This window comes from Mercenaria mercenaria, chromosome 10 (genome assembly GCF_021730395.1).
Source record: "Mercenaria mercenaria strain notata chromosome 10, MADL_Memer_1, whole genome shotgun sequence".
NCBI lineage: Eukaryota > Metazoa > Mollusca > Bivalvia > Venerida > Veneridae > Mercenaria > Mercenaria mercenaria.
The window spans coordinates 74499182-74630171 of NC_069370.1; the positions used below are offsets into that span (position 1 = coordinate 74499182).

General features: G+C 34.2%; 4 protein-coding genes and 2 long non-coding RNA genes across 14 annotated transcripts; 3 read left to right on the plus strand and 3 right to left on the minus strand.

Moving 5' to 3' along the window:
- The first annotated feature begins 12490 nt into the window (after positions 1-12490).
- LOC123561230 (nephrin-like) lies at positions 12491-30353 on the plus strand. 8 transcript variants are annotated; one of them, XM_053516513.1, is made up of 9 exons: positions 12492-12850; positions 13806-14153; positions 16429-16680; positions 17278-17346; positions 18913-19221; positions 23533-23829; positions 24465-24605; positions 25268-25301; positions 29888-30353. In XM_053516513.1, the coding sequence occupies exons 1-9, from the start codon at positions 12616-12618 to the stop codon at positions 30060-30062; spliced, it is 1860 nt and encodes a 619-aa protein (XP_053372488.1). In that variant the 5' UTR covers positions 12492-12615; the 3' UTR covers positions 30063-30353. The 8 variants fall into 8 exon arrangements, with proteins under 8 accessions (XP_053372492.1, XP_053372488.1, XP_053372491.1 ...); XM_053516512.1 differs by having other exon boundaries at positions 12494-12850; positions 16429-16707; XM_053516511.1 differs by having other exon boundaries at positions 12496-12850; positions 17278-17571.
- A 2274-nt stretch (positions 30354-32627) lies between these two features.
- On the minus strand, positions 32628-76568 carry LOC123561231 (carcinoembryonic antigen-related cell adhesion molecule 2-like). Its single transcript, XM_053516518.1, has 9 exons — positions 76398-76568; positions 73442-73768; positions 72264-72575; positions 65836-66102; positions 63219-63491; positions 62477-62779; positions 37156-37296; positions 36853-36874; positions 32628-35995 (listed from the first exon to the last, which is right to left on the minus strand). Exons 1-9 carry the CDS (start codon positions 76447-76449, stop codon positions 35836-35838), a joined length of 1857 nt encoding a protein of 618 aa, XP_053372493.1. The 5' UTR covers positions 76450-76568; the 3' UTR covers positions 32628-35835.
- LOC128546248 (uncharacterized) lies at positions 73024-79149 on the plus strand. The gene is made up of 3 exons (XR_008365890.1): positions 73024-73189; positions 77045-77150; positions 77800-79149. It is a non-coding gene; the product is annotated as an uncharacterized LOC128546248 (long non-coding RNA).
- A 4364-nt stretch (positions 79150-83513) lies between these two features.
- On the plus strand, positions 83514-88233 carry LOC123560189 (uncharacterized). 2 transcript variants are annotated; one of them, XM_053516519.1, is made up of 3 exons: positions 83514-83660; positions 86760-87119; positions 87422-88233. In XM_053516519.1, the coding sequence occupies exons 1-3, from the start codon at positions 83591-83593 to the stop codon at positions 87532-87534; spliced, it is 543 nt and encodes a 180-aa protein (XP_053372494.1). In that variant the 5' UTR covers positions 83514-83590; the 3' UTR covers positions 87535-88233. The 2 variants fall into 2 exon arrangements, with proteins under 2 accessions (XP_053372494.1, XP_053372495.1); XM_053516520.1 differs by having other exon boundaries at positions 86763-87119; positions 87422-88227.
- A 1817-nt stretch (positions 88234-90050) lies between these two features.
- Positions 90051-94637, minus strand: LOC123561233 (uncharacterized). Its single transcript, XR_008365891.1, has 6 exons — positions 94269-94637; positions 93647-93973; positions 93105-93230; positions 92570-92591; positions 91454-91542; positions 90051-90959 (listed from the first exon to the last, which is right to left on the minus strand). It is a non-coding gene; the product is annotated as an uncharacterized LOC123561233 (long non-coding RNA).
- Positions 94638-94861: 224 nt separating this feature from the next.
- On the minus strand, positions 94862-103251 carry LOC123560620 (hemicentin-1-like). The gene is made up of 8 exons (XM_053516985.1): positions 102928-103251; positions 102461-102763; positions 100449-100733; positions 99848-100123; positions 98011-98295; positions 95991-96275; positions 95378-95644; positions 94862-95019 (listed from the first exon to the last, which is right to left on the minus strand). The coding sequence occupies exons 1-8, from the start codon at positions 103226-103228 to the stop codon at positions 94862-94864; spliced, it is 2160 nt and encodes a 719-aa protein (XP_053372960.1). The 5' UTR covers positions 103229-103251.
- Between the last annotated feature and the right edge of the window lie 27739 nt (positions 103252-130990).

The window sequence follows — 130990 nt, forward strand, 5'->3', positions numbered from 1 at the left end:
TATTCATGTCAAATTTTTAAATAATTGTGAAAAATATGTGGTTTTTTTTGTCGCGAAAATGAAGATATTTTAAGGCGATGCTATCTACTTTCATGAATAATGGTATTATTTAAGATTATATTAGGAATTTCTGTTAAGAAAATGAAAAGCAGACATTCTGTGTGTTAGCCATTGCTTTCGTTTCACAAATACTTGAAGCACAGTAAAATTAGAGCTTTTTGTTTTCGAAGACATTGTGTAGAAAAAGAGATACCTCTGACGATGTACCATGATGCCATCCTCGTTGTTTCTGACCGTCCTCGTTATTGAAATGAACATTACATTGACGCAGACCCCTTTTCTAGAATTTAGCGATAATATGCAATAATCAACCAAGATAAAGATAAAACTTGGGTCTTCTATACCCTTCAGCTACTGGAAGCAGCCTATCAGAAGAAAACTTCTTTCCGCATTATTTCTTCAAATATGCTACCAAGATCCATCCACATAGACCCTTGTGTATACTTACCAATTGAATTGCGAGTTCAAAAGCAGCAACGTCTGTCAGTACGTGTTGTCTTGTCTTGTTTAAATATTCACCCATCAAGGAGAAGATGTAAATTCGGCTGTTCCAATAATACTTCATTGCAGCGGTGTCCTATACACATTGTGACGCTCTCTTACTGGAGCTGTTAATTTGCCTTGGCAGGTTTTCTGCCCCTTTTATTAATGTCTGCTACTCGAAATAACCCCTAAAACGCACTTCTGTAAGTACGATTTATATTTTTCAGACGCTCGTACCAGTCAGAGCCCCATTTACGAGAGTAAGTTAAAGTATGAAAACACAAATCTGCCCAAAGATTACCTCCCTTGACGTACATGTGACGTAACCGCTTTAAAGAGTGTGTGAACAAACACTAAGGGGTCTATTCAAGAAGAGATAGGGTCTGATATCCGGATTTCCATATCTGCTTCTGTTTCTTCAGTTAGTCTTCACCTGTAAGACAATTATATAAACACTGTAGTATATATTGTATGCACTTGTAAATAAGTCACGTAATAAGCACTGCCTTAATGGAGGGTGCGCCTACAAACAAAGGCGAACATTATCCGATATGATATAAGGCAAATTGATGAAGCCAAAGCCTCTCTCTATTCGCATATGCGCAGATCAGGAGAGAGGGTCCGAATTTCCTTTCGGGATGTAAAGGAAGGTCTTACCGTACGCACAGGTGCACGGTGCGTCCACAAGTTTTGTCGTTTTTAGAAAGAGAGAGAAGAAGAAGAACTTCAAGAAGACGAGAGGATAGAATGTGTAGCAGTAGAGGGTAGGTGTTAGGGAAGGCTTAATATTGGTGAAATACAGCCAACACGATCCACTCTCACTTCTTTACATCTTAAAAGTTAACATTCTAATTATATAGATCTACTAAAGGTCGGGTTTCACATGATATACTCCATCATCTAGTTCTTATAAATTACCAAGCTCCTCACAGCGGTTACCTTCCATTGTTCATAACGAGGATGGTATCTATGTGCAAACGGGTAAGTATCTTTGTTTATTGTCATCCATCGTCAGACGTTTCATCAAAAACAGCGAGAGAGTGCATATAATTGAAATTTTATAAACAAAGAAAATTGCGGGTATAAGATTCATACGTTTTGAAGTTGAGTATGTATGGTTCTACCAAGGAGAGTGGCAAAGTCAGTTATCTAAACTTTGTACAAAGAAAAATACGTCTCAAAACGTCAAAATACATCAATTTCGATACATTTCTTCAAATTTTATAGTCATACCAATATTATTGATGACTGATATATTCACCAGTACGAATTCATGCATTGCCTCGGACGAATCTGTCTATAAAAGGTTCAACATCTTTAAATATGTGTCATACGTTGGCATGGTTTTTATTTACAATTAAACAGCCTGCATGTATATAACGAAACAATACGGCAGCCATATTGAATTCAACTCCGACAATGTTTTTGACTTTCTGATATTCTTGTAAAAAAATAACAATGAAATAAACTCTTACCTGCGTAAAAATCAAAATTCATCCTCTTGAATACAATATAGATCTATCATGAAACATTTGACTCAGACAACTACATGTCCAAAGCGCTGAAAATTTCACTTCCAGTTCCAGACTTTATAGTTTTTAAAATCACTAAATTTACACTGATCCAAGAATTATAATTAACTGATTCAAGAATAATAATTAACACAAATACTTTTGCTAATACTTGATAAAATGTGCATGCCTTAAATAAGGCATAAATCAAGAATGAATATATCATATTGTCAAGTGTATTGTAAACCTTTCCGAGAATCGATAGATGTAAACATTGTGATGTCATAATGAACGTTTCACAATGACGTCATTTAGTGCTATTGTCTGTGTGATAAAATTAGAGACAACCATATTCAAGGAAATTTGTTGAGATTACAGAATCTATTTAGAAAAGAAAGTTGTGCAACATCGAAACTGTAATAAAATTCAGTCTGGAAGGAAACTGATGTAAAAACTAGTCCATCAATATGGGAGGAGCTTAATTTTGATATCAGGACAATGACCTGATATCAAAATAAAATATCAGGCAAGTGATATCAGGCACTTTGTATAGTAGTTGCATGATAAATCACACGAGGACGGTATCGCTCACGAGTACCTTGAGTGCTCATGTCGTGTATCTCGATTGTAATGACCGTTTGCAGCATATCTGTAAAAAGCATGAGTCGGTTTCCTGAAAAAATGTGTGAAAGTGTCAAGAAATGGTATCGACGAAAAGAGAAAATGTACATACGATTTTTCTACCATTTCAAATGGTAATTATGATGTTGAGACTTTAGTTCTGCCCATTGTTTTCTCGTTTGGGGCAAACCCTTTACTTTATCTGGGGACCAAACGCCGCTCTTCATGGAATTACACGCCTCAACACGTGTATCATTGAAGGTTCCATGTTCACCGCCGTTTGAATACATCTGCGGATGTCTCTAAATTGCTTTTTGTACTTTTAGCATGTGTAAATGTTGAGTTCTGCTCAACCCGGGGCTAGAGGGCGTGGACGGTAGCATGCATTTCCACTACCGTCCATGAACAGGCTTAGTCAAACCGAGCCTGCAACATTTTCGTTTTTGTCGTGTTGAGCGACCTGTGAAGTTTACATTTTTCTCTATTTTGCAACGCTGTATGTGAGACGTTTTCACATTTTCTGTTATCGTTGCGACCTTGCAACATTTTTGTAGCTTACATAAACTTATTTGTAGCTAGTTCGTTTTATTTGCAAATAGCTAATATAGCTTTCACACATTTAACTCACCTTTTCAGTTATGAAAACGTAGAATCAATGCTTTATTACACGTAATAAATGAATCAACAAGGTTGTACGGAGCGACTTATGTTGGAACATACTTCTCCCGGTGTGGTAACGGTTTATTGTGAATTATAACAATTAAAATGCATGTACTGATAAGCGAAACTCCCTTTGGAATTATTTACGCTTTCTTTTGAATTAAACTTCTCTAAACATAAATAGCTAGATCTACTTGTACCTTAATATTTCCAAGAAAGATAAAAGTAATAGTAGAATCCTTTGTAGTATTCAGCACAACGCGGCCAAGACCATTCACTACAAAGTAGGTCATCTTCAACAGAAACTATAGTGGTCAAATAATCATGCAAAAGATGTATTTAAGGAGGTAAGTTACCTTAATATTTTTATGTGCGCATGCCCAACCGAAAGCTAACGTGAGGATTTACGACAACGTTAACGACAAACTAAATGTGTTTGTATATTTATTTTTCTGGAGAAAAAAATCATTAACCTGTGTCTGATCTGATATATGCGGAAATAATGAATAAATTACCGTAGAAACGCTACAAAACATTGTTGCCTTAAAATGACGTCATCGACGTCATGACGTTTCGTGTCAGTAAACGCGCAAAATTAATAGCTTTTATCTTGAAAGTACGTAATTTTGAGCTTTTTTATTTGAGACTATTTTTAATCAGCCATTATTTGCTAAAATATTTTAATGTGTCTTTCGCTCTGAATCACACTGGATAATCGGCTATCCTGACGCCCGCTGGACTAAAAAAACCCGCTGGAAAAATATCCCCGCTGTAAATGGGTAGGTAGAGTTTTACATTTATTTCTGTTGGTTCGAAACTAATCCTTATAATTCAACTTGGCAGTTTTGTTAAGGAATGGACATGGCTTACACTTCCAATTTCTTAGCCTGAAAAATCTAACAAAATTCCAAAGTTTTACGCCAATGTCTTTGTTTATGAACAATCTGTGGAAATGCCAGTGATTAGGTTTAATGGATGTGTCTTTTCGGGGCATCTGTGTGAAATTTCCGTGTTCTACATTCTATCTGAAAAAAATATATATAAGACGTTAAACATGTATGGGTAAAAAATATGACAGTCTAAAACAGCCGGCGGTAATTGCAGTAGGCAATCGTTGAACTTTGGCCAGGACAGGATTTGGACTATTCTTGCATATTAGATTGGATTTTACGGCTATTTGACATTTTTAAGGTATTTGAATTATTACTTTTACGAATATTTTTTATTGTTAATAGTTGCTGTTTTTTTTTCTGTTACGTGTAGTATTTTAAGTAAGAAGTAATTGTTACCCTTAGATGTAACAGAGGGGGCATCGACTGAGGCTCTCGCCTTCTGCCTAGATGTGCTCTGGATAAAATTAATTTAATGTCAGTAAAAGACTTCACAGTTTTCGAAATATGTACACGGGGAAATCCCAGAAATGTATTTGTGGATGTATAGGAGAACAAATGAATATCGGCTAATGGCATCTTCCTTCCGCACACTAGTTGAATCTCATGAAGACGTTCGTTTCTTGATTCTCTGGCTAATGTTCAAGCCGCAAACTGCAATATTTGCTGATGACCGGATCCGCCTTTGCCCACTGTCACAGGTAATTGTAAAATGCAGTCATGATTGCTATAATGTTCTTGCAGGAATTTCGTAGGGCAGTGGGTATGATAGTCTTTAATAAATTACATTGTTAAGTAAATACTCTACACCAACTCTTTTTATTCAAAAACATTTACATATATTTTTCTTGATCCGCGTCAAGGCAATGTCATTGCTAGGTAATACATCATCTCACACCTGAATCAGGTTACGATTGTCACATAATTATGTCATGTTGTAAATATGATTATTTTACAAAGATTAATAATTAGGACAAATATGTTCTGTGACTTCTTTTTAGCCATTTCAAGCGAACCCTTCACATTTCGTTACATGGTGGAACTTTTATACATCTGTAGTACACTGAGTGCTTTTACATAAAATCATTTCCGTTATAACGTTTATGTACTCGTGTTGCAATTATCACTTTTTTATAAGTTTTCCTGACATATTTTAATAATAAACACAGTCATCCCATGACCATTTAACAACAAAAGGTAAGGGTAGATTTCCCGGAAGCTCAGAGCACCCAAACCACAGCCATAGAGCCATGCATCGCAAAGTAGGCCCACAACAAAAGAAGCTGTAACGGAAAAATATTGTAGACGGGTTGCTTCGAAAATTCAACAAAAAGTACATATGAATATATGCAAAATACAGAAAATGGGGGTTGGGTGGTAAGGTATAGATGAAAGGGTCGGATGTTGGGGGAAGGTAGAGCAAGGATGAATATTAAACAGGGAAAGCCACGTTCCTTAAACGTAGTATTCCTACAACGTCGCAGACATGCACGTACAAAAGACAATCACACACGCATACAACTAACATACACAGATAAACAAACAGACAAGCAAGAAAAAACATCACTGTGGGGCACAGCCCATGACAAACACGCGCGCGTGCGCGCGCACACATACACACACACGCACGCATAAGGACGCCGGCGGACAAAATTGTGGTTGGCACGATAACTTACTCATGGTAAAATCACTGTGGGGCAACGCCCATGACAAACACGCACAGATACATGTACGCACACATAGAATCAGGGAAAAAAAACAGTCGGGCACCGCCTAAGTACGGCCTGCGGATAAAATTACGGTGGGCACGATAACTTACTCATGGTAGAAGGAGAGAGGAAGCAAATGCAAAGAAGCGTAAACGCAAGGAAAAAGGATGGGGGTAAAAAGGGGTAGTAACAAGTATTCTTGCATAAAACCTTTGTTTTTTTCCCGATTTTGGGCACTCACAAATAGAGGTAAACGTGTACAAACAAGAAGATTCTCGTGAGCACGCGCTGTTGGTGAACGGTTTGGAAATGCTGTTCAAGGCCCAACGTAAACACATAATGGACCCAGAATCAGTTTTAGCCGGAGCCGAAAGGTTCGAGACTAATGAAATCTTTTCATCCGGCTGTCCATTAAAAATATCATTTTTTAAACTTTACTTTACTCTAAGAAAGTTTCACGTCGCACACGGCATTTAGAATTTGAATCGAGAAAGTTGACATTATAACTTTGTACAAATATCTTAAAGTAAAACTTATAAAAATGTTTCTGTCTACTTTACACATCTATGCAGCTTACTGATATGTAATGTCAAGCATAATCTAGACAAAGCTGATGGTGTATGAGCTATGAACTTTTAAGTTTGAAGATTTTCCCATAGTTATTGAACAGCTGATAAACCGAAGGTATTTATTTGAAATTTTTTAATTTATTTGAAGATCTCACCAACCATGTATGGGTTTATAAATCCAATCTAAGTTGATTATATCGATGTTGGAAAATTTCAACTTTTTGTGTTAATCACACTTTGATCGAGAATGGGCGAGATGTGGCGGAGTGCAAGGCAAAATATTTTAAGTTGAGTTGCAAAATAAGAAGGCCTACAGATTTCATTTTAAGGATATGAAGAACATGTGTATCGATTTCTACTGTAGGTATAATACACGTTTTTTTGTGTATAAACGTCTGCAGAAGCCCGCGGGATTGTACATATCCCAAGGGCTTCTGCAGGCGTTAATACATAAAACAAACGTGTATTGTCGCTGTTCTTGCATAAAAAAAAAAAACATTACACGACGACTAAATGCATAGTTTTCATATGTGATGACTTTACGATTCCGGTACATTTTTAGTTATCATTATCAATCGGTTGTTCTTGGAAACGGTAAACATGTTTTAATATTTATCAGGAAGTTAATATCTCTAAAAACCCTGATATCGATATCTTTTCTATTTTAAATATTAGGAAACGTAAATCCAGGTCTCATGGAATTAGACGTAATTGTAATGTTAAACGCAAATCTAAAGTCCATATATCTGTTGCTGACCTCGATTTAATTCTTTCAAACTCTGGTAGACATTCAATGCTTTCTCGTCTTTCATTTTTATCTGTACAGTCTCTTAAAAAGCTGGACGAGGAAGCGGACCAGTATGTTATTCAAACAGATCCGTTTTACACTGTATCATATCTTATTCAAAGTTACACACAACATGTTCTCCGTCCACATATTGACATCCAATCTGACCATGAGAGACGTTTTCTTAAAATATATTTCATGAACAAAGGTATTGACTTCATCGATGTACCTAGTATATTTCGGGATAAACGTGTCATTGATTCTGTGCCTAAATATTTCAGAAACTCCGAAGTTCCTATTATCTGTTATATATATAAAACACCTGTAAGAAATGTTATTTTCAATTACAATAAAATTGTTTCCGACTTAGATGTTCAAACAAATACTCCTTCTTACTGCAAATGTAAAAACTCAAAATTTTGCTATTCAGATGCAGGTCATGTCATCACTGGTAATTTTGATATTACTAAAGACAAACGTATTCGTAATTTATTTTTTAAAGGACCTAAATATAGAATTTCTTCAACTATTGATTTTAATGCTTGTCGTGGTCACATTGCAGAATCCATTGAAACCTTCTGTGTTAAATGGTGTCGTCGTGAGAACGCTGATCCTAATGCATTAACGTTTTGGAAACGAAATATTTTTAACATTGTTGATTCTCGAATAAAATTTTATCAAACTAATGTACACCTACTTCCACCAAAACCCAAGTTTACTTTAAGACATTTGAAAAAGGAAATCCAAGAATTTCATTCTAAGTATGTCTTAGTTCCAGCAGACAAGGCGGCCAACAATATTATCATCATTTGACGCCTGCATTATATTAATGTTTTACAAAACGAACTAAATAGCACTAAAACTTATACATTGAGTCCTTCTGTTGAAAACAAATTGGTTACTGATCACATCACTGAAGTTTCTAATTTAAAAGTTCGTATAGACGATCAACAAATTAAACTACCGACCATGTACTGGATTCCTAAATTGCATAAACAACCATGTAAAGCTCGCTTTATCGCTAATTCAAGCTCTTGTACAACTACAAATATTTCAAAACTATTAACATCATGTCTAACTGCTGTGAAAGCCCACGTGGAAAGATACTGCGATAAAGTATACGAAAACTCTGGTAAACACTTATTTTGGTCGATTAAAAATTCTGGCGAAATCCTGGATAAGTTGAAAATTAATAATTACAAGGTATCTACAGTCAGTACATACGATTTTTCTACTTTGTATACCACTTTACCACATAACTTAATAAATAACAAATTAACTGCCCTAATTCAAAAGACTTTTGCCAGAGAGAATGCTACATTTATCGCTTGCAATTTTGATAAAGCTTTTTTTACTAGCAATATTGTTAAACATTATACTATGTGGACCTGTGACGAAGTTTGTAAAGCCCTTTCCTTTTTATTGAACAACATTTACATCAGGTTTGGGAATGCAGTTTTTAGACAAGTTGTTGGTATTCCCATGGGAACAAATTGTGCACCCCTTGTCGCAGATTTGTTTTTATATTGTTATGAAAGAGACTTTATGTTGAGCCTTTCTCCAGATACGCAAGCAGATATTATAACTGCATTTAATAATACATCACGCTATCTGGATGATATTCTTAATATGGATAATCCGTTTTTTGGTCATTTGGTGGGTACTATTTATCCTAGGGAGCTTCAGTTAATTAAAACTAATAATTCGGATACTGATGCTTCATTTTTAGATTTACATCTCTCTATTTATGGCAATATTATACATACCAAAATTTATGACAAGAGGGATGATTTTAATTTTAGTATTGTAAATTTTCCCCATTTGGATGGGGATGTACCTCAGGCTACATCTTATGGGGTATATATTTCTCAATTAATTCGGTTTGCCAGAGCGTGTAGTCATGTCAAGCATTTCAATGAACGTAATCAAATATATTACAAGTAAACTTCTTCAGCAAGGCTACCGTTATTACAAATTGCATAAATATTTTACTAAATTTTATTATCGTAATTCTGATTTAGTTTTAAAATTCAATAGTAATTTAAAGACACTTCTGCGAGAAGGTATTTCTAAACCCGTTTTTTATGGGGATGTGGTTTACAAACTTCGTAAGATCTTGGGTCATGGTAATTTTCCAAATGTATTTGGAAAGATTATCGAACGTTTTATTAAAAGAGGTTACGACCCAACTGTTTTGAGACATACCGCATGTTTAGTGTTCAACCCGTTTACAGTTGGACACTACGCTTCCCTCTTTGATTGCGTCTGACGGAAGAGAGGACTCTATGATGAGCAGTTTTTAAATCCTACCAGGACTGAACTGTTTTGATATTTGTCTTCTGGCCTGTTTCGTCGGGCCCTTAAGGGTGTTTCTCTTGTTGCTCTGTCTTCTGAAAGGGCATTGAGTACATACGTTTTTGGTTCTTAAGGTTTGCTTTTTATATATTTATACACGAGCATTTTTGTGTTTTACATGCCATGCCTTTTTGTTTCCATTACGTGTGTTAGAGATTCACCTGGAGGGGATTACTTTTATTTACACTGTCCCATGTCTTTGGAACATGGTGGGGGTAAGAGTGAGGTTGGGTGCGCACCATAAACCGGTTTAAGCTCCCCAGTGGTGTTTTTGCCACTGACCGTTCCAAGGCGGTGCCCCACTGTGTTCCTTTGTTTGTTCGTTTTGTCCTTGTGTGTTGACTTTGTGTGCGCGCGTGTGTGTATGCTTATTGTTCGTCTTGTCCTTATGTGTTGGCTTTGAGTGTGTGTGTGTGTGTGTGTGTGTTGTTCGTTTTGTCCTGATGTGTAAGCTTTGAGTGTGTGTGTGTGTTGTGCACGCGTTTGCGTGCTGGGGGGTTCGTTTTGAGGAGGCTGCGCTTTTGGTGCGTGGCATTCCCTGTTTGATATTTTTCTTTGTTTTTAAATATCCATAACCGGGGCACACATAACAACAACACTACTAAAAGCGTGATTTAAAGGTTTTTGAGCATCTTATTTTTATTTTTAGTTATTAAAAACGTTACATTACACATGATTTTGCATATAACTTAAAAATTTGATTAACAGGAACATAATTTTAGGAATAACAACTTTACATTCGAATTATTTTGAGTACGAACACACTTAGAGTACGGAAGAATACGAAGCTAGTGACTAGCTTTCGAGGTTTATTATATGAATTCTGCGAAAAATCAGGTAAAAACAAACCGACTGATACCACAAAAATCATTCATATAATACCTAAAACCGGGCAATAGCACAACTTACACGTGATACTTATTTATTCATAGTTATTTACAATAACTGAACAGACGCTTGGTAAAGGGAGTAAACTCTACGAGAAGCTAGTGCGTACATTGATGGGGGCAGTACGTTTGGGGTTAGACTGATACAGCTAAACATACTATGGTTTACATTGTATTTATAATGCTACAAGAAGAGGTTATTATGGAAGAAACAAGATGCAGATGCCAAATATCAGTCTGCACAGAAATACATACATACGTCCCTGGCAAAGCATTTCAAAAATAAAAATCATGTTGTTTGCACACGATTTTTCTCCCGTTTATACATGGGCAGATCCAGTGAAAAAAGTAGTTTTTATGCAAGAATACACGATAATGTTTACATTAAAAAAACGTTAAGGACTGAATGAATCAGGCCTCGAACCTCCTCGACAGTCTTGTGGAAGAGTTAGCTTCAAGTTAAGGTGGCCGTGGGTTCAATCTCCGACCGCGTCATAGCAAATACGTGAAAAAATGGTACCAGTAGCTCCCTTGCTTGGCGCTCAGCAGTAAAAGGTAACTGGTACCATTTTTCACGCCCATGCATTAACAGGAGAAAAATCGTGTGCAAACAAGGCAATTCACGTGCTGTTAATACATGATTTTTATTTTTGAAATGATTTGCCAGGGACGTATGTATGTATTTCTGCGCAGACTGATATTTGGCATCTGCATCTTGTTTCTTCCATAATAACCTCTTCTTGTAGCATTATAGATACAATGTAATCCATAGTATGTTTAGCTGTATCCGTTTCCAACCCCAAACGTACTGCCCCCATCAATGTACGCACTAACTTCTCTTAGAGTTTACTCCCTTTACCAAGCGTCTGTTCAGTTATTGTAAATAACTGTGAATAAATAAGTATCGCGTGTAACTTGCGCGCTTTTAGGTATTATATTAATGATTATTTGTTAGTATCAGTCGATTTGTTTTACCTGATTTTTCGCAGAATTCATATAATAAACCTCAAAAGCGAGTCACTAGCTTCGTACTCATCCGTACTCTAAATGTGTTCGTACTCAAAATAATTCGAATGTAAAGTTGTTATTCTTAAAATTATGTTCCTGTTAATCAAATTTTTAAGTTATATGCAAAATCATGTGTAACGTTTGTAATAACTAAAAATAAAAATAAGATGTTTTCAAATCACGCTTTTGGTAGTGTTGTTGTTATGTGTGCCCCTGTTATGGATATTTAAAACATGTCGACCGTTTCCAAGAACAACCGAATGGTAACTAAAAATGTACCGGAATCGTAAAGTCATCACATATGAAAACAATGCATTTAGTCGTCGTGTAATGTTTTTTATGCAAGAATAGCGACAATACACGTTTGTTCTGTGTATTAACGCCTGCAGAAGCCCTTGGGATATGTTTGTGACCTCGACCTTCGGTCTCAGTCACAAACAATCCCGTGGGCTTCTGCAGACATTAATACACACAAAAAACGTGTATTATCCCTACAATATTTCATTAGATTCTATATTTGAATAAGAAACAACGAAAATATGCGATTTTAATATGTGGTCGACTTATGATATTTCAATGATCTATATCAGTTTCTGTATCATTCGCCAGCAAATTACATTCAATAAATCTTTTTCAAGAAATACAAAATTAACTTTCATGTCTTCCCCGAACCGCATTTTACTTGGTAGATTCAACCAGAAGAAATCTTGAATGCATTTCGCTTCTTAACTAAGCGACCTATTGCATGATATCTGATACATATGGTTAAGATGCCGGACTACAATACAAAGAGTCCAGAGTTCGAATATCAGCACATCTAATAAAAAATAAGTAACATTCTTTATAAGCTTTTTAAAACTTTGTGTTAACGTCTACGTGCATTGTTTTCTACATACGATATTTATGATTTTGTGTAGATAAAATTTCAGCATTAAATTATATCATTTCAGTTGTTACAACTCGGGAAACAGAATTAAACCTTTCCATTTCACCATCAATTGTAGCTGAAAATAGTCCACAAACATTGACATGCGTGTACAGTGGTAGCCAAAGTGTTTCGAACATTGTATGGAGAATGAACACAAACACCGTCGGTGCTTTTACACTCACAGGAGGTTCATGTCAAGAGCTTTATGGACCAAATGCAACACTTTACCATCATACCTGTGATGTCAGCATTAAAACTTTCACACTAACTATTAAGCATGTAAAGAAGAATAACCTAAATGACGAGTGGGATTGTTCAGTCAGAGCACCTGTTGTTTCAATTTATTATATAAGAAGCAATATTGTTAAACCAAGAGTGATTGGTAAGTTATGAAATCTCAATTATATTTAATTATTATTCTAATATGACTAACAATGCTTTAATCATCACAACGATATTATGTTGACGTCACGTCAACGTGATATTTAGCGCCATGTACGCATCAAGAAATAGCGCTGTCAAATTTAATGAAATATGTTACTTAATAACATGTTTTAAACGAAATGTCACATTGCACAAGTGTGTTGATTAACTTACAAACATGCTGAGTTAGTTATTCGCTTTGCTGAATAATTCGCAATAATTTTCGCCCGAACTGAATTCTGCCGCAAGACGTATTACCATTTCCGGCCCTGGCGTGTATAAACAAAGACCTACTATTGGCGCCATGCTTGCTTAAAGAAACAGTTCCATCATATTTGATATAAATTTTACAATAAAGAACATATTAGAATCGAAATAATTTTGCGCCCTCGTGAAATTATTACGCCCGACGTATAACCGCCCATCGTGTATAAATAGTGATAAAGCACTGTTTTGCTATAAATTATTTCTTAAATAATGTGTTTTATGCAACCCGTTTAATTGCATAACCACAATGATGTATTTTACTGGAAGTAAGCAATTATTTACTGGACATCAGGTCTTGATTTTATGACATATAACATTAGGAATGTAAGTAGAGCCTTCTTATATAGCTGTCGACTTTGTGATTGATTTTGTACAAAGTAATTCCGTTGCTGATTAAACAGAAATCACAACTCTTATCAAAATGAAAATACTATAAAATCAGACCTTTATTTATACGCGAAAATAAATACTTCCAAAGGCGCTATAACTTAAATAGATAGCATTATATATCCCAAGTTGGCCACATACCGCTTATATTCTAACGCAGACCAATTCAAATTTTTATGATAGGGAACATTTGGTCTCATAAAAATATCTGATTTTACAGTGACTGCATGTGTTTATAACAAACCCTCGTTTTATTGTAGTTTTCATCTCATCCATAAATTTAACGCTTCCGCTGACAAGTACCCTCAGTATAAATGAGAACACGTTGCTACAATTTAGATGTGTTACATCAGGTGGATTACCAGAACCCACAGTAAAATGGTACAATGATTCGAGAACACCCAGCGCTCCCAGTGACGATATTGAAATAACATCAGCAATAAAGACATCGTATAGTAATACAAGTGATTATTTAATTAAAACAACAAGTACACTGACCTTTGTTCCATCAAAGTTTGACAACAGCATCAGCATCTACTGTACTGCATATAGTTCTTCAGATCAGACGCCATTAGTTTCTACAAGGAAACCAAAACTGGACGTCTTATGTAAGTATTATTTCCATTTATATTAAATAAATATAAAACTATAATATGTAAGACTAGTAGTTACAAGGTATTTAAATTAAAAAATATAGTCTCTTGTAGAAAAAAATGCCCAATATATTTGTAGCTTTTGCATAAGATGTAACTTTTTTAAAGTTTCTCGTATGATCGTCAAGTTAAGAACAAAGTGCTAGAGTGTCCGTTAAATTGTCAGTCTGTAACATTGTAACCAGTATCGTATAAACTTCTTAGTCTTTGTTATGTCAGTATATGTTTGGTATGTCATTTATAAGTAAGATGACTTTTCTTGCCGTATAGGGCGTCCGATATTTGTCGCTGGCTGTGAGCTCGACATAGTTGTCACAATGGCGGTTCGGTGTATGTACGTGCGTGCGTGCGTCTGTCCGAGTTTGTCCGGGTTGTAACTTATTCATGGATCAAGGAGATTCCAAAAATACTTGGCACAAATGTTTGCCTGAATGACAAGATGTGTCGCGTGCAAGAACCAGATTGGTAGCTTAAAGGTCAAGGTCAAACTTTGAGGTCGAAGGTCAAAAGTCAGTGCTGTTTTACTTGTCCGGGCTGTAATTCAGCCATGGGTTGAAGGTTTTTTTTTAAATAACTTGGCACACTTGTTTGCCTCAATGAGACAGTCTGTCAGGCGTAAGTACTTGAAAGGTCACGATCACACTTGGGAGTCAAAGGTCAAATGTTGATGCAGTTTCTCTTGTCTGGGCTGTAACTTAGCCATGGCTGAAGATGTTCTTAAACAACTTTTCAGAATTGTTTGCCGCTATCAGTTCTTTTAACAGTATCATAGATGTTGGCCCTTTAGACAGCTGGCGGGCATCAAATTTCTTAATCATCCTACTTAATGACGCAACGTCATGACTTCCGGTTTATCAAACGTGCAAAAACTACCTTAAGCGCATGCATTGCACTCATATTTCCATTAATTGGTCCATTCAGTCAAACATGTAGCTGTGTTAAGTATCAACTGCTGCAGCTTACGTATCAAGGCATCAATTAGTAATAGAAAAAAATCAACTAAACAGACAATTTACAATTTATTCTCATTCTGCACTTTTACCAGTTTGCTGATCAGAAGAGGAAATCAGTGTATAGGTGTTGCGGTCAAAACTTAATTTTATCGCAATGTAACGTGACTGAAACTGCATGTATGGAAACCAGATATGTTTGGCTAGTGTCAGACAAATATATTTAGTGTATCATTTTGTCACTTTCAATGGACCTCCATGTGACCCGTTATCGACCAAAAAGAAAAAGGGTATTAACGACTCATAAAATAATTCAGAATATAACCCCCCGCCAATAAATCTCCTCCTACAGTTTTTTTCAGGGGAACAAATGATAATAACTTTTATTCCAGATGCATGTTATTGGTGAAGCCAGATATATTTCTGGTTTGGGTTGATAAGGTAAATCTTCTTTGATAGGTGAACAAATAAGTTTGTTTATAACACTATCACTACACGTGGCAGGCAAAAGAACAACCTTGCCATGAAATCTGGAACATAGAATCTGAAACTGAAACTGGTTTATTTGCTTAAACGCCTATTTCTACATTTAAAACATATTCAATGGCGTTGTACAATACAAGTTGAAATAAAATATTAAATATAAAATATTTCAAATAAGATTTATTAAAACGAATTAAAAAAGCAATTATTAATTTAAAGTTAATGATAATACTATATTTTAAAATATTACTAACATATAATTATCACAGACAAACATTAAATTTCTATCACTGTCACTAGCATCACTGTTTTAAAACTCAGTCAAAACTTAGAATAATGCAAAGTAGTCTCTGAAGAAATGCGTTTTCAACTTTTTCTTAAAGCAGTCAATTGAAGAACTTTGTCTGATGTTCAGCGGTAAATTGTTCCACAACTTTGGCCCTATAGTACTAAAGCTTCTATCACTAAAAGTTTTTCAACAGTAAAAGAATCATAAAATAGTATTGTAAAAACTGCTAGCATATTTCTTTTATATAACAATTTGTTCAGCTAACATGCGTGGTGTTTTTCCCAATTGTTACGTATGTCTATTACCAATTTCTTACACCAGGATATGAAAAATAATTACAGACACACTATGGTACTTATTATTATTAAATCTGTATTTATAATCCTTTCCATTGGTCTAGATGTAGTCACATGATCAATGATATAAAGCCACATATCGACCTCTCCAAAAGGCAATTATTGTATAATATCACTTCATTTAAAATTATAAACTTTATACATTTTACCAGACCCACCTGTGGTAGATGATCTAAAGAACAGAAGTATTATAGAAGGAGCGTCTTTGACAATTGTTTGCCCAGTTACAGTTGGCAATCCACCAGAAACTACATTTATATGGAGGGCAGATGATGATAGAGAATGGAGAAAGCAAGATCTAGCTATTGATAATGTAACAAGGAACGACAGCATGTATTATTCGTGTGAAGTGGCAAACATATTGAAACAAACTGGACAACCAGATACAAGTACCAAGCCGGACAGTAAACGTTTTTATCTTGATGTTTTATGTAAGTATTCAGTTCGTAGCTTCTGTTTTTCCAGTGGTCAATAATACTTTTATATGTGTCAAGCAAATATGATAGCGTTTTCAACTACCCTTTACAGAACAGGTAGCCTTCGCATAATTTTTTTTTATAAAATAATATTTAAAATATAAAATGTCATAAAAATTGTATGTTTTTGTTTGTTTCCGGTCCATAGCTATAACCTTCAATAAAGGGATTTAAGAAAACCATAGGCACGTTTGTTTTATCCGCTAATAAAAAAGAAAAAAGAAAAGAAAAGCGGATTGCAAAAGCTTAGGTACACAGGTTTGATGGTTTATATTACTTTTTCCTCTGTTTAGTTTTGATCATCATTGGTGCAATTTTGTACACACTGCCCTGAAGACTTGCCTTGATATTGGCATGATTTGAGCTAAACCTTTTTATATACCATTTTCTATCATTAATCCCTTTCTCCTACTTATATTTCAATCTCGTCAATGTTGTCTTTTACTCTCCTTTCTTCTTGAATTTTTGTACTTAGCTACATTTTGCCATCCATTATATGATCACAAATTTTAATATTTATCTTAGATGGAGCAACAGTGACAGACTTCTATGTTAGCGACTACGCTGGTGAAACGTCAATTACAGTAAATGAAGGTACGACAGTGTCGTTAAACTGCGATGTCGATAGCAATCCTGGATCGATGATCACTATTCAGTTTCAAACTGAAGGACACGAGTTACTGCGTGTCGTTAATACGAAATATTTAGAGTATATACTCAGCGCTTCCACTTGCATAGATGCTGGTATTTACCTATGCTTGGCTTCTAATCAGTACAACAACAAACAGTCAGTGAAACAGCTACGTTTGTATGTTAAATGTAAGTTACAAATATTGTATTTGCTTTTAAGATTTCACCTTGTTAAGCAGGTGAACGCATGCATAACGCGTAACCAAATACCTTGAATCTATTCTTTAAATGTTATTTGATTCTGTATCTTTCACGGATAATATAAATACCTTCCAATTTGAAGTATCATCATAACAGATTTAGATTTGCACTGTTCTAAATCATATAATAAAGTAATTCCATACTCGCTCGTATTCGTTCAAACGGGTTTTCACAACTTTTAAAGTACGATGAAAGAGACATTTAATTTATGACTTATTTCGTTGAGCTTTCACTACTTGTTTTGTAACTGCTTTTGTAGATGTTTGGTAAAAAAAGTGTCATTATATTCTTTTTGGTTCTTTCGGATCATTGCATTGAATCCATGCAATTTTTTGATAATAAAATTCCGCATAAGCCGGGGCAAGTGGACGTTAAGATAGGCATAATTTAATACTCTTCTTGGACAGAGTCTTCTATTATTTTTCTTTGCTTTTAGTATATGCTTCCATATAACCTACTCATAGACTGCATTTAACTGTCAAAACAGCAGGGTTTGTTTGTCAGGTTTCCAAATTTGCAATTTAAAATATTTTACCGATGTTTGTTTTCAAACAAATGGACCTGTTTTATTTACCAAACTTGTAACAGTGTAATTCTTTTTTGGCAGTTAAGTGCCTTGTCTCTCCGCGTTCTTGTACTCGTTGTTGTTGTATTTTTTTGGCCCTTTGAGATTATGGAGCCTCTTCAAAATATCTTTGATAATAGAATTCCGCTTACACTCATACACACTCGGCTATCTGTATTCTTAATTAAGTGAATTTCAGGAATGGTAACGTGAATCCGATTGTTCCGATCAATCTGCTATTGTTTGCCTTGATCTAAACAACCTTCGGATATATTTTATTTTACAAGTTGAAAATTTAACTATGAATAAATAAAGTTTTCAAAAGTACTCCAACATGAAAGCAACAAGTGTATGAATTTATAGGATCATATTGAAGGTATCATGATTTAAATAGATAAAATAGTCGAAAAGTATTTATGAATAAAAAGGAAGATTTGATGAACAAGCATAACAAAAATTGACCAAGATTTCTACCTACAATTTGTAGAAACATTAATAGTCGATTTCAACAGATTACTGACTGTCGAATAATGTTGCAACATATATATATATATAACACTTGAAAGGTTTTTTGCTGTAACATATCAAAACAAAACCATGTATTTAATCAGGACTTAAGAATAGCATGTATTCATCAGATGTTTATTCTTGTATGTTTATTTGTCGGTTCGCATCTGGGGTCTTAATTTTTTTTACTATTTCAGGTTTGCCTCGACCGTCTCCAACCCCCCAGCTAAAGGAAAATATAAGAGTTGCTCAACATCAAGAAGCAGTAATAACTTTCACAACAGTTGCCTATCCAGAGCCCACAAAGAATGATTTCAAATGGTTCAAATGGAATAATTTGCAATGGATATCACTGATAAACAGTGTTGCATATCAGACTGACACTTTAGGCTTGCAGTCAAATCTCACAGTAAAAAATGTCGACAAAACATCGTATGGAAAGTACAAACTACTTGTGACAAATGCGATTGGAAACCATGTGTGCATATTTAATTTATTGCCTGAGGGTAATACATTAAATGTACAGATTTTAATTCATTTTTATTTTTATAAAGGAAACAGGCTAGTCTTGTTAAATGATTTTGGGAGTGTCCGTAAATGAAATATTGTATAGTAGTCCGATATTCAGAAAATTAAGACTTTACAATACAATGACTTTATAAGACCAACAAATAAAACCACGGAAAATATTATAACAAAAATCTGTAACTTTAATTCATTTATTTTACGAGGGTCATCCAATAAGTTCTGATAATGGTGTTACAGTGAACAAATTATAACAAATAGTGTCATTCCTGTACTATATTCCTTCAAAGCATTGACCCCTGCTTCGGATTACCGCATTCCATCTCTTCGGAATATCCGCGATTTCCGTTGCTAGGCAACCATCGGAGATGCTTCGCAGTTCCTTGGCCACGGCAACTTTCAAGTCTTCTAGATCATCGAAACGAACTCCCTGTAGCTGCATTTTTAATTGGGGTAACAGGTCATAGTCACATGGACTTTAGTCTGGAGAATGCGGCGGATGCGATAATATTTCCCATTTATATTCCCTAATTAGTGACGTCACCAGGCCTGATTTATGCGGCGTCGCGTTGTCATGAATCAACCCTTCTCCCGCATTTAAGAGTGCGGGTCGCTTTTTACGTATAGCTGGCCTAAATTTCTCTTGCAAAGATTTTGCACAATACGTTCCGTTAACTGTCTGTCCAAGGGGAACATAGTCTGTGGCCAATTTCTTTAGCTGGATTTAACGTCGCACCGACAAATGATAGGCCATATGGCGGCTTTCCAGCTTTTTAATGGTGGAGGAAGACCCCAGGTGCCCCTCTGTGTATTATTTCATCACGATCGGGCACCTGGGTAGAACCACTGACCTTCCGTAAGCCAGCTGGATGGCTTCCTCACATGAAGAATTCAACGCCCCGAGTGAGGCTCGAACCCACATCGATGAGGGGCAAGTGATTTGAAGTCAGCGACCTTAACCACTCGGCCACGGAGGCCCCTAATACACCAACATTATCATATGCCATAATTGCCAGCTGTTTCAGATTTCCCCGATTTCGTCGGAATTTTGCATGCCTTGGCAACCCAGGAGAGTGACATTCGGAAGATTACGATTTCAATTCAGGTTCATAGCTTCGTAACCACGTCTCATCTATTGCAACAATACGATTTAGGACCCTATCACCTTCATCTTCATACCGCTTTAAGTGTGTTACTGCAACTACTACCCTGTTCGTCATTTGGTCTCGATTCAAGTGATGAGGGACCCACCTCGCGGAAATCCGCCGCATTTTCAAATGTATCGTTAATATCGTATGAACTGATCTATGAGCAATTCTAACACCCTCTGCTAACTCCTTACATGTATAACGTCTATCTTCATTCAAAAGTTTCTTTACTTTTTCAACATGAAACTTGTCTGTAGCCTCGATCGGTCGTTCGCTGCGGGGGTCATCAGAAATGTCAAAATGTCCTTCGGCAAAACGTCTTATTCGCCTATAAAATGTATCAAATAATACTGCGAATTTACCACAAGCTTCTGATAAATTTTCATGGATTTCCTTTTCTGTTTTCCCTCTCAAAAACTCAATTTTATGTACGCACGCTATTCATCTTGACTTACCGCGGCCATGACCCTAAAGCGACGTCTAAATGACATCACAGCGTGATGACGTCATATGACACAAATGCACGTATTCGACGTCAATTAATAGCGTGATAGTTAACAGCCATACATGCCATGTTTTATTACTTTGCGATATAAGATGAAAAAGATATGGGACCATTATCAGAACTTATTGGATGACCCTCGTAAAGTATATTGACACGAAAGTGGCCATGGCTGAACAATCAAATCCGACGAGAAATGTAAAAAGAATAGTGGTTTCGTTCATATATAATATATATATAATAAGTTAGCTTACCAGCTGATACAAACACTGATTCATACCAGAAAATGCCTTGAATTACAATCAAATATGGTTAACTAAATAGTAAAGTTGACTTTGTATTTGCATCAACGACATATGATGTTTTAGAAAATATTAAGCTTCGGCATCGCTGATTATGAATTGGTTTTTAATACGATCCAGCTTCAGCAATGGTTGCTGAAATAAAAGATTGACCTTGGCCAGGTTTCGGGTTTGTCAAAAGGTTGATGTTGCTAAATTACACCTTCTTCGGATAAATTTGAACTTATCATACCTATCTATACTGTCAATAATTTATAACAATGACAACTATAGAAATATGAAAAAATCGGAGAAAGGGTAAATTTAAAGGTCCAGCAGTATTCCTCCTTTACTAGCACACAACGCACCCATAGCAGAACAAAAATGCCCATACTTCAAATGCCTTCTTTTACTTATATCGCGTATAGAATTTTAGCAAATACTCGTCATTTATAAATATTCGCCACCTAAAACAGTAAAAAATAATTAAAATAAAAAATTTAAAATTTTTAAGTTTAACCAGTGTAATATAACGCAATAGAAAGTGTCAGTTACAATCTGCTTACAACGCATTACACGTTCATTAGTGCCTGTAACGTTAGATTTGAAGCGGGGAAACGCCATGATCCCAAAGGACTAGAAAATATATTAACATATTGCATGAGTAAGACAAGATTTATATATACAGGTATATATAGATTCAGTGAAATTGCTTTTGGAACATATGAGATATGGCCCTTAATTTCTATGTATTGCTTATTATGTAGGACTATTTTTTTGCAAATTTAATGTCATTTTAAGGAACAATTTTGCTATGAGGTATTGTAGCCAAAATAAGTTCAAATACAGCTTTCTTGGAAACTATTGTACCGTATGCGTTCTGGTCAATGAGGTCAAGGTCATAATAGCTGTTACTGAAAATATAAAATTATTTCTGATCAAATACAATTGTACAAATTTCAAGTATAGGGTACTGCGTCGAAACTTGGACTTTAGAGAAAGTTTGCATGGAGGCCATTGTTTTACATGTATTTAGTGTTGCGTTGCTTAGGTCAGAGTCAAAAGTATCGTTAATAAAAGTAGAAAAGTGGTTTTCTTACGATGACTTCAGTTAGGAATGAGGGGAGCAGACCATAACTGGTAAATAGATAAGCGAATAGTTTCCATTGAGACCAATTTGTTTTGGTTCTTTTTAGGTAGATTGGCCAATATCGTTGTTACTAAATATAGAAGAAATTATTTTCGATGAGTTGCTTTCTTAAAGAATGAAATTCAGTTTCTTTTATGTGCTTTTGTACGCAAATAATGCTTTTTCAAGGGTAAAACCTTTATCCCGTTCGGCGGGGGATAGCCAGTTCACTGAATTTGATTGTTATTTTTGTCACGTTTCTACACATCTGCAAGATTATTGGCAGTATACTCTCAGCAAAGACTCACGATGACATATAATGCATAGCTGTTTTGTTTCACAAGCTAAAAGATTATTTTAAAGTTTTAATTAAGTTTACACATAATTATCTTAATTTATCTTAATTTGACTGTGGAAAAAGTTCTTACAAAAATATGACTTAGAAAGCATTGAGCACAGGAAACAGCAAGAACAACACACCACTAAGTTGGCCAACTGAAATGAAAGATATAGTAGGCAGGTTTCTTCTAATATCAATGAACCATACGATATATAATGTATAATAGTAATCGGGAAGTAATGCTGTTCAATACATGTATGTGTCTCATAAGCCATCATATCCTTTTCAGAAGGGATGACTTTAATAAAAAAAACTTTTACTTGTGTATTAAAATAGGATGTGCTAAATAGGTGGGGGCAAAGGATAAGAAAAACGCGGAGAAGAATTTGAGGGGTGAGAGGGCATAAAAAGGGAATTGGGTAAAGGAAAATGGAACCAGCAACATACAAACCAAAATGCATAACATATAAATCGAAAAGGACACAAAGCAAGTTGAAAATAGTGGCACCGCCTTAGAGCAATAAATAACTTTTATAAAAACGCGTAAGCATGCAAACTTCACACCCATTCTATTTACAACTGCTAAGATAAGGCAGTGTAAATAAAATGAAATATGATGTCTTCTAAGCCCGTTTTTACTCTGATTTAAACAACCGACCTCAAAATTAGGAGTTCGACGCTTTAAAATTAAGCATTCCTAAATGAAATTTGTTTGATTGTCTCGGTTCAAATGAATAGATCTATTACTGACAATTAGTGATTGTTACATTATTTTGACAAAAAATCATATGCTTTAGTATAAACACAAAAACAAAACTTACCTGTATTCACATTTTATTTCATAAAACAAACGTTGTATCTAAACGCTTCAATGTTCTACTAATTCTTTTAGGTAAACCCGAGGATCCCATTGGCTTTAAAACCTTACAGGAAATAGTTACCGAAACAACATTCACTGTGCAATGGAAGCCAGGTTTTGATAACGGACCTCAACAAAAATTTGTTTTAAAGTACAAAAAATCACCTGACATCGACTGGAAGAGCGTTCTTGTCTCTGATACCGGGGAGGCACAAATGATTTACACCGTCACAGGATTATCAAAGGGAACAGAATACCAGGTTGCCATTTATGCTTCAAACAAATGGGGTAATTCTTCGGAATCTGAAATACTACTCCTAAGGACAAAAGGTATTATATACTTTTACAAAATGATGTAATTTTACACTTTTAGCCAGCTTTTAGTACATTGTAACTCAAAGTTTAATATTGGGATGTCCTTTCTTTAACGTATAAAAATAACGTATCTGCAGAAGGTAAGTGATCTTTCAAATACATGACAAGTTCACTATTCTTATTAGAAATTCAAATCACTTTTACAGATCTTAACATTTAAGGCATCAACATTTTAATGCTACTTTAAAGTGTTGAATTTGAACAACATTCACACATGTCTAACATGACTGTTACTCAACTGAACATCATTTAATCTTAGTATAACTACTGACCGGACAATTAACAACTTCTTGTTGAAAATAAGTACACTGCCGAAATTGGCTTATTAATCATAGGGCGCAATGGTAATACATTTTATGAAATAACATTTTGTGATAGAAAGGTTATGTCCATATTTACCTTGAAGAGGTACATTTGTATATATGATTAGAATAGCTTCAGAATAGTAGTGTTCGGCGTTAGTCTTAATTATCTGTGCAAAAGTAAACATTTAACAGTCACGGTAACGTAAACAATTATGTTACTTATTTGTGCGGTATTCGAATAACATTAAATTGCATTGACTGAACATTATGTTCCCTCTGTTTTAGATGGACCTACTGAAAATAACTGCCATGAAGATGGCAATACTGCAATCATCGTCGGCGTTGTTCTTGGGCTCGTCATTGGTGCTCTAGCCGGTTATGCGAGTTGTGTTACCATACTGTTTAAGCGAAAACAAGAAAACCAAGGTTGTTTGCATTAATATAAATATTAAATTTATTTATGATTAATACTGACTTATATGTTCTGATATAAGTATTAAGATATTTTGATAGTTTTGCGACCTTTAAAAAGTAAAGGAGACGTCCGTGGCCGAGCAGTTTAGAATTTTCACTTGTAATCGCTTATCCATTACTGCTGGGAGTATAATACTTTGACAGCCATCCAACTGGCTTAAGGAAGGTCGATGATTTTGTCCGTGCATGAAACAATGTTCGGGGAAATTTCTGGTCTTCCGCTACCATCAAAAGCCGAAAAAGTCGTTTTTATACCTTAATTTTAGTCGGTGTGATTCCACATCTTACTATGCAAATAGACTTAATTTAGTGACATCTTAAAACAAGATGTCTTTTTTTCATTTGTATTTAAAACAAACTTCAAACCTTCCTTCAGCAACCAGCCAAGGGAACACAATATGGCTGCTTAAGGCATGTGGTCGCTTAACACAACCTGAACATAAAGTCAGTTATGCTGCCTTGTTGCTTAAGGCTAGTGACAGATTACTAAAATGGATATTAAAGTAGGTATATTTAAGACACTTATCCCAACTTCCAGTGACTATTCCCAGTGTATCTTTGATCTTGTCTTTAAATTGTTTTCAATAAATAACTTTTTACGACCATATTTTCAGGACAGCCAAGTTCAAGTCACGTGGTTCATAACGCGTAAGTTACCATAGAAGTTCTCTTATTTTTTGCATGTCAAACTTCCCTGATTCTATGTAAAAAAGATTAATAACGTGACATACTCAATTCCTGGTGGAGTTAGAACTTAGTCCATCCTTTAATTTGTTGAAACGATCATAACGGACACTGTGTGTGTCCTAGCTAGCGTGTTTCAAGAATGTGTAAATAAAAGCCACTAAACAATTTTTAAAACTTCTTGGACGACTGTCGCTTACATGACTTTCAAAACCCTATAACCACACAACTGAAATAAAAATAGTGAAATATAAACATGGCCATATCTCATTATAAACGGTCAGCAATACATGTCGAACATCCAGTTTTCAATTTTGCAATCCCCGAATTGTATGTTTTCCTGGTCCGTAAATCTGATGACAAAAATTTGTCTACGCAAAATTTCTGCAAAAAAGGCTCTGCAAATGATAGCATCAACTGCTACACGGTTTGTTACTTTAGTAACACTGTTAAATATAAAAAAAGCTCAAACATTTGTATCATTCTAGCCGTTTATTGACTATTTAAATGTTCCTAAGGTCCCCACCGAAATAACAGTTCCACGTAAAGTTAGCTCAACGAAGGCATGTATTTGCATCTGAAAGCCACTATGTCATAATGTCTTGGTCAAGGCTACTGTTCATTAGCTAAAGTTTAATATTTTCCGCAGAAACATGAATTCTATCATACCGTATAAGTACTTATTTCTGCGGGCTTGATTTTCTGCGATTTTTTTTTCAAAAATGAGATGGTATTAAATTTCTGCGTACCTTATTTCTGCGGTGTCTTTCCTCTCACGTTGATTGGATTTATTTCTGCGGTTCTGTATTCACCGGTTGTTTCATTAATTTCAAATAGACACGTATTTATTTTGTTGTTATATTGACGTTATGTTGGCTTCCGGATTGAAAATAAAAGTTGACGAATACTAATGTGACATCGTCAACATCACATAATGTTAAGTGTTAAATAAAAATGCAAGAAAAATAGTCATTTTATAAATACAGTCATGCCAAACAGACACGAAAAATGCTTGAATATATATTTTGCAAACATTTTCATCTGTGCATTGTTAATTTTTGTTAATCACGCCTTTTTCAAGTCCCATACAAATAACGGTAACTAGACATTTACGGATTAAGTCTACGTGGACTGCGGACACCTAAGGCGATAGATTTTTCAAGGGGACCGGCTCAACATAGTTTAATTATATTATGCGCGATATGAAAAAGAGTTTATAACGGCAATAGGGTTTGAGTTATTATATCATCACTATGCGGTAGGTGGTATAAAATTTGGATGTGCCTGTTTTTAGCTCGACTTTTCGAAGAAAAAGTAGAGCTATTGCACTCGCTCCGGCGTCGGCGTCGGCGTCTCCGTTGGTTAAAATTTTTGATAAAGTCAAATATCTCTGTTACTGTCAAAGCTATTGACTTGAAACTTAAAATACTTATTTACTATCAAAGTCTACACAAGGAAGAACAATCCCCATAACTCTGGTTGAATTTTTACAGAATTATGCCCATTTTTAATAATTAGCATTTTTGGTTATAGTTTTTGATAAAGTCAAATATCTCTGTTAATATCAAAGCTATTGACTTGAAACTTATAATAGTTATTTACTATCGAAGTCTACACCAGGAAAAATAACCCCCATAACTGTGATTGAATTTTGATAGAATATATTATGACCCTTTTAACTTAGAATTTTGGGTTAAATTTTTGATAAAGTCAAATATCTCTGTTACTATCAAAGCTATTGACTTGAAACTTAAAACAGTTATTTACTATCGAAGTCTACACAAGGAAGAACAATCCCCATAACTCTGATTTGAATTTTTACAAAATTATGTCCCTTTTTAATTAAGAATGTTCTGTTAAATTTTATTATAAAGTCAGATATCTCTGTTACTATCAAAGCTACTGACTTGAAACTTAAAATAATTATTTACTATCGAAGTCCACACCAGGAAAAACAATCTGTGTTACTCTGATTTGAATTTCGATAGAATTGTGCCCCTTTTTAACTTAGAATTTTTGGTTAAATTTTTTGATAAAGTCAAATATCTCTGTTACTATCAAACTATTGACTTGAAACTTAAAATACTTATTTACTATAAACGTCTGCACCTGGAGAAATAATCCCTATAACTCTGATTTGAATTTTGACAGAATTATGCCCCTTTTTAACTTAGAATTTTTGGTTAAAGTTCTTAATAAAGTCAAATATATCTGTTACTACCAAAACTATTGACCTGAAACTTAAAATACTTATTTACTATCAAAGTCTACACCGGGAGAAACAATCCCTATAAGTCTGATTTGAATTTTGACAAAATAATGCCCCCTTTTAAATTAGAATTTTTGGATAAAGTTTTTGATAAAGTCAATGTCTCTGTTACTACCAAAGCTATTGACTTTAAACTTAAAATAGTTATTTATTATCGAAGTCTACACCAGGAAAAACAATCCTCATAACTGTGATTTGAATTTTGACAGAGTTATGTCCCTTTTTAACTTAGAATTTTTGGTAAAAGTTTTTTATATTTTTTTTTTGATTTAACGTCGCACCGACACATGATAGGTCATATGGCGACTTTTCAGCTTTAATGGTGGAGGAAGACCCCAGGTGCCCCTCCGTGCATTATTTCACGAACGGGCACCTGGGTAGAACCATCGACCTTCCGTAAGCCAGCTGGATGGCTTCCTCACATGAAGAATTCAACGCCCCGAGTGAGGCTCGAACCCACATCGATGAGGGGCAAGTGATTTGAAGTCAGCACTTAACCACTCGGCCACGGAGGCCCCCAAAGTTTTCGATAAAGTCAAATATCAAAGGATGGGAGCAAAATTTAAAGAACTTTACTGTTGAAGTCCTAAGGAAAATGACAACAAAGGGAAGAAATTCTCCGAAAAACTCTAGTTCCACTAAAATTATTAACAGATACAGATGTGTCAAAATACACCTTAACTTTGCAGGTACCATCCATGTTGTACCAAAGAAAGTGGTCTCGGTTTTTACCTACGGCTATAATAAAAAAGTTACAAAATAACCTATTTCTAGTAACATAAAAGGGAAGTAATTCAATAAAAATATTGTAAGTGAACAAAAAAAAAAGAATCTGCCAAATGAAAACAAGAGCACCGCAATGCAAAGCAACATAAACACAAAACAAAGTCATGTGACCTTTAACCTCTAAGTGTGACCTTTACCTTGAAGCGAGCTATGTGCTCTCACGTCGTCTCAATGTGGTGAACATTTGTGCCAAGTTTTTTTTAAATCCTTCAAGCAGTTTAAGAGTTACACATCGCACTCGAAACAAAGTTATATGACCTTTGACCCCTAAGACGGACACACAGACGGTCAGACGAACACCAAAATACGTTCCTTCGGGCGTATAATAGCAACAAAGGAATGAGGACGCAAGATATTACGTTTTCTACAGTTTTCACAATGTTTTACCTGCTGACCTACATTTTGATCCCAGCTAACCCAGTTAAGATTTATTTTCATTTCGGACGACGACGACGATGGAATACGGATAATTGCGAACGGATAAGCTCACCTTTTCAACTTTGTCGCAGATGCGCAACTTATAATATTGAAGAGCCTTTCGGGAAAGTGTTATGACGCTAGATCAAATACTTTTTGCGATATGCATAACAAAACACCTCTATGGCGAACAGACAGACGGACAGGCAAATCCAAATCTTATCCTGTGCGGTAACATAATAAGCCAGACCTTACCATCATTATTGGAATGTTTTCCTACCACACATAAATTAAAATTATCATGTTGAGACGGTCCCCTTGAAAAATCGATCGTCTTAGGTGTTCACAGTCCACGTAGACTTAATTCGTAAATGTCTAATATGACCAACACCAGACGGATCGGTTAACAATAGACATAAAGGATACAATGGATTATGTTCGTCACATAATTTAAGAAAACTGAAACTGGCAGCTGACTTCTCAATACTGAATGAAAATCAAAACAAATTTGATGTTTTTATTTTGTTTATTCAACAGCAAAACAATAATAAAAAAGTTGTATTATATTATCGTTACGACTAAATTTTTTAAACGTGCTTCGTCGGCCTTCGGCTACATGTGGGACAAAAGCCGAAATCGCTATCAGACATTGTCTTATACTTAACCGGATTATAATGGCGGCTTGCATCATCGTATCACGGCATGTCAGGACAAACTTTTCTGCGGATTTTAAATCTGCGGTCTTGTTGTCTTCCGCAGAAAACGCAGAAATAATGTTCTCGCAGAAAAAGTACTTATACGGTATATTATTGCTTTAAAGTACAACAAAATGGACTCCCGTCTACAAGTTATCTCTTATTTGTAAATTTGACCATAGGCAAATACGCACTAACGGCAGAAAACTATGCTGTTTCCTGCTGTCGATATAATTCGAATCTATTACATGTCAATAGGGAATAACTCATGTTTGTTGATAGTATGTTAATCAAGGTGACAGCTTACAATAATTAATCTAAGATAGGACGGCCGTATGATAATATCTGCAGTTGATTTAGATTCGTCAACATCTTTATTGCAGGGGAAATACGTCGACTTATGCTAACTTAGCGTATACGCCAAACACCAGTGAAATGAAGCAGAACAGTCCCACGCTAGAGGATGCACCTATTCTGGGTGTTGCCGACTATACAACATTAGAGGAACAGTTAAGGGATAATAGGTCAACGTACAATGTGATAAATGCAGTCTCTTAGGACACGAAATACAAGTAGTAACGTTAAAAAGAGCACCTAGAAATTACTATTGCGTTTATACAGACCGGGCTGCATGAACTGTAATACCCTACAAGGCGGTCATGTAGCTTATTATGCACTATTGGTGTGTTAAATCTATGTCATTGAGCAAAGTGGTCAGTAGTTGTGTTTGTAAATATGAACATATGGCACTAACTTTGACGATAAAAATTGGCTGTGCAGAGCTGTTTATTTGTTGAAACTTTATATCATTGTTGTTTTCTTACCTTATTAAAGATACATTAGTTGTTGCTCGAGATACTACGTCTGTTAAAGCAGCATGCCTCCAGATTTGGCTAAAAATAATCTTTCTTTCAAATTGAAGTTTGGTCATAATATGAACATTAGAATATGAATTTTTGTTCCTAAAATATTTTACAAGTTCCAAATCAAGAAAAAAAGATGACCGCGTCGGGAATCGAACCCCGGACCGCCGCGGCAATAAAAACATTTTCCCGTCGTCGTAACCAATAGCGCTATAGTTTAAGTAGTGAATAATGACTTCAAAAATATAGATATTTATAATCAAGACAGTTTACCTGGAGTAAAAGCGTGAAAAACGCTTTTCGATTTTCATCGTAAAAAGTAGTAAAAACAGCAAATATTCATGTGTTTCCGTTATATACAGTTTGTCAGTAATTAAGTTTTAAAGCCTTCTTACCCGCCCGCTTAGCTCAGTAGGTAGAGCGTCGGTCTACGGATCGTGGGGTCGCGAGTTCGATCCTCGGGCGGGGCGTATGTTCTCCGTGACTATTTGATAAACGACATTGTGCCTGCAATCATTAGTCCTCCACCTCTGATTCATGTGGGGAAGTTGGCAGTTACTTGCGGAGAACAGGTTTGTACTGGTACAGAATCCAGGAACACTGGTTAGGTTAACTGCCCTCCGTTACATGACTGAAATACTGTTGAAAAACGGCGTTAAACCCAAAACAAACAAACAAACAAACAAACAAATAAAGCCTTCTTAGGAAATATAGCATTTATTTCAAGATATCTAAAAAAATATATTTTTTTTTGTTGTCGAACGATCTTGAGGCATGCCGCTTTAATACTCCAATTGCATTAATTGTAAGATACCATTTTTGAGTCGGCTAAACGCAGAAAGCGTTTGACGAGTCCTTGCTATCGCCCGATTTCTCATTCTTATTAAAAGGCCGAACAACACAGTGCATTGATGTAGTTTCATTAGATTGTCTCTAATTTCAAAGAGTTCATTGATTGGTTGAAGTTCAGTTATGTCAATCCCATTCGAAATGACCAACATACGATGTAATCTGTCAAATTTATGGAGCGTAATTGTGCAATACTCTAAAACAGCCACGTATTTTCTTCGGCGGTAACTCATTAAGCATAAACACAAATAACGATTCTGCAGAATTTGGTAATACTAGTTTGCGCATATAATAATGGTGACTAATTTTATGCCGTTATGTCACAGAATAGCAAATATAATGCAAATATAATGTTGACAAATTCAAACAAAACTGCATATTGATTTATTAGCCAAATTATCCATTTGTTACCCTGCCCGATTCAAAATGTAGTCTTTGAAATCCTTGCGCAAATAACAAATTTATTGCTGTGCATTTCATGAATTGCGCAGACTTACCAAGCTTACCAGAACATACTGCTAGTATTTTATTGAGTCGGGTACCTCTGAAAGCATTGGAATGTCTCTTATCAAAGACTTAACCACATCGGCGAAACTAAATTATGACAGCTTCATTTTAGATGACCCGAATAAGATATGTGCAGTACATTAATTCTTACGCGAGACTTCGCAGATGAATCCTAATTACATTCTGGGCACTTGTGGGCGAACACACGTGACCGGTTTATAACAACGCATTGTCCGTAATTTCTATGAATTTGCGATTAAAAATATGGACTTCGGTTTACCAGAAAAATACTACGAAGATCGGCCAGATCAAAATGATGGCGAAAATGGAAACGTCTACATATAACTTCGTTCTGAATCGTACCTTTTCTAGAATTTTGACTGGTTCGGATAATTTGCCTAAAATATAGATCGCAAAAAAATGATACCGAAACCCATTCTGCGTTTCATCATGTTAAACACATGGGTTGAATTTTGCAGTCAGTAAGCGGATAAATTATCGGGAGAAGAAGCTCTTACTGGTTTGTTTAATTACTATTGATTAAATGATTTTATTTCTTATTTTTCGAGAAATAAACAAATCGGCGAAACATTAAATTGTATTTTCCTGTAGTTTTTGAAATCGACAGTAGATCGTCTATTTTAGACTGACGAAACGAAACATTTTTTATGAAATGATTTAAATAAGAGGTAATGTCACCGTAAACTTCAATGTCAGATACTGTCAATTGCTGCTAAACTGTCTTCGTATCAACACAATTTGTAAAACATATTATTGAAACTGGTGATTTGGGCGGTATTTAGAAAAGGGTAATCGTATCCGGATATAACATTTTTGGATAAATATCGAGCTGTGTTATGAAATTTTAACATTCAAGTAATATGATAGATATTATTGTAACACAAATGATTCGAGAATTTATTTTTATAACACATACATAGAATCAATATCAGACTTATATTCTAGAGTCCTGAGGCATGACCTGAAAGTAAAAATATGAAGTGACAATCATTCATACTTTGGATATTGTAATACTAAAAAGAATCTAGGTAATATTTAGAAATTGAAACATAAAATTTTCAGTTAGAAAACGCACCAAAGGCTGTATCAAGGGTCTACATTTTCAAAATTTTCTTGTGGTGATACCCCAAACCTTACTTGCAGGTGGGGGTATCCTCCCACACCCTCCCCCCATATTGCCACTTTACAGTTTGATACATTTGCCCTTTTACCAGCAGCCATAATGCCCATTTCAAAATCTGACAGCAATTCAAGTAGGAAGGAACACCCCTCCCCACACCCACCCTGCTACCGACCACTTAAAAATGGCTCAAACATTTTTCTGCTTAGTCTGTCCACATGAATCAAAATAATTGAAAGTGTAGTGCACGGACTTGGGGACTACTGACATGGTTTTGAAGTGGTTAACAGGTCTGAAATAGAATAAATGATAGTTTTAACTAATTAAGAACTGTATTTATTAATATCGGTTATCTTTTCCGAAATTGGTAGCTAGTCCGAGTAACTTCCCTTAGTTTCGAATGCGCAAAATATCTGAACAGTTCTTTCGTCCATCCGTTACAAAATGTATGTGGCAATCCGCGCTATAGAAGTTCAATATATAAATTGTCATATTCAAATTTTATCATGTGCGAGTATACCAGCCGATAATTACCCGTTCTGGTAATGCCGGAGGCAAATGTTTACTCGAAAAATATATAGTTATAGTCATAGAGAGTATCTTAGTGTCATCTGTCAAATTGTAGTTTGTACTTTCAACTTTTTAATTTTTGCGAACCACTCTTAAATTTTAGAGGAATATATCGGGTTTAAATACTTGTATAATGTCAAACAAAGTTTTACTAGGCATCGATTGAATGTCCATTTCATTGATATTTATTGTAACAAAATCTCTGTTCAGTTGGAAAAAAAAACCCTAAAACAAACTGAAACTGGTAGAACTTGTTGAACATTTGATATTGTCTGTTCCATCTTCAGCAAGCAGGCAAATGGCTTTTTCAATCAAAATAATTGCAGATCTTTAAAGATTAAAACCTGTGACTCTTGGCGAAAATCGGCCAACGGGAAACTATAAAGAGTATTTCAGACAGCACATGTATATTCAATACTCTAAAATTTCTTTTTGTACACAACTTAGGTATATCTAGAAATAAAATATCTTTTAAAATAAAGAATTATTTGAAATAAGTTGCATGGAAGTATATTATTTTTACCCACAAAACCAGTCATTCATGTGCATCCTGTATTCATTATTCCTGTTGTTTGATATTATAACCTTGCCATTAAGACTATACTACCAGTACATCAATCATTAGCCTTCAGGGCTTTGATTTAAGTTCCTTTATGTATTGTTAGATAAGAAAGTGTGTTCTTTAAAAAGACCATATGTATTAAGTGACCATTATTTTCCATTCCCTTAGGTGGACACTCAATTCAAGTTGTATCATATTTAATGCCCATCTTTCATTTAAACATAGGTAGTCTTGACCATATATTGTTTAGAAAATGATTGAAAGAAAATGATTGAAGGACTAAATTGGAAACATAGGCAGCTTCTTGATCAGAATTCTGCTTGCAACCCCGTTGATAACAACATGTAACTAGTATATGAGGTAAACTTCTTCTGTGACATTACTTTTTAATATGGCTGGTTTAACTTTGGACATATTATTAGATTTCAAAAACGTATCTTGGGCTAAACGCTTGATAATTCAGGACAGTTTAAAGAATATGAAGCTAGACGAAAGGCATTTGTGATTTCTCGCCATTTGTCAGACTATCGGGGCAATTCAGTGGGTTATCCTTGTGAGTACTGGAGGTCAGTTCCATGCTACTGGGAAATTTGAATTCTTGACAAATAAAGTATACCTTTCTTTCTGGAAATAGTTCTGATAATGACTATATGAACTTGAAATTTTCAGTTTATGTAGCCAAAACATCGAACAAACTTACGTAACGTTACTACGCTAAATTGAAGCTAAATGTATGAAGTAAATCTTCAAGTGATTTCAATTATGTTTAATCAATGATTGCAAAAGTAAGACAGCTCCATATAACGTTTCTACTTCTTTGCATTCATTCCGGCCATTAACAATAACATTGATCCAATATTTTAATACTGAAATACTTAAATATGCATAAAACATAACATAATATAACTTGTCTAGGACAGCGTGTTGCAAATCAATAAAATCTGTTAAAAGATCCTTTGTAAGCAAAGAATGCAACCAAGAAGAATAATAGCTTGACCAAAATTGAAAGTATTATTAGATCATATGAGATGGTTTAATAAAGTGTTATTTATTTATGTTTACTGTTACGTCAGTAGTCAGCTCTTAAATAAAACACGTCATTATTTTGTAAGCACATGTTTTTGTTGTGTTGTTGATAGTAGTTATTTTGTTTGATCTAAGGATTTGCGTACACATGCATATAGAAATGTTTTTATACCATCAACTATAACTGACGTTTTGGCAGGAAAGATGAAAAAGTTACTGAGCGATAATCAAATTGGATAAGTAAACAATGAAATAAACTATACTTTGACGAAGTGAAAAAGTGGAAGGCGTAACTATTTCTTCCTTTGCAATATCTCCAACAGAGCAGAAAATACTGATAATGAATGGATATTATTAATTAATTTACCGTACACCCACCGGCAGCAAATGCATATAACAAAAGAAAGCGTATAATTTAAAGTCCAATACATGACATGTATTTTGAAGCTAAATAAGCACATGCAAGTACAGAAATTTCATAAAAATAGTTTAAGTATTTTGACAGCTTAAGAATAGTTGGGTAACAGTGTATTCCTAATTCCCCATTTAAAAATGCGACATTTAAATCCATTTTGAAAGTTGATAAATTAAGCTGTTTCTTTTAAATTCCATAATTTAAGTGAACAATAGCTTTATGCTAGCTTACATTTGTAACTCTTTAAAATTATTCGTTACACACGAAAAAAGGACAATATGCATGGTTTGTGAAATATACAATTACTCTTGTAAAATTATACGAGTATAAGTAGAAAAAATAATGGCATGTGTTCAGTGCCTTTGCAGAACACAAAAAAGCCTGTATTGTGTCATTTTTCATGTTTTTGTCGTCTGAAGAATGTCGTAGGCAACATTCTGTTCCTTAAATGTATCATCTAAAGCTGTATACTGTGAATCTGTAGCATCACTTCTTCTTGGTTTTGGTTCTTTTGTGTCTTCGATGAAAACTTCGTTTGCATACGTCTGTTCTTTTCTTCTGAATAAGAATGTTGATAATTGTCAAGTGGCGGTTAGACCGTCAATATTTGTGCCACAATACACTATATTCTAAGACAACTACGCTCAGTTACATTTTTTGTGCAACTAAATTTAAATTAAACATTATCTTCCAAAGGATTATTTAATGGATGACACACAACGTACAACTTTAGTGTGTTTTAGATGAATTTACGTGGTCAATGTGTGTTTATTTTTTGTTGCGTAGTAACCCGAGTATTATTTCAGGTGCATGCAGACACCTGGGTAGATTCCTTAGCCTTCAATAAGTTAACCGGATGGCTTTCTACGTTAAATGAATTGTGCATCTCAAGCGAGGTTTTGAGCCAACAGCAGTGAGAAGTAAATGGTTCGGAGTCAGAGACATTAAAAACGCTGCAGCCGAGGTTACTTTAGTTTTATTTTCAATATAAATATCAATATAAACACAGCTCTTTAACACCTGTAATAACGCGATGATTAGTTTCACTGAAATGTTTTATATTTAGATATTTATTTCAAATGTAGAAAATCCCCATCAAATATGTTTGCGTTTGTTAAATATATAAATCAATAATTTATGTAGAACTACATTCATAATGAAATGTTATGCAGTAACCGTCGAACCAGTTTTTAGTGGCAGTACACATTTATACTGTGTTCACATATACATATTTACAGCGTGTACTATTTTAACCTAACGCATAATACTGTTTATAGACATAAACTTGTTAATTTAATGTTTACATACACTGTATGTAGTATTTGCTCATAAATGAAATTATGAAATTTGGGTCTAGCATATCTTTAAGCTGAATATTGTGTTCAAATAAGAGGGGAACAACCGTTTATACTTACGTTTGATGATACACGGATCCGCCTAAAACAGACAATGGAAAATTTATTATAACAATACGCTTCTTTCTCCTTAAAATAATTCTGTCATTAATATATTTTACAGATCCGTTCACCTATATCAAATATATATACACATTGATCTGCTCGCATATTCAATATCATAAAGTACTAATATTTGTAAATATCGAATGTTAGAAACTAATCATTCATCATTTAATAAAATGGTTCAAAACTATGTTTGAGTAATAAGTTAGCATTTTCGATGTGTTTTGTCATATCTTATATAAAATGTAAATATTCTACCTTTATTTGTCATGTTCTTTTTAAACCAAATGGTAAGGTAAACTGAATAAGCTGCAAGGGAGGCTGAAATGATACCCAGGGTAACTCCAACAATCAATACAGTGCTATTCGGGCAGTCCTTTGTATCTAAGTCATATGAGCCTGTAAAGGGAACAATAAACAATTCATATTAAATAAGCGTTAACCATTTATAAACTAGTTGTTCATTTTCTAGGAAATATAATTTGTGTTGCCATTTATGTTATTGTTTAAAGCCATATAAAGTTGCAGCATGCCATACATAGAGTGTTTAATCCTATTCACACCCGGCTTCCTCTGAAAGATAACCATACTGCTTTTAACTAACTAAGTCATACATAACTGTTACGTGATACTTTCCAAATTTTATCGTGATTTCGGAATATTTGTATGTAACTTAAATGACGGTATCTGCATACACACATTACTCAAATGCGCTGTCTAGTTCTGTAGACACAGGCTCTAGATAGGCTATATAGGGCCCGTCTTATCAAGATACTTACGAGAATATTTCTCGTATCTTTCTCGTAAGTCTCTCGCAACGTTCTCGTAAGTCTGACAGGCGTCTTATGAAAATTATCGTAGCTACGATATCATAAGTTTCTACATAAAATCCTCGTAAAGTTACGAGAGGGTCAGGGGTCTCGTATATATTTACGATATCGTAAATAAAATGGCGGCATCCGTGTGAGCAACCACGACGAAACTTTTCTGTCGAAAATAACAATCTGCAGTAAAACTTGATTATCCGTGTACAAGTTGCACAACAGTGGATGAACTACGTCATCGATCATACAGCACGCGCTTTGGGTCAGTGCGACATAAAGCGGAAGCGAGTGTTAAAAAGGAAATATTGAGCACAAAAATTCTGTTTATGTTCGCTTCCTGTGTTGACATGCTCAGCATGATGCTGGTAATAATTATTGTAGAAATATTCGTTTTTTTTTTTGGTATAATTTTATTAGTATCGATATTGCAGACATTCATCATCAACGGTTATTTGCATTGGGTCGACTCGTACCCTATTTACTTCGTATCTGTGCTTTTTATCATCTATATAATAAAAGAAACTTTATGTGCACGAGACTTGATTTACAAGTTTTAATATAAAAATAAATTAAATAGGCATCAATGATATATATTCGATACGAACAAATGCCTACAATCGAAGGGTATGTTTGACAGTATTGCAACTAATATGACCTGTCTGTAAATTGAACATATGTTTACTGGATAATAAAGTCAAGGAATTGTCTTGCCTTCCAATAAATTAACTGAACGCCACCTAGCCTGCATGATAGCCATCAGGTCAGTGCCGTAGCCAGACACAAATTTTAACGGAGGCAATCTAGGGGCGTCTGGGAGCATGGCCTACCCCGGAAATTTTTTGCGGGTGCATTCTGGAGCACTGTCAGAATGTGTTATATCACAGTAAAAATCGTTCTTTTAGCCTTATTTATAACAGTTACTTTCATATTTTACGAAAACAATTATATAGATAACAGGGATAATTAGGGATTTATCGTAGACATATATGTTCGGATACAATCATTGCAATAAAATCATAAATCAGTCGGTAAAGACATACAACAACATGCTATATATCAGTTTACTAGTAGTTTGTTAGTTTCAGGCCCGTAGGAAGCATTTTCAAATTGGGGGGTGGGGGCACACATTTTGAAAATCAGCAGACCTATAACACACTAAGATTAAATGAATACAGTATAGTATAAAACCCCTTACCTTTTTCTCGGGCTTGGGACCGACAATGAAACGCTTTTCTCAGGCAGGTTTAGTTTTATTTATTTTTTGTATTTTTAATTATAAAACTGCAGATCACAGCTAAAATTGACTCGCTGTCAAAAATTTGCTAAGATAATTACCATAATCGGTCAAATTATTGGTGGGGGGAGCGGCCCCCCTGGCCCTACGGCCCTGAGTTTATAGTCCGATATGGGGTAGGCACGGAAGGGGGTTCTGTCCGTGTTTTTGGGGTCAGGGGGCCGCCTAGAAATTTTTGAAGATACAGGTATGAAACGGTGGCCTCTGGTGCTTTTTTTTCTAAGATTTGAGGTATGGGAGGGGGTGCCAAGGCTATCAATATGACTGCTAGTATTTCTGCCTCACCTTGCCTCAATGATGTCATGAGGCAAATGATATTCTGACGTATTAGTAGAGCAGCAAAACCTAATAAATGGCTTAGTTAATGAGTAACCTAGCCACAAAAAGTTACAAAACATGTCATATACCAAAATGTTTGGCAGGGTCTGAAGTTTATCGGACTGCCGACATAAATTGCGAATTTTTGGTGCGGACCGAGAAATCCAAGATGGCGTCCAAGATGGCCGCCATTTTAAAATTTTATAGGTAAATTTAAAGATAAGGATGTAAATAATTTATGAAGAAAAACTATGTAACTTAACTGTATACAAGTATTTAAACTAACAATGTGTAAAATCATGTTTTATTTCTGAGGTCACTCAAGGTCAGTTTAAGGCCGTAGGCAAGGTCAAAAGGTCAAAAATGTCTAAAATTACTATTTTATCTGCAATCGTTTTACATTCTCTCCAAATTCTATGACATAACTGGTAATTTTTCATATTAGAACAAATTTGTGTGCATGACAATTTCATTTACAATATTTTAGAGGTGTACAGTTGCCTAACATGGTTACCATGGTGAAACAAAATTGGTTCAAATATATCTGTTATTAAGATCTAGTTGGTGCAATCACATACAAATGTGAAAAAACAACACATTTTACAAACTCCTTTTAATTGTTTGTAGTGAAAGATTCTTTTAAATGTTACATTGTTGAAAGTGATTGAGGTCATTCAAGGATAGTTGGTCAAAATAGCAAAAAGGACACATAAAAACACTTTTTAATATACCATTGTCACAGGGTGAGATAAATGTGCAGTCAGTCCGGGGCTCGAACCCGGGCCCCCCCCCCCCGCTTACAGGGTGAGAGCTCTACCGACCGAGCTAACCAGCTTTCTGAAACATCTTCTTCCCTAACGTGACCAAGTTCGTACCGTGACATACACCCCCCCCACCCCCCACCAAAAAAAAATGGAAATTCGTCCTCGAATTCCGGAGGTATATAATATTGCAAGCGTCGTAAGACTGACCATGCAAGCATGCCACGGTTAAATGTTGGACGCCATTATGTCACAGGGTGAGATAAAAATGCAGTCAGTCCGGGGCTCGAACCCGGGAACCCCCGCTTACATGTAGAGTGCTCTACCAACCGAGCTAACTGGCTGCCGGAAACATCTTCTCCCCTAACGTGACAAAGTTCGTACCATGACACCATACACACGTTTTCATTCTTTTTCAAATGGTACAGATTTTCATTTCAGAATAGACCTATGTGTTTTACAATTTCATTTGCAATCTTAATTAAGATATATTTGCAGTATACTCAAATGTTTAAAATATGTTATATTTTAGGTTTATCAAGATAATTTTTAAAGTCATACATATTAAGAATAAAATGTCAAAATAACCATTATCATTTATATCATTTTTTATCTATTAAATTGTTTCGTTTCCAAAAAGACATCAATCAAACCGAGCCTGCAACATTTTCGTTTTTGTCGTGTAGTTTCTACTTTTCTCTATTCTATTATATTCATATTTATTTCCTAGAGTTTTGACATTTTCACTGGTTGTTGTGATGTTTTTTATGAAGCCTAAAGTTAAATTTGCATTTGAAGCTATTCTAATGATAAGTCAATGTTTTCTAACAACTATTTGACATGACTGTGGCTTTAAAAGTTTGAACACTTGTTTAAATATATTAGTTTCTACCAGTAGGCAAGAGTACATAACTCTATCAAGTAATTTGGCTGAATTATAGCTCCTTTTGGATTTAAAAATTGGTTCAGATTTCGTACAAGTCCATGTTTTGTAACAACTATTTGAAATGTGGCTTTGTAACTTTGTTTATTATAACAGTACCTACCAGTAAGCAAGAGTACATAACTCTGTCAAGTATTTTGGCTGAATTATGGCTCGTTTTGATCTTTGAAATTGGTTCAGATTACGTACAAGTCCATGTTTTGCATCATCTATTTGACATGTGGCTTTGTAACTTTGAACACTTCTTTATTATATTAGTCTGAATACTGCTTAAGCCGGTGCTAGGGGGCGTGGGCAGTGTTGCATTTTCCATTACTGTTCATGAACAGACTCAATCAAACCGAGTCTGCAATTTTCACTGTTTGCATTGTTTTCGGTGCTTTCGAGGGATTTACTTTTCAGATTATATCTATCTGTAGGCAAGAGTACTTAACTCTATTACATTTTGACTGAATTATTCCCCTTTTTGGACTTGAATATTGGTTCGGTTTTCGTACATCGTACATGTTTCGTCAAAACTATTTGTATTTGACATGTGGTTTTGAAACTTCGAACACTTGCTTTTCATCATGATTTCCATCTTTAGGCAATAGTTCAACTATTTCGGCTGAATTATGGCCCTTTATGGACTTGGAAATCAGTTAAATTTTTCATACCGGTCCATATTTTGTCAAACATGTTTGTCAAATGGCTTTGACCACTTGTTTCCCATCATAGCTACAAATGTAGGCAAGACTACATAACTAGGACAAGTACTGTAGCTCAGTTATGGCCCTTCTTTGACACTGAAATTAGTTAACTTTTGCAAACCATTCCATATTTTGTCTAAACTGTTTAATATATAGCTTTGGTGTATTCATGTACAAGTTTTCGAAAAGAACAAATGTTACAAACTTATTTCTATTGTATGAAGTAAGAGAATCTATTGAGTAGGAATGCCACAGGCCACTCGAGAAATTGTAGGCATACGCCTTTAGAAGAAGTTTTAGTGGTTTACCTTTTGAAATACTAAACTTATGTCTAGCAAGATCAAGTAAGTTTGTTTATAAATGGTGATGTTTCTAGCCATTTCAATTGTTAAATTAAATACGATCAGCTGAGTCAGACAATACTTTGTCATGAAAGCCATGTTGGAGGTCATGAAGAATGTTGTGTTACGTAAGGTGAGTGAAAGCTTAACCAAAACATATAGACATACGCCAATAGTCTGCTAAGTTACTTGGGTCTCCCTCTTTGAGCAGTGGGACTAATCCGCTAGGCTAGTAACCACAGGAGAGAGGTTTAGACAATTATTACCAGAACATCAACAATTTCTACACAAAGCGCTTAAGAACAACTGGGTGAATACAGTCTTATTCTGAAAATTTTTCTTAATTTAAGGTTAGCTAGCATGTTTAGACCATGCAATACTCCCAGTTAGGATTTAAGAAATATTGAGATACTGGCAATGTTACAATAGAAAGATATAGACCCTCTGTTTTTGAAAACCTTTTCTTGTTTGAAAATTTATGGTGATTTGTTGGCCAATACAAATTGAAACTTGGTATCTAATAAATTTGCTTTATTGTTTGATTTCATGTTTCCTGACACTGCAAATTTAAGTTGGATATAAATAACTACCAGAGTTTAACTATAAATAGAACAAGTGGCAATTTGAAGGTGAAAAGCCATTAGCAGTGTCAATTTCCAGTGACTTGCAAAATATTTTATGCTGGTGACATCTGTTACCACAAAAGATCTGCCTTTGTACAACCATTTTACGTTTGTAGATGTTGAAGCCGACGGAAATTGATAGATATCACAAGAGCACCGCCTTGCGGGTGCTGACTTTCATCTGATTTTTTTTTTCTATAACAGAAAAATTGTCCTACCCATATGATTTTCTAAGTCCAAAAAGGGCCATAACTCTTGCAAAAAACAGGATGGAGTTACGTTTCTTGATGTACATAGTCAACTTATGACGGTGAACAACTGTTGCAAAATTCAAAGCAATAGCTTGAATAGTTTAGGAGAAAAGCTGACTTAAACATATTACTCAACCTAGAAAACTGATTTTCTAAGTCCAAAAGGGGCAATAATTCTTGAAAAAAAAAAACAGGATGGAGTTATGTTTCTTGATGTACAGGGTCAGCTTATGATGGTGAACAAGTGTTGCAAGTTTTAAAGCAATAGCTTTGATAGTTTAAGAGAAAAAGTTGACCTAAACATAAAACTTAACCAAGAAATCTGATATTTTCTAAGTCCAAAATTGGCCATAAATCTTGCAAAATGCAGGATGGAGTTATGTTTCTTGATGTACAAAGTCAGCTTATGATGGTGAACAAGTGTTGCAAGTTTCAAAGCAATAGCTTTGATAGTTTAGGAGAAAAGCTGACCTAAACATAAAACTTAACCAAGAAAACTGATATTTTCTAAGTACAAAAGGGGCCATAAATCTTGCAAAAAGCAGGATGGAGTTATGTTTCTTGCTGTACAGGGTCAGCTTATGATGGTGAACTCGTATTCCAAGTTTCAAAGCAATAGCTTTGATAGTTTAGGAGAAAAGCTGACCTAAACATAAAACTTAACCAGGCAACGCCGAAGCAGATCAAGTAATGACAATAACTCATCATTTTTTTTCACAAAATCAGATAAGCTAAAAAAGATTTGAAGATAATGTTTATGCTGAGATGAAATATCAACTAACAGTACAAAGAAATACTTCCTTTGGATTGGAAAATGTCTTTTATAATATGTGGTTAAAAATGCTAAAGGAAGTGTGATATCTGCAATATTTTGTAATATATCATTATGGCCAGAACGCTCACCGCAAACCATATATTAAATTCGTGATCTTGACGTCTACAATAATTGTCTTCTACACAGCCAAACAAGCAAAATATGTATCATTATATATGTTTAAACAAATATACAATCTTTAATATGAAAATTCGCGGAATTTAAAATATTGAAAATGTGTAGAGGGTTTAGATGATTTTAGGCTATTTTCACCCTTTGACTTTGAATATGACCTTGAAAATGGCCGTGACCGGTTTCCACTAACTAGATCTAAACTAGTGGCTATATTGAAACGCATTTGGTTTCACCATGGTAACTGTATATGGTAACAAAATTTTTCTCCCTAAAATAATGCAAATGAATTGTCATACACACAAGCCTAGTCTGACATATGAAAAATAAACTGTAATGATATTCATTTTGGAGTCTCGGAATGAAGAAAAGTTGCAGCTGAAACGGTGATTTTAGACCTATTTGACCTTGTGTATGACCTTGTATGCCATTAGGTCATATGTGTTTTCTTCATTGATATTTAATAGCCTTATTTTTGACGCGACCTAAAAGGACAGTAATAGCGGCCATTTTAAAACACTGCAATGACATTGACCATGGACCAGAATATTCTGTATGTTAAAAACTGTCTTTCAGAAAAAAACAGGCTTTCTGTTACATGCCTTTTCTTCATAAGTATATCTAAATCTGCCTAACAGATATAAAATTCCGGCTATAGTGAAGAACATAATTAAGGTGTTACTATAGTTACCAGATCTATCCTCTCAATTTGTAAGTGAAAAAGTAATTTTGGTCTATTTTGACCTTGACCTTGACCTTGAAATGACATTGACCAGTACCAAAATTATATCACTTCTTCTTACTACACACAACAGAAGTAAATTTGTAACATTTGTTCTTTTCAAAAACTTGTACATGAATCCACCAAATAGATCTGAAATAACGGCTATATTGAAACGTATTTAGTTTCAACTATGGTAACCATAGTAACCAAAATGTACTCCTGTAAAATATTGCAAATGAAACTGCAGTACACACAGATCTACTCTGATATGAGAAATGACATATTACTTAATTCAGTTTGGAGAAAATAAAAATGATTGTAGCTAAAACAGTGATTTTAGACCGATTTTGACCTTTTGACCTTAAGTATGACCTTGACCTGACCTTGAGTGACCTCGAGAATATAACAATTATTTAACACTTTCTAAGTTTAGATACTTATATGTGGTTAAGTCACTTGTGTTTTCTTTATAAATATTTACTAGCCTTATTTTCAAATCTACATATAAAGACTAAAATGGCGGCCATCTTGGACGCCATCTTGGATTTCTCGGTCCGCACCAGAAATTTGCAATTTATGCCGGCAGTCCAATAAACTTCAGACCCTCCCAAACATTTTGGTATATGACATATTTTGTAACTTTTGGTGGCCAGGTTGAATGCTAAAACTGGGGGTTTGCTGCTCTACTATATTCCTAATGATATTAATATACACTTTAACTTTTATAACTGAATTTTTCGTCAGTGTGATATGCCTACTTTTTACTTTTTTCTGGCTCCTCAAATTTTAACCCAGGCAACTGCCTCGGTTTGCCTCAGTGTGGCTACGGCACTGCAGGTAACCCGATGCCTATCTGGCTTGAAATCTTGATTTGACATATTTGTGATATTACATAATTATGTCATGCAATGCAAGTTATAAATGAAACATTCTTATCACACAAGCTTGGTATCACAGTTTATTATAATGTCTTTAAAACTTAATTAAGGTTGCAGAATGCCAGAAGATATTACAGATAACAATACTGCTCAGTGCAGTAACCAGACCTGGAAAAAAACACTGCTAAAGGCAAACGTTTGGGACAGAGTGCTGCATACATGGGCTTACGCACAAACTGAGATTTTGCAAGTCAACTGTCAAAGTTATAAAGGGAGGTAATAAAAGGAATGGAATTCATAATACCTTTTAAACTGTGAAGCAGATATTTAAACCTATGACAAATATATGAGTTATTACTGAGATAACAATTATAGAAAATAGGAAATAGCAAGAAATTGATATTTTTTTATGTTCATAATAAAAAAAAATTGGCTGCCAAATTATAACCAAAGTCATTACAACCCTTCAAAGGTAGTTTGTCACATTAAACCAACTCTTTCTGTTTTCATAATATTGTATTATAAATAAAGTTCTAAACATTGACATTATTTTTGTAACAGATGGTTGACAATGTTGAACATTGAGTTGAAGTCCTGGAATCTCGGTCAACTGCAGATAGCAGCATGACGTAAAGCAGACATCTTGTTTCCCAGTCCAATTTTAGTCAGGTATTCTTGGTGGTATGTGACAAAAAAGCCATTGAGTTTTTTTTTCCTTCCTCTTGAATTCATATATATTTTCCTTCCTCTTGATATAATATATTATATAGAACCAGGGAAAATGTCAAATAAAGTTTATAAAATTTTCAAAATGAAGTAATCATAAAATTCCTTCATTCTAAAGATATATGTTTTTATCTGAATTATAGTAGCAAATATATATATTCCTTCTTATCTTAGAGTGATAGTAATAAATGTATTGCACATTATAAATAATTTAATAATTCTTCATATTAAAGCATATTTTATTGTTTGTTTCTGAAAAAAAAACAGTTGACAGACCATATTACTGATATTACATTTTGTCATAACTAGCTTTAATAAACCAGGATAAGTTTGAACATTTGCTTTACTTTTTCAGGTATGAAACTCTGCAGTCAACACAGGTTTATAGAGGTCTGCAAGTACAGAGTTTTAAATTGTGAAACAAAGTAAGTTATTTTTGTCTTTCCTAAGACCTTTTGGGCATGTTTAAGACTTATACATGCTATACATATTCACTTTTACTTCTCAGAACTCATCATATAATATGTCATACGAGATAGCACACAATACTGTTTGTCCATATAGAGTACATCTTTTATTTGCTTGAAAATATTTTGACTTTTCACAACTGATGCGGTATCAGTTGCCCTTTATTGCTGTGCATTTGAAACCCACGCTAGGGGTATAGCATTCTTTCATGCAGCAAAGTCATCCAGTTAGTTAACATAGTGGTGGTTGTTAAAACAAGTACCTGCTCTTGCCTGAAATAATACCTGGGGTCTTCTGTCACCACCAAAAGCTCGAAAGTCATACTTAAAAAAAATAGTTTGGTACCTTTAAGTTCCTTATGTTTTGATGTTAACAAGTAAGCAGTAACATTGAACACACCACATTGAACTGAAAATATGCTTATATAGCTTGATGAACTAAATTAGATTTTAGCTGAAATGCTTTCAAAGGTCAGTCACACATGTCTTCTTCATCATTAGCTGATCTCACAGACATGTCACATAGAGCTCTCTAGCTTTTATTTTGTCAGAATTGTGCCTCTTTTTAGCTCACCTGAGCACAAAGTGTTCAAAGGTGAGCTTTTGTGATCACCCTGTGTCCGTCGTCATTGTCGTCGTTAACAATTTGACTGTTAACACTCTAGAGGTCACAAATTTGAGCCAATCTTAATGAAACTTGGTCAGAATGTTACCCTCAATGAAATCTTGGAAGAGTTTGATATTGGGTCATCTGGGGTCAAAAACTAGGTCACCAGGTCAGATCAAAGGAAAAGCTTGTTAACACTCTAGAGGTCACAATTTTGGCCCAATCTTAATGAAACTTTGTTAGAATATTACCCTTAATAAAATCTTGGACAAGTTCGATATTGGGTCATCTGGGATTAAAAACTAGGTCACCAGGTCAAATCAAAGGAAAAGCTTGTTAACACTCTAGAAGATACATTTTTGGTCCAATCTTAATGAAACTTGGTCAGAATGTAACCCTCAGTAAAATCTTGGATGATTTTGATATTGGGTCATCTGGGATCAAAAGCTAGGTCACCAGGTCAAATCAAAGGAAAAGCTTGTTGACACTCTAGAGGTCACATTTTTGGCCCAATCTTAATGAAATTTGGCCAGAATGTTACCCTCACAGAAATCTTGGAAGAATTTGATATTGGGTCATCTGGGGTCAAAAACTAGGTCACCAGGTCAAATCAAAGGAAAAGCTTGTTAACACTCTAGAGGTCACAATTTTGGCCCAATCTTAATGAAACTTGGTCAGAATGTTACCCTCAATAAAGTCTTGGACAAGTTTGATATTGGGGCATCTGGGGTTAAAAACTAGGTCACCAGGTCAAATCAAAGGAAAAGCTTGTTAACACTCTAGAGGATACATTTTTGGACCAATCTTAATGAAACTTGGTCAAAATGTAACCCTCAGTAAAATCTTGAAAGAATTTGATATTGGGTTATCTGGGGTCAAAAGCTAGGTCACCAGGTCAAATCAATAATATGCCCCAATCTTAATGAAACTTGGTCAAAATGTTACCCTCAATAAAGTCTTAGATGAATTTGATATTGGGTCATCTGGGGTCAAAAACTAGGTCACCAGGTCAAATCAAAGGAAAAGCTTGTTAACACTGTAGAGGCCACATTCATGACTGTATCTTCATGAAATTTGGTCAGAATGTTAATCTTGATGATCTATAGGTCAGATTCAAATCTGGGTCAGGTGGGTTAAAAACTAGGTCACTAGGGAAAATTGAAGGAAAAGCTTGTTAACACTGTAGAGGCCACATTTATGATGTATCTTCATGAAACTTGGTCAGAATGGTAATCTTGATGATTTCAAGGTCCAGTTTGAATCTGGGTCATGTTGGGTCATAAGATAGGTCACTAGGTCAAATTAAAAGAAAAGCTAGTTTACACTTTAGAGGCCACATTTATACCATATCTTAATGAAACTTGGTCAGAATGTTAATCTTGATGGTCAATAGGTCAGGTGAGCGATACAGGGCCTTCATGGCCCTCTTGTTTAAACTAGAGATTTTGGTAACAGTTTTGCCTGTGTCTCAAAAACTACTAGGCCTTCATAAATTACTTTGCTGTCATAAGATAACCTCACAGGGCAAGTTGTGTAACTCTAGCTTCAGTCTTGTCGAAATTGTGCCCTTTTTAATTTAGAAAATTTTATTATTTAAAGATGAATGCATGTAAGCTGGTTTCTCATAAATAACTTCCCATACGATGATAATATTTTCAGCTTTAGAATAGTTAAATACACATAAACATGGATGTATATGTAAAAGCCCTGATTTTAAAGGCCAGAGGAAAAGTATAAAAGCCAGCCAGCCAGAAAAATGGCCACTTGTTTTGAACTCTCTGAGCTGTCTGCTAGCAGAAACAGAGAAATCAAAATGCTATTTTTTTATTTTCTAAAGACACACTGCATACTTTTTTCTGAAATTTGGCATACTGTTTATTTAGAACACAAGCAATATTATCTGAATTATTAATCACACTATAATTTTTTAATTTTTACAAGCTGTAACAACTTATGAAAATGGGGTTAGATTTAAAGCCAACAATTCTGAGGAATGTAAATCTCACACTGACTAGTTTGACAACGGAGAAATACTACAATGCTGGAATTACCTGAATACGAGATGTATCTTATTGAATCAAATGTACATTAGTAATAGTATAAAGGAATCAAAGCATATTCAGAATGCACATTTTGGAAAATAATCTTACTATATTAAACACTTCCTTTACAGAATTAGTATACACTAATAATGTTCTTGAATGATTTCCTTGAAGAGCGATTAAAATGTAAACAAGGTGTTGGTTATAGATATGGAAATCATTTATAATAAATACTGATTGAATAAAATTTGATTTTAACTTCACAAAAATTAATGTTTCCATCTGAATGTTTTTATTATGATGTGCACTGTTTATTCCCACAAATGTCCAATGTATGGATCTCCAACTGGATTTGGGAACCATTCCCTCACGACAGTTAAGACACATTTTGGCATAATATCACGCCTGTGCCATACATATTTTTTAAATCGCCTGTCTCTTTGTAATTCAACAGTTTTTGCTTCAACATAACGCGGATCAAACCAGGCTTTGCGGTGAAGTAGCATTGTCCAGAAGCGTTTGTACAGTTCCTTACGCAAGCTACTGTTTCTCGCACTGACAGGGTTATTTTCAGTTTCCCACCAAAGTTGCCTCATACTTTCGTCCGTAATACATGGCCTACATAGATAGTATCTACACTCGTCTTGAGAATAATCCTGTTCAATTTGAAAATCAGTTACACAATTGCTGTTTTCCTCATTATGAAGCGATTCATTTTCTACACATGTTTGAGTTGAAACTTCTGTATTACTGGTGCAACCATTCTGCCTTTGAATTTCCTTATATTCCCACTCATAATGATTGAATAATTGATTTACTGTCTCTAATTGGGTTGGTAATAATTCAAGAGTTACTCTGATTCTTTCCTCAGACATAATAATTTAATATCAAGTCACACATATTATGTTATATTAATAATCCAATACTGCAATTAGAAATGATTTTATTTTTTCTTGTAAACCTGTAGATCTGAAATAAATTACAAACTTCCTAATCCTAACAACTCAATGTATAACACTTCTTTATAAATGGCACTCAACATCTGTATCAGATTTGCAACATAGATAAAATTGCATAATGTACTGGTACTTTATGGTCAGCATGTGGTCAAGAAATGCTGAAGGGATAAAGATCAAGATAGGCATTGGAATAGTCAAATATTATGTTCATGCAGGTAAAGTAGGTATTAAAACTTGAATGAAAGTCACTGTGACATCTTATTATATGCATGTTATAACAAAGTTTTGTGTAATAGCAGCACAATGAAGTACAATATAACGTATGTAAGATGTTTTTTTATTATTATAACAACCAATTAAAGGGATAACTGGGCTGTTACATTAACCTTTAATACCCCTGTAAAGGATTCCTCCATTATACATCCACTCCTTTGTGCAGAATCCTAATCTCTGTTACAATAGATATTGCTCTCTATTACAACTTACATACATTATTATAATACACATTATTTTGGACATTGAAAATGAATAGAAGAAGACCGCCTAGTTTTAGGATTGAGGTACCTGGAGATGAAGTAAAAAGAAAGAGTTTCTGCAAAAAATAAAAAGTGTCAGGGATGTATTAACCGAACATACAATAAGCCTGCCAACAACTTGGACATATTAGATACTGCTCTCTCGTTTTGGATTGATAACTTTAATGGAAGTGAAGGAGACAATACAACAACTGCATCCTTCGCAACAGTTGACAGGAATGAGACAGAAGAAAGCCTGTTTGTGGTGGCAGGCTCTTCACTGCAACGATTGGTGACAATGACTGAGGAACATCTAAGTCGTGTAGGCATTCGAACAGGGTTGTGAAAACAGTATGTCGTGGACATGTGGGAATTAATACATTACAGTATGACAAGGCAGACAGACCTCATGTTATGAAGTGGTCATCATCCCCATACCTACCAAATAACAAGTTCCTTGTAAACTACAGAATGCATCATGCATTTATTTGCAGTGGAATGCTTCCTGTTCATTACACAAGGTTTGCCAATGCTGCTGGAATTGGATGTATAACGAAAAAGGAAAGAAAAACCATGTCAGGGATTTATAATGAAAGTGTCCAGGAGGCATACAATTCTTCAACTGATGAGGCATTACTGGAGGAAATTGCCTGGTATGAAAACCTTGATGGCATTGACATCATGACAGACGCCCGCCACGGTTGGCGTAAAAATGCAAAAGACAGTAGCATCGTTGCGCTGGGAGAAAAGACCCACAAGGTTCTTCAGTGTGTTACTGTGACCAAGCAAGATGACATAGTGTCTCAGCGGCATGAATCAGTTGGCACAGCAAAAGTGTACGAGTATTTAGATTCCAAGGATGTCAGTGTACGCGTTCATACCCATGACAGAAATTTGACAATAAATAAAATGGTTAAAGGCAGGGGTGTTACTATAAATCAAAATGATTCCTGGCATGGAGTGAAGAATTTGAAAAAGGCAATGAAAGCAGTGTCTTCTGTACCACTGTATAAACAAGGACAAACTTGGTCAAAACAATTGCTGGATAAGGTTGAGCCTGTTGCCACACACTTTCACTTGGCAATCCGAAACTGTCATAATGATCCTGCAAAACTGAAAAAGCTGCTTCTGAACATTGTTTCACATTATAAAAATGAACACAGCAGTTGTCACCATACATCAAGATGCCAAACTGATGCAATTACGAACCTTCAAGAACAGTGATCACGGATCCAAAGGCTGAAAAGATACTTCAGACTGTCATTGAGCAGTCTGTGATATACAAGAGTCCTGAGGACTACATACTTGCTAGGGACACATCTTATGTGGAATCATTCAACAATACAATGAACATTTTCCAAGACAAAAGGATTGCCTTCAGTGATGCCACATACAACACCAGATCAATGTTAAGTGTCCTGCACTGGAATGCCAATGTGGACCGGGAGTACACATCAGTTGGAACCCACGTGATCCACGAGCACCGAGAAGGAAACGTGGTAAAAAAAACTACAAGACACTAAATTATAAATACCGTGATGAAATTTGGAATAAATATATGAATTCCATTTACCAAAGACGCCGTCAGAGGAGACAATAGATCAGGCCATGAAAATTGTGTTAAAATGCTTTTCTACAATGTACAAAAGAACATTTGAGCCGCATCATGGGAAAATAGGTCTTCGGGAATCTTCGAGGCTTTGCGACCAGTGTGGGCCCTGATCAGCCTGCACATCTGTGCAGGTTGATCAGGGCCCCCGACACTATAATTTTACTGTTACGTCAAAGAAGGCTCATTCTACCTGGAGATGCAATTTACTTATCCTAATTCAGATGCATAAATGTACAGGACAGTCTAAAAACATGTTCCGGAAATTCGCGAAAATATCCGAAGGAACATATTCCGGTGATGTGGCTCATTTTTTCGTATATATATATATCGGACATTAATGAATAAGTGACATTTTAGAGCATTACTTCGATCAAAGACAAATCATGTAAAGTGACAAAATTGATGCAAAAAGTACATTTATAGTGTATTCGTTTAAATAGTGCTTCTGCTTCATTCTAAAAAATATCGGTCTGTAATATGTCATATATAGTATAAGAAAAATTACAATGGAATTCACAATCATGTGAGTAATATTTTAATTATTTATCCTGCAGGTATATAATCTTAATTACATAGATTTCTGTAACATTTTGTGTTTAAATAGAAGCTAAATTGAATTCTAATTGTACAAAATTACACCTCTTTCCCCAAAGCTTTTATCTATGCAGCAGACCATGTGCTTCTATTTACTAGAGAGTGAATGTTTATAAACTTATCTGACCCCAGGTCAGTGCTGTAACAGTGTTGTAAAACTCCACCCCTCTAGCCATATAGGCTTAATGGCCATCCACCTGGATATTTGAGTTCACGGACTCCGGCCTTTAAGGGTTTGGATAGTAATATTTTAAAATCAGAGTTATCTCCCTTTGTTAGTTTTATTGTGTTTTGTGTGCATTCATGTGCATTGACCCTAGGTCAAAGTTTTCCCTATGAAATGCTTTAATTTCATTGAATTAGGCTTTCATAAGATACCTGGTCATTGTCAGTATAGTCATGTAACTGAATACTAGGGATATAAACTAGCTATTTTTATTTAGGGACCCAGACTGTCAAAAATAAATGTTTAACATTAGGTATATGGGCATTTTCTCCAACAATTTAGGGGCCCAGCCAAAAATCTAGGGGCCATGGGCTACTGGGCCCCTGCTAATTTATATCCCTGAATACATGTATTGAGCTTTTTATTTTAAAACAGTTGAAATCATATTGGATTAAATACAGGTTTTTATTTCACTCATTACAGTTTGTAATTATGAATTCAATGGTCTCATAAAGTGCTTAGTAATGATTTTATCTTTTATGCTATTGGCTCATTCTGTTTAGACAGTTTTTAATAATTTGTTTCATAAATGACAGTCTTTCTTATATCACTGTCTCATTCTCTATTTGCACTATAAACCATTTAATCATTTTCAGACCACTAACCAGATCACAGAGTGTGTGTGTGTGTGTGTTATGCTGTGCTGAGATACTGCTGTGACATATATATGGTGCATTTAGGTCCACAACCTGGTATGCATAATTTGTTTTTGTAACCTGTACTTAATTGCATAGCAATGTACATTTTAGTTTACACACTTCCTGAAGTATATGTATTTTAGCCGTAATATGCCACTACACACACTTGTATATGTTTGAGCCTGAAATGTTATTATTTGATTAAGAGATATGTTTAATATGAACTGTACGGTATTTTGTGTAACAACTTTGTGTCTTACATGATTGTAAGTATTTATAGTAAGTATTGTTCATTTTATGTATTTTCAGGTTGTGTTATACTAAATACTATGGAGATACTAATATTAAAATAGTAAAACTACAATTGGTAAATTGCTTGTTGACCTTCATAAAGGAATAAGAAGAACCCATCCCCATATCCCCATAAACGCTATTAGTTTTACAGCCAATCATTATGGCATTCTATAGAATCTAACAGTGTGGCATGTACATATTCTATATCACTGTAGGTTGAAATTATTGTTTTGCCCATACCAAAGTTAGATATGGGTAGATCATCATTTTTTTTCCATATATTCTTTCTTCACAATACAGTGTTTAAACTAGAATTGCAGACAGAGCAATTTGTACTTACATGTAAAAATTATTAAACAATGCTTACATTCTACTAAACTTCTTTCAGAAATTGCACTAAAGGAACGCAGTGATTAAGACTGAAAGAAGACAATAGGGCATTTGTTTTCATCCAGAGAAAATAAAATGAGGGTTGGAACAATTTTGGTCAGTCAGTTGAAGTAGTTGAGGGTGGTTCTTTACATTATTTGATGGAAAAACATGTATATATGTTTCAGGTATTATACGAGTTGACATCTGTACAAGACATCCCTCTGTAGACAGTTCTGAGTGAGCAACAGCCCAAGACACCTTGTTAATGCTGCCCTGTTATCAACTGAGTGTCTACATACAAGTCAAGTAAGTACTTGCTAAACTGAATTCATTTGAAGCTTTTTTAGCTTGACTATATGAAATATATGGAGAGCTGTCCTTCTTGCCCCGGCATCAGCAACATGTGGATTTGCTTCAAACTTAAAACCACATAATATGACACAAGGGACAAAACTCTGGCATCAATATTTCATGAATTATTCCCCTTTTGTACTAAAAAGTTCAGGTTAAATTTTCAGTGCACTTTACATTCTAGTAATTATTAATTGATTAAAACTTGAAATACACTGCAGGTGTTCCACGTCATCTCCCACATCATAATGACAAAAGGTCCAAAAAATACACAAATATGCCAAATTGTACTTACTTAAAGTTTTAATCTGGGTCATGTTGGGTCAAAAACAAGGTCACTTGGTCGAATCAAAGGAAAGCTTGTAAACACACTAGAGGTCACAGTTGTGACTCAATCTTTATGAAACTTGGCTAGAATGTTTGTCTTAATGATTTCTAGGTCAAGTTTGAATCTGGGTCATGTGGGGTCAAAAACTAGGTCACCCGGAAAAATCAAAGGAAATGCTTGTGAACACTTTAGAGGCCACAGTTGTGACTCATTCTTTATGAATCTTAGTCAGAATGTTTGTCTTGATGATTTCTAGGTAAAGTTTGAAACTGGGTCATGTGGGGTCATGGTTTCCGGATGATAACTCACGAAGGGCTTGACCGATTTTAATAATTTTTGGTACACAAGTGTAACATTAGAAAATACATTTCAAATTCGAAATTGGGGTTAATAGGTCAAAGGTCAAGGTCACATTGACCCTGAACAGTTAAACGGTTTCCGGATGATAACTTGAGAACGCTTGTGCCTAGGATCATTAATTTTGGTACACAGGTGTAACATCATAAAATGCAGATTAATTTCGACTGTGATGTCTGTAGGTCAAAGGTCAAGGTCACAGTGACTCGGAACATTTAAATGGTTTCCGGATGATAACTTGAGAATGCTTGGGCCTAGGATCATAAATTTTGGTACACAGGTGTAACATCATGAAATACAGGTCAAGTACAAGTTTGAGGTCAGTAGGTCAAACGTCAAGGTCACAGTGACTCGGAACAGTTAAACGGTTTCCGGATGACCCGCTTGGGTCTAGGATCATAAATTTCTGTACACATGTGTAACATGATAAAATACAGGTCAAGTTTGACTTTGAGGCTAGTAAGTCAAAGGTCAAAGTCACAATAACACAAACAGTTAAACGGTTTCCGGATGATAACTTGAGAACACTTGCATCTAGGTTAATGAAAATTGATAGGGAGGTAGGTTAGTTATGACCAGCAGATGACCCCTACAGATTTGGGGTCAGTAGGTCACAGGTCAAGGTAACAGTGACATAGAACATTTAAACGGTTTTCGGACAATAACTTTAGAATGCTTGGGACTAGGATCACGAAACTTTATAGGGAGGTTGGTCATGACCAGCAGATGATTTGTATTGTTTTTGAGTTTCAAAGGTCAGAGTGAGCCAGAACAATTAGACCTTTTCCGGACAATAACTTTAGAACGCTTGGGCCGAGGATCATGAAACTTCATAGGGAGGTTGGTCATGGCCAACAAATTACCTCTCTTGATTTTTAGGTCAGTAGCTCAAAGGTCAAGCATGTTCACTGTCGACATTGGCTTAGTTCTGTGACAAGGACATATTGTGGGGGTATAATTCGACACTCTGTAACAACTCTAGTTTTCATTAAAATTGGTCTATAGCATCATTGTAAGGTCATCTCTCAAATTTGTTCAAATGAGGGCACATGACCTGTTTTATGCTGTTATACTGATCAGAAATATTATTATTCATGATTCAGTGTGTCATAAATATATTCACTGTCATATGGCCAATGTCTTGGGCCTTCTTAATTCGTCCGTCACACTAGCTGTTGTACTCAATTGCACTTACAGTTACCATTCATGGTATGATTAGGCTTAAGAAGTAGATGATCCCAAATGCTTTGGGGATTAGTAGGTCGTCATACTGATCAGTGGAACAACCCATCATGGGGGCATACAAGTTCTTCAAACACCTCTTATGAATATGTGTATCTTGACAGATTTCTTTTTTTTAATTTTCAGGTATCCATCAAAGATTGGCCATGGGGATTACAGAACTGAAAGCCAAGCTGTGATTTTTGAAAATTTATTATAAAGTTCTAAATGGAAATACATTTGAAAAGCACAGACAACTTCTTGTATTTTAAGCTGCCACTTAACCATAGTGTTAATTGATTGATTACAGACATAAATGTATGCAGTAAAGTTCAGTTTAAAGTGACTAAATATAAACGCTGTAACAGGAAGATTGGTCAAAAGCTGAAAGGTCAAGCTCTAAGGCCATTATTCACAAGCCAAATCTTTTGTGTCTCTAAAACTCGTATAGGGAGAAAATGTCAAAAGGTGATATTTATGACCAACTTTGAAGAATAGGTGGTGAATTGCTTTGCTCATTGTTGGTCTGTCGGCATCGTTTTAATCCCCCGACACAAGTGGTGGGGAGTTATAAGAATGGTCTCTGTCCTTAACGTCTGTCCGTAACATTTTGTATCGCTAAGTATATCCTAAACCCCTCCAAGGATTTTCATGAAACTTTGGTCAAATGAACACCTCATTAAAACAATGTGCAGTGCAGAACTTATGAGTCAACCATGTCAGCTCAAGGTCAAGGTCACAACTCAAGGTCAAAGGTTTGAACCGTCCATTTTGTGTCTGCTCCTAAACCCCTTGAAGGATTTTCATGAAACTTTGGTCAAATAATCACCTCATCAAGACAATATGCAGACCTCGCGAGTCAGCCGTGTCGGTTCAATGTGAAAGGTTTGAGCTCTGTATCTCCCAAACCCCTTGAATTATTTTCATGAAACTTTGGTCAATTGATCACCTCATCAAGACAATTTAAAGAACTTATGAGTCAGCCATGTTGGATCAGGGTCAAGGTAACAACTCAAGGTCGAAGGTTTGAGCCTTCATTTTGGGTCTGCTCTGTATTTTCTGAACCCCTTGAAGAACTTTCAAATTCATAGATGTTGTCATATAATTAACAACGTCAGTGCTTCCACCCATTACCATCAGCCTTTCACTATCCATAACAGCGGCGGGGGACAGCTGTCTTTCAGATTGCCTTGTCTGATCAGTAACTAGATAATACTTGTGCCTACACTAGTCAAACTTCATGGGACTATTGCCTGTAGACAGCAGATGACCCTTCCTGTTGTTGGGATCATTGGAATAACTTTTATAGTAATTTTGAGACTGTAAACAGTTTCCGACCAATATTTCAAGAGTACGTTGGCCTACTGACGCTAAGCTTTATAGAATTGTCTGTGGTAAGTAGACTTCTATTGCCACAAGGACGTTGAGACTGAAAACTGTGTCTGCTGTATACTTGAAGAGTGCTGTAGCTGACAGATTTAGAACTACAATATGATTTCCTGTCGTATTCAAATGATCATTACGGGTCAGTTTTTTGAAGGTCATGGTGACCTCTAGACTGAAAATGTTCTCTGGTCAATATCTGAAGAACCCTTTAGCCTACAGTCTTTAACTACCTAGGGAGATTAAATGTAAATGACCCATACTTCTTACTTGTCAGTATGTCGAAGGTCAGAGTCACTGACCCTTAGACAAAAGTTTCTGCTTAATAACTATAGAACACTTGCTCCTACTCTAACTTCACAGGGGGCCTCCACGGCCGAGTGGTTAAGGTCCCTGGCTTCAAATCACTTACCCCCAACCGATGTGGGTTCGAGCCGCACTTTGGGTGTTTAATTTTTCATGTAAGGAAGCTATTCAGCTGGCTTACGGAAGGTCGGTGCCCGCTTGTGATGAAATAATACACGGAGGTGCACCTGGGGTCTTCCTCCACCATGAAAGCTGGAAAGCCGCTATATGACCTATAATTGTCGGTGGTTCGAATTAAACACAACAAAAAAACTGGGTTCACAGACTTTTCTATTTTCAACATATGGCACTTGAGGTTTTTGCTGCTGATGAGTCAAGGTCAAAGTGAAAAAGATGCTCATTCATATGAATTACATATACATACTAATCTGGGGTTCGAACCTGTATTGAAGTATGGGAAGTTTTTAGTTATCACTAGGTTAGGAAAGAAACAGCCAAAAGTGTCATTTCATCATGATCTGTATGAAACAAGGCCGGAATGTTTGTTTTCATAAAATCGCGAGCAAATTTGAAATTTGGATCAAAAACTAGATCAAATCGCAAAAATACACGTTTACAACTAATGTCACATTTATGTTTTTGTTCTGATGAATTCAAGTTACAAACTATTCATCTGCGAGCAAAATATACGTCACTAGTTGAATCATAGAAACTCGCACACTGTTTCTGTACACCTGTCCTGTCAACTTCAAGTATTTCGACAGAGTAAGATAGATATGTCTGTCGGTTAGAAAAATCTGAATAGTACATGCAATAATTAATCACAGGTGCCCATCCGGGCATTCTTTTAAGAACGAGTGGACACTGGTTTAAATACTGATCTCCCGTTAGCCATACTGACAACATCCTCACGTGATGTTTCGAACCCACAGCGAGGCAAGTGATTCGAAGTCAGCGACCTTTACCACTCGGAGACACCATTCATTAATCTTACCAAGCAACTGGTGCAACACAATGCATGGAAACATGGTACCGTACATTGTCTTGTGTATATTTCTACACATTCATAGTTATTTTAAGCATATATGAGCCGCGCCATGAGAAAACCAACATAGTGGCTTTGCGCAGTCTGGTCAGGATCCATGCTGTTCACTAACAGTTTCTCTAATTCCAATAGGCTTTAAAAGCGAACAGCATGGATCCTGACTAGACTGCGCGTATGCGCAGGCTGGTCTGGATCCATGCTAATCGCAAAGCCACTATGTCGGTTTTCTCATGGCGCGTCTCATGTATTACCCAGAGGGACTTGAAAATCTTGCAAATTGGGCCGTGATAGATCGGAACTTTTTAAATGGTGTATCCTCTGTAGTTTATAGGGGATTTAACCGGGCCAAAATCATTTCAGGTTATGTAAAAAAATCGTACTGTTTTTAAGTTTGTACATCAGCTCAATTGCCTGTCCTATGGTTTTCCCAAATGTCCGAAAATTGCCTCAAGTTATGTTCAGGGTATGTTCCTGACCTCCTATACACATCAATAGTTTCTTTATTTCTTACACAATCCTTCAAATAATAACAATTCGTCTGCGTGACACTTATCAATATCCAGAATACTATACTCAGACCGTAACAAGGAACCATACTTTTATACATTCTTTCATGGCACATGTATAAATTTTATATAAAGTCTTCAATGATACATGCATAGGTCTCAGTTCGGCAGTCAGTTTTAAATGTTTTGTTTTGTATCATTTTCACATAACAGTTCTGTCTGAAATAAACATTATTTCTTGGAAATGAAAATTAATTTTCACAAAAGCCGCGTTTCCGGATTTAGACTGTTGAAAAACAGAGATTTAGTTAGGGAATACACGTATGTAAAGGAAGTATAAGACGGGTGATGGTAATGATGGCTCCAAGATTTTGAGTGAGAGTGGTGGGTTTTCTAGATAGATCTAGAGGTATAATTCCCGTGAAAAATTAAGAAAGAAATTTGGTGATGATTTTAAATTTTCATAATACATGGCCGTTTTCGTCATCCAAATTCACAATGCAAACATTAGCATTTTACTGTAGCTCAGAGTAAACCGAAAATATCGTAATTGATGACTTATATCTCTATTTTAACATTTCATAACGATACCCAGTAAGCTTTAGGGGTTTGAGCGTCGCCTGATCCGCTCGCCTATTCTTCCGTTTTCATTGAATCGGGGATCCTCGGTAATGTACGTTATATCACGAATATTAACGGAGGTTCCCGAGGTTTATGTTTGTGTCGTCTGCTATTTTACTGAATCGGGGATCCACGGTAATGTACGTAATATCACAGATATTAACGTAGGTTCCAGAGATAATTCATCCGTGTGTTTGTCCATGCAGTCTTTGTGCACACTTGACATGTTTTTTTTTACTTTCTCTTTAATATGTCCAATCGTCGTGTCTGAATGAGAATTTGAATGAGAGAAAGAAATACATTGGTCTGTTTTTTTCTTTTCTTTTTTAAATCCCTTTGCACTTTTCACCGCCGAATTCCTTCGGCCCTCAGAACAGTCTTTCTACTCCTACGATCTACTTTCCAGGGATCTTATTTCCAGATTTATTTTATTTCTACTCCTAATTGTAAGATGGTAAATCTTACATATACCAGTAGGCCTACTTCAAATTCAAATCATTTTGAATTATTTAATTCACTTCAGTTGTGGTAAAAAATAATAGATATATTGTTGATATTGTATTTTGTATTTCTTTACACAATGCGTGAGTTATTGTTTGTGCAATTTTGTATTAGGCCTATTTTATCTTATGTTAGGCTTTTTATATTACGGAATAAGAAAGGGAGTAACGAACCGACGCCGGGAATTGCTATGACAACAGTAAAATAAAGGCTATAACATTATTATATTTTGTTTGATAAAAGGATGACTTAATACCTTGTGGTTACACAATCATATACAAATGGCTGTGATTAAGATGAAAATGTATTTCAGATTATACACCAATCCAGACTCGCAAAAAACACGATTTTTCGAATTGTTTGTAAATTTCTTCTATGGTAGGATCAATCATTGTAAAATATATTTACTTAAAATATTATCAGATCATTTAAAAATGAAACATGCTTTATCATTTGCGCACGATAAACCAATTCTTGGACGATCAGAAAACACATCGATGATCAATATAGGCTGCACATCCGTACAGTTACTTCCTACTAGTTTTGAAAAAAAAGTGACATGTTTATCCCAGGTGAGAATTACACCCTGTGCTTTGTTCATTTTACACAACGTCAGATCTTCTGAATATGATGTACGCATAAAAATTGCTTTTTTACCAGTCCGATTTCAAACAGACGAAATATGAACACTTGAATATCATCTCAACTATCTAGTTTTCCGGTGCAAATATTTTTGTTTGTGTTTGAGAACACATTTATTTTAAACATTTATCTCTCCGCCGAAGATAACTTTTATAATATATGCTTATTAAATAAGATTTATAAATTTTATTACATGTTTATGTTTAGATTATGCCGGTTGTTTTGTTACTAAGCAAGTGCCCGTTTTATTTACACGACGTTAAAAACAATGTAGACTGCGTCACTGTGTTTAACCAGTTACGAGAAAGTTACGAGGATTGCGATATGCGGACTTACGAGGACGTTGATAAGATGGTTTGCGAGAATCATAAATATTCTCGTAAATCGGAACTTACGAGAAATGGACCTCGCAAGTTTCTCGTAAAGTTACGATATTGATAAGACGGCCCCATATCTGTGAAAGTAAGTATAATCGTCAAGAAATGTTTAATATTTATGTTTTAATGGCCACAATGGACGAGGAGTACGTATAAAATATATAGAACAATAATACACTTAACATTTTACTTTGATAGCTATTGATTATGCTCATTATAAGCAAGCACTTACGTGTAATCAAACACAAACTCATGCAACCCTTTAACATGAATACTGTTTCCAATATTTTCACTCACCCTCTTCTTTAAGAAATATAAACTGCTCATAACGTCCGATGTCATTCGTAACTGTAACTCGATACTGTCCAAAATCTTGCCGTGATACATTCAGGATCGTGAGATTTGTCTGTAAATCTAAAGACGAAATCTCTAAATCCTCATTACTCAGTAACGGCATCCATCTCATAGCGTTTTCCTTGTGCCATGCAAACCCTGCAGGACCAGGTTCTGGGTAGGCTATAGCAGTAAAACTAAGTCTGACTGGAACGTTCAAGGAACTTGTGATGTTTTGTTTTATCTGTCGTAGTGGACGCGGAGCACCTTTTAAATAAGATACATACCGTGATTAAAGTATTTATTTCCTTTCGTTACATCCTCACCACAGTTTATTGTAATTATTGATATGAAATGTTTTTCACGGTAATATTCAATGCCGTAAGCAAATGTAAATAAAAGTCTACAACTTATAAACATCATATGTACGATTTTGTTTATATCTATGAAGAGTTTGCTTGAAAAGTAAAACACTACTCTGAATTATTTGTGTCTACATACATGCTAAACGTTCTGAAAATCTTGATGTTAGTTATTCAAATTCGTATAGCAGACTCGACTAAGTCAACTACGACATACGATTTAAGAATTCTATTGTGTTGTTAATGCTATGGTTGCATTTGAATTTATCTACGTTCTATCAATCTTAAATGAAGTCCATTAAATTCCTTTCACGTTTAAACACCATGCAATTACAGATACTTACATCGTACAATCAATGTGATGCTCATTATTATCTGCTCATTAAGGTCACCACTTTCACATGCATATAACCCACTTTGCAAACAAGAGATAGTGCGAAGCTTAAATGTCAGAGACCTTTTGTGTTGGTCTTCAGTTTCTTTCAAAATGTTACCATTGAACAGTATTTTTACAGTTGAAGAAACGTTAAGGTCGATAATGCAGCTAAATTGCATATCAGCATAATGTTCATCAACAGTCACATTGTTCATCCCTTCATGTCCTTCCACAAAGAATGCTGCAAAGGCGAGAATTTCGTATCTTAAAACTGTTTGACATACCGTTCTTAGTTAGACAATGTGTGAAACCAGTTTAAAAAAATAATAAAAGGTATTTGATATGTTTATCTTAAACACACCAAGGGAGCTGACTTCGGTATTTTTATTCATGTATTTCACTAATTGAGCGATGCGCTTTTAAATGCACGACGATATTTTAAAATGAACAAGAGCCATGTTACACATGGCTAATCTCCCCGCCGGGCATATTATAACTGAAGGCTAAAGTTCCTGGCAAGTTAGTGTCTGAAAGTATTAATTTTGGGGAAAGCTTTGAAGAACCGTTTAGTTGTGGTCCGCATCAGGGGGTTTTAAAGATGTGGAAGAAAGAATAAGTCAGTAGTGAGGTGGTTTACTGCTAAATTTTATTAATTTTCATGAACAGTATAGCTATGATGTTTTTCTATATGGCTACTGTAAAAATAAGGAATGGAAAGCTATTTGCAAATGGAATGTTAATTTTGTTTAGTAATTATTGTAAGTCTTTTGTTTTTTTTAAGTCCACAAAAAAACTCCTTACCAGGTAAAGATACCTTATATATAATAAAATACACCTAAAATTGGAGAGTAACATCTATGTTGTACCACAGAAAAGTTACAATATAAGTTATTTATAGAAACAACTAAGGGAAGTAAATCTTACAAAAATAAAAAACAAAAAAAAATTGCAAGTCCACACAAAAATCTTTATCGGGTAGAGATTGGTCAAAATACACCTCAAAATTGGATTTAGCATGCATGTTGTACTACAGGAAAGTGGTCTCGATTTTTCCCTACGACTAGTAATGAAAAAGTTACAATAAAAGCTATTTAAAGTAACAACAAAGGGAAGTAATTCTAAAGAAGGGAACTGCGCATGACACTTCGTCTCATGATGGTGTATAAGTGTGTCAAGTTACATCAAAATCCCTCTATGCATGAAGAAGAAATGCTTCAGACGAAGTCATTCTTGTATCTGACCTTTGGCCTCTAAGTGTGACCTTGACCTTGACCTTAGACCTAGTGACCTGGATCTTGTGTATGACACTCCGTCTCGTGGTGGTGAACATTTGTGCCAAGTTATATCAAAATCCCTCTATGCATGAAGAAGAAATGCTCCGGACAAGGTTTTCATTCTTGTATCCTTTGACCTCTAAGTGTGACCTTGACCTTAGACCTAGGGACCTGGTTCTTGCGCACGACACTCCGCCTCGTGGTGGTAAACATTTGTGCCAAGATATATCAAAATCCCTCCATGCATGAAGAAGATATGCTCCGGACAAATTTTTTTAAGAAAATATGATAAAGGGGAATAACTCAAAAAATAGGCAAGGTAGAGTTATTGTTCTTGCACATTGCACTTCCTCCCAATGTGTTCTATAAGTGTATGAAGTTTGAAGAAAATCCCTCCAGTACTTTTGGAATTATGCTCCGGACAAAATTTTTTAAGAAAATATGATAAAGGGGAATAACTCAAAAACATAGGCAAAGTAGAGTTATTGTTCTTGCACATTGCACTTCCCCCCAATGTGTTCTATCAGTGTATAAAGTTTGAAGAAAATCCCTCCAGTACTTTTGGAGTTATGCTCCGGGCAAAGATCGTTGTGGACGCACGGACGGACGGACGGACGCACAGACGGAGAGGATTTCTAATATCCCCTTCGCCTTTGGCGGGGGGATAAAAAATGGTTTTCAATATCAAATGTATAAAGACATCCATTTCAAAACCTAAAACAAGAATAAAGATCAATTAGGAAAAGCCACATTTCAAGAATGAGGCCTCCTCAAACCGCAATCCTACAGTCCTACACATACATAAACCACGAGTACTAAAGGACATAGTGATATCAATAACCCGAGGTAAGTGAAGGAATAATATTCTTGTCTATAATTTTTGTGCATATAGCATTACTTGGTTTCCATTACACTCGTCATCGTATAAAGACAATTTCCAATGATCAAACTTTTAGCAAGTTAATTTTTACATTTTATCACCAAACAGAGAAATTTTATAGATAAATTTACATTTGTTTTTCCATTTGATACATCTACAACATATGATGGAAACTCTAATTAACTAGACATAATTTTGTGCACTGTCGTGTTATAGGCATTTTCAGGAACAATATCACGCATTGAACTAAATTGATACTTGTTTTCCTAGATCTTAACGCAATCATAAATTGAATTGGCATAAATACCTACCGTATGCTTATTGTTTGCTTGTGAAAATAGTTTACTCAAAGGCTGATTTAGGTAATGTCGAATTCATGACACTGTTAAACTCATCACAAAATCATTTAACATGATATAAACATAACTTACAAGATACATGAATTGTAAGATCCTTTGCTAAAGAAAAGCCACCCTGTGTTATTGCAGTACATCTATAAGTTCCAGCTTCTTCCCTTGTTAGCATTTCCAGATTGAGAACAGATATATTACTAACGGCTGAGACCTGGCCTATCTTTGTCCATTTGAATTTACATGATGGGTTACACGTGGCTTTGCAAGTAACAGCAGAGAGGCTGGTGTACTCATATCCGATATAACTTGTACCGTTGGGTCTGAAATCCAAGTTTTTAGGTCCGTCTAAAATGATATAAAACAGAAATAAATATGTACATTTTAGGTAAACTGAAAATCAACTATGGTTGTTTCATTCAAATGAGAATGTAATAAAGTTTGTTCGTAGCTTAACTGATCATTATAATTACTCTTAGTATAATAAATACAAAAACTACATATAAAACACTTCTTTCTAATAAATACAATTGCATAGACAATTATGAATTAACGAAATAGACACAAAAACAAGGCAAAACGGACAGATTCAGATATCAGTTGATCAAATGGAAATTTCATATACTTTTAAAAGTAGCCAGCATCTCTCATTTAAATGGGAAAATTCTTGGAACAATGAAGGCAAAATTAAACGCCTGTTGCCACAGCTATCGTATCGAAAGTTTGGTTAACTTAAGGTCATTGTTTTCTGTTAATGATTACTTAGTCGGCCTTCATACATCAGGGGCCGTATTCATAAAACATCTTAAGTATAAGTATAAGAAATTGATTATTTACTTAAGTATTACTTAAGTAAGAAATTTATTTTACTTAATATTTTTGTTATTCATAAAACAACTTAATAAGTAATTTTTGGCTTTTACTGTGGACGAAAACATTAAAAAAAACAACATTAATTTCAGACAGATACAACATGCACAATTATTTTTAAAGTGCTTTTATCTGAAAACAACACTTGAATCGTACTCACGACGCCATTTTGTTTTCTGACTTAAGTAATTTCTTACGTATCTTAAGTTTAAGCTGTTTTATGAATAGGACTTTACTTTTTTACTTAGGCTTAAAGGTCCAATACTAAGGAAAGTGAACATTTTAATTTCTTTTAAAAAGCACAGAAACTATTTCATTTTATTGGAAAATGAAAGTTGGTATGTAAAAATTCGAAATAAATCGCAGTATATGTACAATTATTTTTCTATGAAGTATGAAGAAAGTTAAAAAGACCTGGGGGTCATTCTGTCGATTCATTGAAATTTCAACATAATACACATACATTTCTTTGAGTTCCAAAGACCTTCTGTAAATTTTGACCTGCCAATCTTCATTATTTAGTGTCTTGCAGAAGTCTATGCACTGGCTATGAAAAAAATTGCCAACTCACTTTCCCTTAGTAATGGACCTTTAAGCTGAAATCACCACAAACTTAAGTAAAATCTTCAACTTAAGTCAAAACGTATACCTAAGATGCTTTATGAATACGGCCCCAGGTCCTGACTTAGGCCTGTTTTGATTATTTGTTCGTGTATGGGTAGTCCGTCACACAGAATGGGATCCTAACACAATATACTTTTTCTGAATAGATAGGTTGCAATATTAAGCACATAAACGTCATTTTATTTTGCTTTTGCTATAGTAATAATTAATGAAACTTGATTCATGTGTTGATTTAAACATGATGGATATGTACGCTTTTTCTATTCCAAATATACGACAAAAAGCCGATCCTGCATATTTAACGATGTATACTTAGGGTAGTTGTGACAAAATGCCGATCCTGAATATTTAACGAAGTACACTTAGGGTAGTAGTGACAAAATGTCGATCCTGCATATTTAAACAAGTACACTTAGGGTAGTTCTGACAAAATGTCGATCCTGCATGCAGATGTATTTCAACAAATACACTTTAGGTAGTTTTGTATGTTAAGATCTTTTTCTACAGAGTAACCTTTGATTAAGCTTCATTTTTTTTTCAAAACAACTATATATACTTTGAAATGTCCAACAATAAAATTACAATGTTGAGTGTTTTAATTTTGTCTAGACCAATTTGAAAAATATAATCTATTTTCATTTTTTCATGTTTGAAGACCTATAAAGATTCAACTTTTTCTATTTTATCATCTCAGCAGCGTTGTTTGTTCAGTGTGGCAACCGCAAAATGTCTCCACATACATTCATTCAGAGTCATTATATTTCGATCTTTTCAGATATTTCAGCACGACATTATATTGTGTAACTGGTCACTTTTAGATTTTTAACCTGAACATTTCGGCTTAGGTGGTTTTCATAACATAGGGTATCGTTTAATCACACGTTGGATATGGTACCTATTTTCTTAAAAGTTTTTTTGACAGTTATTTTGATATGAAGGCTCTATAACCCCGGACTCCGCCCCCCCCCCCCCCCCCCCCCCCGCCTCTGAATCCTAGTTTGTTAAGTTTTACCACTGGTTTCTAGATTAGGGATATTCTGTTATACTAACCGAGAATCATACGCCGCTTTTCATGGAATTGCACTACAGCACGGCTACTAAACGCTAGCGCCACTACCAAATTGTGGTGATAAGGAAAAGAGCTATCGACATTTCCGCGGTGCAGCTATCGCCCGTTTCTACTTGTGAGTAAAATTTACACATGAGTAAAATTTATATTTTATCTCATATTTTCATTGATAGAACTTCTTTCGAAAATCGGAGAATGTAGTTCCGTGTAACAACACTTCTACTACAGGTTGGCTGTAATTTCATTGAAATATTATGCAAATTGTGGCACCAGGAGCATTTCTCCCAAATTTGACAGTGGCATATTTTCATATCGGCCAGTATTCGAACACCATTCCGATGAATAGACACACTGTAAGAACATACCTGCGCATGCAAATGGTGTTGAAATGAATTACACGTATTCCAATACACCAAACAATTACGAAAAATACAGTAAAAAGTTAAAACACGAGTATTTTTGAAAGTGGTAGCGCTATCATTCAAGTGGTAGCGCTATACAGTAGTGGTGGCGCTGTTGTATATGATTAGTGGCTGATTTATTCAATTTAAAGATATGAACATGTCTGTCTGCAAGCCCCGGAAATTTCTACAATAATCGATCTTATCAACCTATCCCACACTACACCCAAATTACGTTACTCCACAAAATACATGTAGTAACCTCTACATGATCGCAAAATAATCTACATGTATATGGATTCAGATTGTACATCTAAGCTCTATTGATTAATCATATTTAATCGATTGGAAGTAAAAAAGAACTGTACTCACTTTTTAGAAAGGTATTTTGTTTACAGTGACATGGAAACGACGTATAAAAACAAAGGAGAGTAGTTTCAGAATCTTAATACAACAAATAAATTCTACACAATCTTCAAATTATTTCCTGGACACAAATCTTTGTTTGAAATAAAAGTATTGCTACTATTTTTCTTGACCTGAATTTAAAGTACACCTACGTTTGTATTTACTTTGATTGTTTTGGGTTTAACGTCGTTTTTCAACAGTATTTCAGTCATGATGTTACGGCGGGCAGTTAACCTAACCAGTGTTCCTGGATTCTGTACCAGTAAAAACCTGTTCTCCGCAAGTAACTGCCAACTTCCCCACATGAATTATCAAAGGTGGAGGACGAATGATTTCAGACACAATGTCTTTTATCAAATCGTCACGGAGAACATACGCTCTGCCCGGGGATCGAACTCGCGACATGGCGATCCGTAGACCAACGCTCTACCTACTGAGCTAAGCGGGCGGGCTTACGTTTGTATTTATGTAGAATATCTAAAGGTTAAAAATAATTCTACATTAACATTTTAAACAAAGGAAAATATTTGCTTTGACTACAAGAGTCCCAAGGGTCTGTGAGTATTTTGTTCTTTTTTTCTTGGATAGAGAATGTTTCATAAAGGTAAGTAAACTATGATCGTGTTTTTCTTTCTTTAATAACATAATTCATTGCAGAAAAATTATCAATTAGAGAATGTTGGTGTTTGTTTTGTTCCGGATGCGTCAGCAGTTCGTATTATTGAATGCTGTAACAGCGCCACCACTACTGTATAGCGCCATCACTAGAGTTATAGCGCCACCACTTTTAAAAATCCTGGTATATTTCTTCTAACCTGAGATTCTATTATTCATGGTGTGTGCGTATATAATTATTTATTATTTCTACACCATTTGCATGCGCAGGTATGTTCTTACAGTGTGTCTATTCATCGGAATGGTGATCGAATACTGGCCGATATGAAAATGCGCCACTGTAAGATTCGGGTGAAATGCTCCTGACACCACAATTTGCATATTATTTTAATGAAATCACAGCCAATCTGTAGTAAAAGTGCTGTTACACGGAACTACATTTTCCGATTTTCGAAAAAAGTTCTATCAATGAAAATATAAGATAAAATATAAAATTTACTCACGTGTTTACAAGTAGAAATAGGCGATAGCTGCACCACGGAAATGTCGATAGCTCTTTTCCTTATCACCACAATTTGGTGGTGGCGCTAGCGTTTAGTAGCCGTGTACAGTGTATCATTTAAAGTGTCATGGACACCGCCGTATGAACACATATGTGAATGTCTCTTAGTTGTATTTTGTAACATTAGTAAAATGCTCAAACCGGGGCTACAGGGCTTCCACGACAACATGCATTTCCACTACCCTACTCAATCAAACCGAGCTTGCAACATTTTCTTTATATATTTTTCTTGTGTTTGGCGACTTGGGGAATATCCAGTTTTTCTATGTCGTTAAAATTTCTGGTCATTTGGGATCATAGGAGTATATTCAATTTTACTGCTGCTTAAGCCGATTTTAGGGGACAGGAGGGGTGTTTCAGATTTTATTACCTCTCATGAACAGACCTAGGCAAACCGAGTACGCTATTATTTTGCTTGGTGTCATTCTATGCTTCCAATGGATCTTCTAATATATTATATACTTACAGTTGTAAATTATCATCTTTCATTGGTTAAATACACTGTATAGGTCTATGTGCTTATTTGTGAGATACTTGCCCATGATGTAAAAACTTGTGTTTGTAGAAAGATGGGAACGTCGCCAGTTTGATTGATTTACACAAAGTTTGTCATTTGTTCATGGTTTAAGTTTAGTTCCCGTAACCAAGGTGAGGGTTTTCTTCTATGTTTTACCGATACGTGATGTAACGCAATCACTTCAGATTTTTTCAAACGTGCCAAACTACCATTACAAAACCTCTTACGCCCCCTTCCTAATTTTTGATAATTTTTCATAACTCATATAAATAATTATAATTGAACATTTTGTAATTTTTCATACATTTACAAAAATATGTTGAAAATAGCATGATACTAAACTTCCAAGAAAATCGAGGATTCGTTGGTGTCATTCTATTTATTCTACTGCCTCAATCCAATATCAAAAATTCATTAAAATTCACATAAATGCATAGTATTTAGAAACGAATTGCATTGTCAGGCAATCATATTAAGGCAAACACCAAGTTACGTTTATTATATTATATCTTGGGAACACATATGAATCTAGTTTGATATTCTGACTATATATCAGTGAAAATGCAATATCATCTCTAAATCCTTATAAATGGTATCTGCTCCTTTCATAAAGACACTACTTGCATGTGTATTTCTGTGACTTTATAATGCGGTAGAGTCATAACACAAATGAAATGGTGCCTCTGCAATCATTCGATTATTTTGATTATTTTGAAATTTTAACATATTATCAAAAATATGGTTGTCTAAATAAAAAGTTACGGTTAGTATACAAGAGATTTGTTCATGAGGTGTGGAGAACAAGATCGTTATTTATGATTTTCTACGCTTTTCGTTTTTCAATCTTTCTGACTGTCCGTTACTGAATATTTTTGAATGAAACTAGACTGAAGCAACGTATAGAATATGCACATTATGTAATGTTTTGTCCACCTTTGCTCTCTCTCTCTGTCATTGCAGTAAAATACAGATATTGCGTTAGCTTCGAAGTACTGGTCATTTTCTATAGATGCTGGGTTATTAAGAGAATATGCAGGTATTTATATTTAGTTTTTGAAATAAAACATGTGGTTTCTGTAGCAGCAAATATGACAAATGTGTCTTCCAATAGGATACTAGTTAACGAAGTTTTACAATACTAAAACAGGCCTTGCGGAAAACAAATGTATCATCACTGGTTTCGGATAATTATTACAAAGCAAATATCGGTATACTTTAGTACATGAATACCTCTATAAAGTCATTCGGTTCTATTTACACATTTTCACTTTGTATATTTCAAAGTGGATGTTAACGGATAACTTCAATTTCTGCAAACAAATAGATATTCAAAGATCTCAAATGCATACTTTTAGTTACAAAACTAAACAATTGAAGGATTCAATCAGATGCTCTGCATAGAAACAACGGATTTTTCCGAAGTCGATTGAAATTTGTACTTACATAAAGTACGGAAGGAAAGTGATTCACTGTTGTTAGATGTATATCCATCACTAACATTTTCTGTTGCTGAACATGTAAATTGTAAATCGATGTCATTTTCTTCAACATTTGAAAGAGTAAGTCTGTTCCTGTTGGCAGAGTACGAGTATTTTGGACCACTTGGATTGTCTACATTGTCAATTGTCCATTTGTATGCCAGACTTAGGCTGTGGTTGCTGGGAGTGGTTGTTGATCTGCTGTTACATGTTAAAGTCACACGGCCTCCGACTGATGGGCTGTTACTTACTGATAGTGTTGGTTTGGTTGGAGTATCTGAAGATGAAAAGCGTTGCAATATTACTGCAAGCTATCTTATGTCAAAAAGAGAGAAGCTTTATGAAAGTGAAACTGAACTGTTTGCTATAATTTTGTTGTTGGTTTGTGCAAATAGATCAAAATATTTTTATTGCAACAGAAAACAAGCTAGTTGTATAATAAATGATTTCTAAAAAGATAGATAATATTTTGTTCATATTGCTAGGACGGCCAATAATTTAAGAATCACTCTAAATTCTTTTTTTTTTGGAACTTCAATATTTATTTTTCAATAGAACCCAAATTTGTATATACTCTTTTAATTTGTCTATTCTATATTTCTATAAAAGTACCTGCATATCTTTCTCTCTTTTAAAGCTAAACTCTTTTTCTAAATTTTCTATCTTTCTCAAATTTCTATATATCGCTTTCGATCGAGCTCTTTCTGTGGAATGATTTTTATACGCAAACGGATTTTAGTTTATATACATGTTTACATTCTATACATAACGTCAAAAATGAAAGTGGGTTTTTCCCGGAATAAATATCCGCCTATCAGATTTAACCAATATTTCGGCCATTACAAGTTGACAGTACATAGTGCATACTACTTTCATTTGGACTAAATACAAGTAATGTTTATAATAATTAATTATGAACACCTTAATAAAAGATACATTTTATGTTTATAATTTAACTGTTACTTATATTTGAAGTGAAACATTAATATGTTTTGTGAATTTTACGACAAGAGTTTGGTTGTCTAGCGTTCAAGATTGGGTGGGGTATTGTAACCAGCATAGCACTATTTGGTTGTTGTTTATACTAAAATCACGGTTTCTATCGTTTCCCGTCCGACATACTTTTAGAATAATTTCACCCACCTAGTAAGTACAAACAGTTACATCTAACTAGAAGTCCAGGACTGTCCATTATGTATGTCCCAGCACTGCTGCGTTGAACATTTTCCAGTGAAACAACCACATTTCCTGCTGTATCTGATGTTATAGTGACACCGGGTAAAGCATCTGTGCTGTAACTTTTATCGGCGTTATAGCGTATCACTGTTTGTGTAGTACCATCATAAAACTTTACAAAAAACGTTCTCGGTGAATTAAGACCCGTTAGATCCGCGGAGAAATGAATGTTTGCAGTACTGTTCACTCTAGAAAAAACTGTTCCAACTGGTGTTACATATTGCCAACCTTCCACTGAAAGAAAAGTTAAAAACCTTTTAAAACTGTAATTGAACAGATAAATGTTATCTCTGTATTATACTGGTATGATACTTCTGTACTTTTAATGCATCTGCTCTTAAAGCATACCTTTTTGTTTTTGTTATATTATTTACAATATAATCGGAATCACTATGGTTTACAGGCAATAACATCTATGCCAAGGTATTTAATCCATTTAACTGTTTTATTCTCTTCAAGGTACTGCATTTGTTTTAAAAGTTTAGGTAGAGGAAAATGTACGGTTAGTTATCAAATAACCGCTCAAAATGCAATTCATATTTGTAACATAAGTTGCATTTAATTAGGTTAAGATTACAAATGACTATCAAAATCTTTTTTAAGACCAACTGTTAAATACAGAATAATTAAACAACCTTATATGTCTAAATAGCTTTGTTATTGTATTTTTTTTTGCATAGATTCACGGATTCACGCTGATATGATATTGACAGTCTGCCTATTTATTCGAAAAATAGGCTAAAATATTTTTTGTTTATGCTCGACAGCCGTGTTCAATGGCCCCGTTATGAATACTGGAACATTTTCAATGGAAATGTCTCCTTCTCAGCGCAAGGTCAAACTAATGTCGAGTAACTGATTTACGTGTTATAATGGTATGATTTTTGCCAAAGGTTTTAACATTTTAATATATGAACTTTGATATTTCATCATTTTGATAGGTCGAAATATCATCTATGTCAGTAATCGTGAGAATATCAAAGGTATATCTAAATTGAACAGACACAATCAAACCAAGTGGTTGCGTTCTATTCTTCCAAAGGATCTTCTAATTAAGTCTATTATTCGTTATTTGATTGAATATACCCCATTCTTACTCTGATAAAAGTCCTTAATCAACCTTTTTTAGAAGTATTTACACTATATTCTTATTTATTCTGCTTGTTAAATACCCGAATGGCAAATGTTCAGAGTCAAGATACCTACTTTGTTTTAAAAATGATATTAAGGCCAGCTTGTCTTATGAGAAAAAAATTTTACAATCTGATTTAGTATTTAATTTCAATTCTAACATTTTGTCCTGAAAAGAAAAATAATGTGTCGAAACACAGTCCAAAATAACGATAGGAGAAACAAAAGATAGCTCGCTAATAACACAAAATTCACATAATGCAATATAGTGCTTACATTTAATTATATCTACATAAAATATGATGAAATCATGGCTAAACAATAGCAAAAATTAATGTAACGAAGACACTTGACTGTAACAAACACAACTATATCAAAATTAGTAAAGCACAAAACCTTTAAAATGTAACTAGGGAATGAATACTTTATGAACCACTGAAGGCATTGGCAGCTACTTAAATTTATATCTATTTTCACCTGTTAATGTAATCCAAAAAAGAGGAAATAAAAGGAAATAAGAAAATAAGAAATTTAAAATCTTACAGACTGGTTCTGTTTCTTTAACTACAAATACTGTGTACACGTATAACGGGGCCAATCCTCCTTCTTATCATTTATCTAAAACCATCACCCGGTAGACACAATAACATAAAATATAATATTATAAAAAATTATTTATCGCAAGTATCGAGATCCTATTTCTTTGTGTTCTGGAGATGCACACTTTATTTACAAAGGAATATGAATTTCCATACAAAGTGTTCATTTCTTTCAATAATTTATTACGTAAACGTATGGGTTTTTTAAAAATATCGTTCAAGAATTGGGGCAACTTTTATGAAAAACGATAAAATGTTTGGTTTCGCTCGACATTTGGAAGCATCCTTTCAATAATTACACGAACACGTTACAACATAGCATTATCATTCCTATAAATATGCAACATGCAAAAAAGCCAATTATACTTGAGTTACACATAAATAGTTTATAACTTAAAGAGAGTTAGTATTTTAAAACTTTCATAACCTCCGATATGTGAGAGTATATTAATTTTAACAGTTCATATGAGATATCTTATACTAGTGTCTATGATTAATTTATATCGATTGCAGTCTTCGTTCTCAAAACATTCAATATATTTCAATCTCTAAAACCTTTGAATGACCCTTAAGATACGACAGTACCAAAATATGTCAGCAGTTGACACATATAATAAAGATTAGCATACCTGTCAAGCATAAAAAAGGTTTGCCTTAAGTAGTCACTTTTTCCAGATATATAGGCAGACTATAATAAACATGGAATAACATTTCTTGAATGATAATCTTTAGATCTAATAAAATATTCAAAAGCACTGAACAAATTTTGGAAGTAAATTAAAATAGCACGTGTGAATGCAAGTAAATTTGACCTCGTTACACCATAATAAGAAACCATAAACAAAAATGCCATGAGTGGTCACATCTTTCTAAGATATTGGTAGACAATGATAATAATGAAACGCAATTGAATACAACATCAATTACGCTCTAGAATGATCAGATTTATTTGCAGTTGTCCTGGTATCTTGTGCCTTATTATGAACATTAAGAAGTTTTTTAAGTGCTGACATGTGAAATTAAGCTTAGTTGAATGGACAAACGAACGCAAGTAACAAATATAATAACAGCTGTTATGTCTATCTAAAAAAGAATTGAATAACATGTGGTTTGTATAAACATATTTACAATACCTTTCATAAAGACTTCAAACAGAAATGTCATTAACACAAAAAGTCCCGACATCTTAAATAAAGCGTCAAGGAAGTTTATATTAGGTTGACTAATACAGTGTAGTAAACCAGAGCACAAGTAGTACACATTTAATTTGTTTTTACACCAAACAAATATAAGGTAAATGCTTAAACGTAGTAATTGTAACTAATAAGTTTACAATATGAACTTAAAATATAAACTTATTGGTTTGGATGAACGATACGATGAGGATTCTTCTATTGCATATATACTCAGTTTTAAAGTTGTAAAACTGTAACATTACCCAAGGTCCTATAAGTAAAGGAAAGTGGATATGCATTGCATAAAAATTCTTCTCTAAAATTTAACAATTAATATTTAAAATAAGCCGAAAACGAACGATTGCTGCTTTCAATTTATTATGCGAACGTAAAAAAGGATTTTAAACTAGGGTTTTCTTTGTTTCCTTTACAACACTCTACCACCATTTTGTCTCTTACGCTGTTAAACGAATAAAAGGCAGTCTATAGTCTCTGCTAACCTTGATTGAATACAATATTGTAAGACTTATACAGATGATAGTTTTGCTATTTTTTAAAAGTTTCTTTACTTTGTAGTTTCGATTCTATCAACATCTTCATTTCAGACTAAAGGGGTCCGACAAATGGATGGGTTGGGCCGAAAGGTGGATGGATTAAGTAAACTTGCTTTTGATTTACTAAGTGTATGGAGGTACAACAAAAGGATAACAAGTGAGTTCAATTAGCTGTTCAAGAATGGCCCCATTTCTACTATTTATCTACAGGTTATTTCTTTTCTAACATTTTACAGTCTATCATTTCATCTCTTCTGCTTCAAATGAATTAAATGTTGTATGTTGTGTCATTGTCTCTGTCATGTTTTCTTGATTGAGACATACCTTATCAAATACATATAATCCGTACAAGGATCTTATATTTAAATAACACTTTTTAATTGTTCGCAAATCTGAATTAACTAAACTTAAATCTTACAGTCCTGTAGTAACGAATCGTTTATATACAAATTTGAGACAGTACAAGCGTTTATCACAGCGTGACTCCTTTCTAAAATACTAAGTTACAATCCGTCGCTGTTGCCTACAATTTTCATTTTTTCCCCGAGGAATTACCTTTGTCCATTTGTACAAACAGCGAAGCGAACATAAAATTGACTTGCGCATTGTATACTGTAGAGGGAGATATGATAGTTGAACTTTCTGAGAAAAGCATGTACGTATGTCCAATTAGAGCAGTGCTACTATGTACACATTCTTTATACAAAAAGAAAGTAAAGATGTTTATTCTATTCGGTTATATATGCATGGACTAGTCCGCGGACGTTTTGCTGCTATAACAAATGTCCAGTTGTATACCTTTTCAGCAACTTGGGAAGAAACAAGGAAGGGGCCCACATGGTTCAAACAAGTGTATTGCAGACAGCCTGGTTTGGTGATTATTAACAAAAACAAAGTTTATCCAAGTATTCTTACACCGTTTGATCCAGATCTTTCTAACTATTATCAATATTCTTGAAATCAATGCATGGTCACTTTCATTTCAATAACTAGTTTTCAACCGTAGTTTTTGCAAACACGAAAATATCGATGGTTTTTAAGCATGACTATTTTCCCAATTTAAACTTAGAAGTAGAATGTTCAGTAGTCAGCGAAAGCAATCAGAAGAAAGACACACTTTTCAGAAGCGAAAATGTGTGTTTTGCGTGTCTATTTTTATTTTCCTTGAGGAGCATCTAAGGGCAGATGAACGCAATTACCGAAAAGGCCTTTACCATATTTATAGTTTAACAATAGTTTATTCTTGTTTTTGTTGACTCTCAGATTTGCCTGAAAGGAAAATTTTATCATACCAATGCATTTCTTGATATTTGAAATAATTTTGTGATGAAGACATTTTACGGATTTGTTGGCCTACAAGTAGGTGAAAATATGTATATACACAGAACTATTCGAAAATAGTCTTGTATTTGTTAACAGTTAACAGAGAATGCGATGTTATCTTGCCTCCTACAAGTTTCTTGCATTTCTATTGGTCAATAGACGTCACGTGGAGACAGGATATATTCCATATCCTGCTAGTATCAGATATGAATTTTGATCAAAACAAAATGGCTGCCACACTGCTGGCGTAATTGAATCAAGTCTATTTATTTATTAGCTCCAACGATAGTATCGTTTCCGAGAGTAAATTTAGTGTTTTCTTGCCGATTTCATTCTATATCTAAGTTGAGGCTCATGAAGTTTGACAAAATTAGCCGTAATTTAAGCGGAAATAACTCTGTATGGGATAACAGACGTTGAAATCTTGTTTTGGAAGTTAAATAGTTAAATCATCGTGAAATAAAGGAATTGACATACTTGTTACTCAGCAGTTTGTTGTAGGATCATTTAATCTACGTGCAAGATAAATGATTTAACAGGAAACGGGGTGAAAGCCGAAGTATCAAGACATTTATGACATCGTGATATCCGGTAACTTTCGAAGGGATGAACAAGAAGTTGTTTAGTGTTTATAAACAAAACCAGTTCATAACCTGTGTAAATGAGCTTTTGTGTTTTGTGATTTAACCAAAACACAGGTCATTGTGCATTTTATGGCTGGTGTAAATCAACTAGTGATGACCAAACAAATGATTTGTAGGATTCCAGTCTGCACTGTAAGTAGCTTTGGTATTTTACAAAATTTGTTGATTATAGCATGTAAGTAAAGGGTAGTCGGCAAGATAAAATATTTACAATGCTTGTTGGTGACAGGATACGGGTTTCAATTAAAAGTTTCAACATTCAATTAACAAATAAGGCTTCAACATACGTTGGGCTAGTGGAGATTTTCAATATGTCTTACATTATAACATTTTGTTTTACCAATTACAATCTTCTGTCTTTATGTGCTTTTTTCCTTTAATTCCAAATGGTAGTGCAAACTGAATAAACGGCAAAGGAGGCTGAAATGATACTGAGGGTTACTCCAACAATCAATGCAGCGTTGCAAGAAAAGTCTCTTGTATTATCGTCAGATTAACAAAACAAAATAAATGTTACTAACAGTGAATACATCATTTGTTTATTACTGGAATATGGAACGCCGGGACTGTCTGATGTGATCAACTATAGTTTCATTTTGTTAATTACAGTATTAACTTATTTACAGCTGTGTTATTTTGTCGGTTTGCTGTACTGTCTTGTCTTCTGACCATAGTATCTTGTCAAATGGACATGTCATTTTGTTAATATACAGTACTAACTTGTAAAAAGCTGCGTTATTTTGTCTGTTTGCTATACTGTTTTGTCTACTGACAATAATATCTTGTCAAACGGACATGCCATTATGTTTACATACAATACTAAAACTTGTTTAAAGCTGTGCTATTTTGTCCGTTTGCTATACTGTCTTGTCTACTGACCATGTTATCTTGTCAAACGGACATGCCATTATGTTTACATACAGTATTAACTTGTTAATAGTTGTCTTATTTTGTCTGTTTGCTGTACTGTCTTGTCTACTGACCATATTATCTTGTCAAAAGGACATGTCATTTTTAAAATAAATGTGTTAACTTTTTTAAGGCTGTGCTATTTTGTCCGTTTGCTATTCTGTCTTGTCTACCGACCATATTATCATGTTAATTTGACGTACCATTATGTTAACATACTGCATTCACTTGTCCGATACCATATTATCTTGTTCAACGCAATGTTGTTGTTGTTGTTAATACAGTGTGATGACGTCATCAGTCGGTCGCTGAGGTGGGTAGGGTGCGAAATGCTTTAGTTTCTTAATTGTGACTTTAATTGCAACGTTATCTGTATTTTCTTAAATAGATATGAAAGATAAGACGAAATACTAAATGATGGTCGCCTTCGTCTGCAGGAAACGTATTGCTCAAAACTTTTAATTATGTTTTAATTGTCGCAACGGACGCGGAGAAACTATAACATATATAGAATGATAAAAAATAAACATTTGATTGAGTATTCATTTATTATAAGTAAGCACTTTTAGGGCACAATTTCATATACAATTAAACATAAATTATGTTTTAAAATTTCACTTATTCTTTTCTTCAAGAAACATAAAATGCTCAGAACGTCCGCTTTCATTCGTAATTGTAACTCGATACTGTTAAAAATGTTACCGTCCTCATTACTCTTTCATGACATCCATTTCATAGCACTTTCATTGTGCCATGAAAATCCTGCAGAACTTTAAAATAAGTATAACAGGACCGCTCATTGAAAATGTGATGTTTATCCATCGTAGTGGCCGATGAGCAGCTTTCAAAAACGATTATATCGTGATTAAAATATGTATTACCTTTTGTTGCCTCGTCATAGTTTACGGTAATTATCGTAAGAAAATGGTAACCTAATTGACGTATTTTGTTAATAGGATCTGCGGAAATTCTAGTAGAATCCTGGGTCTTGTCACCCATGGAAAAATCATTTGTAAATATGTAAATAATGTAAAATGATATATAATTGAAAATATTGACCTTAATATCTTTAATTTCTAAATTTAATGAATCAATTTGACGCGCCATCTGGATCCATCCTTGAAGCCTATGCTGAAAAGTAACACACTTACTTATTTTCATTTTGTGTATTCAGTTAAATATGGAAACATTATGCAAATCTTAAATACTATTACATGTAACAGAAACAACACGTTCGCCTATCGCATTTTGTTCTGAGAAGGATTTAACAATTTCTACTACGTTATGTAAATTACAATCACTCCTAAAGACTGTGCAAACACAGATACTTAGAAATGACATTCAACCTGTAATTTTCAACATTACTTTATCATAAAGATCATTTCTTCTTTCACATTTATAGACCACTAAGTAGACAAGCAAAAGTGCGAAGCTCGAATGTCAGATGTCTTTTGTGTTGGATCTTCTGCTTCTTCATACAAAATGTCACGCACTTATCGTTGAAATGTTTTGAGAACCCTTTGTTTGAGAACCAAGTGATGTTCATTCATAATGTAACGAACATGTCATTCAAAGTAAGAACAATAAAATATATACTGATCAATACAGCTAACCCGTCATAGTTCTTTTGCCAGTAATTTAAAAATTATTGAACGTACAGTTCTGAAATTTTAAACAATTTGCAAAATAGCAAATGCCGGGTTACCTCTTTAATTCATTATAGAGTAATTTCTAAGTTTTTCTGTGTTTTTCGTTTGCTTATGAAGCTCAGCTTAACACAAAGATGAAGTAATTTTTTACATAAAGTCAACGAGAAAAACAGCCACAAATATAGGAACATAGTTGGGCAAAAGGATCATTAGCAGAAACATCGCCTATGCGTTTAAATAGGTTCATGAGGCATCAAACCTAAATATCAAGCCCCATCATGTTCTTCATGTACACAAGTGATTGAAGTGTTGCCATGCAATACAAATTGCCCTGCTAGAAAGTGGCAAATTATCTCAACTGCGCTATAATCCAGTAATGTGATTATTATCAAATACACATATACAGTATTGTGCAATATATTAAAAATCGTATTGAACTTTGACCACTAAGTGTGACCTTGACTTTTAAGCTAGGGATCTGGATATCTAGCATGGCACTAGCATGAGACAGACCCGCTTAATAGCATTTCCACATTTGATTTCTAAGTATGACCTTGACTTTTAAGCATTGTCGTATTATGGGGAAAATTTGTGCCAAGTAACACTGAAATCACTTCATGGATGGTTAATTTACAGTCCAAAATAAAAAAAGCGATGTTGACATTTGACCCACAAATGTCATTGACCTTAGAGCTAACGGTCTGCACATTGCGCATGATATGTCGTCTTATTATTGGAAATATTTGTGCCAAGTAGTATTAGAGTCCCTTGATTGATGATATGGATCAGAAAATCCTGCAATATCTTAAAAAGTACACAAGTCGTATTTGATGGAACATATGTTGAAGATAGTGCGGAGAATAAGCAATTCATTTTTATTTTTTCTGTTGTTCTGTTTGTCCGTCAGTCGCAGATGGTGGATTCTGTAATAGGTTTAAAAGAACAACAGCAAAGATTCTACATTAATTTGAAAAGAACAAGATAATTTTGATTTGAATATTTTGGTCTTTTTCGAAATTATGCATAATTTTCAGTTTAGGTTCAATATTAGAGCTTGATTACTACTACGGTAGAGGACTTTGTATTTCACGTGAAACAAAATGAAACTCCTTCAAAAAGAGGTAATATTACTTTTGCGGAATGTTTATTTGCAAAAATAGAAATTCCGCAGACTGGTTTTGGGTTCAGTCTGTCGGCTTTTTGCAGAGTTTGAATTTTTTAAAATAATCAATGTCAATAGGAGAGTGACAAAAAATGTCCTATGTACAACCCAAATATTAGTTTGATGATCGTATGGTTAAATCAATACATGCGTCTAACCGTCCTATAGATACTAGTATTAAATGATATTTACACCATTTACAAATAGATATCACCCGTTACATCCGGTTGCGACATCGTGTAAATATCAAAGCAGTCGTAAATAAACATAATCATTATTGTTTATAATGTGGTGAAATGAAATATAAAGGTCTGTGTTTTTTTTTTGAGATATTTGACCAACAGCACATCTCAAGCTTATTTTAAGACATTACTTTGAATTATTGATCGTGTCAGATGTTTTAATATCATATCTCAATTTTAAAAAGACAGTAACAGTGCCACTAATTTAAATGTTCTCTCGGGTTGCCATTAATTCATAAAAGAATTTCATCTTCATTGACCGAATCCAGGGTTTATGCTACGTCTTCCGGATAAATGACGTTACTCCATCACGGTTTATCAAACGTGCAGATGTTCATAAATATGACTGTTTTTTACAGACTCAACAATCTTCATTACAGAACTATAATTATACTATTATAAACGAAACTATAATGGTTATAATGCCACATTAGTCAGTCATATCTCAAATCAAATGTATAACTGCACTTGCAATTACTTAATCTACCTATATTCATTTATCATGCATTTTTAAGTTAAGTTTTGGTTGTTGTCTAATAACGAAACTACAATTCATATCTAAAAATAAGCACATGTAATAGAGTAAACCAATGTTCCATATCGCGGTAGAATTTATGTATAAAGAATAGACAAGTGTTCAAACTAGTTTTGAATTTTTGATATGAAAAATGTTAAGGATAGTCACGGTGCTTTTACTTCTTATGCTGTTTTTATCGTTCAGAAAGCATGGATGTTTAGGTAAGTGAATAATATAGTTATCTAAATCAAATCAAATAATTAAATAAAAAACGATAAATGATAATTGTAATGATATACGATATCTTGTTTCATACATTACATTAGTTTCTTTCTTTTAAAACCACAGGGTTCTACATTGAAATGAGATTAAGTTAATTTGAGCTTTTCTTTTCTGAATTGAATTACTGAGGCAAATTCCTACCTTGATGAATAGTTTTGTTTTCTATTTCACTCGAGTATATATTGACTGGATTAATTTTTGTTATTTCCATCAATACTCCTTTGAATATTTAAACAATACACCAAGCTATTGTTTTCAAATATACATACAAAAAAGATCTTACAACGATTACTTTGTTTACATGACTTGTCGTAATTCTAAAATTTACATTTTTTACGGTAGCTTGCTTCTACAGTAAGTGGTTTGCTTTCCATAAGTATTAGAAAATCTAAATCATTTCCAAGATAACGATAGTTTCACTAATTTCATTTTAATAGAACAGCCAGACATTGAAAATCACCTGACGGGGTTAACTTTTATTTATACTTTTCTGTGACTTTGGAACATGGTGGGGGTAAGAATGAGGTTAGGTGCACAATTAACCGGTTCAGACTCTCCATTGGTGGTTTTGCCACTGATCGTTCCAAAGCGATGCCCCATTGTGATATTGTCCTGGTGCGTTTGTTTTGTGTGAGGTTGCGTTTTTGGAACGTGGCTTATCTTGTTGGATTTTTCCCAATAACAATATTGTCTCTGATTTTTTATTTCAAATATCGTTAAATCGAGTGAAAAATATATAGTCGTGAGGAATCAGTTTTGATCTTTGTGGTCTGAAAAAAAAAAAACAAAAACAAAAAAAAACAGTTTTAGCAATCTTCATTTTTAAACTTTATTGTACAATTATGAAAAAGATTTTTCAAATAATGTCATTTGCTCATTTTTTTTGTGTGTGAATGACGTCAGACTACAATGACCATCTTTGATATCATTACATCAATGATATTTATAGGAAAATAAATTTAACGCTTTTTTTTTCTTTCAATATAATATATAGGCGCTTTTTTTTTGAATACACCTAAATTAAAGCATAAGAAAGTATTGCTATAAAGAAAAGATATATATATAAAGATCAATTTTCTGTATCTATTTTTACAGTATTCGAACGTTTTTATGCAATTATTTCACTTTTTGATATTCATTTATTAAATTATTCAAATATGCCTATGTGGTCCTTACACTGATCTGCCCATTGTAAAATTCATTTTAGATATTAAAACGAGGCGCAGTTTGACATATGAGGCCTGTTAAAAATAACATAGACCATGGATACGCATAACCAAAGCTGTCGCTGTTTTCACTTCTCATGATTTGAATTTGGCCGCTGATGTGTGCACTGATAAACCACTTGTTTAACAGAAAAAATGCACAAACACGTCAAGGCGACATGTACCGAAAGTATGGAATAATTCGGACGTGGGAGGCGGAAGTAACAAACGTTTAAATAAAGTGTGTCGTCAATTACTTGCAAAGATAATTTGACTGTATTAAGTTATGTAGATATTTTGGCAAACACCGAATGGAATTTGTATACCAATAACGCAGACCCTACGGCATTGTCCAGTCATCTATGCCTTGATCTTTAAATAATACAAACCAATACAATCTAACACCCTGTCTGAGATTTTTGGCAATGATTCATATTTCATTCCGTATACCTAACCTAACAACTTATTTTGACTGATGTATTGTTAATCAAAACTAATAAAAAGAAATTAACGAAAATACATTAATGCAGATTTAATGAAAAGATATTGTGGTAGGTACCGAGTTCAGGCTTAAACCTAAGCATCGCACTAGTGAGATACTTGACTCAGACCTAGGTTACTCTATCTTCCGTCGCGACCGAATCAAGTAGCTAGGCGGAGGGGTCTTCATTGCAATTAGAAACTGTATCACAGCCCAAGAAATGCCCGAACTTCAGTCCGAGTGTGAGGACCTTTAGGTAAAGTTAGACCTGGTAGGACAATAAGTCCCTAGTTATTGGTGCTTATTACAAGTCACACGAATTAGACATTGACAGTTTTGCGGAATTTACTAAATCCCTTGAAAAGGTTGATAAAATTTTTCAAATGTCTGGGTGGCCGGGGATCTTAATCTCCCAAAAATGGACTGGGACACCAGCATTCCATCCCCTGAATGTAAGCACCCCATCTTCTACCGTCAGGTTATTGAAACATTTAATGACTCAAACCTAACCCAAATGGTCAACTTACCAACTAGAGGAAATAATATTCTAGACTTATTCCTTACTACAAACTAAACTCTAGTAAATCAGGTCAGTGTCATACCGGGTATCAGTGATCATAATATAGTAGAAACAAAAGTCAATACATCCGCAAGGATATGTTACCAGAAACCTCGAAAAATTTCCTTGTATAAAAAAGCAAACTGGCAGGAAATAAAACAGTCATTAATTGACTATCACCAGGTTATGACCAATGAAAATAAATACTCTGCACTAAACACAGACGAGTTATGGGAAAATTTCTAAAAAACCTTAAACAACCTTACAGAAAAATGGATTCCATCCAAATAGTCAATCAGGACATTAAGAAACTAATTAGAAGGAGGAACAGAGCTTTTAAAAAGGTTAGGATATGTCAGGAAACGTTCTTAATGTGGTTTTTATATTTAAATCATGTGAACTAGTTTAGAGGTTCTTGGCCAGCTCTGACAATTGAAACACATTTATCACTACTTCTATCATTATTACTGTACGAGAAATTATTTGAGGTCATGCGTTTCTGACACTGGGAAAAATATTAAGTTAAAAATAAACTCCCTGTGTAATTTTAAAAAAGCAAACATACTTTGAACACGTTTCCACAAGTTACTCTTGAATTTGAATTTGGGTGTTAATTGGAACAAATAGTATAATATATAATCACGTGATCTATTTTCATTTAGACAGAATGACGACTGTCATTGTTTAACAAAATACAGGAATAGAAAAGATGTGCCTTTGTTTAAATTTACAACAGCTATCTGCTAGAATCTGTTTTGTCTACAATTCTTTAATTTATGCCATCTTGTTCAAGAAGTTGCAGGTACTAAGATGACAGATATTGCATGTAATGAACTCGACTGTAACCCCGATGACGTGTGCGCATGTAAAGGAAGTGACATCACAATTCCATGGCATATCCCGTACACTGATGAAATATTCACTGCAGACTGGTCGAAAGAAGATGCGTCAGGTTCATTGACTACTATCTTCAGTCAAGACACAAGCGGAACGATAACTGACTACACCGGTTCTAAGAGCGTACATAACGGCAATGGTAGTATTACGTTAACGCCTGTAGATGCTAGTGATACAGGCATATACAGATGTGCTGTAGCGTACAATCTTAATACACACAGCTCTGTTACAGGGACTGTAACTGTCTCAGTTTATGGTAAGTTGAATTACCAATATACCACAAATACCGCTTTCTAAGTATGACATTTTAAGTAAGATGTTTTATTTATTTATGCGCGTTTTTGGACAAGATAAATATATTATAGAGTTTTATATTTTGTATCAAGAATTTTTTTTAGAACAAAAGTTTTCATAACCCTGTCTAGAACCCCAAAGGGAAGCGATAAATGTACTTTTTATCACCCAAATGAACAATGGAGAAAGTCAAATTAAAAGCACAAGAGTAAATGGAAAATGGAAGTAAGAACAGAATATCAAGCATGTATGATTTATTTGTAGATGCACCAGCCGGTTTGAGTTACAGTCAAATGACATTGGGATCAGCCACCACGTACAAGTGTACAGCAACTTACAATGGCAACCCGGCGGCATTACTTAATGTAAAGGTATAGTTACCACAGGACAGTACTCGTTACTTTTTGTGACTAAATTGCAGACTCGGACATAGGATGAAATAAATGAAACTTGCGTGATGATGCATATGTATTTTTGTCGAGAAATAATGAGGTTATTTAATGTCTCATAAAAGTTTTATATGCGTTTTATCAATCTTAGTATTATTCACGGCCTAGGGCATTGATGAATACATGTCTTACTTATTACATGGTAGATGAACATTGAACAGAAAGATCATTTAGAAAGTACATGTTGGTACATTATTGTTGTATAAAATACACATTAATTAGAGCGTAAATTTGTTTCACTCGACAAAAAGGCAACAACATACGTACAAAACAGGAAGAATAGCAGCTTTCAAAATAGTTACAAAACGTCTAGAAAAAGAGCCATCAGTATCGGATCAATCAGATTCAATGGTGATCAAGAATTAAATGTCGATTTGTCCATACATCCATGCGCGTTTTATCATGTGTGTAACTTATCATTTTTTTTTTACATTTCACCAAGTAATGATCAATTAATAAATAGTATATCAACCACCCCGGTGTTCGACGTGTTGTTCTCCCCTTCCTTGTTTTTGTATTTGTTGTAATTTCACCAAATAGTATATAAGAAACTGTAAACCCTGACCCATATTCATACACATGTGTACGTTGGAACGTACATTGTTCATACATTTGCTTCTTACGACGAAAACGTCTGCAGCCAATAAGCATTATTTCAAACGCATAAACATTCTAGTAATTATGACCACCTGCAAATTAAAATTACTTATACTTTTAAAGATGAATTGCGATTACAACTCAATACATCTTTGTTAGGCAGCTACATATGGTCAGACACTGTGTAGTTAATTGTTGTACAATATTTAATAGCGGGAAATAGAGGTGACCATGAACTAAACGACGGAGGAATGGTTGGAACTGTAACTGGAAGCGTGATCATTATAGCAATGATATACTAGTATACAGCTATAGGACCCGTACTCAAGTTCAAGTTTTTGTAAGTAAATATTTTATTACAGTACGATAAAACATCTTTTTAAGGCGATTGGTACATAAACAATTGATATCAGTTAATTAAACGTAAGTTTCTAAAATGTTTGAATTTGTACTTTTGATTTCGTATTGGATTGATATGACTATTTACTAATGTAGAAATGTTGTAAAATTACATGCTTTACACATTACCTTGTGTCACAAAATTGAAATAAAGATTAAAAAATGAAAGACTACACATTTTACGTAGCCAAATGTTGGTAATACTATTACTTCAGATTCGAAGGCAGTGTGCCTAATACGGGAGAAAAAAACAACAACAACAAATGTAATGACACTCGCAGATGTAGACTGAAGATCATGCTCATGTTGCCATTGTCAACTCTTGTCCAGAGAGACCTGCTGGAACAGATTGCTAATATATTTTATGAACTTTGATTACAGAATGATTTCAATGGAACTATTTACCGAAAACAGAATGGCGACTTCAAAACCTAGTTTCTGCATAGGTGTCAAGAACAACTGCATTGATTGTATATCTAAACATCAATTTTCCGAACGATAACATTCTACTGTAAATATATCATTGATACTGTAATTTTCTAGTTGTTAGAAAATACTCCAAATTTGTGTTATTCAAAATAGTTACTATTCAGACATCGATCAATCATCATATGGTTGCTACTTTATACTGAAATATATAAATACTTCTATTCAATTGCAACATTACGTGCATTGTTACATTGAACGTAAGGTGGTGTTACAAGTGTTACACTTTCTTGTTTTTCATATATTATGTACAGCAGAGGACAAGCTTACTTTCCATGTAGTCCAGTCTTGACGTAATATCTACTTTTGACAAAGTACGATTTTGAAACATTCGGTTTAGTAGAATAAAGACACAATGTGGAGGTATACAAAAGAATTACTAATACAGTGACCATAATTCTATATAAATACCTTTTATTAATGGCTTAGCGGACAGTGAAAGAGACTAGTAAGGTATATAATTATCTAAAGTTTACGTTAACTACAAGAGTCTGAAATTCTATTAATAAGACTTCAGAAGTCTATCTTCAAAATACACCCTATCAGCACTGATTATTTTATATATATAGGGGGTATTCTTTTAAAGATAGACTTCTGGAGTCTTATCGAAGGAATTTAAGACTCATATGCCCATACAAACACAATAATAATAACTACACATACCAATTATTAACGATTCGCACCTTTTCCACTATCTCGAAAAACAAATTATTTCCTTTGTCATTCTCATAAGAAATAATTCAGGACATGAACCTCGAAATAAGTTCTTTCATATCTTGACTGGGAATGCGCATATACCATTACTATCAGATATAGATAAAAAAGTAAATTGGTTCGTATCGAAAACTAAAGACAGTTAGTAGACATCAAACAATTACTAGGCGGCATTCGTGGAGGAGTGGTTACCGTTACTGACATCAAATCACGTTCCCTCCCTGTCAGGGTTGAGGAGTAGAATGCAATGAAGCAATGCAGCTGGTTCTACCAAAGTACCTCCAAATGTCTGATATAAAGTTCCTCTACCATCAAAATCAGCTGGAAAAGTCGCCATATTACCTAAATTGTGTCAATGCGACTCTGGACCCAACAAAATACAAAGCTCCGCTGATTAGCTAAACCATTATAACCGGCTCTGTAATGCATTAGTATATACTACTTACACGTTTTTGAAGTTAAAAGAGTTTGTATTATCCTCATACAGTATGTACGGCATTTTTATCATGTATACTATCCTACAGTTTACTAAATGCTCAGTTCTCCGGTGTCCTACAAGTACCACAATCTGAAGACATTTTCAATATACGTTCATAGATCTATTTGTTTAAAATACTGAAAGTGCATTTCTAACAAAACGTAAACTCAAACTGACACAATATTAAAGTTCCTATAGTATATGTATACAGTATATATAGTATAATTAAAGTATGAATATATATATTGTTAATTGTATTACCCACGAAGTGAAGACTTGATATAATATAATGGTAAATATAATGTACAGATTGATAATGCGCACTGCAATATGTAAACAAATGTTGATTTTTAACATTTGATTTTATGTTCGTTCTATTTTTATATTTTGTATTCTAAAGTATTTTGGAAAGATGCTCATTACGTTACACCCTTTACCTTAAAACAGGTACTGGAGTTGTGTATGAATATGTTATTAAACAACATTTAGTTCAGTACCTCTAGAATATTCCTGAATATATAATTTCAAATTCTTGTTCAAAGTTTTTAGTTCAATGATACACACCAGTTCATTTCGCCATGTTATTAATTTATGTTTTGATAATTGAAACTTTGTCTGTGTGGCATTTGTTTAAGTTCAACATTTTCGTATATTGCGTTCATATCTGCCGTCGATTTTGCTGAAATAAAAGATAACATAAATTTACATTATCAAATTCTTTTCTTATGACATAAATAAGATTATAAAGGTAAATATTGCCATTAAAATATAATATAAATATCAATGTAATTGCATTTTACACATGAATGGAATAATTCTTGAAATCACTTAGTTCTCACAGGCTAAGGGTCGCTGTAACCACAGTTAAATTGTTTGAAATGTTTCCATTTTCATCTTTTGCATTACACATTAGATTAATAAGTCTAATATATTCGCAATTGAAACCACATGACTGTATAAACACTAACATGACTTGTAGAATGTAAGGTAAGTCTCACTAGCAAAACAGTTTCCATAGAATAGTTATAAAGGCAGAAGAAAACACGCTATATGTCATCCCAGTCGTCCCATTTGGCGTTAATATCGGTAACATAAACTACATAAGATTTCATATCCACCTAGGTTAACCTCCAGACCCATGTAAATACAAATGTGTATTAAAAAAGAACAAACCTGTATCTGCGTATACTGTTACCGAAGCATATGAGGCTGGTTCCTCATATTCGTTTTCTTTTGGGATTTCGAGTGTGTTGTACGGTGTGCTGTAAAATGGAAATACTCGTACTGTATTGTCGTTCAACGTCTATAAACAACTTCTGTTAACCAGTATAATATTTGCTACTAAATTGAACCAAATTACAAGGTAGCCCGCCCGCTTAGCTCAGTAGGTAGAGCGTTGGTCTACGGATCGCGGGTACATGATAACTGTCCGCTGGTACATGACTGAAATACTGTTGAAAATCGGCGTTAAACTACCCCCCCCCCCCCCCCCCCCCCCAAAAAAAATACAAGGTGTCCCCAACAGTACATTGTTGCAGTCAGATTCACACGTGGCCTTTAAAGCTAAAGCAGCCTATATAGCACCTGAACACATGCGCTAATAATGAACACATAACAAATCTTCTAATGAATTTTAAGTCAACGGTGTTAAAGCCAGTAAGAAGTTACATATTAAGAAAAACACAGTATGGTTAGACTTTCTGTTCATAAAGAACTAGGTCGGTCCTGTGGTGGGGATCAGTCATTTTGGCAGGTGCGTTCTAGTTCTCATTAGATTTATTATTTATTTTATAAATGATATTAGTTGAAATGAGGAAAGTTATTTAGTAACCACCAATTAGTGAGTATTTAGTGTATTACAAGTAAACCATTATCCACTTTTGTCATTTTCCTCCTCGCTGATGAAGGGTCTTAATATCAAATTTTGAAAATACTCGAAACATTATATTTTAGGTTATATCTGATAATAAAGGAAACTGATGCATGGTGGCACACGTACCCATAAAACTGTTTTCAAGGGTAGATAACACTTTTTTCAATATTGATGACCTATGGTTTTATTGCATATTTTTGTTTCTTAGATGATTATCCTTCAATATCCATTTGAGAATGATTAAAAAACTTGTCTAACACAATAAGGTATTTCTTTCAGTCAAATACTCAATCAAAACTAATATGTTAATAAATAGCAAAGCAGATGAAATACCAAACACAAATAGACACGTTATAAAGAATGTTTTAAAAATATAAATAAAACAGTACCATAGTATAGAAATAATAAAAACATACCGTAGATCCGTACACTCCTCGGCTAATGTAAAATTGATATCCATATAAATTTATTAAATTTACTCAACAGAATAAACATAATGACAATTATTCGTAGACACATATATTATACAAGATAGAATGACGCTTTAAAGTCCTTCCATGTTTACTTGGAATATTAAGGATTGCTTAACGTCAACACGTGCACGTGACACTCAATCTCTGATTCATTTTATTTGGAAATACTGAATTATGGCCGTTAGTACGTGCAGTGTACTTCCTCTGGCAGCACGAAAACACAAGCTTCGCGTGATCTTAAGGGTAAATGTTACAATATCACAAAAAACGAAATGATGAAGTTATCTTTAGAGATGTAGTGTCATTCTTTTTACAAAATGAATAGTTGGCCTCAGAAGTGTCATAGTGGTCGTCTGAAAATTGTCATGTCTGTAATGCATTTTACCTTGCAAAACGCGCGGTTTTCCAAGACTGTACATATTGACCTCAAAATGAAAACATAACACATGTTAAACAAACAGGAAACGTATATACTTACATTTGTGTCTAGTTCGTTTTTTATGCATCACAACAACCATAACAGAAACAACAGTAATAACGAAGAAGGTACCGGAAGCTGCTCCTATAATGGGCCCTGTTAAAGTAAATTCACTACCTTTTCCCTCTGAAATCCATAAAAAGTAACAAATAGTCTGCAATCATAGCAGTTTCAGAGAAGAACCAATGTTGTAGAACCACTAAGCCTCGTACAAATACAGGAAAAACAACCTTGTCTCACAGTGTAAGATGACTCTCGGCTCTCTCAAAGACATCATTTGTTACGTCATCTAGGCATCACTTATGATGAATTCTTAATGTATCAATGAATGTGTATGATATTGTAAGAAATAATTCATAGACACGTAAGATCGGCATAATTTTACAAACAGATTAAAGTGAAGATTTCAAAAGCATCCATCAACATTTTCATTTTTTTTTTGGAAGAGAAAAACATATTATTTTATGTTTCGATTATTAAGTGTAAGAAAATACCACTTAACATAAATAATTTGGTCGTATATAATGGACAAAACAAATAACCTGTTTCTGTTTAGAGTGCCTCGACTGTCAAGAAAGAATTGAGATACACTGGATTAGAATCACTGATTATATTTCTGGCTATAATGCGGACTTTGTACGATCCTGGCTTCAAGTTAGTAAGATTAGTCAGATAAAAACTTTCATTTGTTTTAAACACATCTTCATTTTCGTTGATAATTCTATAATTTAACCACTTCGATGCGCCATCTTTCATTGTCTGAATGACAAATGATTGTTCATGTCCACCATTCATGTCCTTTTCCCAGAGAACAGTAGGAGTGTTCTTTCTCCATTTCAAAGTAAAAGCTTTCGGAGAAAAAGGTTCACCTGAATAAGTACAAGACAAATTTAGCTAATTTCTTTTACACTCTACATCAACATGTTTGAGAAAATATATGAAATTATTTTATTATTTAATAATTAGTATGTTATAATTCTTCAGATATATATACACAATGAGGACAGGTGGTTAAGAGGAAAAGTGATGACTTTGTTTTTTACAGTTTAAAAAATGTTAACTTCTAACTTTTTGTAACTGATTAATGTCAGTATACCGCAATGATGAATAACAGATGGTGAGGCAAACCAAAACAAATTACAGTGTACACAAATGTTAACTCACTTTCAGGAAGAATAGCAACTGTCACTACAGTTTGTCCTAGACTGTTTCTTAAAGCTAGTGTATAATTTCCGAAGTCATCTTCTGTGAAATTATTGACTGCAATCTGAATTTCCTCTCCCGGCAAAGTGACAAGCTTATCATAAAACATAACATTTAATGGCACTTTCTGATAGGAGATATCATACTTTTCGTCATAAGGTAAATTAAAGTTGCCATTCCTTTTAAAACTAGCTGTGTCTATCACTGGATCGCTGTAAACAGGTACAACTACGACGGCTAGACCATCTGTTGATCCGAAGAATATCAAATCTCCCTTTAAAACCTTTGGAAGTACTGAAAGATAAAGGTTAGACCTTAATTCTCATGCAAAGAGCGGTCGCTGTTAAACAAGTATCCGTTTACTATTTATTTCATATACAAGAATTCGTGAACAATAAAAAAACAGAATACCCGCCTTTTACATGTATAACGGTTGAGGCATTTTGATCTAAAATGCCATTTCCACCAATGATCCCATTGTTAACACTGCAGATATATGTCCCTGAATCTCGTAGCTTAAGAGAACGTATATGGATTGAACTATATTTTGGTGCTCAAGTCAAAGCAGCATGAGCGTTGTGTATTTCAGTTCCTTCCCACGTCTGTATGAAATACGTGTAGGTATAATTTGATGGAACGCCTTCAGCTTCACAAAACAAAGTTACACCGGCACCCTCAGTAAAGTTTGTAGTTGATACTCTGATAGAAACATCTGGAGCATATAATGATGAAATTATGAACCATTAGCTGAGTATTTTATGTAGGTTTAATATACAAACTAACAAATCAAACAATTTACACATTGAAAACACTTTATTGCATTTATTTTGATGACGGTTTTGACAACATACATACACTTTTATATTTAGTTATAAATCTGTCTTGCACATTTGGTACATCATTATTAGAAAAAAAGAAATATCTTGATGACGACCATCTAATATAAATTTTATCATGCTGTACTTCATGTACTTACATTTCAATACGAGGTGGATGATGATTTATACTTTACATACCATTTAACCACGACCTGGATGGTGATCCATACTTTATTAAGTTTATATACTTACAGTTAACAACGACTTGGATGGTGACCTGTGATGAGTTCTTCGTGTCTATATTGTGGGACGTACATTTATAAACACCAGCTTGGTATCGGGTAACAGTGCCAAAAGTAAATGTCCCAGCATACCCTATGTTTATGCCATTGCTCACGTTAGTCCATATATTGAAGCAGGCAGGGTAACAACTCGCAGAACAAATAATATCATCTGATACATCACCCTCGGTAATAATGAATGGTGATTGCACATTTAATATTGGTAAATCTGGCCCATCTATATCAAGTAGTAAACATACAACATTTGAAATGTTTAAAATACGACATACGCAAAGCTTGTATTTTTACAATATTTCTATAACAATTGCAGATAATAGGTAAAATGCTGTGATTGAATGCTCAGCAAATCAATCAGATTATAAAATGAGAAGACATGCGTACTGCCTCTGATAGTTCTTTCACTAATAAATTATGGCGCCATTAATAAGACAGCAAATATTCAGTCGCGGTTCAAACCATATTGGAAACGTTATAAAGGAAGAAAAAATTGTTTAATAAACGAAACGATTTCTGTTGGAACAAGCTTAAAAACGGAATATAAACTTAACTAACAAACAACTTACATTTAACATTTACAGTTATTCCCCTAGTAAGAATTCTATGTGTCATATAAGGATTTGTAACTGTGCAAACGTATATTGCAGCGTCACTTCTTTCCACAATGCCAAGTGACAATACCCCGGTGTTGTTGACAGTTTCACTTTCTCCAGACACTATCATTGTCCACCTGTACACGCAGTCCGGATAACATTCACTTTTGCAGGTTACAGGACTTAACAATGAGTACTCATCAACAGTGTAAGATTTCGTAGAAGGAGACAAACTTGTTGCGCTTTCATCAGGACCATCTGAGAAAATTAAGGGTTTAAGTTTGAATATCTGCAAGCGTGCTCTACGACATGACATAGTGATTACTAGAACCTTTTCACAGATGACACAGTTACATTGATTTCGTATACGGTTCATACAAAGTTGCTTCAAAACGTTCTGTTACTGGGCCAAAGAACTGCTCGATAAAATCTATCTAAATGACAGCCTCAAAGTATTCCCTTCTTAACAGAAATGCATTTTATAGACGCGATATCAATTGCCTAAAAGCATCTGAGTAGCCTGTCCCTGGTATCTACTTCAAACCCTGATAAATTGTACTTTTCAACGGCATATTAATGTCATATCGCCATTCAGACAACATTTCTTGAAGATAAAATTGTCGCGTAGACTTATACCTTGAGAATATGATCGATGTTGAAGTATTCTTACCTTTTCGTTGTGAAGTAAGTTGATACTTTTATTGGCTAGAAAATTGTCATAAAGGAGGAAAATGCCTTTCAAACCAGTGCATTTTTATGGAATTGCAAAACAGAATTAAATACTTTGTTCTTGTAGGAAACGCTAGACAAAGTAATATATTTTCTGTTTGACACGAGTTCTGCACATCTGGACCACAATAATTAAAAACAATTGTATACAAACAATTTTTTGATCTTTTGTGACGCTTTACTATTGCTAGAGCGTTTTACTTTATTTACCCTCTTCCATTGCTTGTTGTCAGATCGTCTAAAGGAATCAAACATATTAAACATATACACCCAAATTTCATCTGTTAGTAAGGTAGATAGTTTTCTACCGCTTCAATAGTAAGTTTTTGGAAAATAATTATCTAGCCTTCTTTTAATCAGGGGTCAATAAATAAGCGATCGTCGTAGCACAGACCTTTCTGAGACGTAAATGCTTTGTCAGAAGTGTGAACTGTTTGCTCTGAAATTCCCACCCTACAAGCTATCTATTCTACAAAATATCATCCTTCTTTCGCGTCATAAAATTTCACAGCATCGATATTCTTAGAGGACAACGATGTCTTAGGTCAATCTTTACCCACCTCAAAACTGTGAAACATGACACGTTAGGATGACCATGTATTCTCTTCACTTCATTAAAGATTTGTGTTGCTGGAATTTTAAGAGCGATGTGCCCTTTGATAAAGGGACGTATTTCAATTTTACTGCCTTAGCCATGTTGACACACAGAAAATACCAAGTGTATGTGTATGTCGCTGTTTCAAATACATATAGCGTTTCCATTACTTCCCCTATTTCCAGCAGATTTTGGAGTGTGTGTAGGTATAAAATAACTCTATATATACAAGAAGAAATTAAATATGAAAATCATGGTCTTATGTATAGAAGCGCGTCAGTAACAAAACTTTTAGAAACACCCTCGTACAGATCAAGTATACAATTTGGTGTTCAGGCTCTCTCATGATTTGACCTAGTATTTTGACCTATATTTTGATTCCAGATGACCATTATTTAAACTCGTCCGGAGTTTTTATTTAGACAAACATTCTGACAAAGTTCATAAACATTTCGCGACATTTGTGAACTCTTTATCATTCACGAACATATTGTAAATGTCAAATGACTTATGCTTTATCATCCAACAATACTTAGATTCAGGCGATCTAACAACACAGAGACAAAACACAAAATATGACTTTTTACGGCAGTCATACGGCACTTTAAGATTGCAAATGTGAAAAGATTCATGATTTACTGCTGATAAGTAACAAGACTATCAACCTACATCTCACATAAATGGTCAATTCCTTTGTCGCTGTTCTATTTAACTCCGGATTTGAAACTGTGCAAGTGTATATGGAAGCCGCTGTTCTATTTATCAATCCGAGCGATAAAACTCCAGTCTGGTTTCCAATAATTTCAACACCGATTGTCTCTACTTTTGTCCACTGATAGTCACAGTCAGGAAGACAGTCACCAGAACAGTTTATATCGTTGAGTATTGTATCCTCATTCACAATATAAGTTGAGGCAGATGGGGTCAAAATTGTTGTGTTATGATCTGGACCATCTGCAAAATACGCTAAAAGTAACGGTTTGGCAATAGTTGAGCACTTTTATTATTGAAATATTATTTTGTTTACCTAAAGAGAAACAGAATGTAACACTTCCTATGTGCGTATTTTGTTTATTCGTTGACGACAGATACGTTATCTGCAGGTGAATGCAATAATTGAGTTCAAGACACTTTCTTTCATGTATAGCTGTCACACCGGCAGAGCACGCCTGTATTTAACAGAATTGCTTACAGAGTTTATTCCTAGTAGACAAGATTTGAGATCGTCTGAAAATTCTGAATGACCTTATGTTGTTCCATATAACAAGTGCAAAACATTCAATGATAGAAGTTTTTGTTTTATTGGTCCAAAACTTTGGAATGAACTGCCGTTAGAACTACGTAAAAGTAAATCACTTGGCACATTCAAAACAAATCTTAAGACACTATATTTCACAGATTTCGCGGCATTGTTTTAAATTATTTGATAACTGTTTATTATGCGAAAACAGCAGGTGAAAGTTCTTAAATTTTTGTAAAAGGTTTTTCAGTTCAACATTTGTATTTCAGAGGTTTCTTTAATTAAACATATTTGTTGGTAAGGCTCTATGGGAAGGGTAGTATGTAGTATTTCTATCTTAAATAGTATACGAAGGCACCATTAACCGAGGGGTTTGAACCTTTATAAGCAGCTCGTCTGGGCGTGCCATGTGATGCTTTAATCACTGGTACTCGCAATAGGGGTGGGGTAAACTGAACTCAAGGGGAGGGGTGCGGTCATGACTGTTTGTTAAAATAAGGCTGACATTATTGTCATTATTAATATTGTTATAGTAATAATTATTATTATTATGTACAACGCCATTGATTATATCATTGTATAAAAATAGGTGTTTAATCAAATTATTCAGTTTCAGTTAACAGATAATCAAATCTTAAATATGTTATTATTATATTATTATTATACCATATTTATATAGCGCCCTTTTTCATGATCAATTTCACGTTCAAAGGCGCTTTACATAGTTCAAATATAGCCACACAGGGCGCATAATTCATCCTCTACTAGTACAGACACAGAGCGATCTGACCAGAGCGACAGAGAGATCAGAAATCAGATACAGGCTTGTCCGGCTAACTTAGCCTAGCTCGTTGCGAATAGACAGCCTGGTTCTTTAACATGCCCAGTGTATAGCACTGATACACGCAAGGATTGCCTGGGTTCCTGACCAGTACACCTCTAGCCAGGCGGGAAACACTGAAAAGCGTTTATGAAAATTCCGGAGTAGCTGCCGGGGATCGAACCCCCGACCTCAGTATTGGAAAGCCAGTGTGCAAACCACTGAGCTATCCGTCCACCTCAATGTTATAGCGTTATTGCTATTTACAAGACCAGGTCACGCTATTTTACTATTTGTCCCGTATATAGTATTTACACTGCGCTGAAGGTTGTATGTAAAAAAGATGTTTTGATAATATACATTCAGTAGTTAAATCAAATGTTTTACGTCCTATCCTTGGCATTATAATCTATTATTGATTTTAGATGCATCTAAACGACACTTACAGATAATACTGATATCGATGTCCCTTGAAACAGCTCCATTTTTATCTGGGTTAGTGACTGTACATCCATACGTATCAGCCTTATTCCTGGTCAAATGCCCAAGTGATAACTCTTGACCGCTTGCTATCGTTCGATTATCACTGACTCTCTTCCAGATGAATTCGCACGTAGGGTTACACTTGCAATAGCAAGAAATGTTGTTCAAAACAGTATCCTCTGGTAGGGTGTATGATGTTCTGTTAGGTGACAAAATGGTCGTATCATGGTCGGGACCATCTACATCATACAAAAAGTTTAATTATGTCATACTTACCATGTTATTATTTTTCTCATTAAACGGAGTAATTATATAAAGCACGTATATCTGTCGCTAAAATGGTTTTTGATATTTTCTTTAAAGTATACATAATTTCTTTTAACGACCGTATATAGAAAAAAGATGAACAGAAAAGAGAAATAACATGTTTTATTTAAAATTTAAACATGTTTATCAAAAATCAGTTTTAAAGTATATTTTTTGAAATTATTTATATAATCCCTATAAATTTTTTTTAATTTTTTTTTCATGAATGTTGTCTATAAATAACAGAAAGACACTTACACCTTACAATGACAGTAACTTCTTTACTAACGTTTCTCATGCTATCAGGGTTTGACACTGTACAAATGTACTTCGCAGCCTCAGCTCTGTCGATCACTCCTAAGGACAATACTCCGCTATTGTTGACAAAAACAGTTGAAGCATTATCCTTCTTTTTCACCCACTGGTAATAGCACAAAGGAAAGCAAATACCGGTACAACTGATATCCTCAAGTACAGAACCCTCATCAAGTGTATAGAAGGATTCAGGAGGCAATACGAGAGTTGTGTTTTCGTCTGGACCATCTATAAATATTTTGTAATAACATTATCAAGAAAATGTAATAAAAAAGACGACTGAAACAGAATCAAACTGTCAAGTGGAATAATGGGGTCAGTTTATTTAGCTACCAGAATAAACGATATGCAGCCCTACTCTATCCTTAACTCATATCAGTCGGGTTTGATACTCTGAGAACGACATAACAAAAATAGTAATAATGAATGAATTCATTTTGCTGGAATTGCTTTAGTGTCTCTCCAAAGATTGGAAGGCAGTCACATGCGGTAAGAGTAGATACCCGCTTTGTAGGGATTAGAACTAGAGCCAAATCGTAACATAGTTTCTATTTATAACTGAAATCAATTATAATTACCTTTCTGTACCTCGACCGATGCATGACACGTCCTTGCCCTTTAACATGATTTACCAAATAGCTAATGATTCAAATTTTGTCTTTGCTAATGCTGCAGTTAAATTTGAATCACATTTTGTCTTTGCATTATGCTGCGTTTACACTTAGCCACGATGTCCACGATTTAAAAAAAACGCGGAGCTTCACGATTTATTGCATCAATTTGTATTACTACGCTTTCCTACGCTTTCTTACGCTCTCAATACGTTTTGTTACTACCTGTAGCGTTTTGTTACGAAACCAACACGATCTGGTCAAGATCTGCCACGACCTTCATCACGTTCTCTCATGTTCATTTACGATTACCACGATATGCTATCACGTTTTGTCACGTTCTATTTAGATCCCTTACGTTATCAAATTCTGTTAAGCTCTCCTACGATATGGCCATGGTTTGATCAAGATTTTCACGTTTTGAGCACGATTGGAGTATAAATAGGAGGCATGGGTCATCCTCTCATTCTCTCCAGAGATTCCAAAGAGGAAGGAGCTATGCATCCAAGAGATGAAGAAGATGCCGAAATGGCAATTTTTATGTATGCCTATATAGTTAATCGTCGGCAGCAGCAACAAGGGACGGAACAGAACAGGATAGAAGAGAGAGGAAGGTAACGAAGAAATAGAGGGCCTAGTACCTGCAGGGCGAGACCAGTATTGAGTGTAAACCGAAGGCACCAATTGGGATAATACTCTTAACTTCTCAACAGAGAACTCTGGCGTGAGATGTTGGTTCTTACGTCAACTATGTAAGGATGCCTCCAGATCTATTTGAAATTAAGGAATCATGTTTCCAAGTTCACCGAGATCCCCTACGATGGAGCATCAAGGTCTGATGCGCTATGTTAAGGTCTGTTAAGCTGTACTACGATTTCTACGTTCTATCATGCTCTCTCAAGATTTAACGAAAACCGGGATAACCGTAGAAACATTTTTGGCCGTCAAAACTCTTTGTCATGATCCTTGCGATCATCACGATTCCACCAAGTTCCCTCAAGATCAACACGATTCGACACCACTTCCCTCACGCTCACCCTGCTTCACTCAAATCGTGGACATCTTGGACATCGTGGCTCAGTGTAAACGCAGAATTACAAATAATGGCACGGGTTTAATCATTTTCGACGTAATGCAGTGTTGGCCAGACGGGTAAACAGATTGAGTTTTAGGGCGTGTTAAATGGTTTTGGACGGGAACATCAACAATTAAGATTTTAACATATTACGGATTACTAATGATCATGTATTTAATAAAGCATAGATTAAATGCGCCCAGTATACTGTTCTGACCAAGTGTATTTTTCGACAACCTTATTAAAATAGAAATGAATCAAAGACTTACATGTTATGTTAAAGCAAAACTCATCACTGACGTCAGAGCTGTATCCATTAGCAATATTCTCCCTGGTAATACAGGTATATTCTAATCGAGCGTCACGTTCCGTTAGATTTGTTATGATAAGCAGGTTTCCGGAGTACGTATAGAATTTCCTTTTGATACTTGTGTCGTTATTTACCCACCAATTATAGATGAGACCAAGGCTATGGTTCAAAGGATACGTAGTCGATGTACTGTTACATATTAAGGTGCCATTCTCTCCAACAGTTGTGTACTGAGATATAATGTTCGGTTTTGTTGGTCTATCTAAAAACATATATTACCACTTCTGTTTTAACTTTATACAGCTTTTTTCATATTCATTTGTTACTGAATTTCTGTTTTATCTCACGCAGGACTTACCTATATTTAGTAAATGAGCAGGAAACAGATGTTATCTTTGAAATAAATAGAAAAGTAAATTCCTTTACCTAGTATGAATAGAAAAGAACAGTCTCTAGACTCTCTACCGACTTTCGCCAATGTATATAGTCCTAAATCACTTGAAGTAATATGCGACTTGGTAACCTTGATATTTCCATTCCAATCCGCGTCAATCCGTACATCTCTACCATTTTGGATGCTCAGGTAGTCACTCTTAGTATTGTAGGAAAATTGTCCTAAAATTCCATTTGGTCCAATGAATTCAAATGTTGCAACGCCTTCTATTTGACCTTTAACTGAATAATTAAAACGCGCAGTTTCATTGACTCGGGCAAAGACTTCTGACATGTTTGCGCATGTGAAAGCATCAACTGTAAAATATAAAGATGATTATTTATGAAAGCGACCATAAATATATACATTGTACATAAACTTTTACTGAATACTTCATGACAAACAGCAACAGTATTAAGAAAAGGTGTACCTCCGTTTATTAGTAGACAAAAACATAAAAGTAGAAATAGATAAAGTCCAAACAAAGCCATGTTTTCAACGTGTATATATTTAAATTTAATCCGGAAGTTAAACACGAAACAAATAACCGAAAACAAATTTAGAGAATAAAACAGGTTTCGGATTGTCTTTGTTTTTATTTCGCTCACACAGTATCAATTACAAACTAAGATACATACATATAACTTCCTCTTGGTAAAATTGTTACTCGTTTAAAATTTAAAAACAACGGTCAACATCAATAGCCGCGAATATCGTTTAATCCGCTCGCTGTCTGTTCGTTTTTGTTCCTGTCATGCTTTTAGAATTTAGATATTGAATCCAAATCAAAAGTAAATAATCAGTTTTTACAGTTTCGAAAAACTGAATAGAAAAGAACTTATATAAGTACATGTATTTAGTTTTTCGGCAATTCAGACTTTCCATAGGCTGGTGGTTTCTCTGTTTTGATCAAAAAGTCCTAGTTATAACAATATCAGGAATACCATTCACAATGCAACAAAAAATGCAACTTTGTCTGTTGATGGTATGTTCCTGACAAGCCTGAATACTTCCATCATTAACCAAGTATTAACCAGTGAACGATTCCATTGTGCGTGAATAAAATTTTGTATTGCACTCTGTATTCAAAGTAACTGCTTAAAACACAGGGTAATATGATAATGGCGGGACGTCCTAGTTATAATAGTATCTGGAATCTCATTTACTATGCAACAAGTAGTGATGTTCCGATTGTCGCCGATGTTCGATTAATCATCGCCAAAGTTTCAAAGTCGGCGACATCGATTCTGACCAAAAAGAATCGATTCTAGTCTGATTTTGTTAAACAATTAAAATCCTGCTTTCAGGACTTTCCAGATACGTCTCGCTGTTTAGCTTAAATACTTTTGCTCTTTCATAATCTTTGGGTTAGTATTTCAAAATTTCTGCTCTTTAAAATGAAGAACGCTGTCAGGCCAGCTGTCATCATCGTAACAATAATAAAACTTTTGTTGCCCTAGCAGTAAAAAATCAGACACCTTGAAATATTTTAGGTTCTGCATGAAGCCCGAATGCCGGGTGTTGGCGCCTTTTAAGGAAAACCTTGATACTACTAGAGCTGTTTGCAAAATATGCTTTAAAACGTACATTAACGAAGGTACCCCACCCACATTTTTTCTAATTGGAAATAATTTTCAGATTTTATTTGACAAGCTTTAAGTATTCCTTCAATACTAAATAGTGGATTTACTTAAAAAAGATGATGTCCCCAGCATATATTCCATGTCAAATGTGGCAGTGCATTTAGCATGACTTGAATTCCAGGCCTTAATTAAGTCATAGAGAGAGGATGAATTCTAGTTTCTTTTGCATTTGGTCCAATAGTTCCTCCCAGGTCGCATTTTGGACATATTTGTTCGAACCTTTGAACAGCCGGTTAAGCTATCGGTTGGTTAACTTTTAAGACTATATGTCGGCACTTCAGAAGAATTTGAAAAACAAATCTTTAAATTAAGGACTGCCTTTATAGTGAAATAAAAAAAATCCCATCAAGACAAATATTTTGAATCAAGATCTAACCAGCAGATAGGTTAACAGCCGGTTATAGATTCGAACAACTGGGCCATAATTGCCCAACAGTTGCTAAAGGCTGTACGGTACAGCAGCTCTGTCATAGAATTCTTCATAAAAGGTAATAAAAATAGTCATACAATAATCGGAAAGTCTTGAGAAAGGTTTCCTGTTAATTTCAATTTGCTACATTACAAAAGTCTGTATTGATCTTTCGGTTCCGATTCTTTCGATTAATCGAATCGGAGAGAGATCAGAATCGGACCGATCAATCGATTTTGCTTCAGCTGTCTGATTCTCATCGCTAGCAACAAGGTAGTTGGTAACCAGGCAACTCACGAGTAAATGTAGTGGCACCTCTTCTTTAGGATGTATGAGCATCTTTTTCAGGATATCAGCCATGTTATGTCTTCGAAAATGTAACAAAAGTGTTGCCAAACATTTATGCTAAATAATTAACATATGGCTAATAATGTACTATTTAACCAAATAGATTCTACTTTTGGCGATTTTTTCAGCGTGCCGTATTAAGCACGATTTTATGACCTCGTATGACCTTATGCCGCCTGAATAATGTACCAATCGGATTGCTTGGTAAGGTATTCTCGGTATTTTCAGCCATAATGAGAGATTTTGTAAGAGTGGCGCTGATTGGAGGAAAGGCTGAAAATGCTTCACTCTGAGTCATGCGTGACACTGAGTGAAATGACAACACGTTTGTCATCTATAACCGCTATAAGTACAGCACCATCGGGTTGTATGCGTACCACTTGAACAGGTGTGCGTAACCAAATATTCTTCTGCTCATCCGGACATATTTCTGTTTTGTTAAGTTTTCTTGTTAAGTTATTTCTGTTTTGTTAAGTTTCCTTTCCTTAAGTTTTGTTTTTACAAAAAGGTTATTTGTTTTATACAGTCATTAACTCTTACCCTTCATTACAGCAACAATTTCTAACCAGTGCAGATCATCACTAACCTGCAACAACATGTCCGATACTGTTAAATTTTAGACTCTAAATTTTAAATTAATCTTTCCGGTGAAAACAGTACTGTACATATTCTGAATGATAGACAAATTTGATAATAAGATGAAGTAGGGTAAGGCTTCATGTTGCTTCCAACAATTCTAGAAATAAAGTATAGAACGTATAGAACGTATTTCAATATTGTTTGCTTACTGTTACCATCTTTTAAGCACCAAAGGCTCAAAGTGAGCTATTGTGATTGTTTGGTGTCCGTCGTGTGTCCCTCCACAATTTCTAAACACAGTCTTCTTCAGAACTACTGTCCTCATTTATACAAAACTTCACAGAGGCCCCTTTCAACATTGCCAAAAGATTTAAAATACAGGTTTCTGCCCATATATAACTTGTGCTTCAGTTACATCACGCCAACCATCTTTTTAAAAAATATTTCGTATTTACCCTTATTTTTGGCTGGTATTTGCCTAATATTAACGTTAGCTTTACAATTGGGTAGGGGTAGGTAATTTTAAAAATCTGTTTAAGTAGATCAGATTTGGTTTTAATATTTTATTGATTGATACATATGATGATAAGCTATAATTGAAATAAAAGTTTTCAAGATAACACTTTATATTATACAAAAAGCAAAACATATAAAATTCACAAGTTTTAAGTGTTTTTTTTTCTTTTTTAATAAATCTCTTAAATGCACGATGATCATATTTTTTGTACTTCCATTTTATAGCATTTTTATGTGTGATTAAAGATGCAAAATATTTTGAATATCTAAACTTCAGAATTTTTTTGTAGATGTAAATACGTTTTTTTATTGAAAATTAAGTGGGTGGGGTGATTATGTCAACAGGTAAAAAGGAAAGAGATTTGTTTGTGATTTAATGCTTAAATGATTCTGACATCAACTTGTATTCTTATTATTCTGTAAGACCTGAAATCCCTATAACATTAAGTTTGATATTATATGTTTAATAAAGTACCACCATTTCTTGGATTTTACAAAATTTCAGAAATGCTTAAACAGTAGGTTAAGAAAATGCCATCTGCACAGTGAAAGAATCTTATAAGAGGATATTTGCGTATGATGTAGTTATACTGATTGTCTTATGGCGGGGGAAATGTTAAAGAAACAAAACCTTTATATATATATTTCCTTCTTTAATTGCCAAGGAAACTTCAGTGCCTAGGTTAGTTAGTTTTTTTTCACGTTTATTTACAGCCAGCATGTGATTGATATCATAACCGTTCTCTTATATATTTAATCTTTAATTAAATCAAACAATTCTCCACAGGTTTCGCGTGTCAATATGCTTTACATTTTCATTGTGGAAGAAAACCGGTACCCTTTAAAAGTCAGATGCAAATATGTAATTAAGAAATGTAATTTAATAAAATATTATAAATAATATAATATGTTATTATGATAATAACATAGAAATTGATCTTTAGCTTCCATAATGAGTTCAGTGTTTTAGTCTATTGCTGTTTTACCCCGAATTCTTGTAACTGTATGTAATCAGCATTATTATTATCATCACTTTAAGATTACTAAAATACGAAAACATCGCATATTATTGGAAGAAACAAATAAAAAATATGACGCCGTTTTTTTTCTCAGAGAACATTACTGGTTTACAGACACATTAGATCAGATCATCTGAGCCATTGTTTTCAAATAACAGTATTATGGTTTTGAAGACGTGTAGATCCAATTAAACAAAAAAACTCCATTGATCATTTTGTATTGTTTGAATGTGATACAAATTATAATGATAAGTTATTTCTAAATTTCAGCTTAGAACAATTAGTGATTTTTTTTTGTTGAATGTACAAATATTGGACAGCGTGCATGAAAATAAGCTTTTACTTTTATTTGAAATAACACTAATAATTCATGAAGATTTTAAACTTTTAAAGCAATAACCATGCATAATCCTATTAGAAAAAAATGAACTAGTAGTTGGTAATATATAAATGGCTATCTAAATAAAATCCACAAGGAAATTAGACCGCAACCAAGCAAAGTCATAGTGGACTCGGGTCAGTTTATACCAACTTGTTTGTTTCAGCTCAATTGTGATGAAAGTTTAAAGCTCATTTGAATCATTCTCGAGTCCAAGTCCTGAAATAAATAAACAGTACTGGTGTCATATAAGAAGTCATGGTCGTGACCGCAGTGGGTTGGGCGGCCAATACCGTAACCACTAGACCACCGATTTACGAAGAAAACATAACATAACGTGACAGATGATACAAAGCCAAAACTCTTGTTTGACTCTGTAACGGCATGGCGAGTTTCCTGTTTACAAACAAAAATGTCCATTGTTTTTGTACGCTACTGTAAGAAAAAGGTCTATAAAAGAAAATAATCTAATATTTGTTTTTTACTGATATTTGCTGAATATGGCAGGTGAAGAAATGGTTCTATCACTTGTTGTATTTTTAGATAGAAAAGGGGCCGTATTACCCCATAAAAAGGTACCCTAGAGAATAATCTACAATCGATGAGATAATCATATAATTTCTTCTTAAAGTGAAGACTCACTCATTCCTTAAGATTTCTATACCATACATATTACATAATTAATGCATCGATTACTTTAAAGTGTAAATAGTTTTTTAATAAAGCAAATGAGGTTTTCCCTACATTACTGTCACCTAGTTCTTAGACAAAATGTTCTGATTTCTTTCCTACACTGATTATAAACGATAAAATGTATTGGTATAACATCAAATGAATACAAACAAACAAATAAATAAATAAATAAATAAATAAATAAATAAATAAATAAATAAATAAATATTTTGATATCTGTTAAACAGCAAACATTGAGTTAGTCGCATTTGCGATTTACAAAGCATGGATTGCTTGTGTGTTCGAATTTGTCTTTTATGCGTGCATTTATGTAGTATATATCTACATAAGCTAGACGACATTATGTTTGTGAATAAAAGAAGTTTTATTTTCAATAAAACGTAATATTTTGTAACAATATGTTTTTGTCCAGTATATCTTTGCTATCTTTTGCAATGTAAATTGTTCAATAAACTACTGTAAAATAACTATATATTAAGAGACTATCATTGTAATTGTATAGGTATATATGAATAATTATTGATGTAGTTAATCTGGACATTGTTCACTGTAATGATAAAATGTTATAACATGTACACTAGTAGATATATTATGTAAAATGTTTCAGGAGCTGAAATGGCGCATTTTTCTTGTGAGGAATTAAACTGTCAACCAAATGACATAGGCGTATTTCAAGGCAGTGATGTAGAAATTCCATGGGTAATACCATACCAGGATGACTTTTTGTCTGCGGACTGGTCATTTGAGAACTCGATCAAGGTGATCACGATCACCAGTGGTAGTTCTATTGATGATGTTGATATTACAGACAGTTTTAACGTTATATATAACGGAAACGGAAGTATAACGTTAACCTCGGTAACTCCAGAAAATACAGGAATTTACAAATGCGATGTCGCATATAACCTATTTACGCATGACTCTGTTACAGGAACTGTGACTATCTCAGTTCACGGTAAGGACAGATCATTTTCACCTTACTATGTATCCTAAGGTAATTAAAAGTAAAATTCTTCTACATTTGCATGTCTTCTTTGCGTGGGAATAGGAGTACAATAATTATTATATGACATGAATATGTCAGTCTTGCAATTAGTAGCTGTGCGCACATTTCTGCATTTCTGTTTATGTGCTCCAAAGGTCGAGACGTTGGTGCATTTTGGCATTACATATAGAATACACAGACTGTGCTATAATGTCAAAGTCTCGAAATATTTGTCACCATCTCACATGATGCGTATCTCAAATCATCTTAAACGTATTTATAATATGAAATGTCTTTCTTCGTTGTTCTAAAATGAGTATGATAATCATTTCAAATGATGTAAATTTGACGTTAACATTATGATACCTGTGGCACATTTACCTAGCAGGCAAAGAAAAAATAAGATACTTGAATCCGCTTATTTAAACGTTTTTACTTCAAGATATTTTATCACGTTACTGTTACGTGGTACTCACTACTGGATGCACATGCCATTAAAAGAGTCATGAAATTGGCCTTAATTTTTTCAAACGTTTTTAACAGAGTTTTAACAGGTCACCATTAAAATTCACCCATTACTTCTTACTAGTTAATGGGATTTTCATGACCATAGTTTTAATGCCATATATTAAAAAGCCATGAAATAAGTATACGTTGTTAAAATGACTTTCATGGCCATGAAAAGCTGCTTAAAATAAACCATTAAAATAAATTAATTAGCTCCCGAAAACTCTATGAAAAATTTTAATTGACATGAAATTAATGTGCCATTAAAAAGTACCCCTTAATTCCACATTAATAAGTAAATACTGATTGATTTTTTGATACTCTGTTAATGGCCGTTAATTATTAAAAATTGATTAATGGTCTCATTAGATATGTCAGATTCAATTTTAATGCGTTCGTAATATTTTAATGGTATATCAAATTAAGGGCCATGAAAATTTGCCATCAGTATTAGACATCTTAAGATAATCAACTTCATATTGATATTTGCCGTATTGATTTAAACTACGTATTACTACACATGCAATAGTATCTATACATATGTACTGTTTTGTAAAATGCTAGATTTTTTATTCTTCTTTTTTCTCTCATTATTATTTTGTGATGTAAACATATGTAACAGCATCATACAAACATTTGTCATATTGTATCCTCATTCTGTCATATGTTCACATGAAATCAGAAAATAAATGGATATTGTATTGTAATGTGTTGTACTGAGAAGCGTTTTCAGGTTTTAACTGTTCAACATTTTTGTATTGACAAACATTCTGACTAAGATTTTATTGGTACAGACATAAGGCGTCAGGTGTATTCAAAAAGCAACTGTTGATGACAATGTCAGCGCACAATTGGCGATCACAATTTAGCTCTTCTTCAGTACTCTTCATTGCATCACAAGTAGCTCCCCCTAATCAAGCGTACCACACTCTTTGATTCATTGAAACGAAGAAGCCATTGATCTGCCCATGCCACAAATGAATTTAAATCAGACTGTAAATCTTCCCAATCATGTGCACTGTTCACTTCTCTATAAACCTAAGTTTCTACTCAAGGATTGGAAAATTTGAAAATCTAAACTGGTCTGAACACATTTCATAATGTAAATTCCTTACCCCACCAACTTTCTTATAAAACTGTTGATTATTTGGACAGGAAAAAAAAACGAAAAAAAAAAACCCGACCCCCCCCCCCACCCCCCCAGAAAAAGTGGCATGCATCAATACGTGTTTACCCTTACCAAAATAATGTAGATTGATGTTATCAAATAAATTAATATGTTTTCATCCGACTTTTTGTAGGAACACAATTTGGCAAACATTTGAAAAAAATGGTATAACTACATCAATGGGAAATAACTTTAATGCAACTAAATATAACATCATGATATCTTATAGATGATTTGTGCGTAGTATGTATTTATTGTGATTAAAGTCCATTTTAGAACAATATGGGACTGGAATTATAAGCATTCAATGTGACAAGTGCAAGCCAAAAACAAAAACAAAAAATTATGCTTCTTGAAATATACGAATCACATTTTATAGAATGTAGGATTAAATGGGCACCACATTGCTGTTAAGGGCCATTAATTTTACTATTAAATGAAATCGTACTGAACCTTAACATTTAATGGGCATTAAATCAAAGTAAGGGCCATGAGTTATCCTGTTAAATTCAAGATATACAGAATTTTATTATTGTTTCAAAGCTGTTAACTTTTTAAGCTACCAAACCAAATTTTTAAAGGCATGATGGTTAAAAATGGGTGTTTTAATGGTATTTTAACATGTAACCCATTAATATTGTGAAACCTGTTAAATAAAGTGATGCAAGAATTAATTGGGTTAATTAACAGTTTTTCCTATTTTAATGGATATTTTACTTGGTTTTAAACCATGTTTAATGGTATGTGCATCCAGTAGTGGTACTTCAGTTGTTGCATCTTTGTAAACGTACAAATAAATCTGCCAAGATCTTAAAATAACTCGTATGGCATTTGAAAAACAAGTGCCCAGTCTACATTTGATACATTTATTTTAAATATTTTAAAGCGGGTTATTATGAGTATATTCCGATCATAACTTAATTTATAATCTGCAATTAGTGCGGAGGCCAATAAGGTCTACTATGCACCCCCACCCTAGACTTTTTTTCATAGGTACCGAATTGTTCGACAGGACAAACTCTTTCAAAATAAAAAGTGTTCCCCATGAAAAAACTCTTTTGAACTATATATGATTTCACTTTTTCCATGGCAACCATTCATTTTTGAAAAAGCAACCATATAATTGATTTTCAGTGATATCTTGGTCAGTTTTGGTGATTAAAAATGGCGCTAATACATTGACCTTTAAATAGCAACATTTTTATGTTAACTAACAAATTTGCATATTCATGAATAATAATGAGAATGTTACAAAATGTTAACTTTTTATTGAAAAATGACATTGTATAAGTTTCAAATCAATTAATATGTTCCAAACAGCTTTGATCAGCTCTTAAAGTCTCTCGGTGTTTTTTAATATATTACTTTGTTACTCTTATGGTATTTTTTTTTTACTTCAAACTGGATGTGCTCTGCTAATTTGCTTAAAATGTACCAGTGTCACAAACAACGAATACAATTCTGAGACCACTAAAAGTTAATAAAATGATATAATTAATTGTTATCAATGAAATAAAATTTTGATGTAGTCTATAATATTTGTAGACATAGAATTAACACTTTATTGAAGGAAGGATAAAAATGTAACATACATTACACACGTTACGTTACCATTTCTACAACCTTTTTGTATTGCATCAATTATTCAGAAAATATTCCAGAAACATAGTTAATATTACTTCTTTTGTACAATAATAATACGCTTCTTTACTTGTCAAACAGTCTGATTTATTCCGTAACACACTTTGCCACAGCCATTATTTTTAAAAACATAAGAGAAGATTGAAGCCAAAATTGTCACATATTGATTTATCTAAACTGTTAGCGGTAAGTGTTAAGAGGTTTACTTCTGTTATTTCAGAAATGACCTAAAATATATATTGCACCATCCATGTAACTATAATTTTAGACGGAATTTCAATAAAACATAATATTATGATCATACAGCTGATATGTGCAGTCTTCCTGTGAATAAAATTCAAGTTTTATAAAAAGTACTTTTTTTTGAATTTTAGAAATATTTGCAGTATAAGAACATATACAAAACAACCCTAGCTCGATAGGACGAATCATAGGGTCTTGAGTCAGATACCTGGATTAGGCCTTTGCTCTCAGTGATGACTCAATACAGATATCGTGTTTGAAGTCAATAAGTCAATAGACTTGCACCTGTATAATACTGAGCACTTACCTGTAAAGAACTGAATAGTTCCGGTATAGAATCCTAGTTAAGTTAACTTCTCAACATAACATGACTGAATTTCTGTTGCAAAGAGGTGCTAACAAAAACTAACAAAAGAAAATATGCAGGTATTGAAGTAAAAACTTTAGATCTAAAACTAGTACCAGGTTGACAAAACAGTTTGGTGATAACAAATTAAGATATAAGAAGTATATAAAACTTTATAGATATGAAATAAAGATGACTATTGTAGTCATTTTGAAACATTTGCAAAAATGACAGAATGTAAAAAAATTTTTTTTTTTCAATTTTTTAAATTTTTCGGGGACAAGGACAAAATTTGTATATGTGGGAGTTTTTCGGATATCCCGGAACATTAAGGAAAACATTTAAAAGAGAAGCTATGCTCAATCAAAAAAAAATTTTTTGTTATAATTTTAAGTTACATACCATAGGTTATGACAAAGGTATGACCTGTCTTTGTCAAATGATTATCAATAAAGTTACGTACCAAAGGTTATGACGAAGGCATGACCTGTCTTTTGTCAAATTTAAAAACTGTGCAAGAAACCGAGAGCTTGATACAAATTGCTTCAGAATAAAAAGTGTAATAAAATGTCTTTCATGAAAAGTAAAGTGTTTTTTCAGAACCTTGGCTTTTTTTTGTAGTTGTTTTCTTTGTATAAATAATGTTAGAAAAAACTTTTTTTCTAATAGTAATCATAAAGGAGCAAATATGCTATAGTAGGTAACATTAAATGAAAATTTGTTTGTAAATCTTCTAAAGACGTGCAGAATGTGATTCTTGTAACACTGCTGCCTCAAATTGTGTGCTGTTCATATTTTCATAAAATTTTACTATAACAGAACACTGTTTAAGCTCGTATGGGTGGAGGGGTAATTTCCTTTTCACTATATCTAATAAGGGAACAATATGTAGTGTTATTTTTCTTGGTTGTGTTGTTTTTGTTTCAAAAGGATTTTTAAAAAATTTTGTATCACAAAGAAGTCTTACTGTGTCATGGTTGTTGTAAAAAATGTCTCCCCACTTGGTTTCGGTTTTTTTTAATAGATTTTTTGGTCCTTTCGGGCCCAGTTTACTAAAAATTTTCCCTTTTAACCCTTTGCTAGGGGCCCGTAAGGTGTGATTCAACTTCTTATCTCTATAAACAGATTTGATGTAACTGCGTTTGCTATTTATTTCTTATTTGCTTTTCTTTGCTAAAAGGATCTTGAAAAGTCTATTAAAAATTTTTTAAGATTCAGGGTGGTCTTTAGAAAGCATCAGTATCTTCTTAAATTTTTAAATGCATTATGTTATTATTTTCTTAAAATTTTGGTTTTCAAACAATTAATATTGATCAATTTGACAGGTTTTGCAATTTCAAAGTTTAATCTAAAATTATTTAAAAGTACCGAATTTTTCTTTTTTTTTTTAGCTCTTGTTCATTGTGTTTTCAACAGTAATTTTTATTAATAAGCCCAAAAAAAATCTCAAATTCAATGATGTTTTTTGAAACTCAAAAACAAAATGCTTTATTCTCATGTAAAAAAAACTTTTTAAATACTTTTCCATTCACACAAAGGATAAATATTTCTTTAAAAAACAATTACATAAAAGCACCCCCAGTTTGTAACCTATTATCAGGATTTAAATAATTAATATATACAGAATTAACATAAAATACTAATAAAATGTAAATGAAATTTTGACCAATTTTGAACCCATAGTAAAAAGCCAAATAATTAAAGAAACTGATTAGAAAATTAAACTAAAGATGCATTAATTTCAAAAATGAAAAGGAACATTGAATGTGTAATAAATGTTTCAGAAGATTTTTTTGTGACAAAAAAAAGAAGAATGGTAAAATTAATATTTTACGTTTTAACCAAACCCAATGGGAGCAAAATATTGAGAAAAATTTATTCAAATTTCTTCCCCTAATTTTTCTAAAATAGAATACAGTGGTAACGTATTTTTTAAAACCCCGTTATGGAAATAAAACTCTTTTTGGAAATATGGAACTTTTATAATGTAAGAGTTTTTAAAAATTTGACAGTTAAATATTTTTTACTATTGTCTAGAAACAATGATACAAAAAAACAAGATCACTGGATTGGAAGTGAATGTGTAAAGGTTAAACAGATTCCCCTCCCAAAAGTATTTAAATTATATTTTTTTGATTGCTAAATAACACAAGTTTTTTGATCCGGGTTTTTCTCTGTTATTCGTTTTAGTTTTTTTGTTTCCAGGATGTTTTTTTTAGTAAAGATTAATTTTTTGAAAATTATCTGATAAAACTAAGTAGAAAAAATTATTTCCCCTTCAGAGTAACAAAATACTTTCTAAAAAAACTGGGACTTTCAACCAGACCAAACTTTTTTTAATATTTTCTTAATAATTGATGTAATTAAAAGGTTTGAAATGGAAAACGTGTAAAATATTTTTACCATCCCTTTTCCCTCCTTCAAAAAGGTTTTTTAGCTACTTTTCAAACAACATAGTCACTAACTTTTATTTTTGATATCAATAATTAAAAATTCATTTTTTTAAAATTTTTTAGGGTATCTTTTTTCCCGAGACGTTGGTTGTGGTAGTAGTTAATTTTTATGCAAATTAGACATACATTTAGGAGAAAAAAAAACTCAGTGTTACAAAATACTAAAAAAGAAAAACACTGAAAGACTTTAAAAAGACCAAAATGCTTGGGAAACATTTATATTGATTTAAAACTTAGAAATATTTTTTTCAAATAAATTTTGTCATTTTGTACTTCTCATTACATTCTGAATATCCAAATTAGAAAGTTAAAAAAAAAAGGCTGTTTTTAAAAGCAAATGTCTTAGCTCCTTTTTGACCCCATTTTTAATTTTTTATCCCCCTAAACTACCAGAATATGACTGATAATAAAACTATAGGGTTTGTCCTTTAAAAAATAAACGGTTGCCTGGAAGCAGGGGGAAATAAAATTTATAGCAAAAGAGTTTTTCATGGGAAACGTTTTTTATTTTGAAAGAGTTTTTCCCCGCAAAAAATTTGGTTCTATGAAAAAGTTAGGTGTGGTGGTGTGGGGGAGGGGGGCGGAGGGGGGGTGTGATGGTAGACTTTTATAAATTTAGGATAAAGTTTGAATTGGGGTAATATGGGGTCAAAAGTAGGTACTAGGGCAAAAAAAAAAAAAACTTGGTATGCGAATGGGCTGTTTTTTTCAATTTTTCTTATAAAATTTTGGCCCGACTAATTTGCCTTGATAAAAACTAGGTCGAATTTTAAAATAGGTCTTGGGGTCAAAAAGTAGGCCCAGGTCAAATCAAAAAAAACACTTTGTGTAGAGCTTTTTTTTTCAATTTATCTTCATAAAAAATTTTGGGGAAGATTGCCTTGAGAAATCTAGGTAGTTCGATAGGGGGGATCTGGGGTTAAAGAAGGTACTTTGGTCAAATCAAGGAAAACCCCTTGTGTAGCAATAGAGGCTGTATTTGTCAATTGTCTTCATGAATTTTTGTCAGAATTTATTGCCCTTTAAAGAAATCTAGGTCCCCTTTGAAAATGGGTATTTTGGTAAAAAAAGTAGGTCCTAGGAAATTGGCCAGAATTTTGTTTCCCGAAATCACTAGTTTACTTTTATGGGTATTTCTCAGAGGCGACCTAGGCCATCTTGGCCTTCTTTATTCTATGAAGCTTGACTTCCCCTTATGAAAATGTATCATTGTTTTCCCTTCCTAAAACAATCGCATCCCCCTTTTTTTTTATTTCTTTAAACTAATATTTTCCTTACAGTTTCTATTTTGGAGCGTACTTTGCAAATATGGCCTGGCCCGTGTTTGTGTGCTCTGCACTTTCGGGAAATTACTCTTACCTTTAAAATTTAAAGTTTTACTTTGTCCTTTTCTTGTGGAAAAAAGTAAAAAGGGAACCCATAAATTTTACGGTTGAAGGTTTTGGTAGGGTAGGTTTGGGAAAAGTGGCTTTCTGCTTTGCACTGGGGGAAACGGTAAAATCTTCCTCAATATATTTTATTGTTTCAAACTGGGTGGTTTGTGTTGTTTTGAATAATTTTTTTTTTTTAGGAAATGCTGATAGCCCGGTAAGGATCTGGTGGAAAAAAAGGGATAAAAATTGGAAAAGAGTGGGACGTTTTCTATTTTCCGTCACTGTTTGATGTTGCTGCTAAAATTCTAAAGGTTAATGTTGTAAGCTGTTTCTTTTAAAATTTTACATTAAGGTTTATTTTTGTGTGTTGTATGCGAGGGTTGTTCGTGTGTGTCTTTGGGGAGGCCCCGCGTTTTTGAACGGGCTTTCCTGTTTGATTTCTTCCTTGTTTTTTTTTTTTTACACATAAATAGTGTTTTTGTATTCTGTATAAAACACCCTTTTTCCAAAGAAGCAGCAACTAGGACCCCTTTTGATTTCCTGAATCTCAATAATAATAATAATAATAATAATAACAATGACAATAATAATAATATGATGTGGTCATCCAAAACTCTAGAGGGAGCGTTAATGGGAGTTATATTGCTTTAATGTAACCGAAATAAATTGATGATTTTCCAGGTAATCATAACGTATTTGAACTGGCTTTCTTTGTTGAAAGGCTTGATTATTTGTGAATAAGTATTAATAAATGTGACCATTAACATGGAATGGAAAATGAAAAAGTCTGATTTGTTGTAGAAAGATAAAAGGGAAATTATGCTTTGAGAAGGGGGGGCTAAAAAATTTAGTTTTATATATACTTTTTTTAGACAGAAAAAAAAACTTGGGAAAGGTTTGTTTATTCAAATTTTTTAATAGGAAATTTGCATAAAAATTGGGAGTCCTTTTTTTTGAAGAAAAGGTTATAAAATTGTGCACAGGGTTTTTATAAATGAACCCCTTCTTGACTAAGCAGCAAATATCTAAAACACGAAGACTGATACCAGCAGTAACTTCCGAGGATTTGTAAAATGTTGCAAACACAAACAGAATCGTATAAAAAATGATGTCAAAGTCTAGAACAAAGCTAAAAAAAACAATAGTTTCTTTAGGATGGGCGGTTACTTAAACACTTTAAATTAAGCGTCAGAAATTTAGTATTTAGGGAAATGTATAAGAAAATGTAAAGTATAAATATAACTTAAAAAGGGCTTCCTTGAAAGTTTTTTCTAAAACCCTTTGACTTAATGTTGTATGTATTGCATCTTTTGCTAGCACTAAAATGGTTCAATATTAATTTTATAAAAAGATTCTTAAGCGGAATATTCGATTTCGTTGTCAAAAAAAGTTAAAACAACAACATTTTCACTAATGTATGTTTAAAACCCTTTATGTAATGACTGAATCTTAAAAATCGTAAAAAAACAATACAAGGTAAACGCTCCATACCGTGATGACTATTATAAAAAGGAACAATTTCATCATGTGCGTGAAATTAGCCAGAAATAGCCCGAGTTCAGCAGGTTTTTTGCCCGAGTAAACCGAGTTCAACAGGTGTAGCCGAGTTCAGCCAGAGTAGCCCGGTTCAGCCGAAAAGTCATAAAACTGGTTCTTGGCTGGCCAGAGTAGCCAGATTTCTATGATTTTAAGAGTAGCCAGGTAACCTGGTTCCCCCCAAAATTTCCTCTTAGCTGGTTTGTTTTGAAACTTAAAATTCATTTTTAATCTAAAAAGCATGTTTGAATGAATTTCAAGTTAATTTCTTTTTTTAAGTGGGTATTTAGAGAGCCGGTAGCCAGAACTTGGTTTACTCTGTATTGCCAGGTTCCCGAGTCTTCTTCTCTGGCGGCCAGAGTAGCCAGGTTCAGCCGAGTGACAGAGTTCAGCCATATAGTCACCGGATTTTATTTCTTTGGTTATTTGGCTGGCAGAGTAGCAGGTTTTTTGGATTTTAAAATGTTTTTTACTTGATCAGCCAGAGTACCGAGTAACCAGGTCTGTTCACAAAAATTTTTCAGTCTTAGCTGAATTTGTTTTTTGAGAATTTTGTTACTCTGCCTGGCAGAATAAGCCATGAGTTCAGCCAGAGAGTAGCCAGAAATCTGGTTACTTTCGGTGGGCCAGAGATACCCGAGTAACCAGGATGTCAATTGGCTTTTGGTACTTTGGTGGCCGAACAGCCAGACTTTCCGCAGTGTCATTGGTTTAGCTACCAGTCTAGCCAGAATAGCCAGAGAAAATACTATAATACCTATTGCGAAATGACCCTTTTGGTACTTCAGGTTTGATTTTATAGTGTTTTATATGTATCAAGTGTATCTTGTAACATCGTGCATCGCTGTTTAGTATTAAATAATAAAGTCACGATATGTCCAACGGTACGCCGTACATAACAGTGTGAAAATGGTTGAAAAGGTCAATTTTACAGTTGAAAATAATTGATAAGTAAGACTAAGTCAGATTTATGAAAATATTTTATAGTTACCATTTTATATTGAATGACCCTCATACACTATTACTTGCTCGTGTCACTGGTGACAAGGTGAGGTTTAGTGATCAATTTTGTACTTGTCTATCAGAGTGAGTCAGGCTCTTTGGGACTCTGAAACTCAGTACTTATTCCATTTTATATTGTAAAACCATATAATCTTCTCTGTATCACAAGCCAGAGCTTAGATATTTTGCAAGAAACATGGCAAGTACATCTCTTCAATATTGTTCATATCATGGACTCCGGGGTCATATTGGAATCTGACTTGGGGCTTTAAGTTTCACATAGAGTATTATATTTAAATCCTATAAATAATATTCTTAATTTCCTTTAGGCCCAGACTATAAATATTTTGTATGTAGCATGGGCCTAGTGAATGCCTCTCTTAAATTGAGCAAAATAATGACCCTGATGTCAAAATTGCCCCTCTTGTGCTAATGAGCTGCAAAGTTCTTACAGAGGGAAATCTTTTTAAAATCTTCTCTAAAGAAATGCCAATGACAAGAGTTAAGAATTTTACATGTTCAAAAATCCATTACCCAGAGTCAATACGTCTTACTTAGTTTTTTATAGAAAAAATAAAACATGAAAATACTTTACATAGCAGATCTTTTTCAGGAGTCACAAGGGTAAGAGCTGAAATATTTTGCATGTAATTTAGCAAAAATTTATAATGATATTCTTTCAAACTTGATGAAATCACCACCCAGGGCAATATTAGTGTCTCTACTGTGGATTATGAATATACTTCTAATCTTATCCAATTAAGTGTTTAAAATTTCCGGAATGCCAGAATTGTAGAGTTTTTTGAGTGCGGGCATTCCCTTTGATATTTTTCTTTGTTTTAACAATTACAAATTGTGACTTTTTACTCTGACTGTCATAACCCAACAAGGTCCAGGGTTAAGCGATTCAGGACCTTAAGCAGGGACCATATGGGTCCTGTTGGTTTATATTGATATCATATAAATTGCAGTGAATTCCATATACCTTTGAGTGTTAAAAATGAAGAATATTTTTGGTTTTGTAATTAATTTTTATCTTCAGTGTTTGCCTTGGAATTTGTACCCAAATAAATTAACTTGAAGACATATTTATAAAGAATTTGAGAATAAATTTTTTCATACTTGTAAACCAGCAACCAAGTCCTGAATATTCGGCATTTTTAAAGTGTGGATGTTGACGGCCCGAATTGTTGAATGTGAACACACACACTTAAAGCCGGCTTATGCTGTATTACATCTAAACTCTTGAGAAATAAGTAGGTACATGTGAATGGCAATCAAACGCAAAATGCCATTCAAAAAATTGATTGTCCGGTCACTTATGCCATTCAGCAATTAACATTCCATGTTGTATGAACTCGGTATTACTTGTGTACGTGTATGAAAACGATATTGGACTAGTAAGCTTTGGATTAAACAGTTATAGGACTGCTAACTGAATAAGAAAGACAATTCTTTGAAGTCGTTTGTTGAATCACTTGAGACATGAAACACTAAAAAAACCCTCGAGGGTACATAAAACACAATATATCAACCTTGACCAGAACCAAAATAGTCAACAATCTTCTCACACCTTCCAATATAGCTCCGTTCCATAAACATAGCTGTGGGGCTAATATTTCTTTACACAAGAAACTTTTTGACAGTCTCCAATCTGGAAACAATCTGGTCTCATTGTAATGGGATTTCTCGCAAAGCTTTCGACAGCCGATCCATCAATCCTTCTCTTATAAAATCGGACGAATCTCCCTATCCTGGGATTCAATCTTTCCTTAGTAACGTTCTCAATCTGTAGCGTTGAAGGCTCACACTCAATACAAGTTCTATCACGGGTTCCTTCTAAGGTTCAGTGTTGGTCTTTGTCTCTTCCTTTGTTTTATCAATGACCTTCCTGGACTTGTTAAAGGTAGAATACGCTTATTTGCTGATGTCACTATCATATACCTCAACATAGACTCGTTAATAAACTCGTTAATAAACTCTACAAAGTTCGGATTGACAAAATTAGAAGAATGGGAACGTTATTTGGTCTATGAAATTCAAATCTGATAAATGCGAAGTAATAGGAATATCAGTCGGAAAAAAAAAGAGAGAAAAAAAATATCTTGTGGAATAACTATTTTGGAATTACTATTAGTGAGATTGTTCTTAAACTTGGAAATATATATTGAAATTACATCTTCCATAGCTAGTACACACTCTCAGATTTATAAAAAATATGTACAATGTAATAACAATAATATTAATGAAACTGCCTAAAAACTTACGTTCGCCCCACAATTAGAATACTGTGTAACCACCGTATTGCATTCATTGCAGGAAAACTCTTAGTTTATGTGATTATTATCATTATTAGTGTAATTTAATCATCATCATTCATCTTCATCATCATCATCATCATTATTATGTATTATTTTTATTAATATTAATCCAGATTGTTGAGCGCCCATTTAATATCTAAAAATATACGTTTAAAGCGCGCTTAACAATTAAACATGTGACATATCGCAGAGAATATGATGTACGAAAATCACAAATACATAGGCATATGCATATGAACTGAAACTGATGAATTTGATGAATGGTTATTTGTATCAACATTATTCGGGATGCATGTATTCTTCTATGTTCTAGTGTCTGCCATTTAAGTTTCAAGCATTGATGTTAAGCAGTCCTTTGGTATGAGTAGCCTGATCATGTAAGATCTAATAAAGTCTTGTTACTCAGGGTGACTTCTGCCTACTATGGCCAGCCAGAGTAACCAGAATCCTGGTACCTATGGCTACTATAAAATAGCCAATTGAAAATCGTTATTAACTTGAAATCAGTTTTAAACATGTTATTTAGAAGAAATAACATATTATGTTTCATTATCGAAGTCAGGCTAAGACTGAATAATGTTTTGCGAACTCGGGACCTGGTTATCTGGCTACTCTGACTGACCAGAGCTAGCCAGAACAAGTTACAACCCTAGAAAATCTCGGCTACTTTGGACAGCCAGAGTAACCGAGCTACTTTAATTCACCACTTGAAAATAGTTATCTACTTGAATTTTCAGTTTTAAATATGTTATTTACGTTGAAATAGAAATGACTATTAAGTTTCATAAATCAATTTAGCTAGACTGTAAAAATATTTTATTTTGCGAACTCGGTACCTGATTATTCTGGCTACTCTGGTCGCCAACATGTTAAAAATCCTAGAATACTCTGGCTACTTCTGGTGAACTCTGGCTACTCTCGTTAGAAACAGCCAGAGTAACAGAGCAAAATATCTGGTGACTGGGTACTGTGGCTACTTTGGTACTTTGGCTGACCAGAGTAGCCAGAACATGTTAAAAATCTTGAAGAAACTCTGCCGACTCTGGTTTGAATTCTTGCTACTCTAGCCAGCCAGGTGGTAACCAGAGTTCCGGATACTGGATGAAGTCTGGCTACTCTTGCTGAACTCTGGCTAATCTGGCCAGCCAGAGTAACGTAACCAGAGTTCTGGCTACTCTGGTTGAACTCTGGCTACTCTGGCTAGTCAGAGGAACCAGAGTTCTGACCTCTCTGGCTACTCTGGCTAAACTCTGGCTTACCTCTGGCTGAACTCTGGCTACTCTGGATAAACTCTGGCTGAACTCTGGCTACTCTGGCTGCTCTGGCTTATTTCACGCACATAATTTCATCTGTCATTTTAAACATACATATGGTAATACACATTTATTGGAAGGCTGAACATTTCAAATTTATCCCAGCAAATGTTAGCACCTTACTGAAGACAAATAAATACCACAAACCAGCGGTTCAGCGAATATGTAGTTATATACACGTAATAAATTGCTTACCTGTCAACAACCATCGCCCACGGAATTACATAAACAACAGCCTACTGCCAGTTGTCAACTGCTACCTGCTTCCTGCCAGTTGCTAACTACTTTATAATGTCTCATTGTCGCGCTCGAACATAAATAAAATGATTATTTGACTATGTCTGAGAGTTTTTTGATAATGTTCGAGCCTCTATGACCAAAACATATACCCGTATCATACTTGGCCGTGTAAGTATGGGTTCTGGCTATCTATGTGGCCATGTCCAAGTACCTTGGACAGTCGTAGGAGTCGGAGCGGAATATGTAAGGTCACCATTTAGTCTTTAAAGTTACTATTTTGACCAGGTTTGAGTCTCTATGCCGAAGTAATATACCCATATCATACATTTTCATGTAAGTGGGAGTCCCGGCTATAAATTGAGACCATGTTAAAGTACCTGGAATAGCCCTAGAGGTCATGGCAGGTCATATACGGCTACAAGATAGGGTTCTAAACGGCTTTATGACCATGTATGAAAGGGATTCGATCCAATTGGATCCCTTTTGTCCTAAATTTGTGTCACTTTTATGGTCGACTAGGTACGGGTTCTGGTTACAGATTAAGGCCATGTTCGAACACCTAGGAGAACCATAGGTGTCAGAGGGGGTAATACAAAGAGGCACGGTATTGTAATTTAAACTGAATTTCAGTTGATAATGACACTATGTTAGATTTTGACACTTGTTCGAGTCTCTACACCTCAGGTACCTACCTATACCGTATATGAATATGTTTGTAGACGTCTTAGTTCTACATTTGAGCTACTTACAGCTAGCAGTTGGCATAAGCAGTTGTCAGTTAGCGGTTGACAGCTGGCAGTAGACTGTCGTTTATGGAATTCCGTATCAGTAGGCAGCTAGCAGTTAGCAGTTGGCAGGTAGCAGCTTACAGTTGACAGCAGGCTGTCGTTCCGTAATTCGCCGAGGTTCGAAAGTACCTGTTTTGATTATTGATTGACACCTAGCAAAGTACTTTTGGTAACATGACATCAGAAATCAAAGTTTAAGTTTTATTTTAAGGAGTTGTGATTTATTAGCCCTGTAAACAGGTGTTGAGATATAGTGATATATTAGAGACCATGTCAGTTGTAACCTCGCTCGAAAACAATTGAGAAATAAAGCCTCATATGCCAAATTCCTTCTTGGTCTTAAATTCGTAATCAGTCTGGATCCGAAATTTTGTCATCAGTATGACGACCGATTTTGAAAATAATACTGCCAAATATTGTCTGAGGAAATTAATGAAAAGGCTTATAGTTTCAGATATAATGCTATGAAACAAGTTAATTTTTGTATTTACACCTGAAAGGAAGTAGTACATCTTACATCATTTTACCAGTCTGTTTGTATCCCTACTATCTAATTTACACTACATATTTATATCGCTATTACTTCCTGATATTTAATAATTTCGCCATTCTTACGAAGATGAATTAGATATACGATTATTTCCGAAAGTTACAAGAAAGGTAAATACAAACAACCAAAATCTGCTTTCAGTCAGTACTAGAAAGAAAGGAATTTGATGAAAATTCAGTACATATCAATAACGGAAAAAACATTTATTGTCCTTAATTAAAAGATTATTTGCAATCTACATGTGTGTAGATTAGCCATAATAGCTGGTTCTGATTAAAATATATTCAAACATTAGGCAAGTAGAAATTCCATAGAAATGTTAGTTCAATGCAAATTTTCATGATATAGTCTTCTGAATAATTCAAAATTACTAATAAATAATATTCACTCAAGCTTGACCTCCAACACTCAGTTTGCCTCAATCCCAAACTAACACAACTATTTACAAACTATATTAATTCAGTGTTCACCACAACACTCACAAAAGAATGCTGAATGTCTTTTACACCGCTGGTAACTATAGGCACGGTATTGGAAACACAAGAATGCTGGTGTGAATAATCATACTATTACTATAGGAAAAAAATTCTGCAGTCCATTCAATGATATCATTACATAATTCCCCTTAAGCTACTGTTAGAGGGCGCAAAGGATGTTTCACATTTCTTTACCTCCGATGAACAAACTTAGTTAAACATTGTCTTCTTCTATTTTGTTTATTTGCGTTCTTTGCTTCTATAGGATCTTCTTAATGTTTTTTTTATAAACACACCATAAAAAATCATGTACTCCATTTCGTTACAGCAGGAAGAGCAACAGCAACATCATGACAGCAAATACATATCAGAGCGGTTTATTTGCAGTGGGCATTAAGAACTACCTATCATGCCATCTCCGACTTCTTTCTTTGGACCCGATCAAAGAGTAAGGTGTAGTGCTGAACTGTGAAAGGCCTTAACACCGAATATTCATACTGTTTTGGAATAACCGTTTCATAACTTCTTAAAATGAAACAAAACGTTCCACTACCGTCCATGAACAGACTTAATCAATTCGATGTGTTCGACGTGTTGTTTTCTACTTTTTCTATTTAATTACTTTATCAAAACAACAAGGCAAATTTCTATGGAAGCTAATAACCTCTCCTAATGACTATGTTTTGATATACTTTGTCACAGAAGTGGTTTGGAAATGCTATCAAACATAAAACAATTACATGTATAAACAACAATAATACGATGGTAAAATTCAACAACAACACGTGAATATTTATCTTTTATCAACATTTCGGCACTTACGCCTTCATCAGGATCAAAACAACAAGGCATATTAAACAAAATACTTATTATCATTTTTTTAAACAACAATAATAACATTTAGTAGTATATTCCCGCGGTTGGAAGATCTGCTTAAGCCTTATATATTTTAAAGGATTGCATTGGGAACGTGTTCATAGATAGATAAAGTTAACAACACTGAAGTGAATCTGTATACTTTAATCAAGTTTAAGTATCGGAATATGTCAATCCAAAGCTATGAAGAAATATTCGAATTGTAATTTTTGTTCACCTTCACCTCCCAATCATATAAAGTACTGAATATTTTTGCAACAACCTATTATCCATACTTAAACATTATTCAGCCTGCGTAAATTACTATGTATATAGAAATCACATCAGGCTGTATACCTTTAAAATCATAGGTACAAGTATTTTCCATAAAAATGCTTATTATCAGTCGAAAAAGTCTTTAAACGAAAATAAAAATTCGTTTAAAAGAAAAGAGTTGTATAAGCTTCAGTTTACCAAACTGAAATGATTGCATGTAACTACCTTCTTTGAATTTATATTCAAAAAATGTAATATTCTCTCGAACGAAATTTGCTTTAAAAAGAGTCAATAAATTGTTGTAGAAAAGTGGTGTATAAGGTAGAAATCGTATGTATCGACTGAAGAAACTTTGTTATTTTCATTTGTATTTTTCTAGGATTTTGCAAGATGTTACACGTCGTCGCCTGATTCTTATAGTGCTCTATCTCCATTTTTTGAAAAAATGAGATTTTTACATCATTTTGTTTGTCTCGCCGAGCTCTATCGTTCTGGAGCAAGAAAACGTAACTTTTGACGTCATAGAGAAAGATCCTGCGTAATACTTTGCTCCATGTCCTCTGTTTGAATGTAACAGTAACGATTAAAGTACTCTATCTCCAGGACTTAAAGCACTGTAGTGTTTAAAATTATTCTGACCAATCATACGCATAAACTAACATCATGTGATCATCATTAGACTTTGTAAAGGAGTGCTGTATCTCCATTTAACTTAATCCAGAATAGCTCTAACTCCATTTTAACCAATAGAATGCACAGTTACATGCATGTGATCACAACAAAATATGGCGGATAGGCATAGTTGTAGCATGTTTGAAATATAATTAGAATGCCTATCTACACGACATGCATAGGTGAGATTGCTTATACAGGTTATTCTATCATTTTATTACTTATACAAACACATAGCATTGTCAATTAAGCAATTAAACAAAGTTACAGTAAGGTGCCAATTAATTTTCTTGTTGATCACTTTTTTTAGCTATGCAAATTTTGCTGAATGCAGTATTCGTTAAACAACAAGAACTGGCAGTACAATATCCTTACTTCCAGACGCAAAAATACTATCGTTAAACTTGCAACCCTTGACAACAGAGAATTGAAAATTAAATACTAAAAAAACAAGGACAAATATCAAACAAGGAATGCAATGCTGAAATTCAAGTCAGTAATTGAAAGTACGTACATGAAGAAAACTGTGAGGAATATAAATAACGATTGTGTTTGTGAGAGAGAATAGATATATATGTTTCTTAGAATTTTAAGTAGTCAATACTTATTACAAATGGTTGGTGTGAATCAAAATCAATGCCACAAAAACTATTAAAGTATCACAGATGTACTGTACCGAATATGAAACTGTGTGCTGTGACTGCAAATGTTTAGTTGCAAAATAGATGCTATGAATTCTTGCTATGATACTCAGTATTAAGTTAAAATGTATGCCGCCAGATTTGAGAACGACATGCAGAAACTAAATGGAATATATACAATAAGATTAGTATGAAAGGTATGACCGGTACCTATTATTTGCTATGTAATATCTTTGAGCCTTAATTTAATTGTCAGAATTATGTGAAAAGTTATCAAGAGGCCTAAATGGGCCTAAGTCCTTCAACTGAAGAAAGCCTTAACCATCTGACTTTGTTTCTAACTAGGTTTGGTGAAAATCCTCTAACCTGTTCATTATTTTTATTATCATTTTGCTGTCACGCACCAAAGCACATAACCATCGAAAGAAAACATCTCAAGTTATTTCTTTTTCAACTCTAGTGGCCCCTAAAAGGGCCAACGTGTCCCTATTTGAATAGATTTGATATAAGACATAACATGGTAAAGGACCTTATAATGATGCTCCGGACAAGGTTTTATGAAAACCCATTCAGCAGTTAGAGAGGAATTTAGTAAAAGGTGTCTTTATTTTGCAACTCTAGCAGCCCGTAAAAGAGGCCACACTAATTGAATAAATTAGTTAAAGGACCTAATAAAAGTTTGATGAAGATCCATCAAGCGGTTGAGAAGTAGTCATTTAAAGGCATTTGTAGCTTTAGATCTAATGGCCCCTTAGAGGGCCATGCGCTCCCCCACCCCAACCCACAATTAAAATAAAATGGATGGGGCAATATAATGATGCTACGGACCGAGAATGATGACAGTCAATTGAGTGGTTCATTAGAAGTAGTCATTAAAGGTATTTTTAATTTTAGCCCTAGAATGAGCAAACAGTCTCCGTTTGAATAAAATTGAGAGAGAGCCCTCTTATGATGCCACCGGCCATCTCTGATGTAGATCCGTCCAGCGATTCATGACCAGAAAGTATTTCTATTTGTAGCTCTAGTTGCCCCTAAGAGGGACAAAGTGCCCTTAATCAAACAAATTTGAGAAAGGACCTTATACTGGTATCTAGACCAAGTTTGGTGAATATCCATCAAATGGTTCATAAGTAGTGGTTTAAAGGTATTTCTATTTTGAACTCTAACAGCCCCTGGAAGGACCAAGTGCCCCTAACAGAACAATTTTGGTGAAGATTCTTATAATGATGCTACAAATCAAGTTTGAAGAAGATCCATGAGTGGTTCATGAGATAAAATCATTTAAGGGAATTTCTAATTTTAGCTCCGGTAACCCCTCAAAGGGGCCAATCGTCCCCATCTGAACCAGTTTGGGAGATGATGTTATAATGATGCTACAGACTATGTTTGATAAAGATCCATCAAGCGGTTCATGAGAAGTTCCTTAAATGTTTTTCCTATTTTGTTTTGCTCTAGCTGGCAGTAGCTGCCCTTAAAGGGGCCAAGATTAACCATTTGATCAAACTTGATTGAGATCTATCCCAAAATTCTACTGACCAAGTTTTGGTATAAATGTAACCAGTAGTTTCAGAGGAAAAAAATTTTAAGTACAATGTTGACGCAGGAAGACGGACGATGGACGCCGTAAAATCCACCTATACTAATAGCTAAAAGAGACATGAATATAACATTGATTGTGTTGTGTAAAAGAGAACTGGCATGACTGACAAGTACAGTTACATGCAAAAAGTGAACATAATATAAAAACTGTCGTTTTGTGAAAGAATACAGTTATTACTGAGAATATTTAGTTGCAAAGACAATGTTATTAGGTATTGTTATAATGCTTAGTATTATGTCAAACTTAATGCCAACTGATAACAAAACACGGAAAATCTTACTCAGCGTAATGAAAAGCTAGTTGTATTTGGCAAATAGAGTAGTTACGACTAAAAAGATTTTAGATCTTTGTACATTGCTGACAATAATTATTGCGATTACTGAGTAATTAAACTTCAAAATCTTTTTGTTGTTGTTTACACAATACTACGATATGGTTTACGAATACCCATCTGTAAATTAGTAGGACCAATATGCCTAGTTTAATAGCCAAATAGTCTATAGCGTAGCGGTTCAGTTAACCCTGAACAATACGGACAGCTTGGTAAAACCATTGGCAAATCATCCAAATCTTGTGACCTTGAACACCTTCCCCTCACCACTTTCATGTGAGGAAGCCATCCAGTTGACAGGAAGAAAGTCATATACCCAGGTATCCGCGCGTGCCAAAATAATGCACCTAGAGTCCTCCTCCTCAAAGAAAATCTTGAAGTGCAATATGGCCTATAATATTGTGTCAGTTTGATGATACTAAAACCAAATCCAATCCTCCCCTTTAATTTCAAAATGAGTTCAATGACTGTCATTACTGTTTAAGAGCTCTCGCGCTATTTTCAATATACAATTGTAATAAATATTATCTTGCTCTATGTCCAATTTTGTAAATTCACAGTGCTCTATCTCCCGATAGAGCAATACACCTTTAAAATTTTTTTCTATTTTTGTCAAATTTGCTCTATCTCCAAAGTGAAAAATGTATAAATGCAGAAAAGTAAAAACGAAATGTATTTAAAAGCATTTACAGTCTGAAAGAACTAAGCGCAAGGAACAAGTAGATATATTTATAATTATTTTCGCCCAGAAATAAAGAAACTAGACGAGAGTTAAACTTTGGAAGCGATTTTCGCCACGTTTAAAAAATGGTAGATAGAGCATCGTTCCACTCACGCGACGACGTGCTGCCAGATGTTTTACGTGCTGACTTTTCCCCCCAAAGTTTGCATATATATTGTCGCAATATCACGTGGGTTTAAATAGCAGTTTGATATGATGTTATAAAATTAAATAAATGAGTAGTGGTATAAGATTATGTTAAATCTACAATGTGATTGTTAATGAAACTTAGAAATCCAATACATATCGGAAAATCCATTCTTGCTGCTCATCTATGTGAACTTCGTAAAATAATCAGTCACAGATTATTTTGATTTGTTTAAGTTGTTATATAAGGCCAGAAAGTACATTCGCTTTCTCATAATGAAATGT

Excerpts from the sequence above, each read along its gene's own strand:
- LOC123560620 (XM_053516985.1), bottom strand. The coding sequence starts at position 103,228 with ATGTCAGAAGTCTTTGCCCGAGTCAATGAAACTGCGCGTTTTAATTAT. Across the intron at positions 98,296-99,847 it reads CATCGATATCAGTATTATCT|ATGGTCCAGATCATAACACA; the intron begins GTAAGTGTCGTT and ends CGTATTTTGCAG. Across the intron at positions 95,020-95,377 it reads CATCCAAGTCGTTGTTAACT|ATGTTTCTATCAGAGTATCA; the intron begins GTAAGTATATAA and ends TATATGCTCCAG.
- LOC123561231 (XM_053516518.1), bottom strand. The coding sequence starts at position 76,449 with ATGTCGGGACTTTTTGTGTTAATGACATTTCTGTTTGAAGTCTTTATG. Across the intron at positions 73,769-76,397 it reads GTTTGAAGTCTTTATGAAAG|TGGAAGGTTGGCAATATGTA; the intron begins GTATTGTAAATA and ends CTTTTCTTTCAG. Across the intron at positions 35,996-36,852 it reads GGATCCGTGTATCATCAAAC|AAGAAAAGAACAGACGTATG; the intron begins GTAAGTATAAAC and ends ATTCTTATTCAG.
- LOC123561230 (XM_053516510.1), top strand. The coding sequence starts at position 12,616 with ATGAACACAAACACCGTCGGTGCTTTTACACTCACAGGAGGTTCATGT. Across the intron at positions 16,708-17,277 it reads TTTTTATCTTGATGTTTTAT|ATGGAGCAACAGTGACAGAC; the intron begins GTAAGTATTCAG and ends TATTTATCTTAG. Across the intron at positions 19,222-23,532 it reads ATTTAATTTATTGCCTGAGG|GTAAACCCGAGGATCCCATT; the intron begins GTAATACATTAA and ends TAATTCTTTTAG.
- LOC123560189 (XM_053516519.1), top strand. The coding sequence starts at position 83,591 with ATGTTAAGGATAGTCACGGTGCTTTTACTTCTTATGCTGTTTTTATCG. Across the intron at positions 83,661-86,759 it reads CAGAAAGCATGGATGTTTAG|AAGTTGCAGGTACTAAGATG; the intron begins GTAAGTGAATAA and ends ATCTTGTTCAAG. Across the intron at positions 87,120-87,421 it reads TGTAACTGTCTCAGTTTATG|ATGCACCAGCCGGTTTGAGT; the intron begins GTAAGTTGAATT and ends ATTTATTTGTAG.